At 39.2% G+C, this 114,552-nt stretch overlaps 2 protein-coding genes across 2 annotated transcripts; both read left to right on the forward strand.

Moving 5' to 3' along the window:
* Positions 1 to 20,078: 20,078 nt before the first annotated feature.
* On the forward strand, positions 20,079 to 75,811 carry PLEKHM3 (pleckstrin homology domain containing M3). The gene is made up of 7 exons (XM_015814462.1): positions 20,079 to 20,728; positions 25,049 to 25,972; positions 40,321 to 40,466; positions 43,942 to 44,135; positions 55,778 to 55,841; positions 66,153 to 66,310; positions 73,566 to 75,811. Exons 1-7 carry the CDS (start codon positions 20,128 to 20,130, stop codon positions 73,741 to 73,743), a joined length of 2,265 nt encoding a protein of 754 aa, XP_015669948.1. The 5' UTR covers positions 20,079 to 20,127; the 3' UTR covers positions 73,744 to 75,811.
* A 25,632-nt stretch (positions 75,812 to 101,443) lies between these two features.
* On the forward strand, positions 101,444 to 103,165 carry FZD5 (frizzled class receptor 5). Its single transcript, XM_015814465.1, has one exon. It carries the CDS (start codon positions 101,444 to 101,446, stop codon positions 103,163 to 103,165), a length of 1,722 nt encoding a protein of 573 aa, XP_015669951.1.
* Positions 103,166 to 114,552: the final 11,387 nt, after the last annotated feature.

Consider the following 114,552-nt stretch of genomic DNA (forward strand, 5'->3'; position numbering starts at 1 on the left):
TTCTAGCAGCAGTTGATGCAATATAGAACGTCCCAGCAGCTCCGGCAGGAGTTGAAATGGAGTTTAAATGCAAAATAAATACACTATAAATGAAATGGGGATCCAATCAGGGCCTAGCTACTTTCCTGGTGGATCCTCCCAAAACTTACAGTTCTAGCAGCAGTTGATGCAATATAGAACGTCCCAGCAGCTCCGGCAGCTCGGGGATGCTCATGGGGCTGCTGCCTCGCTTGCCGTGCTGCAGCTGGGCTGGACTGGTCGCAGAGGCTCTGAGCCGCTTCTTCCCCCGCAGACATTGGTAGCGCCCACCCCACCTACCACTCGTCCTGCGGCAGCTGCCGCTGTCCGGCACTCTCCAGCCTGTTGCTGGTCAGCTGGGCGCAGCGAGCTCAGGCCTCGGGCAGGTGGATGCCTAAGGGGACTGAGAGGCGGAGGAGCTGGCCAGCCGTGGCTGTCACTTCCCTCCCGCCTCCATCTGCCTGATGCCCGAACTCAGCGTGCCCGGATGGCCAGCAATATGCTGGAGAGTGCAGGACGGCAGCAGCTGTGCAGGACGAGGGGCGGGAGAAGGGCGCTCTGTGAGGGTTGGGTCGGGGCAGCGTGAGAACAGCGTTCTGTGAGGGTTGGGTCAGACGCACGTTGGGCTGCTGCTTCACTTTCCATGTCGTGCCGGGAGTGGGTTGGGTGCGGAGCCTCCATGCTGCTTCTTCCCGAGGACATCGGGAGCGCCCACCCCTCCTACCCTTCGTCCCGCGGCAACTGCCACCGTCCTGCGCTCTCCAGCCTGTCGCCAGCTAGCTGGGCGCGCCGAGGTTGGGCCTCGGGCAGATGGAGGCCGGAGGGGAGCGAGAGCCACAGCTGCCCAGCTTCTCTGTCTCTCGGTCCCCTCTGGCCTCCATTTGCCCAAGGCCCGAGCTCAGCGCACCTGGCGACAGGTGGGAGAGGGCCAGACAGCGGCAGTTGCCGTAGGACAAGTGGTAGGTGGGGTGGGCACTCCTGATGTCCACAGAGGAAGAAGCGTCGAGGAGGCTCTGCGCCCAATCCAGCACAGCCGCAGCACAGCAAGCAAGGCAGCAGCCCCATGTGCGTCCCCGAGCACGAGTGCACCCCTGCCCTACCAGGTAAGCGGATCTGCGGAATCTGCAGCAGAAGAGCACAGGCGAGCAGCAGAAGGCATGAGGAGCCCCAATCGCAGCACAGCCCCTCCCCACTCTCCTCCTCCCCCCCTCAGAAGAGCTGCGGGGCTCAGGAGCCTCTCCCCATGCCCCCCACACCCCCAGGGAAGAAAACCATCACGAGACACTCTTCTGTTTTAACTTTTTTTCCTTGTCGCTTTTTGGAGTTTTCATGCTGCTTTCGTGAGACGGCAGCATTTGGGAGGGGGTGTAGCTGCCCCCTTCCTCCCCAAGCCATCAGCTGAGCAAGATGCCCTCCTACCCACTCAGCCACCCACCAGAGACCCCCTGGATCTCCCCCAACCCTGCCTGCCCCTCACAGGCATCCCTCCCCAGGAGCAACATCGAGCTGGCCACACCCACCCTGGCTGCCATGACAATAGCCACGCCTACCCAGCGGGCCACGCCCACCCGGCACCTGGCGATACATAAGTGAGTTTTGGGTTGCACTTTGCGCACTCGGTCTCTAAAAGGTTTGTCACCACTGGTATAGGTAGTCATCAATTTACAGCCACAATTGAGCCCAACATTTCATTGCTAAGCAAGACAGTTGTTAAGTGAGTTTTGCCCCATTTTATGACATTACCACAGTTGTTAAGTGAATCACTGCAGTTGTTAGGTTAATAACACGGTTGTTAAGTGAATCTGCCTTCCTCATTAACTTTGCTTGTCAGAAGGCTGCAAAAGACAATTACATGACCCTGGGACACTGTCATAAATACATTCCAGTTGTCAAGTGATCCAATTTTGATCACGTGACTGTGGGGGTGCTGCAAGGGTTGTAAGTGTGAAAAACAATCATTAAGTCACTTTTTTCAGTGTCATTGTAACTTCAAATGGTCACTAAACAAATGGTTGTAAGTCAAGGATTATGTGTAGTAAAGTCTAAAATACAAGAGAAAAAACTCATCAAACGTATTTTTGCTTTGTAACACCTTCCCTCTTTTCCATAGTTATGACACTCTACTATATGTTCTGTTTACATCTAAATAAGACACAGACTGTTTGTAAATTTCTTGCTGAGTTTCATAGGCCTTGTCTAATGAATTTGCTTACTTAAAATATTTTTAAAACTGAATTTGGACACTAGAGCGCTTGTCATCTGGAAAAACCAAAACTTAAATTTTAATCATAACACCATTCTTCCTCCTTCACTTCAAAAATGGTTCTTGAGCCAACAATAATTAAAGCTGGATGCTGGGACATACAGCGTTAAAGGAGAAATGTGAATAACCAAACAATGCCAAACAATGTAACTGAAATAAAGAACATCAATAATTTGTCAACACTACCACATGTTGTGCAGTTAAACAAAAGTTGAGAAAGTACAGAGACAAAGCTGGTAAGTCCAAATAACTCTTTCAAAGCTTTATATCCTTTTCCTATTCAATATTTAATTCATTCATCAATTCATAATAGCTTGCAAACAAATACACTGCTGATTAACTATGGCATTCTTTGGCTCTGTTACCTTTTGCTGGGTTTCAAGGAATAAAAGCAGCAGGATGAAAACTTAACACTTTGAATAAAATTTAATGAGCATTTGGCACAATTCTTTTGGATTGTATTATAGAACTCCATGGTGGGTAGGAAGGTATTCATTGGTTTATTTTTTTTAATATTACTTTTTTCCTGGCTGTTCTATAATCCACTAATGAAAGCGTAGCAAAGTACACAAACACAGAAATATTTAGGAAACCAATTGTCCTTAAACAGCCAAAATCTTCAACCAAGTCAAACAGCCACTCCTAATACTTTGTGCTCTTTTAAACCATAGGAATTTGGTATGGTCTTCCACAGCTTCAGTGCCCTTGTAAGGGGTAAACTATTTGGTATTAATGTATGGTGTATAGCTCTGATAATAGTTTACAAATGTACACAACACGAGGAATAGGCAGACATTCAGTTAAATTGTGCCATATACTAAAATCAAGATCTGTATCTAAACAGTGAAAGTTTTGATTCCACATTGGCCTGCTCCATTTAAAAAAAAAAGAAATGAAAACTGCTGTTGTGTATTTTAATCTATCGGCAATCACTAGGTGCATAGGAAACTATTTTGCTCTGTTAAAAAAAGCTTAGCAACAAGCATGGAATGATTTGATTACTGAAAACAAGATGGGCTTTATGAAGAGATTGCCCCATTACTGGGACAGGACTCTTTGACAAACAACTAAAGAACTTGGTTGTTTGCTTGCAGATGTTTCATTTTATTACTAGATTAGGAAACATCTTCAGTGGTAGAAGGCAGTGAGTTTGCTTTCCATTTATATACAACAGCTTGTCTTGCCAGTGTTGGTGGTGGTGTGGTTTTCACCTTGATATCTCCTTGATTAGGGTATTGTTATCTGCTGGATTGTTTACCTCATGTTAATCCCTGCTTATTTGTCTGCCTCTTGGCTCCTGGAGAGAATGTGTACTGTTTTGTTTTTTTTGTTTCCTTAACTTTTTTATTTTTGATTGGTGTGTAAATGTGGTTTATATCTATGTCTACAGATGGTTGATTTGTCCAAATACCAAGTTTCTAGGAATTTCCTAGCATTTTTGGATTTAGTTTGGTCTAAGATGCCCAGTTTCCAAGTTGGGTTTGGATGTCTGTTCATGTGTTGTCAGCAGTCTACTGACTGCTCATTGGTGTTCATGAATGTGCTCTGCTAGTCTTCTGCCTTTGTTACAATCCTTACACTGTATGTTGGAGATGACTCCTGTGTTTTGCTTCTTAGACTACTGGGTCTTTTGGTTTACTTAAGATGTTTTGGAAAGCTTTAGTTGGTTTGTGTTCTAGGGTGATGCCATCTGCTTGTAATAGTCTGTTGTTTTCTGTTTTTGTGGTATGGCAGTGTTACATTTTTCATAGATTGTGTTGGCTTTGCTATAGCAGGTTGAGTTTTCGGATAATTTCGATAAAGTTATTGGAGGATGCATAGGCAGTCTTGTTTCCTTTTTCTGGTGTTCTGGGTTGCTTTACTGTATTTGTGCTCTTCTGAATAATGTTATTACAAACCTCCTCTTATGGGAGGCAGTGTTGTTATTTGGTAATGGAGTACTTGGTTAGTATGGGTGGCTTTTCACTAGATTTGTACCATTTCCTCTGCTGATGAGGATATCCAAGAAAGATAGCATGTTATTTTCTTCTTTCCTTTTGAATTTTATTCCCTTGAAGGCATTTTGAGAACAGAAACAGACAATGTGAACCTTTACTCACTTCCCTCCCGCAGCAAATCGGATCTCCCTGTGCATTTTTCTGCTGCATGTTGAAAGTACTTTTTTTCTGAATCATAGAAACATAGGGCTAGAATGGACCTTGAATGTCTTCTAGTCCAACCTGCCCAATGCAGGAATCCTCATACCATTTTGGACAAATAGCTTTTCTTAGAAACTTCCAATGATGGAGTATTCATAACTTCAGGAGGCAGTCTATTCCGTTTCTTAATAGCTCTCTGTCAGGAAATTCCTCCTTATTTCAATGTCTCACCGTAAAGCTTCCACACACTGATTCTTGTCTTACCCTCAGGTGCTAGGGAGAATGAATCCACACAGTCTTCCCTTTGACATTCCTGCATATATTGGAAGACTGCTATCATGTCTTCCCTAAGCCTTGTTTTCTTTAAGCAAACATACCAAGTTCCTTTAACAGCTCTTTGTAGGATTTAGCCTCTTTGTTGCTCTTCTCTTGCACTTGCACTCTTTCCAGTTCCTCAGCATCCTTTTTGCACTGTAGTGACAAAACAGGACAGAGAATTCCATTTCCATGTCTGTTTGTGTTGAAGTGCATTATTTCCTTACAAGTGAGTTCCAGAAGTTCATTGTCTTCTTTCAGAGAAGAATGTCACTTCAACTGATTCAGTACATAGCATTTACTTCTAATGCCATTTAAACCTCCCTTCTATACTGATTGTTGTAACAGCATGATCAGTGTAACTTCTGCCTTTATATGTCAAAGGTTGTTGGTTTGAAGCCTGGCAAGAAGATTTTGTTTCTGGAGCTTCTTAATTTTGCTTATGCTTGTTTTCAGTGCTTTTTTTTTTTTCTAAAGGTGCCGGAACTCACACATGACATACAACCTGCCTTGCCTACCCTACAAGGTTCCATCCAAAAAAGGTGCCGGAACTCCGTTCTGGGCGTTCTATGAGAAAAAAAGCCCTGCTTGTTCTTAAGAAAAATAAAATAAAAAATTTCACCCTACCAATCATTTTAACTCAAGTGACTGAAAGAATAGTAAAATGAGGCAATTCCATTATGAAAAATTATGAAAAAATAATTCACAAGGAGATGTAAGAAGCTAGGAAACAATAGCAGCACTAATGATATAGTTTTGTTTGGGTGTCAACCTTTGGCTTACAAGGCAAGTTTAATGATTACTATGTTATTAGTTCAGGTTACATGATTAAAGGTGAGTCAAAAAGCCCTTAGAAATAAGGATTTCTTTCTTTTCTTTAAAAAGGTTTTGGTGTACCTGCACAGACATGCATTTTGATAGTTTAACTTTATGTATACAATAATTCAAGCGTGTACACACACCTCTCTCTCTGTCTCTCTCTCTCTAGAGAGAGAGGGGGGGAGAAGAATGTATGTCCAGGAAGATACAATCATGAGAAGGAAAACAATTTCTGAAAGAGAAAGGTAGAAAAATTGGGAATTGTCCAGTGAGTGAGCACAATAGATTCTAGTCCAAATTGAATACCTTGAAACAGCTAGCAAAATATCTTGTTCTGGACAGGGGTTTTTTTTAAAGTCAGTTTAGAGTCAAGTCAAAAAGAGCACAGAACAGGAGCAATTTAAGTGATATGTGCAAATACGAACTCTAAAATAGATAACAAAGGATAGAATCAGAGGGTTTCTCTTTTGTGGACAAAATTACAACAAATCAGGCTTCTTATGTCATGTACAAGATATGACAGAATTACAATTACTCAAGTTTTCTCTTCTATACAACAGTTAAAGATCACAGTCCTATGGCTGTGTTTGCATACTACACTGAAATGCTAACCCTGTTTTAGGCTGACATGTTAAGTGAAGTATAGGTAACTATTAGAAATCTATTTGAAATTAGCAGAACAGACCAATTCAAACAAATTTTGGAAGAATTGCAACTTGAATTAATGCAGTTTTCAACTGTCAACTCTCCTCTAAACAGCATTCAGTGCCTATAGTATCTGTTTCTCAGGCTGACGCCCCATATCTCCCTGCATTTGTAGACAGAGTATAGCTTTTCAAAGCATCTACTAGGGAAAAATAGGAAAGGCAAAGTGACAATACTTTCCTGTTGATCGTATCAGTTGTGCAGCTTTATATTTGTTCAAAGTGCTACCCATTTTCAGCAAGAAGCTACCCTCACTGATAATACTTGAGTGAACAGTCACTTAACTATAATGTTTATGTGACCAACAATTGTTCAGTCCATAACCTTTAAATGTACACAAAAAGAGCAGTGCCATAACACAGAGCTGATCTGAGAAAACTAGCATTGTCTATTTTTCTTATCTTGGTTTGACCCAAGAAAGTTTTCTTTTGAGGTACCATTACAATATATTTTGGGATTAGGCAAATCAAATGAGAATTGCTGGGACTTCTCCCCTCCTGCCCACACACGCACCTTTAGGAAAGATCTTTCACTGAAAACATTTAGACTTGCACAGTTTTCCCAAAGGTCATTATGCAGTATGGTAACTCATGGCTTTGCTGTCAGATTTCATAAAGCCATTTCTTCAGACAAGAGGAAAGAGTGGGGGAGTGAGGAAAGGGGGAAAAATGGGAGCCATTAGTGGACCCCCTCCTCCCCAACTCTGTTAGTGAGCTTTATTAAACCACACAGACAAAGAACAGAGATGCCCTCATTAATGGAGAGCCTTCGATAATTACTCAGCTCTGTCGTTTCTTTGGAGGGCTTGAATGGCCTTTGAATAATGTTTCTCTTGCTGTGGTCACAAACAATGTCGTAGCAGACTGCTCTAAGCAGTGCCAATCCCATTAGCAGAAGAACAGCAGTCCTCTTTCTGTAGAGGTAGATCTTTGTGGTAGCTGTGCAGTGGGAATGAACTATGCCCACTGCCTGAGCGCTTCTCTGAAGCAAAGAAGCTATGCCAGGAAAGCCTTGTTGAAAAAAAACCCAAACATTCTTCGTTTTGAAAAGGACCTGAGCTAAGTGGCTTGGGAAAGATGTAGCCTGCTGGCATAAGGGCCCACAGATGGGAACAACTCATCCAAAAGAGAAATAAAACATAGTTTATATTGAGTGTCAAAGAAAAGCTAAGGGGTTGAGGGCTGAATTCCAGAGGATGGTTTTCTTCTACTTTGAAGGGTTAGTTCTATATTGCTTGTTTCCCCAACTCCATGGAAGTAATTCAGAACAATTTCTAGGGAGACTAGAAGCAAAAGGTAAAACTAATGTCCAAAGAAATTTGATGTACAGAAAAAATAAGCAAATATTCCAGGCTATTTATCTATCTTTCCTTCAAAAACCTATGTGCATTTTATCATCTGCATACTTTCTGCAGAATAAAATCATTCCATTGAAATCAGTCTCTAATAAAGCAGAAATCTGTCCTAAATTATATAATCAGTGCGTTTTCCCCCCATGACCACAATGTCTAGCTGCAAAGGACCACAATGTCTAGCTGCAAAGGAGAAGAGAGGAAAAGGAGCGGTCATAAAAGTCTTTAGTTCTGCTTATTTAAAGTGCTTCTAGCAAGCTTATGTAGTTCTCCAATGAACTGGATTTCCTTCTCTAAGAGAAAAGGCTGTTAAATGGAGCTGTTAGGAGCTTTTTTTTTTTTTTGGTTCTTTGAGGTGACAACTACTAATAGAGCTAGAATTTGGAGGGCTGAATCTGGTTCATATAGTTATAGAGCTACCATCCCAATTGTAAACCAGTAAGATTGGACTTATATTGTTTACTTATTAAAAAACATAACATTGTCTTGGGTGCTCCAGTGTATTCTAAATTTGATTGCAAATGTTGGTTGACCGCAGAGTGAAAAGTGCTGAATTCCAGATTGAACATTCCAAACATTATGTTTGTAAAAAAAAAAAACCCAGCAAGGAGGCGAGGGCAATATTTCTGCATTTTTTGTTGGGAGAAAAAAAGTCCTCCATTGGACTGTCTGTAAACCACTGAGAATATGTGGATGGGGTTGCATACCACAGACAAACTAGGATATCTCTCCTGTTGAAAGAGCAGGTGGCAGCCATGGCTAGGAGGGCCTTTGCTCAACTTTGTGTTGTGCACAGTTACACACTTTCTTATATAGGGAGTTCTCTCCACTCGGTCACTTGTGCCCCGGTCATCTCCCATTTGGACTATTGCAATGCACTCTACATTAGGCTATTCTTGAAAAGGATCCAGAATTTCAGCTGGTGCAGAGTGCAGCTATGTGAACTAGGCGGAGTGCCCAAAGAAGGGCACATGTAACACTTTGGCTCCGCAAACTGCACTAAGTGCCAGTTTGCTTTCAGGTCTAATTGAAAGTGTTGATTATGACCTATAAAGCCCTACAGGGCATGGGGCCAGGCTACCCACAGAATTGGCTTTGTCCACACATCAGCTTGTGTCACCCAAACAGGATGTTGCAGGGAAGGTATGTTGTAGATCCCATCAGTCAAATAATTCTGACTTGTAGAGTCTAGGAAGAGAGCCTTCTCTGCCATTGTTCCTGCCCTATGGAATATCTTTCCCTTGGAGGTGAGGCAGGCCCCAACTCTCCTGGCCTTCCAAGAAGGGGTTAAAAAAAAGGGCTCTGCGGCCTTGCATGGAAGCCCAAAGGAGCATGCAATCATGGGATTGCCTGGTGCCATGAGAACCTTCCCTATGTCTTTGACAACTAATTTTAACAGAGTTAAAATTACCTCCTTGAATATTTTCTTACCTCCTTGAAAATTGTTATAATTTTTAAAATTTTAATTCTAACATTTTAACTTTACATTTTAATTTTTATATAGTTTCATTATTGATGCTATATTGTACACTGCCCAAAGGCTCTCTTTGAAGTTGGGCAATTTAGAATTATAATATATATATATTATTAAGCTTTATTATATTATTAAGCTTTTATTATTAAGCTCTAATAATCTATTATATATTATAGTAGATTATGGCTTTGTATATTGTGTGAATCCAGCAACTATGGTTTATAAAATTGTAGTTAGACAAAATATGGGTTCATGCAAAATGTGAATCCAGTTTTAGACAATCTAGTTCAAATATTTTTGCATCTGAGATAGCGGAAGATATAGCCTATGTTTTATATCTTCCAGACATCAGAACTTCTGACAGAGAAAAATCAGCTTCAGCTTTGGAATCTGGTAACACAGATGAAGAAAACTAAGGAAACTAAAGCTCCCCTGACATGGTCCCAAGGGTAGAAGACTGTGGCTTAATTGGCCAGAGACAGAGAAATCATTAACATTTTAAAACTGTTTCATATAAGTATTTATAAAAACTGCAGTTGGCAATCAGCATCTGAAGAGGACAACCCTTTCCCTCACTCACCCCTCTGTACTGCAATTAACATAACAGCTGCATGAAAGGCACAAAATCATCAGTTGAACCCTATTATGGAAGAAAGTGATGAAAGCTTTATTTGTTGAAGTTATTCTTATATGTGTTTTGAACTGTCAAAGTGTGGGACTGTGGTACTAGGGAAGGAAAACAGAAAGAAAAAGAACCAGAACTCCCACCTTAGGGTATGCAGGTGTAAGTCTTACATAAGCATCCGTGCTTTGAATGAAAATGGCACTTCTGATATTAGGATTTCTTCTCTCCCAACTGCAAGGGAAATTTCCTCTTACTGGCATGGCTCCAAAACAACTCTCTTGTCAAGAAAGCATGCACCTGTATAGAACTTCAAATTCTATGTTTTTTCCGAGGATTGTATGGCATTTATTACACCTGGACAATAATTGTGCCCTTTAGCTTAGGCCACGCCTTTCGGTCAGGCAGAGGAGAATTACCATTCGCTATCAACATCCCTGGCTCTGCTCTCCCTAATGTTCAGAGATATTAGCGCTACCCTGTATTTCTCCTCTTCTATTACACTAGTGCAGGGGTAGGCAACCTTGGCTCTTTTATGACTCGTGGACTTCAACTCCCAGAATTCCTGAGCCAGCATGGCTCAGCTTGGAAACCTCTCCCTTTCCTCTCAGCATGGCTGGCTCAGGAATTCTGGGAGTTGAAGTCCACGAGTCATAAAAGAGCCAAGGTTGACTACCCCTGCGCTAGTGGTTATATCTACATGTTACTGTCGCTATAGGATCTCCATTGCCGCACAACTCCGGACCCTACCGTCAAACAGCGGGGACCAGTTTTCGCTCTCTTTGCTCTCCCTTCAGGGTCCTGCAGATTTTTGCAACCCTCCTTTTGATTGCAGGAGGAGTCAACATACAGGGTATACCATTCTCACAGGTCTGAAAATACGAGGGATATACGCGGCGTTCGCGGTGAAAACTTCGTCAAGCTGATACCCATCAATCACAGGGTGCTGCGTGATAGGTTGTTCCCCCCGCGCTGCTTCCGCAGGGAAAGTGGGCGGGCGCCTCCGGAACCTTCTTTCCTGGCTTCCGTTTCCCTCGCTACCGCGGGGAGCCCTTTAAGGGGAGCACAGGGAGCGTGCGTAAACAAGCAAGCGAAAGAACGCTGAATAATGCGCCGGCGCCTCTTCCCTGTCATTGAGCCAAGGCGAGAAATAAGACCTGGGGAGGAAATACGCCAGATTTTGCAGCGCGGACCTTTTAGGAGTCAGGTAAAGGTTCCTCTGTTCATAAGTTCCTGCCTTGCGCCTAAGTGTATATGCTCTGGAAATAGATGTATGTCTGAGAATGTGAGCATAAAAACCTTTGGGGTGTCCGAAGGATCCAAAGTTGTGTCTCATTATTGGTATTATATGGGTGTAATTTTTCCCAGTAAATGTCCTTGTTCTGGATTTCATTTAAAAAAAAAAACTCTAGACATGGCCGAATATGTCCTCTTTGTTTTTGAATCACATAGGGCTCTATAATAGCAAGCAGGTTCTTCGCATTTCGTAGACTTCTGTATGTGTGTATGTTTTCCTGCTACTATAAATAGGACAAAAATTGTAGTTTCACTTAGGACAGTTTAACAAAAGAATCAGGGCAATAACGTGAGAAGCACAAAGCTAATATTTGCTTTAATGTTGAAATACATGCAGTGAATAATTTGCATAAACTCCATGTTAAGTTCCTCATACTAGCTGGTTTTGTTGCTTTTATGTTTTCTTTCACAATTTGCAGCCAATACTTCCTCCAAATACCCAAGGTATGGACAAGGTTTTAATACTTGTCCCCATCCCTTGTAAAGTAGTCTAACCTTGGAAGTATTGATTATGTCAGAAGCATCCAATAGGGTCTTGGTTAGAATGCCAAAATTTGAACCCAGATCTTTATAGTTTACAGACCAGTTCCATATTTAGCAATACTGTTTAAAATAATCATGGGTATTAAACTCTTTCTTTGGGTTGGGGCAAAGAAATTTAAATGATGAATCAGATAGCAGACTTGTACAATATTTTATAGACTTGTAACTATTACAATATTTTCTTGTAAATATATATTTATGTAAGACCTGGTCTCAAACTTCTTGTCCTGTTCAATAGGAGGAAGTGAAGGGAGGGCAATTTTCCAGGTAAATAAAAGTGAAAACACCAATATCCTGTGTTTCCTGGTCTGCATGTAGCCCACTCTGTCAAAAAAGAATTATTACAGTTTTGCCTGTCTAGCTTTAAAGTTGATTTGAAAATTATCTTTCTATATGACTGTGTGCATGATTGTAAAATCTGAAATAATTATTAGTTGAATCTATATTACTTTGAATTATCTGGAGATAGGATTATACAGCATGAAACACAATGGCAGAATTCACACATGATGTTCAGCCATTTCTTAAGTTTGGGATAGTAAGTTGTATGAACTCCAACATTGTACTTTGTGTGGCTTGTAACTTGGTATGATTTGTAAACAGTTACTGTAATTTATTCAATAAAACTAGATTAAATAATCTCTAATTTTACATGTGAAATCAGCTAGTGAGAATTAATTCCGTTTAAAATATACAGAGGCATGTCTTCATCCGCCCAAAGGACGTATTTCAACAACTTCTGTAATTACTTGTTCCGTTAGTTCTGTATCTTTCACTTTACAGCTATTGTCCTTTCTTCATGTTTCAGCTACTGGAATCAACTGAGACATAGCTCACAGCTGTCTCATCCTTCCTCTGGCTTAATGACTTCATCTCTGGGAGCATCTGTTACCATTATTATATGACTTGCTTTTATTTCTGCTGAGTGGAAGCAATACTTCAGATTTTCTTCCATGAAAGAAAAACACGTGCACAGATACAAGAGTATTTTACTGTTTTTTAGATTGGTGTTGATATATTTCTAGTTTTTAACTCTATTTCTGCAAGCTACCCTGAACATTTAGGAAAGTGGGCAGAGTACTGTACACATATTCAATATATTAAATAATGTTTTATTTGTGTATGTACTCTTAGTTTATGATATGAACACTGTAGAAACCATGAGCTGTTTGGAAATGTGGGCAATAACAGGGCTAAGCCTGTACAGTGAATGTTTGGTGATCTCAAATCTTTTCTACCAGAAGCCCTTTGCATCTATAAAGCTTAATTCCATCTTCTGCGTGGTTCCCACTGCACTCTGTCTTCTAAGGAATGCCTTGCCTGCTCCTAACCTGTTTTACTTTCTGGCATTCTAAAAAAAAAGAGAATAATTGAATACTACATCATTTGCCATGCCTGTAGCACTGAAGGGCAGCCCTTCTTCCCACCCACTTTTATCTACTTCATTTTGGAACATAGACAATCTCACAAAAAATAGATAATTATTTTTTTAAAAGGAACAAAGAATATGAAATATATATTTGAGTTTAATCACAAGCAAACATTGAGTGAGCAAAGGAAGTAAAAAGATGGAATTGTTCAGATTGAAGGGTGCATAAAGCTTTGGGTAAACCACCAGATAATGCTGATCTACTCTTAGAGGCAACTCTGCTCTTAAGTTCAGAGTTCCATAAAATACGGCTTTATTGAACTTATATGGGGGAATATGAATGCTACAGATAAACGATTAGATTTTAAACACAGAATTAAAAAAAAAGTTGTACAAATGTCTAGTTAATTTTTTTAAATCATTTCAGATCTAAATAAATGTCTCTCTGTCTCAATTCTTCCTGGACCCCTTCTTATAGATCCCTGAAGATTGCAATTAGTTATTTCTAAAGCTGTTGGAGAGAGAACAAAAATCCTATGTCTTTTTTCAAAGTATAAAAAGATAAAAAAAAATTCCCCTGTAACAGAAAGGGGGCAGTTCAAAGGAGGTTATCTCCCTATGTGTGTGATCACAAGCCGTGCCTCAATCATCTTGATGACATATTAAAACTAAAATGCATTTGCCTGACAATGAATCCAGGGTGGCCTTGCCTGTCCTTTTATAATAGTGCAGACTCCTGTTTAGAGTATGTGTCAAAATCCTCTTCATGCTCTGTGGAATTGTTTATTAAATTCCTCTTCAAAGGCCAAATTATTTCCTTCTAACTTAATCACAATATGAGTGATTCATACAGACTTTTTGGCAAAATAATTTTAGTTCTTCAGAGGAGCAATAGTGCAGATCCATAGAGAAGCTTCTTGACTGGGCTGCTGCCATGAAGCTCTTTGTTTTAAGACTACTTGTGCTTCTTATTGGCCTCCTGATGCCAACATTGAGTTCAGCTTTTTTCCTTTGGGATTGCCTCTTTCTGTTTCTATGCTTTTTCGTGGTATCTGAAGCAGAACATCCAGATTCAGCCATAGTTTCTTTCCATATAGCATTAAACTTGTGAACTCTCAGGCTTTCTCCTTCTGTTATATATTCAAGATGGACAGTGTTTAATATTTATTTGTTATGTATATGTAGGGGTATGGGTCTATACCAGTGGTTCTCAACCTTTTTAATGCCGCGACCCCAACCGGTCGTAAGTCGAGGACTAAATCGGTCGTAAGTCGAGGACTACCCAACTGGTCGTAAGTCGAGGACTTTCCCTGCCCAGGAGCACCGCGCATGCGTGGTTCCGCCCCCTGCGCCGGCCGAGGCGTAGCTGGCAAGCGGCAGAGACGGAGCAGGCCGACCACCAGCTGGCCCAGCCCAAGGGAGGTAAGGCACCTGCCGGAAAAGGGGAAAAAAATGGCAGACAAAAAAAATGGCGGACAGCCTTGCTTGGCGACCCCCGTAAAATGGTCGATCGACCCCAAATGGGGTCCCGACCCACAGGTTGAGAACCATTGGTCTATACATATGTTGCATATAGTATGTTTAGGTGTGTGTTGCATATAGTATGTTTAGGTGTGTGTCATGTATATGTTCACTTCGAGAGCGGGCAACTAAATTTCATTTTTGATGTGTGGCGTTGTGCCCACAGTAAAAAAAATGACAATAAAGGTTATCTTATCTTATCCATATTTCCTGTAGCAGCAGATAAATGCTTAGCTCCATTTAGTCACCCCAACTCTACCCCAAATTAAGGCATTACAGGGTCGTAAAAGAGGGCTTTTTGTAGATCTGCCCCTAATAACTCACTTGAGCTGTTGACCCTTTTTATTTAAATCGACCATCAAACCAGCTCTCACCCAATTAATGGCCAAACTTCCATAAATTAACTGGTTCTTAGCATAGATGTTTCATTGGTCGCTTAGTAGGCTTGTTTTCTGGGACATCTTCCCATGGATTAGAAATATATTTTTAATGTCATGAATTTCCTTACAAGAGGAGTGCAGGTTCCCACATTTAATAAATTTTGCCTTCACCATAATTTTTATTTGTTTAATTTTGTTTCTATTACAGTACTTTTTTCAAATTATATTAAATATAATCCCTAATGATGCACTAAACATCTAAGATTGTCAAAGGGCAACATTGCTCTTACGCATGCAGATTCCTAAGAATCTATTCATACAAACTAACACTCTGTTGAATGCAGCAGGTACGGAGTCCATAATGGACATTGAAATGGAAGCAAATGGACATCGTGGGGCCCTTAATGGTGCAGCCCCAGAAATTCAGCATGAAAAACAACGAACATCAAATTCCAAATGGAGGAACCCCCAAGAAAGATAATAGCAATTGCTCAGCCTCAAATCATAAAAATTGCATGGGGCATTTCAGAAGTTGAGCATAGTGGATTGGTACTTTGCATACTAGCATTGCAGCAGATTGAAAACATTGTGCAACATCAATAGCAATGTGATTGCCTAGCCTTGATCCTGATCAGTTTCTTTTGTTTAGCCAAAAAATTAGATATTGGAGGAATACACAAATCGTGGCTTGCTGTTTTTCGTGTTTTAGTCAGTTCCCTTGCTTTTAATAGGCTGTCTGAATCAATCTATTTGATAAACTAAATTGTTCTAAAAAAAATCACTACAGCACAAAATTTCCGTAGTGAGTTGATATCTTGCCTGGCATACCCACCTGTATGTTAAATTGCTACTTCTTTATATAATTCTATGTCATTGGATTAGTTGCATACTGGAAATTAGTGGGAAACAAGCAGGAAGTTGTGAAGGCTGTTAATCACATGGAGTTCCTGCCAACAAGAGAGGTAGATTTGTTGCTTTGCTAAATGAGGATACAGTTGATCATGGGAAGATGTGGTATGTGGATACATTGATATTGAGAACAGTTTGCCAAGAACTTCTGTAAGAAATGCTTAAATGCTGCTACATTATTATTTCTTTGTAAGAGAAATTCACTGTGAAAAATGATGAAAGACATATAGCACATCAATTCTTTTTGCTTGAATCGTTCTTCATTAGTTTAAATAAGATCAGGTTTGTTTGCAAGATTAATGTCTGGCCTGCCATGTTTATTGGTTGGATCTATTTTAGATAAATGCCAGAACTCTAGCTTTGGTTGCTGGGATTGGAGTTTGGAAAGATGTGTCTTACCAGTTTCATCTGTGAGCCAGTAGTGATTGACAAAAATAGTAAGTCATAAGAAATTGAAAATTGGGCGGGGGGACTGGACAGTTAACTGAGCAGAAACTGGAACCTGTGATGAATAAAAATAAATAGTTGGATTGGAGGTTTCTTTTTAAGCACTGGAAGTCTTGATTCTCAGTTTTCTCTCCTAAGAAAGTGGAATAAAGTAAGTAAGTTATATTCAACTTTTCAGTTCAGAGAAATGTAAACCTATCCTTGCCAGATACATAGAAAATGAATTTCTTTTCGTGTTATAAGAGAGCAGGTATTATTATTATTTTTACAGGGAAATAAAACCAGTAGCATTTCATTTGGAACACCAGGATATAGAATAAATAATCTGTTGTCCTGCAGAGAAAATGGCTAGTCTTCCATTAACCAAGACTGCACAAAAGGATGAAATACAGATTTGTATCAAGGAAACAAAAGAGTCCCTCTCATTTCCACTGTTGTGATGAAAAACATTTTGTTAGCAGATCATAAGTAAGCATTTATGTATTTTAATTTATCCTTTTCTGTGGAGAAAACACAAAGGGAAAATTACCCTTTACTGCTTGATAGTTGGTTAGTGGAAATAATTTTGCTAGTGTGTAATGATTATGAATCATATCTTCTCATCTCAGCCTTACAGATGGCAACTGAACTGTGTGTTTTAACTGGTAGTTTTCGATCAGTGTTAATGGTTTAACATAAAAGTAACAGAATTTTGTAATGAGATAATATCAGCCCAATATAAATGACACCACTAAGTCTGAAATTCTACAAATTATCCTTGGAATAAGTTATTATAAATTCAGTGGATCTAATTCTGTGATATGTATGAGAAACTATTATAAGGATACTAGCCAGTTGATCATTTAAATACATTTTTGGAATATATTAAAATATGCAGTATTTAACTTGATAAATTGCTTGTTTAAATTATAGAGGTAATGAAGAAGACATGCATCCAACCAAGATGATGAAAAAGAAATATGGTACACTTATACTTTATTTCAAAATCTCACTCGTTTCCTAAGAAGACATTGAACAGCAGAAATGACAAGTGCACATTGTGCACACATTAGATAACGCTACTATACAAATAAAACACATAGAAATCAGTATGGGGAAATGTAAAATGTTAATAAATAAGTAACTAGTAAAGGACTAGAAAAGGAGTATACAGTGTGGTAATTGTTTTGGAAATAATAAGAAACGTAAGGGGGGAAAATCTAAAAATTAAAACAAATATGGGGAAAATATTTTCCTGTTTTCATATAGGAGAGGCCTAGGCATTCTTTAAGATCCTTGAAGTATTATTTTAGGCACCAAAAAGCGTAGTGGTGGAAACATTGTCTTACCAGTTCTTCTTTATATAGAATGTTTAACTTAATATTTCCCCATCGTGATAACTTAATAATATATAATAACTTAGTTATAAATTATTATATTATATTATGCATAAGTGACTAAATGTGCTCTACCATTCCTCCAACTGCTGTGCTAACAGGATGTTGTGTTTTACAATCTGGTACATTCCTGCATAATTTATCTTCTAGTAACTACACAAATAATTCTAACATGTTCAGGCAGATATAGGTAGTCCCCGAGTTATGTCAGTTCACTTAGCGGCCATTTGAAGTTATGCAATAAATGCTCCCTAGTGTTTACAAACAAGTCCCAAAATTAACTAATGTTGCAGCACCATGGCAATTGTTCCCCTTACAAACGACCGCAGTGGCTCTCCAACATTCACACTGTTCCTCCCCAGCTCACCACAACTGCTTCCCCCTCCCATCCTGCCGTGCCAGACTCACTTACCTTGCAAAGATCTGTCACCTCTCTGCCGTGGTTTCTTTGCCTTTGAGGGAAAGGAGAGTCAGCTTGTAAATGCTTTTCGCGCCCGAGAGTGAAAGGTTCTGAGGGCTGCAATCTCACGTGACTTCAGGCACCCATTCTGATGTGTGCTTGAAGTCACGTGAGATCATGGCCCTCAGAACATTTAACTCCTGGCACGAAAAGCATTTGCAAGCCGATTGTGTTGCTCCCAATGTCCGGCCAGCTTGCAAATGCTTTTCACACTGTGAGTGAAAGGTTCTGGGTGCTGTGATCTCACGGGACCTCAGGCCGCAAGATCACGTGCCGAGAAGCTTCCAGTCTCCAGGCAAAATGTTTGCAAGCTGACAGGAGGTGTTGGGTCAGCAAAATCACTGCCTCAAAGCGTCCGGCCAGTTTGCAAACACTTTGGGCGCCAAGACTGGAAGCTTCTGGGTGTCATGATCTTGCGGCCTGAAGTCCCGTGAGATCACAGCACCCAGAACCTTTCACTCGCAGCGCGAAAAGCATTTGCAAGCTGGCAAGATGCTTTGAGGCAGTGATTTTGCTGACCCAAATCCTCCTGTCAGGTTGCAAACAGTTTGGGTAGAGACTGGAAGCTTCTGGGCACCATGATCTTGTGCGGCAGAGAGGCTGGGGAGGAGACACCTGGAGAGGAGACAGCTCGCTAGGTCTTTGCAAGGTAAGTGACCCAGCACGGCAGGATGGGGGTGGGAAGCAATTGTGGGGAGCATGAGGTATCTCAGTGGGTCAGGGGAGGCCTTGGGTGGTCTTAAGCAGGTGGTCTATTCCATCACTAGGCCCCCCATGGCCTTCCCCACGCTGAGATACCTCATGTTCACTTAACGACCCGTGCATTTGATTAGAGAATGCATGGGCGAAAGCAGGGAGTGATGGCGTTCAAGGTATGCAACTCACTCCTACGAATCCTTGAGTTATAAATGGAATTCATAACTCGAGGACTACCTGTATAAGGAAGATGCAAATTTGCTGGCCTTTGAACTCTGTCTATGAACTCTTCCTAGCTATACCCCAGCCTTCCAAAGCTGAAACCCTTGATTAGCCTGGCCCCAGGATACTTGCATTATTTAGTCAAGCCTGCTTAATGTCCTAGGTGACAAAGGTGAGAGTGGGAAACTGTTCAACTTGAATAAATTGAACACTGTATGCACCTGTCTCTATGTCTGACAGTGAACAAAATCGAGGGTCGTGTGTCACCCCTCCCGACTTCCCAGATGCACTTTTGAAATAAGGGACTAGACAGTTACTCTTCCATATTTTAAATATAAACTTACAATGTACAATATAAGATAGCATGCAATAAACACAATTAGCATTAAATTAATATTTAAATTGTATCGATATAATTAAACTCAACAAACAGTAATTATCTTATGTAGGTATGGATGTAGAAGAACTCTGCTCAGAAAGCCAATCATCAGGAATAACATTTATTTAAAAATTTCTGTGTAGTGCCTAAAAAGGGTTGAAAACACCAGAGAGGTGTTGTCTATATATTGCATTTTTGTAATTGCCTTGAGTCACATGAAGGCAATTTACAAATTTTTGTGTGTATAAATACATGGAAGTGTCAACATAGTCATCACCCTCTATCCAGTTGCTAGCCAAGTAATTCCCAAAGATGCAATTCTCTGAGGGCCTCAGGTAAAGATTTTAGTGTGCTAAACCTATGGGAGAAGAATCTTCTAGGGTTGTTCAAGATGGCTGAGTAGAGCCTGAGATAAGTGGACCAAAAGGAGATTTCAGCAATTACACTTAAGTTATGCTCTTATCTTTCTACTGTTTATAGGTGCTTTCTGGTAGGACATGAGAATCTATTGTAGCTAATGTTACTTCAGAGTATTTTATCATGTTTTACAGGAAAATCCAGTTTCTGTAAAGAATTCTTGCTGAACCACCAATACTTCTTCATTCAGGAAGAAAAAGCTGACGGCAACTATTACACATGACAACATTTACAAATGAAAGCTGTTTCAAGCTCCTGAAGTGAAATGCCCATGGCAATGAAAACTATATTGATTCTGTCTCCAGCAGGATAGAGAAATACCTGCAAGAATCTTTCCAGAGATACGTCTTTGTCTTTTGTTTTATTAAAATACTCCCAAAGATATAGGTCTCTTGACTACAAATAAAATGGAGGCCTTAGAAGTCGATGACATCAGTCCAGCCTTGGAAGTGACGGAAGACTTCTTCAGTACCTTTGATGCTAAGCTGGAAAATGTGCAGCCCCTGGAAGTTTATGGCATTCAGGAGATTCCTGAACTGGTTGGATGTGACGCATTTAATAAAATCACAGCCTGTGGAGATTTAAGGAACATTACTTCTTTAGGGAAGAATAACCTTGTTTGGGCACACTGCAAAAATGGAGTTTCAGAAACCAAAGTAGAGGCTGCATTTCCTACCAAAGAACAGTTTAGAGTGCAAAGGGGAATGGTGCCAGACAATCTCTCCTGGGCTGAACAGGGAGACACTTCAGCTCTTAATATCTTTAACATCTGCCAGAAGAGGAAGAATCGGCCCCGTTCTGTGAATGATGTTATAGTCCAAAATGAAGAAACTTCCTCTTTCAAGCCAGGCCATAACCGGTCACATTCTGATATTAGTCACATAAATTGGGGCCTCATCTTTAATAATGCCTCTCCACAACAGCTGTCTAATCAGGCGAGCCAGTGCTCTAAACATTCATTTACACCAACTGGATTCAAAAAGGGAAAAGATGTTCCAGGGAATACTGGTAAGTATTAATATTTGGCTCCAACTCTCCAGCTCCCAGAATTCTCCAGCCAGCATGGGGAATTCCACAAGCATGGCTGGTTGGGGAAATCAGGAAGTTGAAGTCCACAGGTCCCAATTCTGGGAGTTAAAGTCCACAAGTCTTAAAAGTTGCCACGGTTGGACACTCCTTGTTGAGGAGTTTACAGCACCGATTTCTGGATTCAGTTTCCAATTCCACTCTACTTCACTGTGTATTCTTTAAATGAAAGAAGCAAGGGATATGAATAGATGTTGAAGAATACGCTGAGAAAGGAGTCATTGTCAGAATCTTACATTATAAATGATAGTAGATGAGGATATTTGTGCAAAGCTTCCATACTCAATCCAATAAAACTGCAGACACCACCTCTGTAGAGTATTTTAGTTCGTGTATATATTTTGTGACATATGAAAATTATTTTTATTGATTGATTTTATTTATTAAATTTATATGCTGCCCATCTCACTCTGCAAACCGTCTAAAGGCAAAAAGAAAATACCTGGATTGTTTTTGTTTGTTGTTATTTTCATTCTCAATTTCTTCCAAGTGGCCAAATAGTTAACATTCTGGGAAGATCAGTTTGCTTTATGCTTCCTTCCAAACTTTCTGGATTGTTGTTGTTTGGAAATTCTTGCTATTATAGCAAATTCCTGGTAGTAAAAACTCAGCAGTATTAAACCGAGGGAGTAATGAGTCAAGAAACCTCTCAGATGGTTCACTAATGCATTAAGAAAAAAAATGCTGTCAATGCATGCTCATTCTAGATGTGATATTTGATGTCTTAGTCCTAATTTCTTTTATATGACAGAAAATTTCCTTTAAAATTATAGGCGGGAGGGTTCCTTTATTTAAAGGTCTTCTCAATTGTTTATTTGCCTAACACCCAAGTTAGCCAATATCTTTGACTACTTATGGACATGTTTAAGGATTCTGGAGAAATCAATGCCTTTTATTTATTTAATTAAATGCCAATTGGTCCTAATACCTAAGTAAAACCTCCATGTTTAGGGACATTGTACCTCTAAATATGTGGTGCTCAGGTGGGTAAAGAATGAGGAAGTATTATTGCTTTCTTGCTTCTTCATTTTGGAAACAACTAACTGGTAACAGCTGTAAATGGTTTGCTAAATTAGATGGACCTTTGGAGTGATTTAATAAAGTAATTTCACTATCATATGCAGACAATAACACTACCAAAAGATTGTGGACCATGAGAAATGGAACCCAAGTTTTGCTTGCAGTATGATCTTTGCTTCTATTACCTGGAGAGGTTGTTAGAATACAAAGAAAGAGAGATCTTAACTACTCTCAGCGAGCATTTCTGATATATAACATACATTACAAAAATTGTAATGAGACATAATAAAGAAAAGGGATATAATCTGTAGAGAGAAAATTCTTACCCTGCTCTTTTCTCTGATGTTTCCTCCTTTGGGACTTGTTTGTAGAAATTACATTAAAAAAAAAAAAAGCTACCCCAGATGTGGGCAATTTAATGTGATTATGTCCTATTTACTTTCATGGGCTTTGATTTGCTCTGCCTCAATTGAATTTCCTTGTTCGGTGAAAGTAAAGAGAAATTTTGTTTCCCTTTTAGAAGCTGGGGAGAAAGCACTCTGTGAAAAGGTATTATGTAGCTTTGGTGCATAAGGCAGGTGAGGTGGAACAGGGGATGTCTGAGGGAAGGCAATGGTCAGGGAGCTGTGATCTGGCCAGCTTGTGCCAGCAACTGCTGCTCCAAAGAGTGTGCTGGATATGCATGTTAATCAAGTCATTCCTCACTATTGTTCCTGTTGAAGTGGGAAGCCAGTTCACAGTAGCTTGAGAGACAGTTAGTAGAAAGAATGACTGGCTGTAGAAGATTGGGCGGGAGGGGGGTGTGTGGATGGGAGGAGAGGGAGCTTTTGTCTTGCTTAACAAAAGACAAGCAAATCTCTGAGACAGTTTAAGGCAAGCAAGGAGGAGAAAACAAGGATGGATGTGGCATGAAAACTAGCAGAACCTGAAGTGTCTTTTGTGCTTGATAGAAATTAGAACAACTGATGGAGTTGTAGTTGGATCTGCAGTAGCCATGCGGTTTCTCTTATTGGGTTAACAGAAAAGGAAGATGACAGTAGAATGTGTGCCCATTATCTACACTACAAAGGGGTGAGGGAGGGGGAGGCTCAAAGAATTAATGAGTTCTGAGTTAACACAGAAATTCTAATAAATCCTAGAACCAGAGATGGAAGGCAAATAAAATTGGTTTCTACTTATACTGTATCCTTTTGTCTCATCGACACCTCTTTCCTTCAAATTTAAATTGAATTTAGTTTCTTTGTTGTCTGCAAATGAAATAAAACCTCTCTTTTTAGGTTTTTTTCAGGGAGGATAAAATACATGTTGGCAGAGCAGTCTTTTATTACTTGCTTTAGTTCAGTGTGATAGGAGAAACATATGGTGCCGTGTATTGGAATAGTTATCAGATTCAGTGGCCGAGGTTGGGGTAAAATGCACAAATTGAAAATGCAGACACATCATTAAAAATATTTCTGAAAACTATAGAGGAGGTTCATTAAATTCTACAGCTGGATGGTACCCATTACGCCAGTGTTTCTCAACCTCAGCAACATAATAGTAATAGTAGTAATAGTAGTAGTAGTAGTAGTAGTAGTAATAATAATAATAATAATAATAATAATAATAATAATAATAATAATAATAATAATAATAATAATAATAATAATAATAAAAATTGGAAGGGACCTTGGAGGTCATCGAGTCCAACCCCCTGCTCAGGCAGGAAACCCTACACCATTTCGGACAAATGGCTGTCCAGTCTCTTCTTAAAAGCTTCCAGTGTTGGAGCATTCACCGCTTCTGGAGGCAGGTTGTTCCATTTGTTAATTGTTAATTCCATTGGTTAATTAACTTTACGTTGTGTGAACCTCAGCTCCCAGAATTCCCCAGCTTGCACCCATTCTGTTCAAAAATCTAAATGAAAGCTTCCAGGCAGATGGCTTTTAGTCTTTTTTAGGCACATAGCACAGTAAAGGGGAGCTCAACATCTTTTTGCTGTTTGGTTCCACCATCAAACTGCTGCTGTTACAGTTAGGATTTTTTTTTCTATTGGTCAGAATCTGCCTTCCTATGACTTAAATACCTTATTGCCTAAGAGGTGTTGGCTTTCGTCTATGTGACATTTCAGTTAAAGAATGCCATTATATTCCCCCCCCCTATACCCATGCTTCTCTTCTCAAGGCTAAAATTACAAACTCCTTCCAACTCTCTTCATAGGACTAGTTTCTAGTCCCCTGATCATCCTTGCCACCAGCCCAGGACCACCTGTACTCTTCTCTCACATAGTACCAATTAAGACATTTCTCAGCATATTTTGCATCACCACTGCCAGACATTTGCCATTTTTAAAAACAATTTCCAGAAAGTGCTCTTCCAGAAAGAATATCAAGCAGTCCTGTACATGTTTACTAAATCCCATGGTGATCAGTGGTTTAGCAAATGCCGCTTAGTGGTTTAGCAAATGCCGCTTAGGATTATGGAGTTTACAGTAGTAAGAAATGATCACAGCTTAAATGTAAATAATTTTAATTTACATGGCATGAGGTGTAATTCACAGTGACAAAGAGGTTCATCTTCCTATTGAACTTTTACAAATTCTGTGAGAATATATGAAAATATTAGAATAATAAAAAATATCCTTTTGCCCAATGATTGTAGAAACAAGTTGCTTGGACAATTTAAGAGTATTTTTTTAATTTTGTGTGTTTATATCTGTGTATATATACACACAGTAACAATACTCTTATAGATATGGAAGAACGAGTGAGAGAGGTAGTTTGGGAAGTGGCTCTGAAGATGATCTTAAAAGTACTTATGGGAGAAGGAAGTCATGCACATCATGTTCCGAGCCATTTAGGGATGTCCAGTTTAATAGCATTTTGAATTGGGTCTAGTAGTAGTCTGGAAGCTAGAGCAGATGGCAAAGAATAGGCATAATATGATAATTTCTGCCAGCTCCCATTAAGATACCTTGCTGCCTATTTTGGATCAGTTGTTTCAAGATCCTTTGTAAGAGCAGCTACCTTTAATTCAAGTAAAAGGTTATCAAGGTGTAAGTTTGTAGCTCTAAATTATCTTTGTGAAGAGGAGTGTTGTAAACCTAACCAACCTCAGTTAATAAAAGATGCCCAGCCACTATGATTTCCTAAGCCAGTAATGAACAACTTTTACTGGTCAACTTAAGCATTATAGAGATGTTTTAAAACATTTATAATTACCTTTGTTCAAACTCTTTTCTAGAACACAAGCCTACATATTCAAATATCTTGAAGAAAGGGTATGTAGAAATTAAGAACAACCATGGCAGTTACTGGCAGGCTTTTTATGCAGAACTCTCTCCATATGAACTTTATCTGTATCAGCTTGACAAAAGCGGCAACCGGAACCTTCCAACAGTTTATCTGCTTTTGCACTTCCAAAGCATCAATGTGGAAACCAGTGTAGTTGATGCAGTCTTGTTCAATAATTTGCACCTGCAACTCAAAGCAGAATCACCTTGGGAAGCTTTGGACTGGGGGCAAAAACTTCGGCAAGCTGTTCACTCTTCCGTTCCATCGTTTCTGAGGCCAAAAGGAGACTTGGTGAACTCACGGAAGTTAGATAATGCTGAGAGCAGCCTCATTCAAAACCATGGTTTACAGAAGGAACCTGCTGAATTGTTCCAGTTGACATCTTTGACCCCAAACATCAAGGATTACCAAAGCATTGTCAAATCAGGGATTCTTTACAGATTGACTCTCCAGAATAACTGGAAAGCGTTCCATTTTGTACTCAGTGGGTCTCTTCTCATGGCATTTCAGATTGGTGGGCTTGATGAGGACCCTCTGTGGAGCTACAATATTGAGGCATGCATCTCTGTTCAAACTGATATTCTGGATGATTGTGACTCTTGCTTTCAAGTGATCTTTCCTCAAGATGTGCTTCGTCTCCGTGCAGAAACCCTTCAAAGAGCTCAGGAATGGATGGAGGCTTTGAAGGCTGCAACCAGAGCAGCGAGTTTAGGGCAAAACCTGCAGGTTACACTTAGAAACAAAGTTCAAGGCTTATCTTGTGGAAAAGAACATAGGAAGACCAAGCGCCAGTCTGTCACCACCAGTTTTCTGAGCATTTTAACTACCTTGTCCTTGGAAAGAGGCCTGACTGCTCAGAGTTTCAAGTGTGCAGGTAAGTAATATAAAAGAAGATGTTTTGTTGTTCCCAAACCTCTTCACTAATATATCTTTAGACTGCATAAGAGTGTCTCAATTTGGTATTTTTGGTGTAGCACATAACTTGGTTGTTGGTTCTGTTTGCAAATCGAGAGTTGGGATAATTTGAAACTCCACAGGCACTTTTTCCAAGGGTTCCCTGATAAATATTAATTGTGGTAAATTGCCACCAGTCAGTCTGAATTTGCTGATACACCCTGGCCAATGCATCTGGGAATTCTTAAAATTTTCTCTTTAGCTATTATAAAGAAAATGCTTTGTTTTATCTGGTCAAAATCAAGAATTGTGCTTGTTATGAAATACAAAGGGCAGCAACTCAGATTTCTAAATATAAAAAAACTAAAGACAAAAAAAAATAAAGCAATAATCACAGAATTTCAATGAAAAATTATTTATCTTTCACATTTCTGAACATCCCATCTTCCTCCAAAAGTGAGCAGTGTACTATGAAACATCAAAATATAAAAACAGTATATAAATTAAAATATTACAACTAAAATTTCAAAAAGAGGCAAGAATAATAAAACCCTGTTAAAATTAATTTTAAAAGTTGAAGGGAGAGCTCTCGTGGCACCAACCAGCCCCCCACGATCGCTTGCTCTTTTGGGCTTCACAGAGCTGTGTTTTAACTCCTTTTCTGAAGGCCAGGAGAGCCGGGGCCCACCCCTCCCTCCTGGGGGAGAATATTCCACAGGGCAGGAGCAACGGAGAGAAGGCTCTTTTCCTAGGCCTCGCCAGTCAGGGTTCTTTAACTGATAGGGTCTGCAGCATACCTTCATCCCCTTACAAGAATCTGGATGACCACAAGATGGTAGCAAAAGTAAGTAGTCTTTGTATTTCATGTAGTAGTCAACCAGATTTTCCCAGCCCAGGTATGATATAACTCTATTGTGCCCATCTGGTTTATGAATAGCTTTTTATAGAAGAAAAGGTAGATTTCTTTGCTCTTATATATAACATTTTGCCAACTTTGTTGTCTTTTGATTTTACAAATATTTCAATGTATTTAGTACACACAGAGTCATCCAACATCCAGTTACAATGAATTATTTGAATAAAACTTTTCTTTGGCCTTGCAACTTTTTATGAATCAATCTGTTGAAAGTAAAATACCGTATTTTTCCATCTATAAGACGCACCCTTGTATAAGATGCTCTGGCATGCAAGTGTTTCCATGCCGATCAGCTGTTCGGCACGGTGCCGAACAGCTGAGCCGGCAAATCCGGAGGTTCGGCTGGCCGACGATCTTACCCCCTTTCCCCTCCCGTTAGTGGCAAGCCCACAGGGGCTTGACACCTGCACTAGGCGGCATGTAAAGAACCCACACAAGCATGCCCTGGGCTGCAGAGGTTACCATTATTTTTTCGTGTATAAGACGCTGCACTTGTATAAGACGCACCTGATTTTTGAACAGGGTGTTTGCAGGAACAAATAGCGTCTTATACATGGAAAAATACGGTAATAGATTACCGCTAATACTAATAGAAAATTTCTTCAAATTAGAGAAAAACAGTCTGTGAGCTAGACACGTAAATGAGTGGAAGTTCTGTTATCCTCTTTCTGTTAGTTTTTTTTACATAGTTTGACTAGAGCAACAGTCCCCAACTTTTCCAGCTTTTCAGACCGGGGGGGGGGGAGGATGGAGAGGAAATGGTTCCACATGAGCTGCAGGCAAGCGCACACAGCTCCATTTGTGCTCACCACTCACACAAATGGAACCTCATGCATGCATGCCAGTACCCACTACTCGTACAAATGGAGCTGTGCGTGCTCGCCCGCTGCTCACGCGGCCCAGTCCCCTGCGGCTGGGGATCCCTGGACTGGAACACAAGAGCAGAGATTCTCACCTTTCCCATTAACATTTTTTGGGGAAGATTGCAAATGGCAATCATGTTAATAGACGATGCTGCAATTGTTATAAATGTGTGACAATTGCCTAGCATAGAATCGCAATCTTCCCCCTGGTTGGGCCAGTCTCTCTCTTGACTACATTACACCTCTTTCTACAATCAATTTACTTCCAGGTGCAATTCAAGGTCCTGATTTTGATGTTTAAAGCCCTACATAGTGTGGGAACAGGTTTTTTGAGGGATGGCCTCTTCCCAGATACATCTACCCATCCCATCACGTCAGGCAGGAAGAGTATTCTACAGGTTCCATTCCCAAAAGAGCTCCATTTGGCAGGACGCAGGCAGCCTTCTTTTTCTGCTATGGCCTCTGTGCTCTGGAACATCATTCCCCTGAGGTGAGGTTAGCCCCATCTCTTATTAGCGTTGTGGTTTGAAAGAGGGCTAAAAGAGGCCATCTATGTTAAAATTAAACAGTCCTCTCTCAACAGAGTGGGAGGGATAGACACCACCTATCTCCTGTTTACAACATAGTCCTTTCTAGCACTTCCAAGAACATTTCACATTCATTTGCACTGTGATTCAGGTGACCCAGAGGGCACAAATAAACCCCCAATTGGCCTCAACTACTCTCAGAGAGCTAATGACTGACCTTCAGAGTGCTAAAGACCAAATGACTGCAAGGAATACCATGTTTCCCTGAAAATAAGACCCAACCAGAAAATAAGGCGTAGCATGATTTTCAGGATTGCTCCTAATAAAAGCCCCACTCCAAAAATAAGCCCCAGTTAAGATGGTCAGCCAGACGGATGCATTTAGTACCGTATTTCCCCGAAAATAAGACTAACCGGAAAATAAGCCCTAATGCGTCATTTGGAGCAAAAAATAATATAAGACCTGGTCTTATTTTCAGGGAAACACAGTATGAATCCTTCCATTCCCACCATTCAGTCAAGAAGCTTCTTGGATGAGAAACAAAATGTCTTCAAGGAAAAATAAAGTCCATTTCCCTTTTGTAAAAGCACGTTTGGGATTTCCAGAAGACCTTAAAACATTGTTTTTTCGCCAGTTTTTGAAATCCAGAGCTTTCAAGATGACTATGAGATTAAATGATTTTGTTCTCTCACTTTCTGGAGTTTTATTTGTTTATTTTATAACAAAATATTTTGTTATAAAATAAAATATTTGTTATAAAATAATTGTATTTGTTTACATGTGTTTTTTTTATAATTTTAGACTTTTGTAGAGTTTTTAACTGTTGTATATATCATGCAGGGTCACCAGTTTGTGAGATGGGCAGCTGTATAAATATGCTAAATAACTACATAATAGAGCCCCGAATGTCATTTTGATCCTCCTGATATAATCCTGGATAAGTAGACAAATTACATTAGTATTTTGAGGTTTGATTTAAAGAAATCTGAACCTTTGAATAGGAAGTTAAGATAGATATTGAGTAGAAATTTGAGGATGAAGTACTAATGCTGCACTTTATGTCTAGAAATGTAAGGAATTGCTATTTCCAGCAGGGGGCTATATCAGGAGATTGTCTTGCTTGTAAGAGCGACCAAAGTTTGATACATGCATATAACACATACATATGCGCATCTACACACATGCACACACACACATAAGTTAAGAAAGCCAATGTACTTATTAGTGGAGCCTGAAAGATAAATTAGGCATTTATATTAATTGAAAAACAATACTTAGCTACTAAATAACTTTTGTGTGGAGAAATGAAGAATGCTATTTTTTCATATGCTAGATTTTATTTAAGGATACACATAAATTAATTCCTATAGAAATATAAAATGTGCTTATTTTAATAAAGTGGGATAAAGATTATAATGTTAGGCTGCAACTAAGCATTCCTAGGAGCCTTTAGTCCCCTTATTTAAAAGGGGGGATTTCCTTCTGCATCTTTTTCAGAGGGAAAATGTATTGCACGGAATTCAAGGGTGAGAGGCTGACTTGTCAGTGGTTGGTGGGACTGTTCTGCTTCTTTAAGAAAGCCCTCTTAAAGGGCTTCCAGTTTCTTGTTTTCTTTGTTAGGAAACTATAACCTGACCATGCCAGGTGGTTTGATCAATTAATAAGTTTGAAGCGAGGAAAGGGGAGGAAGAAAGTCTCATTCCATTGCAAGAATGTAGTTGTAATGGCTATTACAACAACAATAGACAAACTAGCCTCCAAAGTTAAGTTGTTCTTTTCCTCTCAATCCATAGCACTAGACTAGAGTAATTATTTTTTAGAAGGTGGGGATGTTGGAAAAAGGCAGTGGCAAAAAAACCATTTCTATATCATGCCTAGAAAATGGCACAGATGTTCCAGAGAAGTCACCTCAGATCAAGTTTTGACTTGAAAGTGATTTTTATTTTTTAAAAATCGGATTCTTCAATAAAATGCTGGAAATAACGTGATGAAAATTAGCCTAGCCAAGCAAAACATATTCAAGTATTCTTTGGATCCTTTGACAAAGATAGCTTTAGACTGGGTATGTACTACCATTTCTTGGCTAAGGGCTGCATTAAGTCTTTATGTAACATGGGCAGGACAAGAAAAATAATAAATTTGATTTACTTTTAGTTAGATTATATTTCTTTACTTGAAAACAATGGCCACATTTCTTGTCTGCAAATTTATTCTTAGAGAATTTATCCTTCTGACACATCTGAACTTAAAATTTGTCAGTGTTGTTCACAGAGGCTATATGAACCGCTTTGCAGGTGTGAAAAATTGTACGCAGTACTATAGTGCAACCTTCTAAAATTATGAATGTGTGCAACCTCCATGAGAAAAATGTAAATAATAGAGAAGTTGCCTGTGATTGGTTTTGACAAATAGCTAAAAAAGTCTTAGCTGTGACATACACCCCTTTTGGAAAACCCCTGGGCAATGATGTTGACAAGTGTGTACTAAGAAATAGATTACACTGTTAATGTCAGATGAGGATTCTGTTTTGTTTTGAAACCATTCTCATCTGTAGCAAATATAAATTCTACAACACCAGCTAATAATTAGTACAGTGTTTGTAAAGATAAGGTCTAAGATACAGCGTGTAGCCTAGGATAGCGGTCCCCAACCTTTGTGGCTGGGGGGGAGAGGGGAACTGGGCTGCACAAGGGGCAGGCTGGCGCACATGCATGCTCACACAGCTCAATTTGTGCAAGTTGAGCTGCTTGCGCCAGCCTGCCACTCACATGGCTGGTTCATAATAGGCCACAGCTCAGTAGTGGGTTGTGGACCCCTGGCCTAGGACAAATAAGTAAACCTTTTCGATGAGCAAGTATTTTACAGTAGTTCCTTAGACTCCGTTTTTTGTTCAGAACACCATGCTGCCATTATGTGCTTATAATTCCCAGAGGTAATTTAGCTGAAAGATAATTCTGTAAATGCAAATAATTCCTTTAACAAATGCATGGACCTGCTCCATAATACTATTTTTGTTGATGAGGATGCACCAAATATAGGTTAATCGGATTTTTAAAAAATCTACACTGGGAGGTACCTGCATATATGAGTGACTGCAGACACTATTCTTAACAACTACTGCCTTGCCTATTTTCTGCATTTTTTAAAAAAAAAACCTCTTTAAATAATAACAGGAGCTAATATGCTGCAAAGCAAGTGCAAACTCCAGCATCATATTTGTTTTCAAGAGTATCTCTGAACCTCAAATGAATTCCATACATTTCCTTTTAAATAATGATGGATGGTTGCAGCCTATTATTTTAATTGGGATTTTATTCCTTTGTTTTGATGAATAGGAAGAGTAAGCCAAGGATATAGGTAGTGTTATTCAGTGGGAAAGCCAGAGGGGTTGACAATGACAATCCAGTAAATTAATGTCTTATAACTGGTTGTATCCTTGTAGCACATAAACACGCATACACGTACTTTAACAGGCATAACTGACTAACTAAAATTCCATATGTATCCAGGAGCTTAAGGTGGGATTCTAACATTATTTTGGCCCCATATAAAGAGCTGTATAATCCCCAAAATAATTTAATATAATTAATACAATGTAGTTATTATTAAGCATTACATTAAATTATTTTCAGTGTAAAAGTAACAAGCCAAGGGAGAGGAGACTGTAAACAGTGATTGCAAAATGTCTTCATTGGCCTTTTCCCATTTAGAAAGATTTTGTCTGTCTTGTCCTCATAGGGTGACTGTTTAACCTACCAGGGTTGCTACTGGTAATTGCATTTTGTAGGCATTAGGCACACCAATTCCTCCTCCACCCACCCCCCATACCCTTACCCATCCCACCCCACCCCCACAGCTGCAAAAGTGGAGTAAGCTTTGTGTAGATAAAAAGTTTTGCTGCAAATTCTTCAGCCATTTAGTGCAAATTCCTGTAATTACCATCATTGTGTCCTGTCTGAATGGTACATAATACAGCAGAAGCCTTTCCTAATTGAGACTTTACAGGAGGTACAAATCCCTTCTTTGTTCAGCCTGACAAATTAGCGCCAGAAAGTGGCAGGGTCCAGTAGGAATCAAAGACTTAGCTGCACAAAGATGAGACTTAAGGCTACAGTAATAACCCTCTCTTGTTCTTCATGGGAGGAGAAAAGTAATGGTGAATAGAAAAATCAAGGTGTTTTTTTTTCTTTTGGGGTTTTTGTTTTGTTGTGAATTCCCTTGACATGACAGCACCTTAGGGCTGCTTTATTTATTTAGTACAAGTGATTAAATAGCAATGCAACAAGAGTGGCCCACTGTCCTTCCAGTTCCCCCCAAGCTGTAGATCCCCACAGCCTTGTCTAATTGATTGACAATGACCCACTGATAGAGAAGTTTGTTGGACGGATTTGATGGAGACAAGGTTTTTCCTTTTCCCATTTTTTGTTTGTTTGTTTTTCCTTGAATCCAAATTTGGAGGTGGTAATAGGGATTTGTTCTGTTTAAATTGCTTTCTGTGTTTTTTTGTCTTGCTATACTTTGCTTTAAAAGCATTTTCAGCAAAAGCTTCCAGACAAACAGCTGACTTTCAAGAGTGAATGAAAAAGAATATTGCTTAAGACAAGCTTATCTTGGCTACTAGCTAGCATTTTCTAACCAAGTGTATAGTAAGGTCAGAAGAACATTTTACAACAGTGGTTCTCAACCTGTGGGTCGGGACCCCATTTGGGGTCGATCGACCATTTCACGGGGGTTGCCAAGCAAGGCTGTCTGCCATTTTTTTGTCCGCCATTTTTTTTGTCTGCCATTTTTTCCCCCTTTTCCGGCGGGTGCCTTACCTCCCTTGGGCTGGGCCAGCTGGTGGTCAGCCTGCTCCATCTCTGCAGCTTGCCAGCTATGCCTCGGCCGGCGCAGGGGGTGGAACCACGCATGCGCGGCGCTTCTGGGCAGGGAAAGTCCTCGACTTATGACCAGTTGGGTAGTCCTCGACTTACGACCTGTTTAGTTCTCGACTTACGACCGGTTTAGTCCTCGACTTACGACTGGTTGGGGTCGTGGCATTAAAAAGATTGAGAACCACTGTTTTACAAAATGGAGTGGCACATACCTGCCCCCAAATTGTTTTGCTTCCCTAGCCCTAAGAATAAAGAAGCTTTATTAAGGTTATAATTCTGAATACATCTCTATAAAACTAAGTCAGCAAGGCTTATTTCTTCGTGAATATAGGAGTTCACCAGAGTTTGCAACTAATTATTACCCAAAGAATAATATCTTCCACTGCTGTGCTAGTTTTCAGTCTGCAAGAAAGTGAATCAGATTCAGATGACTTAAAACGTTAAAGTCATGTCCCATGTGGTTATTACTGTCAGGGTTATATATATATAATGGACTATCCTTCCTGGTTAGGCAAGTTCGGTGACACTTCAGTTTCAAATTTTTATGCCAGTTAAATAACATAGGTGCTGTTTTGCTTTCCTGCAATCCTGTAACTAGTTTTCAGTTTTCAAAATATTTCCTTCCAATTAGGGAATGTAGGCAACCAATTCTGGAAGACCTGAAGCTACTCTGAATGATATAACAAACCTAGAATCATTGTGATAATCATGATGCTTCAAGGATTTGTGGTCTATGGCAGGGGTCACCAACTCCCGGTCCATGGACCGGCACCAGTTCGCGGCATGCCAGAAACCAGTCCATGCAAACAAGTGAAGTCCCATCCACAGGATGCAGGGCAGCACGCAAAACCACTCTCCCTCCCGGCCACGAAGAAAACCTCTCTCCACAGAACCGGTCCCTGGTGCCCAAAAGGTTGGGGACCTTTGGTTTATGGGATTTATTCTTTGGTCTGCCTGCATAAGAGTGCATCTTGAGAGTATTGTCTGTGTTTGCTCTCTCAGAAGTAAAATCTGATAACTTCTGGGAACTTATATTTACATCAATGTGTATTGGATTGCATTGGAAAAGGAATTTCCTTAGCATAGGCTCCATTATACTTTGTGCTTGTTTAACAAATAAAGGAAGCCTGATTTCCATCCTGCTTATTAGTTTTGCTTGTTGCAGCTTCATGCTATGAAAATATAGTTAGGTAATTTGTGTACAGTATGTATAAGTGTATGCTTATTAGTTAAAAGTTTGGATGCTAAATGATACCCTTAGTATCTTGTAAACTTCCTGTTTCCCTGCATATATGGCAGTTGGAATGCCTTAACAAAAAAAATGAATGGCTCTAATGAAGCAGTAAAAAGGGGATTGGTAGGGACAATCTAGTATTTAATGCATGTTACAGGGACCTAGCACATGCAAACTGCATTCTGTGAGTAATCAAAAAGACTCCATTGGAGTATTTTCTATCTCTGTATGTGCATCTGTGAGAGAAATAAACTTAAAACAATTTTGTGTAGGGTCAAAAACATGACCCAAGGGGCCACATATGGCATATCTGAATTACTATGTGGCCCTTGGAGTCCTATCTAGAATGGGTGAACCCAAAGGTTTTGAGGTGCCACCTCTCTCTCTCCCTGTCCCTCTCCCTCTCCCCCCTCTCTCTCCCTGTCCCTCTCTCTCTCCCTCCTCTCTCCCCCTCTCCCTCTTCCTCTCCCTCTCCTCCCCCTCTCTCTCATATTTCGTTTTTTTCCAATTTTTCCAGTATTTGGGCATAATGAGTGAAACCTTTTAGATATTTATGGAGCCATTTCATCTATTGAAACTCATGAAATCTCTCCCAGAATAGGTTCTTCCGATACTCGAAATATGGACTTGAGATACCTCTGGAAGTTGCAAATCTTTGATTTGGGGACAGAGTTATCCAGCTCACAATGAATGGAGATCAGTGCTCAGCTCTCACCCTTAGCCACATCTTGCATCAGCTCTTATAGTAACATGAAAGACCATGCATATTAACTTCATATGCTTAATTTGTTTTGACTGGTACTGTTTGAGTTTTTATCGCCTATTTGTGCTATTCATTGAAACATCTTGATGGAAATCTTTTTCACATCTCATATTCTAATGTCATGAGTAAATGGTTTATTATTATTTCTATGTCTCTGGAAATGTATAAAATATCAGAATTTAATAGGCATATCAATTTTGCCTTCAGGGCCAATGGAACAGGGTAACTTGTTTATCACTGTAGGCATGACTGCATGACAAAAGAAAAGAAAGATGAACTGGAATTTTCTTTTCATGGCTTGCTAAGTCAGATGAAGAGTCTTGTTTAGCCCCCACCTCCAGCCAGCCAGCCAGCCAGAAGCAGTGGCTTACTAGGGACTTTCAAAGTTTCCCAGCCAAACTTGAAGGCACTTTGCTGCTTTGAGTGCTAGGTTCCATTTAGCAGGGAAAGGTTTTAGGGATGAAGAGTTCCTTCTTTATGAATTTGACATTTCCCTTTTCAAAGACACTGCATCTGGTATGAATCAGCAGATAAAGCAAGTGAACTGGGATTGTGTGTGAAACCATTTCTTTTGGCTGTACAGTACTGATTCTATCACTTGGACATTTCTTGTGCAACCCCTATGAATTCAATGCTACAAAAAGGAAAATACAGTATCTCCCTGGGTTGATCAGAAGCTACTTTAAAAAAAAAAAAAAAGCAGCCACATTCCCTACCATTTGAGCAGCTGATTCCGTCCCCCTCACTTTAGCTATCTGAGAGTTTTCCTCCACTTCAAGCACATCTTCTGGGGTGGGACCCATTTGCTTATTTCCTCTCTCCTATCAGAATAGTACTATGAGTTGTAAAAGATGCCCTTCTTCACCTTATATTACCTTTAGCGCCACTAGCCTGCAGGATAAGCTGTACATGTGTGTGCTTTTGTGAATAGAGTTGTTGCTTCATGGTTTTCTAATACCCTTTGAAATCAAAGCAATAAAAAAAAACAGTTTCAAAGGTGAAGGCTCCTCCTGCCACAAATTGATCTTTGTGAGATAGCTGGTGTAATGGTTTGCTCAGGTTGTGTTGACTTGGAGTTTAAGGTTAATAAACATACAAAGAACAGATTTTGGTTTGTTTACCTTGCTAAATGCAAAGTGCAGTTTTGTCAGCAATAACCATACTGTCTCTTTGGTGTGGTAAGGAAGAGGTTTGTCAACAATTGTTGCAGATTATGGTGTGAAAGCAATGCAACAGACTTCCTAATATAACATTTATTTCAGTCAGTGACCAGATAAAATAGAACATATATCAGGTACAAGGATGCCAGTCATGTGCTGTAATCAGTTGTTGGGCATATATTCACAGCAGCTATACATAACTTTGCAACAGATATTTAGTTTTTCCTCTCCTTGGAGTTTAGTTAGGCAGCATGCCTACTTTCTATCCAATTTTTTTTGGGGGGGGGGAACTTTCTAGTCCTACTTTTAGATAAGGAGAATCACCCTAATATGATGGTCCCATTCATCAGTGCTAGAAAATAAAATTATCTGACCTTCCTTATCCTTTCCACTTTTTTCACTTACAAAGCAGAGGCAACATCATTCACTGCCTGGCACTAGCTGGCCTCCCCTGTGCTGCCCTCTTCTTAATGTAGTGTTTTGGGTGGTATTCGCTGACCTCCACAAGGCTGCAAAAACAGATGGCTCTGAGCCATCCAAACTGCTGTCCTTGAGCAGCCAGAAGGCAGCACTATCAGAACTACTCACTAAACTCCCTCATGATTGCCACAGGAGAACCTTCAGTCTGCCAGTAATTCATACTCATGAATTCATGGCCTAGAAAGGTGACACGTGGATCATGGACACACATACTTCTAAAAGAGAAGGCCTGCTTGCAGACATGCCTTATCTGTGTAGCATATTATATTTACTTTGCATTTGTTGGAACTGCTGCCTAATTAAAGAAACCTGACATGACAAATTGTATGGATTTTTGTGAAATCCACTTCATTTGGAAAGAAATGCCAATGAGTTCAGTGCAGACTTCTGAATAAATGCAAATGAGTGCACATTTAATCAAAACATTATAAAAACTGCACATATTGCAAACTATAAAAAAATTTGAAAATAGTTTTTCTGTTTTTGATGGTGAAGCTTTGGATTATCCTATCTCCCAGAAATAAGATGCTCCCTCAAAAACAGTACTGCTTTCTTTGGATTTTATAAGATTGGGAAGCATTGCAAGTCGTCTTCTGACTTCCTCTCGCCCCACAATCAGAGATGGGTCTTGACTAGAAAGTTGGACTTTTAAAACCTTGGTACCCTACTCATCATCGCCCCAGCAAAGTCTGTATTTTGGTGTCTGCAATGCCTATTTTTATTTTCCATGATTTTATTTCTGCCGATTTAACCCCATGTGAATTTTTTTAGAAAAATATTTTTATTGTAACACTTAATCTTTCTTTTCTTTTTAATGATTTTTTTTATTCTTATCCCTCCTACCGAAAGGATTTATAGAAGTAGGCTAAATACATTCAGCATTTTTAAAAATGAGAAAAAATGCTGCCTAATTAATGAGAGAACTTTCAAAATGAAATGTAACTTTAGGCAATGATATATTTATACATTTTAAAATTTTAAAATACAATTTTTTTGGTGGGATGACAGTAAATGTGACAGTAATTTTCTCAAAAATGAATGCTTTTTGTCTTTATTATCAAGGGTATCAGTTAATGAGAGTCAGAACCATAATTGAAACTAAATATGATTATGACTTGATAGCATCGATTTCTGAATCTTTTGAGAAAACCCGCAGATAGTTCCAACATATGTTCTTAAAATTCAGCGCTTTCAGGGGGGGAGGTAAGGAATCCATTTTTCAAATCTACATAAATCTAGTTGCACCCCATTCCATTAACATTTTTTCTTCTAATTAGACAGTGCTATCCCTGTGTAGGGTATATTTTAAAGCTTTTTGAATCCCTTTAATAAACATTGAAAATAAGAATAATTATATTTCCAAACACAAAAAATACCTCTCTGTGTTTCAAGAATGATCCAAATGTTAGGATTCCATTGATGGTTTAATACTGATAGAACATCAATAATTGTTTTGATAAAGTACCGATGCAACAAAAATCCCTTTGGATTTTTCAAACGGGCAATTCACCATTCTAGAAATCTGTAATATAGAATTTAACAAGAGGAAGATGTAATATAGAATTATTTCTTTAAATATAATGAAATGTTTTGTTTGAAAAAAACTTAACAATTGGACTCCATTTATAAGTCCTGAAGCCCAGACATTCTGTCTAACAAAATGCAGTGTTATATTATATCATTGCTTCCATGTTTCTTTCCTTATTTGAAGAAAATAACTTAATTGCTGTCTGTCACTGACATGCATTTTGTCACCATGCATTAGGCTGAGCTTCACAACATCAAAGGAATCAACTGTATTCATAACTAGAAGTAAAAGGATTGTAGAAATAGCAGGCCTTGTTAAAAAACAACAGCCACACAACTGAAGGAAAGTACAAAGGGCGTTGCACAAGAAAACATAAACACTACAATGGCCTTATAACATGAACTTTTTATATACATTTCCTTTTATTAAATTGACATTTTGAGTGCTCTAAGCAACACAGACTTTTGTGCATGATATGATATATGACCCAGGTAAAATGTGTTGTCAAGGAAATGGAGTAGAAGTAGAAATCAAGTGAAAAACATAGAGAAGTATTGTATGAAAACAGATTGAGCAAAAATTGCTCCCTTGGGAGAGGTTGGAAAATAAGAATATAAACTTCTTGAGGAAGGGAAATCTGATCAATGTGCATTGTTCGTGATTATGTTCACTACTTCAAAAGTACATTTAAGATAATATAAGATGCTTTAAATCTCTATTTACTTAGAATATTAATTAGCTATAAAGACTTTGTTTTGTTGTGATAGTTTTATATCAAGATTCGTGCACCTACACTTTGTCTTAGTACTTCAGACCACCCTTGGGCTGGTCAGGTATATATCCTAATAAATATTTAACTTTGCTGGTTGCTTGATGGAGAAGTCCTTGATGAATTTATACCTGGTACATTTCTGCTAGGGAGAGTTCTTTCCAACATGCCTTCCACCGTATAAATGGTGAAGCAAAAATTCAACAGATCTATAATTCTCCCTAAACCCTTCCTACATCTTCTCTCAGCAGCTTTAACCAGCATAGCCAGTAGCGAGAAATCTGAGAAAGGCAGCTTAACAACTTCCGAAAGGCCACAAGTTACATATCCATGCTCTGAAAGAAAGAGATACAAAATCATTTCTTCCTTGGAAACTGTTTATTATAGAAGAGTAATATAGAAGAACTGTTTACTCTCTTATCTGTTGGGAGGAAGGACTTAATTGCATAAAAGTAAAATACCACATAAAGACACTGTGATTCTACTGGTAAAAGGGATAGATGCACTGTTTTCCGAAAACAGTTAGAAATTCTAAATCTATAGATAGCTTAAAAATCATTTTGTGGGTTACAACTGAAAAACACCTATATTTAAAGTTTGTTGTACTAAATAAAATTTAAAGAAGAGAAAAATGTTAAAAACATGAAACTAAAATAAATAGTATTAATTTCAGGGCAATATAATTGTTTTTAAAAATGAATAATAAAATGCTAAAAACCTGATCCATTTGACAGTACAGATACAGGGGCCTGGAAAATATTCAGTCCAGTTTATAATATTGCTGGACCTGGTAAAGAACTTGGATTTTTGTGATTGCTTTGATTCTTAAGAGTCAGTTCAGTTATCAGAATTTCTAGTTTTCACATGTTGTGAAAACAGTTTCTGAGATAAATGCTCCCTGCTCTTCCTTTTGGAATCTCTTGAGTCATCTGTCTCTCATGAAGTCTTCTGCAAAACTAAAGAGGAAAGTATTAAGATATATCAGGTGGATGGGTCCTAGGGATGCCAATCAAAACACACAATTATTCTCACCATGCATGTGTGTGTAAAGGCAAAAAGATGGGAAAAGCACTTGGAAAAACTCAAGAAGGTTATAAGTGAAAGCCAATCTGAAGCTCCATACCGTAATTACATGGTAAAGCAATGGAAACTTTCTTTCAGTGTAACTAAGAATCTGCTTTTTACACCAATCTTTCCCCCCCCCCTATTTGAAGGTTGTCAGCGTTGCATTGGCTTAAGCAATGGGAAAGCAAAAGTATGTAACTACAGTGGATGGTATTACTGCAACCTCTGTCACGTTGATGATACCTTTCTAATTCCTGCACGGCTAGTTCATAACTGGGACACTTCAAAATACAAGGTAAAGTAAATACATGCTAACAGTAGCACAAGTCCTTGTTCCCTGATTATAGTGTGGAATATGCACACATAGAATTGCCCAATAGGAAAACATTATGTCTGTCAATCAATCAGTATTTTGTGACCACATGTTGTTATGTTATATAAAACTATGGGGAAAAAAGGAAATTAATAATTTAAGAGGGAGGAGAAAAATATCAACAAATAAAAAGGCATGCAGGGAGTCAGGTTAAAATGGAACCAATATTAAAATTGAGAGCTTAACCATTTCTTTGAGTTTAATATTGCAAAGGTAGCATCCTGACTACTAATAGTTGTAATCACATCTGCAAGGAGGTAGAATAGTTGTTGAGCTATTGATGCTCACATTGCAAGGTCCAAGAGGGAGGAAATATAACTGCATGATAGAAACAGGAGTTTGTCTCATTCATTTCCCCTCATGTAAAGCAAATAAAACAGTTTTACTAAGTGGGAATCTTGGAGGCTTTCTAATTTCCAATACCTTACCAGTGCCAGGTGAATTCTAATGAAGATTGAAGGTAACTCCATTTCTATCCTAATGATGATCTGGCCAAGTTGAAAGTGGAAGCAAAATGCAAAGGCTAAAACAATTCTGCATAGGTGAACGCCCCGAAGCACACAAGGCTCATAGCCTCCAGTAGAAAGCTTCAGTTGCCCACATCAACGAATGTTAGAATCCCAATCAGCATGCATCCCATGCAACTACTGTAGTATCCATGCAGCTGGGCTATAGTTTTGGTTGTTATGGTTGTTAACCTGAGAAGATCCAAAGGTGGCAGCAAAAACTTTGTTTATGTTGTGGTCAGCCAAACTATGGTCCTCAAAAGGGCTCTAAAAAGTTGTGCAAAGGACAGCTGGCAGGAAACTGGACACCTCTTGCCAATCTGGGCACTGAGTTTGAGGGCGAAGTAGAAGAACCGAAACCATTCATTAGCTTATCCACCTGTAGAGAATAAGGCAAGAGTGACAGAGATACAGAGGAACCATGACCTGGACAAAAGGGGCTGAAACAATTTTTAAGTCCAGGCCAACAACATAGATTTCAGAAATACTGTAGTTCGGGCAGAACGCTCACTAATCCACTAAAGCAGGGCTTTTCAACCAGTGGTACGGGTACCACCTGTGGTACATTGGCACCTGGCAGGTGGTACGCGACCATCAAAGAAAAGTAGTGGTGGAGGGGAATGAGCTGAACCAGTGGCAGCACTGGACAAGCCTGAGCGAGAGATGGCTGGAGCTACAGGGCTGTCAGGGCTCAGCGGAAGTGCCAGGATCAGCGCTTCTTCGGGACTGTCAAGGCTCAGTGGAAGCATCAGGATCAGTGCCAGGCTCCAGCTGGAGCTCGGCACAGATCCTGGCACTTCTGCTGAGCCCTGAAGAAGCGCCGATCAGCTGGAATGTTGCAGCATCTCCAGGGTATTGTGATTTACATTCAGATGCTTCGCAACTGATTCATATTTATGACGGTCACAGTGTCCCAGGGTCATGTGAAGTGACCAAAACCTGCTGCAACCACCCAGCAGACGGGGGGAATAAAAACCAAACACCCCCCACCCCACCCCCGCTGCCAATCCTCAACAGAAATGCTCACAACAATGAAAACCTTGGACAGGAGGAAGAGCGCCGCCAGGCGCTGTCTTTCTCGGCTGTGGCTTGGGGGGCACTTTTTTCAGTGCCATTGTAACTTCGAACAGTCACTAAGCGAACTGTTGTAAGTCAAGGACTACCTGTACTTCATCACTTTTTCCCTTTTTTTTGTCATCAAGTTTTTGACACCTTGCTAGGCGACTGGTGGTACTTGGTTATTGCCATATCCTAAAAGTGGTACAATGGGTGAAAAGGTTGAAAAGCCCTGCACTAAAGTATAAGAAAAAAGTTTTCTGTTAACAATTGTGTAAGAGAGCCAATGTGTTGGATTAGGAGCCAGGAGATCCTGGTTCTGGTTGATAGAACTGTAGTTACTCTTTAAGCCAAACAGGCACTCTAAGCCCAACCTACTTTCACAGATTGTTCTTATGGGAAAAAATAGAAAAGAGAACTATGTGTCTGTTGCCTTGAGCTCCTGAATGAAAGGCAAAATATAAATCTAACAAATACAGAATTTGCCTCCGATTCGGAATTTGGCTTCAAGCCATAATTCTGGCATCTAACTTTCAAGCATTTATCCTAATATAGCTTAGTATGATTATTCCTATATTATAGTTTTAGCTTTTTGAATTAGATATGGTGATATAAAAGTGTAGTAATAAAAGAATAAATACATTATTTAAATATTTAAAGCATTTTAATATTAAGTGCTACTTAAAATTATAAACAAAGGGGAACAGAAGATATTAAGCAAACCGAGATATTTGTGTTCTTGAATATCTTACAGGTTTTGGCAAGATCTTAGATATATGCATCCAAAAAGCAAACCAAAAATATCAAAAGTAACATATTTCACTAAATTCTCATTGCTATTGCAAATACTAACAATTTTTGTAATGGTGTATTTCACTAAACTATTGTTTGAATGGTCAGTTTCACCATCCTCTCTAGTTGTGAAAAATATTGTAGACTTCAGTTCTGGATTACAGGAGTAAAGAATCATGAAAATGTAGGAAGTGGGTTAAAATATAAAACAAAACAGTAGTGCTTTTGGTTTAAAAGAGGAAAAAAATCTGTCCTATTGTATCAGACTATGCCCCCATGTTATTGAAATGCAAGCCTAAGAATAACACTGAAAATCCCTAGCTCGTTTTTTAAAAGTAAGGAAATGCAGGGAGACATTCCTTATTCTTCATTTTTGCATATTATCTTTTGTGGGCAGGTGAAGCTATGTTTACAAGATAGTAGGCATTCATCTTAATACTAAAATAATAATGGCCTTCATCAGAGTTGAAGTTGTTTAAAATATATGTTTATGGCTGAAGAATTCTCTGTTTTATGGCTGAAGAATTCTCTGTTTTATGGCTGAAGAATTCTCTGTTCTCCCACTATCACCTCCCTCCTCACAATTTGTTTCTGAAAATGAATGGGAATTCAGAGAGGAGAGTATTATTCTTCAACTTTTCTTAATTAAGTAAAAACAAGATGTAACCTAGCAAGAGAAAATACTGTATATGGCAGCAGCTTTTTGTTACTTACATGCTATACCTAATCTTTGCCAGTGAGTTTACATTAAGTTCCACAGACCCTGATAGGTGTAGATTAATTTAATACCTATGTAGTTAGTATAACTTCTGGAACATTCCACTAACTGAATTTTGCTTCTTTGAAATGTTTAACACCAGAATTTAGTTTATATCTACATTATAGCAGCTTCTGGGTGCTTTTTTTAATAAATAAGGTTACATCATGTCTTATCATAACACAAATAACGCTAGCATAATGTCACTAAAAGAGAGGTGTACTGATTGCCTGTGAGCAGTTAAAGATTTATTAGAAGCCGAGCTTCATGGATTTCCCCTTTTTAGGTATCAAAGCAAGCCAAAGAGTTCCTGGAATATGTTTATGAAGAGCCCCTGATTGACATTCAGCGAGAAAATCCCATATTGTACAGACACGTTGAGCCATTGGCAAGTGTGGCCCGTCTGAGACAGCAACTGAAATCCCTCCGAGCCTATTTATTCAGCTGCAGAGCAGCAGTGGCCGAAGACCTGCGAAGGAGGTAAGACAGAAGAACTGGCTTCCTTGGGGCCATCTTCCTTTCCTTGGCCATCTTCCACTTCCTTTCTTTAGTTCCCATGACCCAGCAATTAAAGTGTAGCCCATTGTGTCTGCCTCCGAAGGGTAACTGGATACTTTCAGTGCAACTGGATGGTTCAATGCCCAAAGGGGATCTCTGATTCATCAGTCCTTCTCACTCAGGGATATTAGGAACAGAATGCCTAAGCAAACAATGTCATGGAATAAATTTATTTAAAGATTTATATATATAGCAAAGTACAGTTGCATATCATCACATTCCAACTATATAGATTATACAACTGCAGCACTTGAAAAACTGATCTATTCACTGTTAGAGTAATATACTAACTAATTCAGTACTGGTATCACGATCCTGCTGCTTAAGAATTTTCTACACTGAAAATGAAATGCCAGAGTAGATAGAGGTCCCTGAATAAAAGCAAATTAAAGTTACATACGGAGTCCAGGATTCCTATGATTGTGATTAAAGCTGGAAGAGCAGCAGTAAATTTAATCATCATTGAAACAAAACAAAACAAAAAAATCAGCTGTGTTTGGCATCCTAAACAAATATGATGAAAGTTCTGGGCTTGGAAACACTTTTCTCCATTTCTTCTGTCACCCTCTCATCTGTCACTTTAACTTTAACAACAGCTCCAGCTAAAGGAAGGAGTGAAGCTGGATCTGCTTTTCAAATGATGAGGTGCCTTCCTTCTAGGCAGAACATGGTTTCCAATCCCTGAAAATACAAGAGAGTGAGAATGGGATTTCCTCTGCCCCGAGGGGTCTACAGAAACTACTGAGCCCCAAATGCTCCCCATTTTCTGGCCTGGGATCTGTTGGAGGAATGAGAGCAGGATAAAATAGGGAGAGTCTGGTCTTTCACCACCATCATCATTGTGGTGGGTGATAGGAGCCGTGGTGGCACAGTGGTTAGAATGCAGTATTGCAGGCTGACTCTGCCGACTGCCAGCAGTTCGATCCTGACCAGCTCAAGGTCAACTCAGCTTTCCATCCTTCCGAGGTCGGTAAAATGAGGGCCCAGATTGTTGGGGGGCAATATGTTGACATTGTAAACTGCTTAGAGAGGGCTGTAAAGCACTATGGAGCGGTATATAAGTCTAAGTGCTCTTGTTGTTGCTATCATCCATGTCCCCATTATTCTGAGCTTTGGTGGAAAAGGTCTGTGTGCGTGCGCACAAGCATTTTTGCTTTGGTATCTTCATATAATCAAAAGGAGATTATCTTGGCTGTTTAGAAGATAACCTCGGTTGATGTCATGATTAATAATGTCAAATACCAGTAAAAACATTAATGTTACTGAAGTGCCTAAACTTAGTAGCCACATTCCTATTATAGGCATTTGCATTGTCTCTGTTTGGGACTGTGAAACAAAGAAAGTTGAAAATCTCTGCAGTTGAAGAAGGCACATGAGATATTTTCTTAATATCATGTAAGAATTACCTTCCTTTTTCCTATCTTCCTTTTTAAAGACTTCCTTCATTTGTAATACTGACTATAATATCTCCTTCAATTAGTATGAGATCGAAGGCTGGATGCTTTATGGGAGATTCAGTTCAGAAAAAGCATCAGAGAAAGAGATTACAAGCTTTTGATTAACAGCAAAGCAAAAAAAGAGTGTTTGATTAAAATAAAGAGGCAGGGAGGGCCAAGGCAAGTCAGTGAAGAGAACAGAAAAAAAGAGATCAAAGGAAGCAGAGAGTGAAAAGCAACTGGGCTGGAGGACATGGGGCAAAGGAGGAGGGGGGAATGAGGAGACTAGCAGAGGCACGAAGAGCCAGTGTTGATGGAAAAAGGTGAGGGAAAAGGGTACAGAGGAAGCTGTGAAGAGGCATTCAGGGTAGCACAGGAATAAAAGCAAACCTGAGAAAATAGGAACCCTTGCAAGTGACCAAGACAGAGACAAAGGGGGATTAGAGACTAAAGCAGTTGAGTGGGCATGGTGTAGAAAATGGAGAGGATAAAGTTAGGACATAGGTTGGAAATAATGCCGAAAGCTAACATGTTGAATTATTATCAAACTTGGTAAAAAGTTACATTAAGCTTATCATTTGGGGGAAAGGTGTTAACATGGGTGTGTACATCTGCAGAAGGTAATTGAAGAGGTAACAATGAAGATGAAAAAAAAATCTTATTGTAGACTAAATAATGTCTATAAAAGACTTATGTTTGAGCAACAGTACAAAGTTTAATTTTCTCTCTTAATAAACTGTAGCTAACCTTGGACTTAAAAAGCCATCTGGGTTGGTATACGGTACTACCTGATTTGAACCTTATAACTTATCAGCATGAGTGCCACCTGAACTCCTGCTCTTTCTTTCACACTGTAGTCTCCAGACAAATGATAATCAGTTTCCTTTCTCCCTCCTTCCTGATGGCATGTGTCTGCTTGTCTTTCTGTTTGTCCATCCTAGGGTTTTTTGCACCACTCTAGTTTTTGTTTTGCAAAAAAAAAGAACAGCTAGCAATTATTGATTATATTTCATAGTTTTCAAATTGAAACATATTTACTATTTATTGAAAAATTAAGCTAAATTTCCTTAAAATTCTTTACTTTTTGCTGCTTGTTCTTAATTAGATATGTGAATTTCCAGCTATTCTGAAAACGTTGTCATTATGTTAGACTTTCATAAAGCAAAATGTAGTAAACTATGAACAATGCACTGCAAGGAGGACTGAACATAGGGTGATTAATGTAAAGAATTAGCTGTTGCTTTTCATCCGTGCTTCTGTTTTAAAACATACAAGATATTTCCAAAAGCATGGCAAAATGGGTTCCCTGCTGTATACTAAAATTCCTGGTTCTTGGAATTTTATTTGTACGTGCATATGTATGTATGAGGGGTCCTTGGTGGTCTCTCTGCTTGGTTGTTGATGATATAACCCAGTTTGGTTAAAGAAACATCTGCAAGAAAACAACCACGTTCATTTCAACCCTGAGCTACAAATATTCTCCTTTATTGATAATATGTATATAAAAAATAATTCCATCAGCTAATATATAGCTGACACAGATCTATGGACAGAATATTAATTGATACAAAATTGATTTTAAGCTTCAAAGACTATCAAGAGAAACTCTCATGGAAGTTGTTCGTTTGAGGAAAAGTAGAATATCATAAATTACACATTCATGTGCCAAGACATATTTCTGTCACCTAACATATAGACTGAAGGTGTAAACATATCTGAGGGTATATCTCTTAGAACAAAAATGCACCTTTGACAAAAAGATTTTTCTTGAACTCCAGATGCTCATTTGTTACCTTCTTTTGTACCAGATTCCTGGTGATTGCCTGGACAAGTCGATGCAATATTCTTGCAGCATTTTTCAGAAGTGACTTTTCATTGACTTCTTATTACTAAAAAAGAGTAACTTCAGCCTCTCCCAGTTTTTTACCTACTGCCTTTAACTACTATACCAAAATGGTTATTTAACTTATCATAGTGGATGTTTAATTAAATAACTAAATAATTAGAATGTAGATGGCATATTGAGAATCAAAAGTAAAGGTAAAGGTTTAGATAGTTTTGGCCTGACCCAGAACCTGAAGTCTAAAGGAATCGATTTCTATCACTGAAAGTCTAAATTCAGCTTAACAGTCCTGATATAACTCCCATTAGCACCATTAGTCAATAGTTATTTTGTACCCTGTAGAAGCCAATCTGTAGATCCTGATGTATACACCTTTCTCTTCGTCAGAGCCATTTTACTGGGATGCCTAGAGTCATATGACCAATAGTGGTACAAATGGACATACAGTAAGTTTGGTCTGTCACTATTTCCTCAAGAAAAATAGGTTCAACATAGAAATAATTTTAATCAAACAAAGTTATATTATTCAGGGCTAAGGGCAGATTTGTGCTCCAGGGCTTAGAAATGTTATTTACGTTCATGCTATTAAATCCTTCAAGTCATCCTGATAGTTGCTAAAGCATCCTGTAGATGACTTTTTAATAAAAAAAAACTTTTCCCAGTAATTTAAATGCTAGAAGGATTAGCTGAAGATAATCCTCAACTTACGAATGGTTACGATCAATCTAAAAAAGGGGACCTATGACCTGGATGGGGCGTTGTCTTACCTGAACGCCTTTTCTCAGCATGATGATGTAGAATCCACCGGTGGGTAATCTCAGCCTTCCTGCTCAGTTGAGACTAAGTCAGAAATCTGCCACGCCTCCTTCTGGGCTGTACCTTCCCAGTTTTTGACCAAGGCGAAGCAAAACATGACGAAGTCCGATGCATTGGCTCCTCCTACTCTGACACAGGCTCAGACGGCCTCTAAGGGTGGGTGTGGATTCTACATCATCATGCTGAGAAAAGGCGTTCAGGTAAGACAAATGATTTGAGGAAATTCAAAATGGCGGCCGCCCAACGCTCTTGTGCATTCACGAACGAGGGACAAGGTAGTAGTCCCTGGGTGGGGAGAGCGCGTGGAATATATCCCCCCGATCCGTGCCTGCTACGCAGGACAAGGTAGAAGGCCTGGGCTGGACACAGCAAGTCTATGATGTCAATGGGGCTTTGAAAATGGCGGCCGCACCTTGCGAGGCTCCCAAAATGGCGGCCACGCCAAAATTAACGGCCGACTGTGAATCGTCCGGGCCTTCCCAGGCCTGGGGAAGCCCTGAGGGAGCTCAGCCTGTGCCCTAGTTGCCTGCCCTTCGTTCCGATGCCGTAAAACGGCAAAAACTTGCTGTTTAGTCGTCGCGCAGCCTCCGCTGCGATCCGGATCGTTGGATGTTCGTCAAGGGCCTCGCGGCACCGGCGCGCTCCGCTGAGGCTGTCCGGCGTCACAGGGCTCCACGGGGGATCGCCAGCCAAGGCAAGCCCCGTCCGGCTTCACAATGCTCCATGGGATGTCACCAGCCAAGGCAAGCCTCGTATCGAGTAAATCAGCTCGATCCGAGCAGGGGTAGCTCGGGTGGAGCCGAAAATGCGAAAATTGGCTCGAGTGGAGCCTGCAGGCTCGCTGGAGTCTAAGCTGCAGCCAGTTGCAACCCTGTCAATTTGGAGCCCGATTTTCAAACCAATTTGGGAAATTTGGAATTTGGATGGTAAATTGTAGTCAAACTCACTAACTAATTCACTTTAACTTAATCTAATCAGAGGAGCCAAACTAGTTGCGTCCTGCTGAGCTAAGACTAAGTCAAAAACTGGGAAGGTACAGCCCAGAAGGAAGTGTGGCAGATTTCTGACTTAGTCTCAACTGAGCAGGAAGGCTGAGATTACCCACCGGTGGATTCTACACTCGTCATGCTGGAGAATTGAAATTTCAACTGTTGGGCCCCTTCATGGTCCTGTGGTCAAACTTTGAGGACTCAGCAACATGGCTGTATTTACAGCTATTTGCAGTATCCCAGTCACATCATCATGTTTTACTACAGTTTTGGGAAAAACTGGCACTTTTGGTTTTCAGCAAAACTGTGCCCATAGCAAACCATTGGTTTGCTTAACAAACACGGTGTTAGTGATTGCTGCAAAAAAAGGTCATAAAGTCGTTTTGTGACCGTTATGACAAACTTGTTTGCAGTTGTATCTCAGGGAATATTTGTAATGTATGAGAGTACAAACAGTGGGGTAACTGGATAGATTGCTCCTATCACTTTTTACTTGCACAAAAGAGTATTGAACATTGGAAGTAGAGCTGGAAGTCTGCTTCTTTGGCCTTGTTACCTAGCAGTGTTGAAATTCTGGGACATGGATGGCATAGAAACCCACAGGAACAAATCTTGTGTAGGTTTCATCAGTCCTGCAGCTCTGGCTGCCGTGTTCAGAGCTGTAGATGTTTCCCATCTCACTATGTGGGTAACTTTTTATATGACAATGGAGTTCATTCATAGGATAATTGTTGCAATCTCAATATATTAAAGGATATTTAATCAAACAGCATTTTTATAGACTATTTTTCAGGGGAGGAGGAGTAATTTATAAGCTTGGAATGTCTGAGTTCACTGGATCTCAGTAGAATGCAGAAAGTTCCTTTTGCTTTATCAAAGGTTATTGAGAAATAATACAGTATTTCATACAAAATGAGATGGTAGTTATTTTTATCATAAACCAAAATAAATTACCTTCTTCAAACCTGAGGTTTGTAGTTATAATAGAAGGTCACAATTGCAGCAGTGTCTAGCAATTCATTTAACAACTGAACTGAAAACCTTCTGTTTGAAAAGGTTTTCTCTGGCTATCGTAACAGGAAGGAAGAAAAGCTTGAAACAGTTAAATGCTTTTAAAGCACTTAAAAAGTGTTTTTGAAAAGCACCTCAGCTTTACTGATCATTTTTATTACAGCCTAAAACTTTTGCTTTTAAATAGTTGCAACTTTATTTCCAGTCACTAGTGGAAAGAAAAGAAGAGTCAGCTAAAAAATAATGTCTCAAAGGTACTTTTTCAAAAGGCAACTGGACTGGTGTTTTTTGTTGTTTGTTTGTTTGCTTTTTAGGAAGAAGAAGATGTTTCGCTTCTTCTTCCTCAAAAGAAAAAAAACTACAGTCCAGTTGCCTTTTGAAAAAGTATCTTTGAGACAACTATGACCTGGATGACTGAGAATCTCCATAGATACTAATAAATAATGGTAGCAAATAGTTGTCAGTTAATGACGATAATTGAGACCAGAAACTCTGTTGCAAAATAGAAAATCATGCAACTGTGATGACTTATGATGGCAGTTCTGATAGTTCCAATTACGGTCATTATACAAATCTCACATGGTTCTTAAGGTACCACATGACCATGATTTGCAACTGACTGCCAGCGTTCCCATTGATTTTGTTTTGTGGGAAGACAACAGAGAAAGTCACAAATGTAGAAATGCTTCAAAACATTACAACCATTCTAATTGCAACTTAGTTGACAAGTGCCCAGATCGCGATCACATGTCCACCAGGATATTGCAATGGCTGCAACTACAAGGATTAATCCCAAGTCCCGCTTTTCCAATGCCATCATAACTTCAAAGAGTCACTGAATAAGTAGTCATTAAGCAGGGACTATTTAAAATGTTCTTAAGAAACCTCCTTAAACTGCTGTTTAACTTTCTAGTAGCAAATTTGGAAAAAGCTATTTAAATATATGAGACATGAAAACTATTGTTATTAAAATAAATAAAACATTTCATTTTTTCTATTTATTGCCTTTAAAGTTGTACTGAATTTCAAATTTGTTTTCATGTTTAGAAAACATTGCTTGAAAAATTGCCTCTGTTCATAGTCAACATATATTTAATCACTTTAATCTATTCTAATTATAAAACTGCCACCTGCAAAAAACAGTAACCAGCTTCCTATAAAGCTTAGCAATTTTTTACATTTTCTGTAAAATATCATTTTCAAGTATAAACAAAGCAAGATTATTAATAAATGTTTCTAATTAAGTATATTCTGATTTAAAGTATTAAAGAATGTGGAATATTCAGATAATTTAAAAACCCTTGTTAGAAATTTTTTTTGCAGGAATACTTCTATAACAAATGAAAATCAAACCAAGCTCACCATCACCGAAAACATGTTTTATTTTAATCATAGCTTATAGAATAACCCTCACTGGTGAGCTGACAGAAATATTAAGCTATAATTCCCATCATATAAACTGAAAGAGTGGAATTTACAAATTGTCCAAACCAACAAGCCACTTGATGGTTTTGTACAGTGTTGCTATATTGATACAGCCATCTTAATTTTTAACACAATCTATCCCAAACTGGCAATCTCCTGGTGTGTGAAATACAACCCTCCTCAGCATGATAGGATTTGTAGCTAAATTAGTTTATTGGGTAGCTGACGGGGCAAAGTATTTTACTAGAAGAAATCAGAGAATTAAAATAATTTTTAATTAAATCAGGACAGGAAAAAATTATTTCAACTTCTATGAAATACCGTAATTAGAAAATTAAAATGAATATAACAAATTGAAAAACAAAACACAAGCACCGTGTCTTCCTGAGCCTGTGTCCAGAGATTTCTATTATTTATCAGTATAGCATCAGTAAAATTCTTGAGACTATCTGGGTGTTTTCCGTTTATAAGTAGTAAGTAAGTTGCATCAAGATATTTGGATGGCTTTGTCTCAGTTGTCAAGTAAGATGCCACAATTTAATTTATTTTACTACATGTATGTCATTTTTTTAAAGTTCTAGACTTACATTTATCTTTTGACTTATAATTCAATTGCTTCCTCCTCTAATAAAGATTATCTTGTATAAGTACATTGCTAAAAGTTATTACATGTTTGTCATTTGTAACTTTATGAAAATAATGTTTTGTCAAATTGTTCTGAATAAATTTTTATAATATATATTTTTCATTTATAGAAAAATATTTGAGTTATATATTTTTCCATTGATTTAAATGAAATCCAGTGTATGATTTTAGTATGGTGTATAGGCCAGTCCATTTGTATTTTGGAGTAGCTATCAAATTATTTAATTCAAAGAAAAAATTCCAATGATCTAATGACAAACTAGCTGTTAATGACCTGCTGATAATAAATATAGCTACAACCTTTATAATTGTAGACACACACCCTTTATAGTTTTGTTTGTAGAGGAACAGTGGTGATTACTTATTGTTTATGCAGATTCATACCTGATAAGGTAAAAGATGAGGATGGATGAAATGAATTGGAGGTTATGTCTCAAACTAATTCTATTAGCAAAGAAATGAAAAGACATGAGAAGCGGCTTGTAGCCCAAATCCCCCCAGACCCTCTCAGATGGAAAGTTTCCAAGCGAGAAACAGATGGCTTATCGGTGATTCTTGGATAGATAGATGGATAGATGGATGGATGGATGGATGGATGGATGGATGGATGGACGGACAGATGGACGGACAGACGGTGGATGGAGAGGTAGATATATAGATACATAAAAGCTACTCAATTATTTACAACTAATTAATCTTAGGAAGCTAATATGTGCATGATATTTCTACATCCCTGGTTTATTCCTTGTATTTTATTATTTTTTCAAATCTCTTTGTAAACATATTACAAACTTATTTAAACTGTCTAATAAAAATAAATGAATTTGAAATGGAACACTGCTTTGTAGAAGTTTTCACATGTTAATTCTTTATGGAATCCTTCTTATGTGAATTGCTTTTTTAAAAAAATGCTGTAAATGGAAAACTTTAAATGCTTCTGTTGGTGACATTTTAGAAATCTTATGAATTACAGAGAAGGCTATTTGGAAAGAATTGCCATCAACTAGGCAGCATCTAACATGCTCTATTTGGTTTTGTCCATAAAGGCTAGGTGAAAATTGTTACTGACTGAAAATTTGGATCCTCTATGTTTTCTGTGAGCAACAATGGATGTTAATCTGGTTCAGGTTAAATTTTAAGGCATGGGTATTTTTGTTTAAAGTCCTTTATGGCCTCAATTTAAGATTTTCAGTCAGCTCCATTTATCTGTACCTATACTGTAACTCCCTACTTTTTAAAACCTGGGAGAAGGGAATCTTTAAATAATGCCAGTATCTGTTAAATGAGTGAATCCTAAATTTGGAATTAATTTCCTTGGGTAATGCCACAGATTTTGGAGCTCATTCCTTTTCATAACTATTTTATTGGTGCTCTTTTGATACGGGATTGGTTTATGATTAATTTTTAATTTTCAGGAATCTATTAAATTTTATTAACTTGACTAAATGATTATATTTTATGGTGCTTTTTTATGCCCAATAAAATTTAGCTAAATGTGTCCTGTCTAAACTGTCCTTGGTCCAGCCTTGGGATTTGTTCATAATATTACTTTTGAAGCACTCAGCCCCAGGATGCAACTCAGCTGGTTCCATCCATTAAGCACATGATCTTCATGGCCCTGAGGGTCCTTTGCTCTCTCTGAGTGGGATGAGGGAAACTTCTTAATGCACTTGGAGTGCCATCATCAGCTTCATTCTGCTGTTTGCTTCCATCAAAATGAACAAAACACATTTCCACAATAAAGAGAGGTTCCATAAAACCACCCAACAAAATTGAGTAGCTTTAGTTTTTTAAAAAAGCTTTCCCCATAATCTAGTTTCCATGGTAATAAGAATAAGTATATTTTTCCTACTCTAATTCTTTTGCTGATAATGTGCTTAAATGTGTTTATCACCATGCAATCCTTAAGAGTGCTTTCCTTTAGAATTAAATTGAGGAAATGTTGGAATATCAATACATTCCAATTCTCACAAGACGCAAATCACTTTTTTGCCCACTACATTTTCTGTGTGTTTTCATGCATTTTTGTTAATTCTTCATTTAAATAACATTTAAACTGTATTACATTAGCAAAACTAAGGGACATAACTTCAGATTATGGTCATAATACTTACATTTAAAGAAAATGATTTGATTGGTTTTGAATTCATCATGCTTAAATAAAAATAAATAATATAACTATTGTACAGCTCAACTGTATTTATATATTTGAAGCACATTTCTTCCAGCAAATAGTGGCAGACCCTAAAATAATAACCTACTATTTAGGAGTGTCTTTAAAAGTACAAGTTGCTGGCTCAACTCAGAAGTGAACTTAGAGCCAATGATTCCCACTTTCCACAAGTGGGATGACCAAGTTAATGACCTTCTTTACAGGCTGAAGGTGACAAAGTGAGAATCATTGGTTCTCATATTAGACAAAATATCATATTTTGATATGACCGGCTCAGGGCTGACTCAGCTTCCATCCTTCCAAGGTCTATAAAATGAGGGCCCAGATTGTTGGGGGCAATATGCTGATGTTATAAACCACTCAGTGCTGTAAAGCACTATGGAGAGGTATATAAGTCTATGTGCTATTGCTATTATTATTGCTATATTGTTGTGGATAAGGTATGTTAAGGCCAGAAAAAGAGAGTTTACATTTCCATTGACTTGAAAAAATGGGATGTAAACACTTAGCAGACAGATCTATATGACCTTATTTCTGTGGTATAAGGTGTCTATGGCTGACTCTGCATACAGCTCCTGTCTTGTCTGAGGTAAAACAACTTATCTAGCCATGTTGTGTTTGTGAGCTTCTACAAGTTCCTAAATATGAAGTTATATGATCAGAAAGTCAAGATTTATTACTATGTTTGATGTGCTTGATGTGAAGTCTGACACTTTTTGAAAGCTAACATCCTTATTTGTTACCCCACCTTTGTAAGAAAAGGCTAATGTTTTCCATTTTAAGTGTTCTAGGAATAGGATGAATATATGTGAGCTATATATTCCATCTACAGGGGAGGTTTCATGCACTCTTGGCTTCTGTACAGAATCCTACAGAGATTTGATAATTAATCAAAATAGATTACCCCTAGGCAGATTTAGAATGGCCAAGCTATTTCTGGAGTTTTGAATGCAACCCTTGAATTGAGTGGTGATCTACTAGAAAAGGTTACCTGATTTTTGAATATCTAATATCTCAGTTTAAATATAGATTTTTTCCCCTTTTGGCAAATATACATGGGACAGGCTTTTGTACTCTCTTGCATAATGTGTACATATCTACAGTATTTTATACATATATATATACTAGAATCTATTAAGTAGGACAGTGCTCTTTTCATCTTAGGAAATTTCTAAAGAATATTTTGCTGCTTGCATTTATTTTTTCTTTCTTTCTTTTTTTCTCAGAATTTTCCCCAGAGAGTATCTTCTTCAGCAGATCCATCTATATTCTCTGGCAGATCTACAGCAGGTAAGTGGTTTTGGATGCCAGACACCGTGTGTGTGTGTGTGTGTGTGTGTGTGTGTGTGTGTGTGTGTGAGAGAGAGAGAGAGAGAGAGAGACCGTTCAGTTTTTTAAACTTGTATATTAATGATTCTCACTCAGTAATGATTCTCAGTCAGTTTTTAACTGAGTTATAAATATTTATTTACTGATGTTCTTGAAAAAACAGACTAAAGTATAAGATGAGTTGGCTTCTTTTTGCCTTTAAAAAAGCTCTGTGTTAAAATAAAGTGTTTATGGGATAAATATTTGTAAGCATCTCACAAATTAAAGTGGTAAGTACAGTAATCTATGGACAAGAATGATACTGATTTTTCTCTCTTTAAAAGTAGATTGTCATAATAGAAGTCTTTCTTACAATTATGGTTACCAAAATACAATAATGATGTTTGTGAACTGATTTGAATATGTATAGTGCATTACAGAAAATGCTTGAAGTAATGGGTAAATACGGCACTATTTTATGTGGAAATGACTTCAGGCTTCTTAGACCCACCTAATTTTTTTGTAGAACTCCAAAATCCACCTCCTGTACAAAAGACACATACCTATAACAGAATGCTCAAAGTGTATTTGAATATAAGATTTTTTTTCAGTGCCACAAGTGAATTGAGTACAGACAACTTTCATACAAAATGCCACTTTCTGATTATTCAAAGCTTACATTATTGCAAAAACCTGAAATAAATGTTGTTTGAAAAATCTTGTTGCTGTTACAACTTAACCATGTAGAGCAGAGGTCCCCAACCTTTTGGGCATCAGGAACCGATGCCATGGAGAAAGATTTTTCCGCGAACCAGAGGGGGTGTGGTTTTGAATATTGCCTGCATCCCAAGGATGGACTTTGCTTGTTTGTGCGGCCCGCTTGTTGGTATGCTGAAGACCAGTGCCGGTCCACAGACCCCTGATGTAGAATCACAAATCCTTTACCTATCTACTGTAGTTCACCTCAAAATCTACCAATAGATGCTACCTTTTGCTCAGCCTTCATTTAAATAATCTAAATGCAGAATAGAAAGTAACTTAAAAGAAGACAGTTTGTAAATGTCTAATGCTTTTTGATCTACCTCATTTAAAAAATGGACTTGGAAATGCTATCCACGAATTCTCAAATTGTCTGGAGGAGAGGGGAAAGAGTAAAAGAAGCAGGGTTTCAGAGTCATATTTCATCCATTTATTTAGCCACTCTGATAGATAATTTTGTGTGTTGATATACATTTAGATTTTTTTCCCCCTCCTCTGCACTTCAAACCTTTCATCATGTAATTCAATTACTGTTGCTCCTGCTCTGGTGAGTAATTTTTGCTTTTAATCTAGCTCAGTACTTATTACTAGCCTAGAAAGTTTTCTGCTACTCTTTTGTCCTTGTCATCTTGTTTCATTACTTCTTATGTTTAAAATAAAATTGTCTGCTTCATTTCTGTCAAAAAGATGTATTAGGAAGGGTTGAAAAAAACAAGATTAGGACTCTTACTGATACTTATGATGATAATGACGATGATTATATGCCATCAAGTTGGTGGACTCTTAACAAACACATAAATAGATTTTCTGCAGAATAATCTGTTCCCAACCTGGTCCTTCAGATCTTCCAGTGATATACCCATTGCTTTGGTAATTGAGTCCATTTGTCTTTTTGCCAGTCATCTTTTTCTGTTTCTTCCAGCTTTCTCCACATTAAAGAGCACTAGGTCTTTGCACAATGTGTCCAAAAGATAATAATTCAGCTTGACCATGTCTGTATTCACTGAAAACTGTGATCTATTTTTTGTGTGTATTTTTGGCTACAGTATATGTGGTATTCTCAAAGGTTCTCTCCAACACCAAAGTTCAAAAAGATTAATACTCTTTATCCTGTGTCTTCAAAGCCCAATTCTCACTTTAATAGGGTGTCACAGGGAATTATTTCTTGCATGATTCTGATCTATTTTTGTGGCATATTTCTTGACTGCTAGTTCCTTTACTTGGATAGTTGATACTAAAAGACACATCATCAATATCTTTATTATCAATTCTAAGACTGGTTGCTGTATCTCTTCTCATTAATTTGGTCTTTAATTTAATTTAAGATCATTAGTTTGGTCTTCTTAGTCCCATTTTCACTATGCTCCTTGATATTCATTATTAGAGCTTCCAGATCCTTTGTATTTTCAACTATCAGAATACTGTAATCTGCATAGTTCAGGTTATTGATGATTCTTCCACCATTTTTAGAACTACACTCAGCTTCCAATCCAATTTCCCTCAATATATTTTCAGCATAAAGGTTGAGTATATAAGGGGACAGTTTAGAGCAGGGGTCTTCAAATTTGGCCCTTTTATGACTTGTGGACTTCAACTCCCAGAATTCCTCAGCCAGTGTGCCTGGCTGAGAAATTTTGGGAGTTGAAGTCCACAAGTTTGAAGACCCCTGGTTTAGAGCCTTGCCTCAGTTCTTTGCTAACCTGAAAACAATCTGTTTCTTCATGTCCCATCTGGATTGTGGCTTCTTGACCTGTGTATGGGTCTTTCATGAAGACAATGAGATGTTCTGGAATTCCCATTTCCTAAGCACATTCCATACCTTGATGTGGTTGACGTGATCAAAGGCCTTTCTGTAGTCAGTAAAGCACACGTTTCCTTTTTTTTTTTTTTTGGTATTCCTTGGCTTTCTTAATTTTCCAGCATGTCTCCTCAATTCTATTTCTTATTACTCAGCCTTTTCAAAATTCAGCTTGAACCATTTCCATGTAGAATTCTAAACTGTGTTGGATGATCTTAAACATTATTTTGATGGCAAGTGAAATTAAAGATATTATATAATAGTTTACATATTCTTTTAAATTTCCTTTTTATATATTGATATGTGGATTGAGCTCTGCCGATCTGTTAGCTGTTTTCCAGATTTGTTTACATTATTTGGTTAGAACCTTTACTGGTTCTTCAGTTCCTTGCCATTTTTCTGTAGATATCTCATCAACTCTTGTACTTTCCAACTTGGTAATGACCAGGGTGCTGATCTAACATTACCTTCTAGTACTAGAGTTTCTTGTGTATACAGAATGTCTTCCAAGATATCTTGGATGTTGACATCTCTACTGTACAGAATGTCAGTATACTTCCCTATTTTGTTTAAACATCTGGGAATCAGTTACTGCCTGGCCATTGGTGTCCTTTAGGACAGTATGCCAGCTTAAAGCTGGATCCACTTTCTGAGTTTGGAGATTTTTTTTTAATAATTCTTTTCACTCTGGGTTTTTGTTTGTTTGTTTGTTTGTTTTGGGTGCTTTCAAGTCAATATTATTCTTGGTGACTACCTAGTCAGGTTGTTGCAGTTTTGTTGGCAAGTTTTCAAAAGTGGTTTACCATTGTCTCCTTCCTAGGGCTGAGAGAGAACTACTGACCCAAAGTCACCCAGCTGGCGTTGTGCCTAAGGCAGAACTAGAAATCACAGTCTCTCAATTTAGCCTAGTCCCTTAACCACTACACCAAACTAGCTCTCCATTCTACTAGAGACTTATTTATCACTTTTCATATACCTGCAGAATTTTTTCGAATAAAATTGTTCTTTATTCATCTTTATTCTTTGCAGCATTCTCTTACATATGTTTTTCTCTCATTCACAGCCTCTTTGATTTCATCATTCATACTCTAATGTGTTTTTTTTTTTTTACATAGTTAGTTACCTGGCATTTTAGTAGAGCATTATTATTGGAAAATATTCAATCTTAGATGATCTTGAGAAAAGAAATACTGATACATGTTTCTTACTACATTATGAATAAACATGGGGGGGATTCTGCTAATATATGATTTTTTTTTTCTAAAGTCAAGTACTGAAACAAAGGTAAAACATTTAAATCTCTGTAACCTATTAAAATACTTGATTAAATGATGAAATAATATATTTTTTACAAATGCTAAGAAATTACTAATATTTTAGGAACTATTTTATATTTTATTGGTTTCCTATCACTTATGGAAGGCACTGTGTAGTTTTCAATGCAGACTTCTATTAGGAGATATCCTTCACATTCCTTATGTTATTTGCCATGCTATTCAGAAGTGTCGCCCAACTCTCTGGAACAGTTTTAAACAGTTTAGGGAAGAGGAGAGGATATCCCCAATTGCCTTGCTCTACATCATTTCTCAAACAGCCTGAACACAGTTGGATTAAACTTTTTGATATCTGTTATTCAGGAATTTAATTTTGGCAACACATCAGGAGTGACCCAAGGTAGTTAAAGTCTTGAGTCAAAAACACATAGATTGGGCTTTTTGTTTAATTACAGAATGGAATGGAGAAATAGCTTGCATGAGTTATCCAGGTAATATAGGAAAATAAAGGAAAGTAAATTTAATTGTTCCTTATAGGATCCATGTACTGTTGCTGCTTTTGTTGTAGGATCAGATCAAGCCCAAGATTTTAAATCATTTTAATGGATTTTTCTATGGCATTGCAATATCAAAAATAAAATTGGACAAATATAAGCCTTGAACTTATCCTACTTGATTTTCTATGTAAAATACATTTGCAATATAGGGCAATTTGTACACTATAGCTTAAGAATTATATTCCATGGTAAATTGGCAGCTTTTTCCAGCTAATGAAGATGAGAAAAAGTATATTTATCAAATCTTCTTATTTGGAGAATATTCTTCTCTTGGAAAATATTGAAGCCAGTGGGTTTCAACGTTACTTCATTTTGCACTTATGGATGCAATGAAGCCCCCTGGTTTAAGAAATATGCCTGATCAGTGCTGTAACTTACAGATCTGGGTTGCTAATTTTATCTACTCTTCTGGGAATATGTCCTATGAAATTGATGGGATATTTCCAAGTATTTGAGTGTTGAAAATATTCTAGATACCATTTCTTAGAAGCTTGAACAAACAATTGGGTGAGCCTGTTAGAATTAGTTATATACCACATTGAAACATCCCAACATTTAAAAAATTAGGTTAATATATATTAGTAAGTGTATGTGAATGAACAGGTGTTTGGCCATAAGTAGCAGTCTTTGCAGCGTACTTAAAATAAAATCTAGGAGCAATCCACTGAATAATAATTATTTGATATTCAACATACACCATGAAAATAATAGTTAATACAAAAGAGAAAAATGTGAAGCAAGAGGTTCTTAATTTTATAAATTTATGCAAGTAGTAATTAATCTATCGTAATTTAGAAAGCTTCATGGGTGCAAATAAGAGTGACTTGGGCAGACTATGTCTTCCATATACAGAAAATTATTTAAGATTTTCTCTACCTGCTTGCACTATGTGTATGGGAAGCAGAAAAATCCTGAGTAACAAAAGATCTTTCAGATCTTACTTCTAAATGTGCAAAAGTCTTTAGAAAAGCCTGTGTGGGACTGGAATTTATATGCATGCCAGTTTATATACAAACAGATTATGCTCGTAAAGCATTTAACCATCTCAGTTAAAGACCAAGCAGCTGCATTTATGAAATCTGCTGAGCAGTTCGATTTGGTTCTGTATTTAATGGCTTAGCGTGTAGTTCAATCCCAGCTTGTTTGATTAGTTTATTGAATGAATGCAGAAAATCACTCATTTCAGCAATCAGGTTAAGCATGTTATATGAACACAACCATAATTGTAGTCTTGTATCTATTCCCTAAATACTCACATATGTATTGCCATATTTGTTTCCAAATCTGACCCTCTCATGATGTAAATCAGGCTTAACAGGTAAACTGGTATTTTTAAAAGTCCTTGTTTTTAATAAATGTTATCTTCATGGAAATAATTCAGATCATGAACAGACCATTTAAATTACACCCTTTTTGTTGACTTACAAGGAGCCTTATGTCTACATAATGATAATGATTAACACACTGACTTACAATGATAGGGTCATAAGATAATGTAGCTCTAACACTGGCTTCCCAGTGACAATTGAACTTGGCATGGAGGTTTTGTCACCTCTGTAACTTCAATTATTAACTCTGCCTTCAGGGCCACACAATACAGTGCAATCTCGTTAAATTTAAAGAGAGTAACTATAACTTCTTTCCATTGAACTACATTTGCCTTGTCTTTGAGATATCTACTATATGTATATTATCTTGGAAGTCAGTGTTGATATGTTGAACCAAAGATTTATGGAACCTTACATTTTATCAACTAAGGATATCTTACTCGTTTCTGTTTACATGTTGAACTTTACATAGCTGGCCTTGATTTGACTACATTTTTAAGGTTTATGTAATGTATCTATTCAGCATACAAGGTAATTTAGGTTAAATTCCTGTGGGGAAAATACAGTGTGACATAGTACATCTTAGTTACATCTTAGCTTTATGTTTCTGTACTTTAGAGCAGTGTTTCTCAGCCTTGACAATTTAAAGAAGTGTGGACTTCTTCAACTCCCAGAATTGCCAAGCTAGCATGGGAATTCTGGGAATTGGAAATCCACAATTCTTAATGTCACCAAAGTTGAGAAACAATGCTTTATTTAGGGAGTTGCCAAACATGTTTATATCCATGCAAAGACAATAGAAGTGCTTCTATATGGTGGTGAGACCATATGATGGGCTAAGTTTGAAAATTAATTGCTGTAGAAGTTTGTCAGTGGCACAAAGAGGCACTCAACTTCTCTAAACATGACTCTTTGCATGAACATCTATCTGTGATGCCTTGTAGGAAACCTTTCTATATCACTAGATGATTAATGTGTTCCAGAATAGCTTCCAAACAATATAGTGCCTCTATCAAACGCCATGGAGATGTTCTTGTATAGGAATGTCATATAAATTCAGGCTCCCTGTATTATTCTTAAAATAATGAGCCTGGCTCTGCAGGGTATTACATATCTATGCCTTTTTATGAATTGCTAATTTGTAGTAGTGAAAGGGTTTGTACACCCCAGTGAGGTTATGAACTTTACTTATGGAGCATACACTCCATGGATGGCCCCGGAAGACAGATTGGCAATTAATAACAGAATTCTGTCAAGAAAACCAAACAGATGTTTAAATCAGGACAGCATGGATATTGGGAGATGAGTCTTCCAGGCTAGAATATATCCAAAGAGCAAAAAGAGAACATGAGTTATATCTGAATAAGTAAGCCAAAGAAATTAAAGATAACAAGAACGTAAAGTATTTATTTAAGAAAATTATGGAAACCAACAGAATTAAAGATAAAGAAGGCAAGGATCTATTGTAGAAAAAAGATAAAACAAATGATGTGAATATACTAAGAAATTGGACAAAAATATCTCTACATTGGTGATATGGATTAAGATTGGACCACTGAACTAGAACATTCTGGAAAGTGAAGATAAATGGGTCCTAGAAAATATTCCTAAGAAAAGCTGTAAGTTTTGAAAAATGCAGCAGTAACCAAACAACTGTAAAAGATGTATTTACATTCGAATACCTGTACTAAAAAGGGCATTGCTATAAATGCTCAGACTGTGGAAAAACTAGGGTTATCTCACATGCTAATAAAATAGTGCTCAAGATTTTACAATCTTCAACAGTTCATGGAATGAGAACTACCAGATATACTGTATATGCTGGATTCTGAAGAGCCAAGGACACCCGAGAGCCCATTGCTAAGATCCATGGATAATGAGAAACACAAGGCAGATCCAAGAAGATGTCACTTTTTGCTTTGTTGATTATACTAAGGCTTTTGACTATGTAAAGCAGAACAAATTGTGAATAGTTCTTTAAAAAAATGGGTGAGCCACCTCATCTGCCTTTTGAAGAAATTGTACAATGACCAGAAAGCAACAGTTAGAAGTGAACGTGGAGAAACTAAATTGTTCAGAATTGAGCAAGGGTATATAATAACATTTATTATATACAGAATATGCAGAATATATCATAAATACAAGCATGAGGTCCCTGGTTATTACAGCCTCTAGAACCTAGAATTTATTTGAAACTCTAATATTGCAAGAATTTAGGAAATTAAAGGAAAAGAAAGAGGAAAGAATAGTAACACCTTGAGTTACATATATACATATATACATGTATGTTTTTGTTCCATATAGTTCCATTTTCCTTCCTATGTAAAATATATTCAGGAAGTAATTTACTGCCTTATAACCTCATAAAAATAAAATTACTAATGTAAATCTCTTGTCTGCAGTAGTATTTTCCATGTTCCAGACTCAAAACATCTTTTCTGATTGTTAACCTGTGTTAAATTTAATTTGTGTAACCTCATTACTTCAGGGTTTTTTTTTGTTTGTTTACACCTTCCAGCTATTTTTTAGACTTGGAAGGTAATATCCATTGTATAACTTTATAAAAAAAGATGGAGTCAGTGATATGGTTTGTGCTCTGTGGTTACGTTGTAGTTATAGGGCCAAGAGGCATGTTCTCCATTTATCTTTGATTCACCATAAGCAGCCCTTACTAGTGGCAACAGTCTTTTTGCAATCTGTAATACATTCACTGTCTCCATTGGTCAGACTTTTCCTAAGCTACTTGACAATCTAGCCTCTTATAGAGGCACTCTTTACTGCTGTTTGAGTTTCCTCTTGCTACTAATTTTCCTCATCAAACTAACATAGACCTTGCAAAGCTTTTCATATTTCATTCATGCAGAAAGGAATGTTTATAATAGGTTTATTTAAATAATGTACATTATTAATATGATTACCTACAGACTGCCTAATTAATATATGGCCATCATGGAGTCTCTTTACCACTTCTTTCAGATTCTCCGTATTTTGCTGTTGAAATACAGTGATGTGTGTATGTTTATTGTCCTTTTAACCCAGTTAAAAGCAAGTGGATACATTATGCATAGGACACCTATTGTATTTAATTCCCATCTACATCCCAACAGGATTACCAAGCTATACATTTTGTCAATATCTTCTCCAGTGATATTATGGTACAGGGCTGCCTCATATTTTTTTCATAAAATTACAGTTCTAACCATTAAAAATTACCTCACATTGTAATATAGTAAAATAGAGCCTGAATGCTTGGTGCTAGACATACAGTATCTATTCTTGGTTTATAGTTCAGGTTCCCTCATTTCAGTCATGTTTGTTTATGTCGATCAACACATGTATGCCTATTCATTAATAATAGCCCACTGTTTGTTCTGTTTCCTATTTTTGTTAAATATCACTTCCCTAGAACTTATTTAGACTTTTGAACCTCATGAGTAAAATTAAATAAGGAAGAGCATTTTTTTTCTCAAGAAAAGTTGCTTATGTTACTGACTGAGACATTCTGTTATAACAGTAGCAAAGTGCTGGCCTTGAATCTTAATTTTAGATGGTGACCTTTATGCATTGTTTAATGTGCAGCATGAGGGGATCTTCCTATAACATTACCATTTTCCTATATCCCAAACAGATGTCAAACTGTACAACTAGCAATAATTTTTCTACTTCCTGTGGCTGTAAGAAAGCATATATTTTAGCATTCCCATTTGGGGACATTAATCCAAACAGTTCCCAGACTTCCTGTGGTGCCTACATTTTTCCATTCCACATCTGTGCAGTGGCTTCGACTATCGCTTACAGAAGTATATGGAGTATAAGTGAGATAACCATTCCAGTGGAATGCACATTTCCCAAATACATTCGAAATTATCTCTGGATGCCGGACACTTGAAATATCAGTCACGAAAGTGTACTGCTTGTAATGAAAATTGTGCTATTCCAAATATTTGGTAGGTGTATAAATCGGTTATGCTTAACTGTCCATTAAATATAGCTTTACACATGCTGAGTGCATTTCATGGATTTTTTTAAATGAAGCATCTTAATAAAATTCTGTCTGAAATCTGAAATCTTTCAGAAAGGGAAAGATATCAATTATTTTGAATTATGCTTTATGGGAAGATGGTATGTATTTTTATGTATTAATACAAAACTACTGTATATATTACAGCAAAGTAATACTAAAAATCTTGGTACAGACTCTGAGACTTAGAATGCTGTCCAGTTCACAGCACACTGGGAAAAATGCTATGTATCCTCCAGCTTTAGTAGAATAGTATGTAATGTATCAACTGAAAGGCAAGGCTTTTCAGTTCTTTGCTAGGAACCCACAGTGCTTCTCAAATCTTGAAAATGTGAGTCTTAAAATGATCCACCTTTACTGGATCTTGTTTTCAGTACTGCTCATTTACTTTTGCAGTCTCTGTCTTAAGTATTCTAATCCATTGTATCATCTGCAACAGTAGAAAAACATGGAAATGGACTTCAGTGAGAATGACTCAGTGTAAACAAAATTGATATCTTGTCATTCCTTTCTGTAGTTTACCAAAATTTTATTATTTTTTCTTGTTATCTTCCAGGTTATTGAAGGGAAGCTGGCCCCTTTCCTTGGGAAAGTAATAAAATTTGCTACCTCCCATGTTTACAGCTGCAGCCTTTGTAGTCAAAAGGGATTCATCTGTGAGATCTGTAATAATGGTGAAATTCTGTACCCCTTTGAGGACAGTTCTACAAGCAGGTTAGAAATTACAATTTTTGAGTTATATGACATATTACTACTAGAGTTCCATAGAAAAATGCAACAGAATAACTGAACTATGGAAGAACCCAGCTCATGCTATTTGCTACCTAAACATTTGGTAATGGTGTAAATAACCTACTACAGCGGAAAATGATGATTCGGGCACTGAATTTAACATATGTATAAGTGCTATCAGGGCAAGAGTTTGATTAATTGGAAAAGTGATTCCTTGTAAAAACTGTAAAAAGCATGTTCTAAGGTTTCAAATTCATCAGAACCACAGGAGCATTGTCTCTGTGAAAGTGTAGTCTGGTTATATCTATGGTTCATGTTTCCAGAGGGAAGGAGATTGAAGCATGCTCTGGAGAAGTCCCATTCTCTTTGAAGGGGATAGGATAGCTTGTACAGGTATTGTGAAGGTTGCAGTTCCCTGGATTTGTTATAAAGTTGGTACAGCTTTAGGGCAGCTGCTAGGTCAGGGGTAGGCAACCTTGGGTCTTTTATGACTCATGGACTTCAACTCCCAGAATTCCTGAGCCAGCGCTTGGCTCTTTTATGACTCATGGACGTCAACTCCCAGAATTCCTGAGCTATGCTGGCTCAGGAATTCTGGGAGTTGAAGTCCATGAGTCATAAAAGAGCCAAGGTTGCCTACCCCTGTGCTAGGTTATACTGGAAGTGTTCTTTGTCTGATGGCATTAAGCAATAGGCCAGTGGTGGCGAACCTATGGCACGGGTGCCAGAGGCGGCACTCAGAGCCCTCTCTGTGGGCACCCGCATGCCGTCGCCCCAGTCCTAGGCCTTCAGCTGGGTTTTATAAAACCTTTTCGCTTTAGGCCTCCGCCGCCATGTGCAAAAAAAAAAAAAAGGTTCAATCAATCAATAAATTTCAACTTCTCACGAGTAAAAACAAGATCTTGCAAATTTGGAATTGATTGATTGAACTTTTTAGTCCCACCCAGTCTGCCGTTACCACCGCAGCCACGCCCACCCAATGGGTCACGCCCACCCAGCACCCGACGATGCATAAGTGGGTTTTGGGTTGCAGTTTGGGCACTCGGTCTCTAAAAGGTTCGCCATCACTGCAATAGGCACTTCATATGCCCACATGTTATCACTATGACATGAGCTGTATTGGTTACCAGTCAGTTTCCAGCTGAAATCCAGGTGCTGCTTATTACCTATTGTGGCATAGCGTCTAGTTATCTGAGTTTTCTGAGGGCTACCTCTCATCAAATGTTTCTGCCCACCTGGCAAGTTCCAGCAGAATGGTCCCTGCAATTAAATATTGTCATCTTACGGGGCCAAAGAAACTCCTGCAGGCCCTGCTGTCTGGAAGGAGTTTCCCCAACCCCTCTCCCAGGTAATCTTGGACTTATGACCATAATTGAGCCCAAAATTTCCATTGTTAAGCAACACATTTAAGTGGATTTTGCCCATTTTACGACCTTTCTTGCCACACTTGTTAAGTGAATCATTGTAACTTTGCTTGTCAGAAGGTTGCAAAAGGTGGTCACATGACCCAGGACACCGCAACCGTCTTAAATGTGAGTCAGTTGTCAAGCATCCAGATTTTGATCATGTGACCATGGGGATGCTGCAATAGTCGTAAATGTGGAAAAATGATCATAAGTCATAAGTCATTTTTTTCAGTGCTATTGTAACTTCAAACAGTCACTAAACAAACGGTTGTAAATTGAGGAATACCTGTATGGTGCCCTCTTTCCTAAGTTAAAGAAGCCGTTAAAGCCTGGCTGTTAAGGTGTTTGTGGAGCCCCTGTCATATTTTCTGATTGTTCTGATTGCTTTTTAGTCTGCTGTATTTTGTAATTATGTTCTTAATTGTTTTAATTCTATAGCCCAGTGTTGTAAGCTGCCCAGAGTATTACAGAGTAGGTGACCATAATAATTTTAAATCATCATCATCTTCACATTTTCAGTGGCATGTTTAAGTGCAAAATTAGTTCAATTATTCATCTCTAAACCATGAAACTCCCATAAAATTATTTTTAAAATGCTTCCCTCTTATATGCCCTATACCAGTGATGGCGAACCTTTTAGACACCGAGTGCCCAAAAACCACCCTGCCTCCTCCCCACCTGCCTGCAGGGCCACCTATCGCCTCCACGGCCCGCCGCAGCAAATCGCCCAGATGGCCCTGCATCACCATGGTGGCCACACCCTCTGCCCGCATCCCGCAGCATCAACTGTGTGCGACAGGGCACAAGGACAGATTCTTGTCTCCACTGCCCAGCTGCTAAGTCCTTGGCTGCACTGATCCATGTGGGCGCGCCCAGGGGCAACTCTCCTCAGGGGGACTGCTAGTGAGGAGGGGGCCGTAGCGGGAGGTAGGGCTGGGGCAACCACGCATGCCCAAAAAGAAGGCTCTGCGTGCCATAGGTTCGCCACCACTGCCCTATACCCTGAAGCCCTTTGTTTTTTAATTCAGTGTGTGGCCTGACCAGAGAAAAGTTGTCTGCGTAACTGGAATACGGGTAGCCAAGGCGCAAGATATAGTGAAATTAATGACTACAAATCTTTTAGTTCTGTTGTTAGTTTTTTCCTTGTTTTTTTCTGGTTTTTTTCAAGTGTCAAAATCTAGAAGTAAGTTAAATGAGGTATATAGCCACCCCTATATGAATACTCCATCAAAAACAAGAGCAGGTGCCAAACAGTTTCTCTCATTCTTTGGCTGTGAATGAGAAGGCCTCAGAACTAAGCCTGCATAAAACAAGGCATCTACAGGATGTAGATAAAACAGATAAAACAGACACAGATAAAACGGTTTACCCTCAGTTAGTACCATTATTTATTTTAATTAGTTTAAAGTTTTTAAGCGTATCATTGGTTTCTAATGATGTACAATTAATCTTGCACAAAATATTCAAATAATTTAAATGCTTATTGTGTATTGAAATTCCTGGTGAAACATTTCAGAGTGCTGACATCTTGAAAGTCTTCAAAAAACCCATAATTTTATCAGATCAATAATTATTTAGTCTAATAACATTTAGTCTAATAGCATTTTCATTATATGCACACATACATTTATCTGTATGCTTCAGTTTTCTCGCATTTAAAATTTTGTACCATTTGGAGGTCAGTGGGTATACTAGGATCTGAGACTATGCCTTTGAACAAAGGTAAAAATAAGACACAATTGATGCTGTATTAGCTTTGTACAAGCTCATCCACCTGATTGTAGTCGTAAATGAAAATAAGTGGTGTTCCAAAACTAAACCTTGTTTAAACCAGTAAAAAGACTGATGAAATAACAACAGCATCTCTTGTAATCAAATGCCCTTGTGAATGATCCTATAAGAGACCCTTCTTCTGTTCTTGAAAGACAAGCAATTTAAATGCATTTCTACCTTTGTTTCTGTATCTTGCTGCTTATGGCGCTGCCTTGAACTTTTTGTTTGCCAAGGCAGAGCTCCTTTTGTGGATGGAAACTGCTGCCATAGGAAAATGCAGAGCAATGATTCCCAGCCGGTTAGATATTTCGAAGTGAATCTGCATAGGTTCTCCCCACAGTGTAGCATCTTGTAGCCCTTAGACGGGCTAGCAAAGAGAATACTTTCAGTTAAAAAATACTGTCTTCTGTGGATGCATTTTCTGATGCAATTTTTAAAGGCTTATCTCTTCCCTGAAACAGATAAATCTTAGAACAGGATAACCCTCCTCAAAGCTGGAGTTTTCATTTGCACCAGCTTATTTGCTCAGCATTCTTCTTCTTCTTTTTTTTTTGTCAGTCCTTGAGCAAACAGCTAAATACCTGGATAATGCATTCATCTGGCTTTGAATACACATATATTACATACCCCTTTCTTGCTAATCAGTGTGACACATTCTTTTGTTGGCCAAATGGTTCCAAAACAAACACAATCATTTCACTTAATTAGCAGGGGTTGGTGGGCTGTGCCTTGCAGGCTTCTTACATTCTGCCCAAGGAGAGACAAATCCAAGTTTTCTCTCGTTAGACAATGTTCACAAATTCTTTTCTTTTTTTTTCTTATTTGAATTTTATAGTGCCAGGTCTTTCAATCATTAGTCTAAAAATAGAAGTAGTAGTAAATACAACAAGTTATAATGAATGAGTTACATTATGGCCATATAATATATAGTTTGTTTCAAGCAAACAAAAAAGAGACTTAAAGAGGGACTCAAAGTCTACAGTATTTTAGTTCATTTCTTAATCATAGGGATAGAATATTATGGGGTAATAGACTATCATGTTTATGCTTAAAGTGTTAAAATTCTGCAGAATGGCCAGGTTATGTTCTCTCATTGAGATCAGCTTCACATGCTTATTTCATATAAAATTTATAGCAGGGACTCTTTAAAAAGGGAGATGTTCTTCCTTGGAAATACCCCTGAAATAACCATTTAGAAATGGCAAACTTCCTATTAGCTTGCCTGACAGTCTTGGCAGACTTTTTGTTGCTAGAGTCAAATGGGTTACTTTTTTCTATCAGCTACTGGGACCCATGAGATACCCAGTGGAATCCTGAAACGGACTTCTTGTTCAAATTGCAGCGATTTTCCTCCTGTGTTGCACGCGGTGAATGAATTGGGCAACGTGCTGTGTCACCTCTGGTTAACCATGATAGCTGATATGACAGAAGGGGTCTCCATGCTGACTCATGTGATTAAAGAAAACAATCTTTAATCAGTGAAAAGGTGAAATCTTTTAAGATGGACCTATTAGCGAATGAAAGGAGCTTTAAGGAAATCTCTGGCAATTTGGCTGAATTAAAATGCCTAAAATGAGCATTACAAAACCATACCTCTGAATGACAGATAGATAAGTAAGAGAACAAACAGAATCGTGAAAGGTGTGGGTCCTCATTTCCTACTCCAGAGTCAAGCAAAAATGCTTCCTGGTTAGACACTTCTTTGTGAGGAGTTACTTATTTATTGTGTTTTTGAGTCCATTTTTCACTCCTGACCTGGACTAGTCCCTGGAGTTTTTGGCACTTTCGGAAGTGGTTTTCCCTGCCCAGGTCTGACAGAAGAGTGACTAGCCCAAGGTCACCCAGCTGGCTTCAGGTCTAAGGTGGAACTAGAACTCCTGATCTCTGATTTCTAGCTTGATGCCTTCACTGCCATGCTCTGTGAGAATCTCAAAGGTGCTTTTTCTTGAGGAAGATGTTTCCTCACTGAAGCTCCTTAAGCAAAATATAAATGCAACCACTTATTTTTCCTCCAGTGCATAAGTTCTCTCACTAATAGTCACAGACTTACAACTACCGTGTTTCCCTGAAAATAAGACCCGCCCCCAAAATAAGCCCTAGCCTGATTTTTTTGGGTGGGCCTAATATAAACCCTACCCAAAAATAAGCCTAGGGGGATGGGCGTGGCCAGCACAAGAGGCAGCAAGTGCGCAGAGGCCAAACTGAAACTGATTAGCTCAGTTTCAAAGTACCCCATTTGCAAGTAGACGAAGCTTCCAGTCTCTGTTTTTCCATTTATTTAAATTTCTTTTAATACCCATTTTAATCCCATTCCTCCAGATTAGAGCATAAAGAGGAAAAGGAAGCTTCAGTTTGCAATTAATTAATTAGATCTTAACTGGTAAAGAGAGTGATAATCTACTGCATACTGGATCAAGTATCTGAAAGAGTTATTTCTAAGTAGATGTGCAATAAGGTGGTTTATAAAATATTTTGGGAATTTAGAAAATGGAAGCTAATGGGATCTTAAGAATTCCAGCCTGTTCTTCCAGTAGTGTTTTTGATCATCCCATTCTTGCTTTTACTAAGAAATTAGCTGATTATGGATGTTACAGAAAATATGGGTTGTTTGCTCCCCCACAAATTGTTTTACCAAAGTAGTAGTTCTTAAATTATTATCTAAAAATTCTCTTCTCCTTCCCTTATCCCTACATTTAATGCATCTGGATAGGAGTGGCTGATGTGTTTCACTCTTTCATAATCCTCTGGGCATTCATTTCAACAGAAATTCCTGATAAGCTTTTACATTTTCCAGTTGAATGAGAAAAGAAGGAAAGGGAGAGGCCATGAATGAATACAAAATGACATTCTCATCAATCATTAGTCTCCAGCCATTGCAAGGAACTGCAAGTCACTAATGAAAGGGGAATTAACTTTATAGTCAGCATTAGTGTCAGAGGAGATGATTTAAAATTTTACAGTCATAAGTGTTTTCTTTGGCTATTGTTTAAACTCACACTTAGGTGGACAATATGTTTCTTGAATCCAGTAAAGAATGAGTAGCATGCTTTAATTAATATTGTAAGGTCAACAAGAGATTTCAAGCAAATGTTGAGCATTTTTATTTATTTTATTTATTTTATTAAATATATATGCCACCCATCTCGCTGTCATGCAACTCTGGGCAACTCACAATCTGATAAAATAATGTTATAAAAGATCAAATCAGTAAGACAATAAGACAGTGATGGCGAGACCGAGTGCCCAAAAACTGGCCCCGCCCCTGCTCCACCTCCTGCCCCACCCCCTGCCTGCCTGCAGGGCCACTCACTGCCTCCAGGGCCTGCTGCAGATCGGCCAGCAGCGCCATGGCAGCCACACCCTCTGCCCACACCCCACAGCATCAACTGTGCGCGATGGGCCGTGAGGGCAGAGTCTTGTCTACGCTGCCTGGCTGCCGTGTCCTTGACTGCGCTGCTCCACATGGACCACGCTCAGGGGCAACCCTTCTCCAGGAGGGCTGCTGGTGAGGAGGGTGTCATGGGGGGAGGCAAGGTTGGGGCAACAGCACGTGTGCCCACAGAGAGGACTTCGAGTGCCGCCTCTGGCACCCGTGCCATAGGTTCACCACCACTGCAATAAGACAATCCTGCATGTTGTTAAACTGCACATAAACCACTGATTTCAGTAATGACATGCAGAGTCGCAGACCAATTGTCTTACTGAATTATGTGTACACTAAATAAGCACAATGTAGAAAAAGAGTGGAGTATGGAGTTGTCTCAATCTCAGCTAACTTCAACCCAGAATTCCCAGCAATGGGCATGCTGGTTGGGAAAATCTAGAAGTTGAAATCCCTGTATCTGCAAATTACCACAATTAGAAAAAAATGGCTATAGGAATCTGAGCATCCTTTGTACCCAACATTCTCTATGACTGGCTGTCAGAAGTAATGTACCTGATCCCAGGAAACTAGGAGTTAGGGATTCTGCTAATGTTAGAGAGATGATCTTTTGGATAGCAGAGAAAAGGTAGAAACCTGAGTATAAATGTATAAATATCTCATTTTGTGCCTACAGGTGTGAAAGCTGCAGTGCTGTCTTCCATTCAGAATGCAAAGAGAAGGCCGTTCCATGCCCCAGGTGTGTGAGGAGAGAGCTACAGATGAAGCAGAAATCTTTTTGGAGAAGACTGAATATGGATGAGAGCCTGGAAGAGGCCTGCAACATGTTTGAATTGTCCTGTCAGAATACATGATCTGAAGGGGAAATGTGACAACCTACACTCTTTCCCAGAATGGAATGAATGCTTCTAAGGCACTGATTCATTGCCAGGGAGACTACTTTAGTACAAAAAAAGTGTATATGTATCTTTTGTTCCTGAGTAGCTGGAGTTCAGAATGCTAAGAAAATCAAAGGCTAAACTCTAATTATGAACTGGTTAGGGAACCAACTGGTCTTATACCAAAAGTAGTTTACTTGAAATATTTATTATTGACTGCATTGATTGCATTCTCTTTGCATTGAAAGATCTCATTAGCTTGTATCTATTACTGGACTTCCAGTGATTTTTCTTTCTGGTAGAAATAGATGGCATTGCTATTTAAAGTTCACAAACTACTTAGGACAATGTGCCTGTGGACAGGTATTTGTAGAGCTTTTTGCAGCTTAGAAAGATAATTTAATAAACCGCTTGTATGAATATTTTCCCTGCTCAGAATCAAGCCAGTTCCACTTTAGAAGCACGGCATGGTAATTGTCCTTACAACCTCTGTAAGCCCAGTGCTAAAACCTGCTTAGGTCTTATGTTAATATGCACAAATACTAGAGAAATTGCTTTCAGTGGTGAAATATTCACAGTTGAATACTTGTTCACAACACACTTATTCACAAATCATTAATTCAGATTCTGATTTTCCCACATGTAACACCATAAAGCTTAAATATTTAATCACCTTTAATGTTAAATAATGTACGTTGCTTTGCTCATACCTTGTAGAAGACATTTCCTGCATTTGGATGATGGAACTGGAATCTGACTCTTTGCTGCATTTAACATTCATATTCTAATAGTATATATACCAAGGCTCTGAGTACTGTAGCAGAATCAGTAAGAACTTGAATACTTCATCCTGAAAGTGAGATTACTTGCATACTTTTAAATTCTGCACTAAAAAGCGCCAGGACATATGCTTTAACCACTTAACATGCAACATTTGGAAGTAATGAAAATATTACAAAAATAGTTCTAAATCAATCTTTGGACTTTCAGTATTCCTTTTTTTTGATACAGCAAAGGGAATATTGGAAGTTTTTACTTCTGCTTTCAATTAACCATAGTTTAATATTATATTCCAGTCCAGAGAGCAACAGGGATAAGTGTTTACTATGATTAATTGAAACAAGCCATCTTTAAACCTTGTTTTTAATATTTTCTTTGCTATAGTGAAAGGATAGTATAAGCTTTATCTGTAATTATAAATCTGGCTTGTACTGGTATATATTAAATCAAGAGTAGCCACTTAATTTGTGCAGGCAGCGGAACACATATTTCTTTCTCTACTTCCCCTCAAACTGCCAAGTTACTATCTCTAGAAATGGGCATGTGTTATGTTGATTTGTTATAGGCTGGCTGTGGCAATTGTACATTCGGAAGACAATCAGCAGAGAGCTGGCAGTGACTAGGAGAACCACAGTGCATGTTATTTAAATTTATTTATTTTATTTAATTGATAAAGTCACCCATCTCACACTTGTTGATGTGCTGCTTGGTTCTTCTGGACCACTTGGCACCCAGTTTTTATGTGCAAATAGGCTAACTGCAAATGATGCTCCTAAGGAATGGTCATCTGCTTTATTTTTTAAATTACTTTCATATCTGCGCAGAGCCATGCATTTGTCAGTAAGCTGACGCCCATATATTACATTGTGATTTGTTTTCATTGCTTCTTTTATTTAAACATAAGTGATAGAAGAGAGAGAGAAAGAAAGAATGAGTGATTGTGTATTTGACTTTTCCATAATTTCCAGAATCCAGAGCGAAGAAGAAGCTGGTATAAATAACCTGCTTTGTTTTGATGTTTGCTTTTGGGAAAAGGATATCTTGGAACTTCCTAATTATTTTAATTTTTAAGGTTTCCTAATTATTTTATTTTTTAAATTATTTTAATTTTTAAGGATTCACTGGGCAAGTGAATCAAGCATGTGGAATGTGTGTTTATACCAGCTTTTTTCAATGTATTGTAATGTTTTATTATTTTTGTACATCTCCTTAAGTTTCCCCATCAATTTCTTCATTTTATCCAATGAGTCATTAAAAGTGAAGTTAAAGGATGGCTTTAGTGTGTCACTGCGTACAGCTCACATCCACCCTCTCAGTTCTTTGTTTTGGGTTCACTATGCTCTTACTGTTGGTTCTCAGTTTGCTTTCTTTGGAACAATTGGTTGCTACCACAATAGATGAACATTGTCTCAAATCTATATTTCTGTATTATACTAATCAGAGACCTCCTCAGTTTCCTGCTTTGAAATTGCCTTAATTTACTCTTCCTCTGCAATGGGCTGCTGTGATAATATAAAATGTTTTTCAGCCTGTGGAGTTCTCATGGTGATGCTAAGAGTCGTTACGATATTTTTGAGGCCAAAGGTGGTCAACAAGTCCTGTTAATACGCTGCATGTATTTTGACCTCCAGGTCAACCTATAGTTAGCTCCCAGAAGCCTGAATAAGGCAGCGACAACAGCAACTACAACTGCCCCTCAGTGCAAAATATATCTGTGTTAAAGAGAATGTAGGGTTGTTGTTCACAATATATTTCTGTTAACTGCATCTGCATGGAATCTGATAAGCATGTTCCCCCAAATCCTTCAAACTGCAGAGTCCTGCCACAATTCTGCAAGAGTTCAGTGGCACATTTTTAATTCCAGTGGGACTTGTGCTAAGTATAATGCAGCCTATCCTTTTGCCTTTGTAACTAGGGGTATTTCCCAGCAAGGACATTTGGTACCGTTTGTTAATTTCCACAGAAGGCCCGGCCAGTGCTGCTTCTCTGTGTCACCCACTGCCACTTCTGCCTCTCTTCCTACTATAGAAAATCCATTAAGGAGAGAAAGATTGAATGACTGCAAAGATAACAAGCTGCATGTGAAGCAATATTTTGGATATCCAGAATGGAGGTATTTTTTTATTTGATTAGTGGTAGGTATAATTTGCTCACTCTTTGATTAGAACAAAATTTTGGCAGACTATGACAAGAAACTTTTGCCACTGCTGGAAAAGGTTGAAATGGCTTTTGTTAGTTAATAAGTGAGGAAGAGCTGAGGAAAACTACTCCATCCCTCTTTTACCAGTAACCAGTTTCTATTGCACAGCCAGCCCTGTGCAGATTTCTTCCTTTGGGCTCTTCCTTTGCAGATATTTACACTTTATAATAATAATAATAATGATAATAATAATGAAGTTGGAAGGGACTTTGGAGGTCATCTAGTCCAACCCCCTGCTCAGGCAGGAAACCCTATACCATTTCAAACAAATGACTGTCCAGTCTCTTCTTAAAAACTTCCAGTGTTGGAGCATTCACCACTTCTGGAGGCAGGTAGTTTAAATTTAATTTAATTTAAAAATTACAAATGGTAGAAAAATAAAACAAGGAACTAAATAAGCACATCATTATCTCATGGTTAAATAGGGAACTTCCCATTTGGGAAAATTTTTCTCTTATTTAATCAATACATTACAATACAATATTATACTTCCTGCCATAAATAGTTTAACTAAGGTTACTGCTGTTTGACTATATAGACTGAAGTAAACAGTTTTTTCTTTGGCTAGAAATGAATAATAATTTATATACAAAATTAAAATTGCACATTGGTAAATATAATTTTTCACAGGATCTGGCAATATCAGTTTAGAACAATTGTGTGTTTAAAACTGGAAGCATGCTGCTCTAATAGGAAGCTGCTTTCTACATGGGAAAAAGAACTGTCAACAAGTATGAGAAATAAGGACATCCTAGTGAGTGCATTTTGACAGTATGACTTGGCCTCAAAGCTGCCTGCCTTTTGATTGCTGATTTTTTTTGGATGCAATGCTATGTTCTTCCTGACACCAAGTCACATAGAGGGGGCTCTAGAATTACTGGGAAGGCTGCATTTCTAAGGAAATATTTTAGAGGATTAGAATAATGGTAAGAGGTGGTTTCATTCTATTTAGTTGCTTATGCTGTTAAATTCCTACCTCTTCTGGGGTCTGGAAAGGCGAGGTACTTTATATAAAACCTGTAAATTCAGGTTTTGTGTAACTTCACAGGAAAAAAAATACTATTTTTTTAGTTGTTATTAACATCTGAATTTATTTGCTAAAGTTTTGTCTTCTTTTTATGTTGCCACATTGATGTGGTTGTTATTTGCGGCATTATTCATGTAATAACAAGAGATCTTCTACTGCTTTTTGAATTCTTTCCTGCATAGACATGCCTGTGGAATTCTAAATATCCAGAGGAGGTTTCCAAAACAGGATGTCTAAAGTATGGATCTAATGTAACAGATCCCAGAACATGGATTTATGGCAAGTTGAAAACATTTTTGGTGCTAGTACATGGAAAGTACGTATAGCTTTATTAGAACTGGGATGCAACAGTAGTCTATGCCATTCACTGGATGATTTCAGCATATGGAATATATGAAGGACTTTATCTTGCATGTAAGCATCACTTACTGTCTTAATATTTATTTATTAATTTTAGCTCAGACATAAATAATTATCATTTGGGAATCCATATGTAAAAGGACTGATTGTTTTTCTTTTGACACTTTATTAAGAATTAAGCAAGGAGGTCTTAGCTCTTCATATCTAGAAATCATTAACTAAAATTCAGTAATTGTGTTTGGAAATTAAGAGTTGCAATCTCATACACACTTAGAGAGATTTGCTTGTGATTAAACCTGGATAGTAGCATAGAGTTGCTCTTACATCTTGTTAAATTGAAGCTTGCAAAAATTACTGTGTTGTGCATATATGGATAATAATATTTATTATTATACCAGGCTTCCAGTATTATTTGTGTTTACATCAGCCTCATTTATACAGAAATTAAAATAGACAAAATTCCTTGAGGTCAATATATTCTCAGACTAGAATGTTTTTGGAAAGGTTTGCAGGACCACTGCACAAAGAAGTTATGATCAGATTCTTAAGATGCAAAGGGAACAAAAGATCCTGTCTTGTGGCAATTCAAACCTTGCAGCTCTGAAATGCCTCCCTAACTACCAAGGATTTCAAGTGGAACATATTTTTTCAGAGCTCCTTGGCAAGACTGGAAATGTTTCCCTCACAAAGTCTGTTCTTTGGTATCTGTTGTGGCCTTTTCATGCATGATAGGTCAACATGAGAAGAGGCTGATATTTTAAATGTACAACTTCCTTTGTACAAGATCCAGTTCTCAGTTACTAAGCCTCTGGTGTGGCCCCCAACCTTTTGGGCACCAGGGACCAGTTCCATGGAAAGAGGTTTTTCCACAGACCGGAGAGGACGTGGTTTTGTGTACTGCTTGAATCCCGTGGATGGGGCTTGGCTTGTTTGCATGGCCCAATTTCTGGCATGCCACGGCCTGGTGCCGGTCCACAGAGTGGGGGTTGGGGACTCTTGGCTTAAAGGATCTTGGATAGGAAGACTAGAGTAGATGCAGAATGGTGCACATAGTGGCAAGCCAGATGGACCAATCTAATATTGGCAGCTTTCCCTAGCAAAATATGCTGTGTGCTTCCATTTTCATGACAGAAATATAAACTATTTAATAACCATGTAGTATAGCAGTGGTGGCGAACCTATGGCACGCGTGCCAGAGGTGGCACTCGGAGCCCTCTCTGTGGGCACACGTGCCATTGCCCCAGCCCCACCTCCCCCCACGGCCCCCTCACCAGCAGCCCCCCTGGAGGAGAGTCGCCCCCAGGCGTGGCCCGCACGGAGCAGCGCAGCCAAGGACATAGCCAGGCAGCAGGGACAAGACTCCACCCTTGCGTCCCATAGCATGCAGATGATGCTGCGGGGTGTGGGCGGAGGGCGTGGCTGCCATGGTGCTGCAGGCCTGCCAGGGCGATCTGCTGCGGTGAGCCATGGAGGCGGTGCGTGGCCCTGCAGGTGGGCGGGGCAGGGGGTGGGCGGGGTTACAGCAGGCAGGGCGGAAGGTGGAGGGGGGGTGGGGAACGCTTTTTGGGCACTTGGTCTCTAAAAGATTTGCCATCACTGTAGTATAGCAATAGAAGCATCATGCTGAGTCATGTGGTGATTGGGGTGGGGGCGGGGGACATATAGTATTCCATTGGTAGCCTGAAGAGAAGTTTGCCAGTTACAAATACAGCGCAAATGTACTTTGGATGAATAAATAATGAAAAATGCTTGGATAAATTTAAGGGACCTGTAAGCATTGGGTTGTCATAGCAGGTTCCATTTTTGTTTATGTCTTTTGAAACAAATGGGAGAACTTTAATTTAAAAATGGCCATTGTATTTTACCTTATAAATTCACTGTTGTGGAAATTCTATACACTTGTGTAATGGGACACATCGCTGTTAGCTGTAGAGTGCTTTGGTATAAATTGGTACATAGGATCAACAGATTCTTGTGATCTGAATTTTTTCCCCAAGACAATAAATTTGTGGGTTAAGAATATGTGATTGTATGAAAGAATACATGTGTAGAATTGTTATGATGCTAAATTCATAGGCTAATTTTTAAAGATGTGGGTTTTTTCAAATATATTTCACTTATGAAAGAATAAGTCCATATTTTTAGTGGAATTTTAACTTTGTGTATTATTTCTGGAACCTGTTGCGCAATATTGAAGATGGTTATTATTTTATACAATTATTGGGTAAAGATGTGCCCTAAATGATTCATTAGCTAAACACTGGTAAATGGTATTCATGTTGTGTCGCAATTAACAGTAAATGGTCTTTTTTTAAAAAAAGGTTTTATTTTAATGAAGAATATTCCTTCATAGTTGGTATATGTAGAGATAACTATAAGATAGTTATAATATAAATACAAGATTAGTAGTGTATTTCATAATTTACTCTAATGTTCCCACATGCCAGTATAAGCTTACTTATAACCAGAGAAGCTTTGATTGTATAGGAATCTTTGAAGTATAGGAAATTGCTTGAGGTACATAGCCAAAATAGCTAGTTTGATGTAATACAGGTAATCCTTGATTTATGACCACAATTGACCCCAGAATTTATGTTGTTAAGTGTGTTTTGCCTCATTTTAAGATTTTTGTTGCCACAGATGTTAAGTGAATCACTGCAGTTGTTAAGTAAGTAACACGGTTGTTAAGTGAATCTGGCTTCTGCACTGACTTTGCTTGTCAGAAGTCACAAAAGGATCACATGATGCCGGGACACTGCAACTGTCGTAAATATGAACCAGTTGTCAAGCATCCGAATGTAAATCACGTGACCCTGGGGATGTTGCAATGGTCATAAAACACTTTTTTTTTCAAAGCTGTTGTCACTAAATGAACTGTTGTAGGTGGAGGACTACCTATAGTGAAGGCATCAGGTGAGAAACTGGGAGCTACGAGCTCTGGTTCCATCTTAGCCATGAAGCCAGCTGGTCACCTTGGGACAGTCACAAGCTCTTAGCCCTTGGAAGGAGGTAAAAGCAAATCATTTCTGAAAAACCTTGCCAAGTAAACCAGTGTTGCCAGAAGTCAACACTGACTCAAAGGAAGAAAAAGAAACCTACAGCAGGGGTCCTCAACCTTGGCAACTTTAATACTTGTGGACTTCAATTCCCAGAATTCCTCAGCTAGCAAAGCTGGCTGAGGAATTCTGGGAGTTGAAGTCCACAAGTCTTAAAGTTGCCAAGGTTGGAGATCCCTCACCCACAGCATATTCAAAGGTTCTCACTCTTGAAAAGTATACCATGCTGATCAGATTTGGAAACCTACATCCAAAGTATTTATAATATCATTCCACACAGTCAGAAGCTTTCTCTAGGTCTTAGACTATAGGATAATAATTTAGTCCCCTTTTCAAAAAGGATGTTATCACTATCATAAAAGGAATTTTATATTCTACTAGACTCGAGAAAACAGAGTTCAGTCATTCTGATATCTGCTTCATAATTGTTCTTCATGCTTAAGCAGTCCTGTTCCAAAATCTTGGTGCAAAATGAATCCATACTGGAACTTAAATTTTTCGTGTTTTAAAAATTCAGGGATATGTTAAGAGTACAAGAAAAAGAACTGAGCATCTGTAAATTGTTCTGATCATAGGGGAATTATATTGTCATATTCATTTTATTCTTTAAGTCCATCTTCCTGTCTAGATCTTCATAAACCCTTAGTGATTTTTACCTGTATATTTTAAATTTTTTGACTTTGAGTCCCAATTAGGAGAAACCTGGCTCCAAAACAGTAACTGTGAGAGGGACCTTGGAGTCCTAGTGGACGATCACTTGACTATGAGCCAGCAATGTGCAGCAGCAGCCAAAAAAGCTAATACAATTCTTGGTTGTATAACAGAGGCATAGAATCAAGATCACACAAAGTATTAATACCACTTTATAAATCCTTAATAAGACCGCAGCTGAAATACTGCATCCAGTTTTGGTCACATTATAAAAAAAGATGTTGAGACTTTGGAAAAAGTGCAAAGAAGAGCAACCAAGATGACTAAAGGCCTGGAGACAAAAACATATGAAGAATGTTGCAGGTTATGGCTAGTCTAGAGAAAAGAAGGACTAGGGGGGACATGATAGCAGTATTCCAGTATTTGGGCTGCCACGAAAAAGAGGGAGTGAACTTATTTTCCAAAGCACCAGAAGGCAAGACAAGAAACAATGGATGGAAACAAGGAGAGGAGCAACCTGGAATTAAGGAGAAACTTCCTAACAGTGAGAAGAACAATAAATTAGTGCAACAGTTTGCCTTCAGAAGTTGTGGGTGCTTCATCACTGGAGGTTTTTAAGTAAATACTGGACAGTCACCTGTCTGAAATGGTATAGGGTCTCCTGCTTGAGCAGGGGGTTGGACTAGAAAACCTTCAAGGTCCCTTCCAGCTCTATACTGATTATTTATATGAGAGAATTATAAATAATCAGGTCTTATTTTCTAGCTATCAACCCTTTGAGATAAGTCAGATTAGGAAACCAAAGTTATGAATGCTAATACTACTTTTGTTATAGGGTTACAGTATCAGAAACCTGCACATCTGAATGTGTCTCCCTCCTCCCTCCCTTTTATTTTTAAGAAAAAAATAGGCAGGGTCAAGTCTGAGTATTTTATTTCAAATTACAAATTGGAAGTCAATCGATGGATCCATGTTTCTTTTTGGTGGAATGTCTAGAGATGTGCTTTTTTGAAAACCCAGAAATTCTAGCTTTAGTGATGGAAATCAATTGCCTGATTGAGTAAATGGAAATCAATTCCCCACATTGAGTAGGGATGTGCCAGTTATTGGGAGTTAATATAAGGATTATCTTTGAGGGTTACCATCAAAGGGGCTGGTGAAGGGGGAGGGATGTTTATGCAACTTGCTCATATGTTGTCCTCCCTGGTAATTGGTACAATCCAAAATTCCTACCATCTGATGAGCGCTGATTGACCTGAAAGGAAATCCTGGTTTTGTCTTTTTTCTAGTAAAAATCCTATTACAACTGGCATTACAGTAATGGAATCAATTCTGTAGAGATTATTGCAAAGGCTGAAGTTTTTCAAAAACCTAAAGGTCTTTCCAAGTGCCCTGTTTCTAACTGATTACAGTTAGAAACAAGTTATAACTAAATGCTAACATGGGTTTGTTAAAAAAAGATCATGCCAAACCAATCTTATTTCATTCTTTGACAAAGTGATTAAATTAGTAGACCAGCGAAATGCTGTGGACATATTTAGACTTCAGCAAGGCATTGGATAAAGTAGACCACATACTACTTCTTGGTAAACTAGAAAATTGTGGATTAGACAACATTACCATCAGATGGATTTGTAACTGGCTGATAAACTGTACTCAACGAGTCATCCTTAATGGTTCTACATCTACATGGAAAGAAGTAAGCACTAGGATACCACAAGGTTCCGTCTTAGGCCCAATACTCTTCAATATCTTCATTAATGATTTAGATGAGGGAATAGAAGGGGAACTCATCAAATTTGCAGATGACACTAAGCTGGCAGGAATAGTCAACACCCCAGAAGACAAGCTCAGGATGCAAAAAGATCTTGACAGACTTGAACAATGGGCCCTATCCAACAACATGAAATTTAATGTGGAGAAAAGCGAGGTTTTACACTTAGGCAGGAAAGAAATAAAGGTACAAGTACAGATAACGTGAAACCTGGCTCAAAAACAGTAACTGTGAGAGGGACCTTGGAGTCCTAGTGGCCGATCACTTAAATATGAGCCAGCAGTGTGTGGCGGCAGCCAAAAAAGCTAATACAATCCTTGGTTATATCATTGGAGGCATAGAATCAAAATCATGTGAAGTATTAGTATTGCTTTATAAAACCTTAATAAGGCCACACCTGGAATACTGCATCCAGTTTTGGTCATCACATTACAAAAAAGATATAGAGACTGAAAAAAAAAGTGCAAAAAAGAGCAACTAAGACTAAAACATATGAAGAACAGTTACAGGATTTGGGTTTGGTTAGTCTATAGAAAAGAAGGAGTAAGGGGGACATGATAGCAGTATTCCAGTATTTGAGAGGTTGCCACAAAGAGGAGGGGTCAACTTATCTTCCAAAGTATCAGAAGGCAAGACAAGAAACAATGGATGGAAATTGAGGAGAGTGGAACAGCTTGCTGTCAGAAGTTTAGGTGCTTCCTCACTGGAGAGTTTTAAGTAAAGACTGGACAGTCACCTGTCTGAAATGTTATAGGGTCTCCTGATTGAGCAGAGGGTTGAACTAGAAGACCTCCAAGGTCCCTTTCAGCTCTGATTGATTGATTGATTGGTTTAAAAAAATGCAACTCTCCCCACATTGCCATTGTCTACTGCCTTTTTTCCAAATGTATAATTCTGTAATTGTGTACCATACTCTGACCTTCCCAATGTTGTTGGACTGCAACTCCCACCATTCCTTACTGGTGACTACTGTATACTGGTTCTCATTGCTGGGAGCTGTAACACAGCAACACGTGAGGCATCCATATATTCTCCACCCCACATCTTATCAGTCTCTGGCCAAAGGGTGGTGGGTTTTTGTTTTGGTAAAATGAGGTTTTGAATGCTCCGCAAAACTAGAGAAATTCCATGATTTTAACTAAGCAACTGAAGAGGATGCATGAGACTGTAACAATTAATATTAAAAAAAACCTATGTAACTTTTAACTGAAATATTCTGCAGGACTCCATTTAGTTCTACCCATTACCTTTCCCAGCAATGCTTCAATAGGTAATTTTCGTTATAAATTATCTTGCTGAAAAGTCCACCTGCAAACTTACTTCATCTGTGACTGCCTGATAACCATCCGAAAGATATTAAAAGCAGGATCTTCCCCACCTAAAGACCATGGCAAGGCTGAGCTGTGTGAAACGCAAGGTAACATGGTATGAATTAGATTCAGCTTAAGCTTAGATTCTGAGGTAGAGCAAGGTACCGTAATTCTGAATCAATTTCCATGCCCCAGGCTGGAACAGACTGGTTTGAACCTGCTTCTTCAGAGCTAGCCTGATATACCAAGTTGTAGTGAACAGCAATGCAAGGGCTACTACATAACAAGAAGAAAAAGGTTTTCATTCCTTCCTGTATGTAAACCACAGTGGAGGAAAGGGGAAAGTATCCTAGCAATCAGGCCATCTCCTTTGTCCACAAAGGTGGGGTGTCCTTATCTGGAAACTAGTGGAGAAAGCAGGTCCCTCACTCCTCTTGGATCCAAAGCGGTCTCTGTTGTTGCTTTTTGCCTCTTAGTCAGACTTTCTAGTTTAGAGGGGGATGGAAGTGGCGGGGTAGAACTGAAGCAAATTAGTGTTAACTTTCTGTGTGCAAGCTCACACAAACCATGCAAGACTGTTTTTACCATGAGTGGATTAACTGTTACATCCGGAGAAGATATATTTATCCAGGGCTTGGGGGAAAAAAACTTTGTGGGTCCTTTCCTTATTTTCCTTATTGAAAGGAAAATGAAGTCTTGAAAGTTAAAATGAAGTCTCGTTTTAACAAACTGCCTAGCTGGATCAGGCTTTTCTTTGGGGAGGACTGCTATTCTTGCTCCCAAACAGGATGAGGTAGTAAATAATGCACAATATTAAAAGCTTTAGCCCAAGATGTCTCATAAAGTAGTGAGCCATTGAGGAAAAGTTGATTTTATCCTGAAGAAATGCAGTGATTTTCACTTTTTGTGTTTGGGAATATTTACTAGCTAGCTTGAAAAATGGAAAGACCCGCAACAAACACTCAAAATCAAATTTTGGACAAATTTTGGTCAAAACCAAGATTAAATTGTGCAAATTTTAGAAAGCAGATAAACTACTTTAGCATTAGTGCTGAAGAAGGCAAGACAATGTTTGCTTATTTTTTTGTAAAGCTAAATGTTAGTTATTGAATATTTCTATTCTAAAACACTTTGATTCTTTTTTTGAAAGAGTAAGAGGATAGTAAAGTCACTACTGTCTTTTACTTTCCATACTTCAAAACCACATGAGGAAATGAGGCTTGATCATAGGAAGCATGTTAATGTTTGACTGAAACATAATGAGCCATGCATGATAGCCATGTGCTTAGCTGTTTTATCCAGACACACCTTTTCTGTTGCAACCTTTTGCATACTCTCTCCTTCTATTATTGAATAATAGGGATTATGCTTGCAGCAAGTATTATTGGCTGCAGTTAGTGCTACTTTATATAATATGTAATGGAATTCAGGGGATTACTGCAAACTATGCTGATAGTCAATAGAGATGGCTTTTAACAAGACTAGCATATCGGAGACCATGAATTATGGCAGCTAAATATCTGGGAAACTACATTGCCTTGGCTTCCCCAGTACTACAAAGAGACAACAAAAGAAAATCCTTGCATTCATGCTTTGCAAGGGTTGGAACAAGATTGGTGGCCCCTATTTCAAGCCAGCAAAGCAACTTGTTCTGTTTGAGGCTGGGGGTTGAGGGGAGGGAGGGAGGAAAAGAGAGAGGCCAACTTGACTCCTGGCTGCACCAATGCAGTTTTCTTGGCAATGTCAGAGGAATGATTTGTCGTTGCCTTTTTCAGATGTTGTTTTGACCTCTCAATCTAGCTCTGGAATTTTATGGATGGCTCTCTGTGCAAATACCAATCAGGGCTGACCCACTTAGCTTCCTAGGAAAACTGAGCTCTTTTTAAAACAGGTAGTGAACTTATCCTAGTATCTGTGTTATGTTGTAGGAATACCATAATTCTCAGAAGTCATATTCTGGCGCATCTGTAATTAAAAAGCAATTTACAGACATTATTCCTAAGGCTGCCTCTCAAATACTTCCTTTAATTGCTGAGTCTTGCTGCATTGATTGTTTGACTTGCACACCGAAAATGTGATTCTTAAAAAAAAATCTTCAGTGTGCTTTAATTAACAGAATGCAGAAACATTTGCATAAACCTAACTATTAAAAATGTGTAGCAGAGATTATCAGGACTCTTCAAGATCTTTTGTACAGGTACATGTAATATTTCTCTAGCAGGCTCTATCTAACTCACTTGGTAATCAGCAGCTTGTCTCCATCATTTATTACAGGAAAGATTACTGGGGGTGGGGTGGGTTCTGGTTTGATGCTATCTCCTTTCAATACATCACCAGCCAGCAAGGAGAACATGCACTAATTCAGGAACTGCAGCAGAATTTATTTATTTATTTATTTATTTATGGAATTGATATACAGCCCAACTCCAAATGGTTCTGGGCAGTTTATAAAATGTTTAAAACAAACAATGAAAGGATGGTAGACATAACAAATCCAGATGGGACAAATAAAAAGAATAAAAGGTGATTTCAATCATCTTGCTGAAGATCTGGATGAAGAGTTAGGCCCTTCAAGACACCTGTAGGGTGAAGCTGTTTGAACCTTGGGGGGACCTCATTCCTTCTACAGAGAAGGCATATTTCTGTGGTCCCAATAGAATAGATGATATTGTTTGAAGGAACCTGGATGGTTCCAACCATGCCAGATCAGATTGGCTGGGCAGATACTATGGGACACTGATGGTCCCTCAGATAACCAGGCCATATGCCATATAGGGTTTTATAGGTAGTGACCAGAACCTTGAATTGCACTGGAAGAGAACTATCAACTAGTGCAGCTTGTGAAGCAGAAGTGTTATATGGGCAAACTGAGGCATCCCCATCACTGTCTGCACTGTCTGAGGCATCCCCATCACTGTCTGCACCACTGTCTGAACCAGTTGAGCTTCCAAGGTGGCCTTCAAGGGCAGCCTCATGTAGACCACATTACAATAGTCAAGCCATGAGGTGATTAGGTCATGAGTGATGGTCTAAACCAAAGGGCCCCCTGATCTAGGAAAGGGCACAACTAGTGCACCAGATGAAATTGGGCAAAAGACTTCCTGGCCACAGCTGTTAGCTGATCATCAAGCAGGAGTTGTGAGTTCAGAATGACCCCAAAATTATGCACCACCCTTGAATAGGAAAGCGCTACCCCATCTGGAATATCTCCAGATCTAGGCAGTTCAAACACTCACAGCCAATTGGTCTCGGTAGGATTGAGTTGGAGGTGGTTGTCCCCATCCAAATACGCATAAAGTCCAGAGACTATGGGGCAGAACCTCAGCAGCCTCATTTGTGGTGCAATCTCAGTTCTGGTCTCTGCCTGAATTTCATTGGATTGTTTTGACTGCCCCTCTTCACACACTCATTGGGACATCCTCCATGTTAAAGTAAACATGAAATAAAAGAATAAATGGGAGGAACACCGGAGCAGAAGTTGCCCAAGAGGAAAGGGGTTTCCCAAAGGAAAGGAAAGACAGACCATGCCACCATGGCGTACCTAGGGTGGAGCTGGAGGGAGTGAGCGAAAGTGATAAGAGAATTGGAAAATAAACCACAAAAGTCCAATCTAGGACATATACACACACCATTATTCTCTGGATATTGTACCATAGAAAAGCAGGGCTGCCTGCTGCATCCAAAGATAAGATACCCCAATTCCATTTCAGAGTACTGTCAAAGAAGAACAGTGCTAATGTTTCCTCTCTTCTTTCTTGCTAGAACCCTGGGGAGGGATGACATCAAAATCAGAGGACAGTGAGGAAAACTATGTAGGGAACTTAAGAAACAAAGGGCTAATAAGGGAGAAGTTAGGCAACGGGTGAGAACTAGGAGCAGTGGAGATGGTTAGAGACCAGAGGGAAGGGAGGGCCTCTGTTTCTCAATATTCATCAAACACCCCTCAAATCGCAATGGTTCACCTGACCTCACCTCACCTCCAAGGTCTTGGTGATAAAGTGCTGCATATTTGGCATACCTTGAAGCTGTGGTGTGATGGTAGTAGCTTGGAAACTGCTTCTTTAAAATCATTACACCCCACAACAACTTAAGCTTGTCTTTCTCAAAAGGTTGTGAGGCAAACTGATTTTGTGCAACCATGGGGAAAGGCTGGGATTCTCAGGGCATGACTGTGCTACAGCAGACTAAATGGCTGTGAGGCCTAGAATACATATATATTGTGAGACAGGTAGTCCTCGATTTACAACCATTTGTTTAGAAGCATTAGGTTACAACTGTAAAAAGTGATTCACAACCAGTCTTCGCACTTACAACCATTGCAGCATCCCCACGGTCACATAGTCAATACTCAGGGGCTTGGCACATTTACAACAGTTGCATTAAGGTCATGTGATCACCATTTGCTTGCTTCCAACAAGCAAAGTCAATGAGGGAAGCCAGTTTTGCTTAATGACCATGTGATTCACTTAACAACTGTAATAAAAAAGGTTGTAAAATTGTGCATGACTCACTTAACAACAGCCTTGCTTAGCAACAAAAATTCTGGTCCCAATTGTGATTGTAAGTTGAGGACTACCCGTATCTATCCTCAGTATGGTAATGGGCTTGCTGCTCTTCTGTTACTACATCTTTTGCTTAAGATGTAAATAGATAGATATGGATCTCAGAAGATTTTGACTATGATTTTTGGGGGGAGGGATCAGTATTTTACTACAAGCAATCTTGTCTTCATTCTTTCCTAGTTTTGCAATGTTAGTTTTGCTGTCCCTACGGTCATTTATCTGGGATTAAGCCCGAAAGAAGATAGCCGGATTTCCTTTTTTATAAATATATACAGGGTGGTAGTGTTAAAAGCCACATTGGCTTGTTAAAGCGTTCGTAACCAGAACCTCTGAAGCTTGTGATGGACAGGATTGAAAGGGGGTTGTTGAATTCTATTTGCTATTCTATCTTCTGTTCCATTTTGGCTTTTAAAAAAGCAAGGCAGAAATGCAATTAAATCTCATCGCTTTAATTCCCTTTTGGGAAAGTGCATTTTAGCTCATCCAGTAGCTTAATGTGGCTGGATCAGAACTGACACCCAGCACAGAGACTTTCTTTACAGCAGTTAAAATGTATCATATCAATACCCATATATTCTACAAACAGCTTTTCCCAGCTTGGTGCCTTCCAGATCTATTGAGTTACAACTTCCATCACCCGCAAACACCATGTTATTTTGCTGGCTGCAGAGGATCTGAGCTGTAATCCAACAGTAGAAGGGGCCCAACTGGGAAAAACTGCCCTAGAATATGATTACATGCCATGCTTAGTGCTTGAAAAATTAGAAGATAGCAGATCAAACACCACCATGTGCAAACAAGTTTTAACTATGTAAAATGTCAGGCATATTTACACTACAAACTGAAACTGGTTCAAATCTTATTCTCTCTTTCCAGAAAGTCCTTAGACTTGCTGGGGGAGTTGAGAGCAGATGAGGCAGAGGAATTAGCCAACAAATAGTTCTTAGGATCTTAGTGTTTAGAATTTAGCTGGAAGAAACTTGAATGTACTTTTAATGCAGCCCTATACACCCTTAAAACATTCAGACTCATAATTACAAATTGAACATCCACCATGAAGATTGTATTATTGCATGTTTTAACTATGATTAGTGAAATAACTGGAAGAATTTCACATACAATGTGCAGGAGATAGCAGGGTTAAGATCTGCCAGGGCAGTATCATGGTGAGATTTCAAAATCATCATCATATTTGTCCAAAGCAGAAAGTCAATATTGACACCCTCTCATTTGTTTTCTTTGTTCCTTTTTTTTCAAAACGCCAGAGGCAGGAAAATGACAATTATCCAGAATACGCTTCCCGAATAACATGCTCTTGACATTAATTGTGAGTAAATAGTACTCACAATTAATGTATGATCTATTTTTTTCACATTATGAATTTATTTAGGCATGCCCTTGAACATTTTAAAGCAATTATCAAATATTGGGCCGTGATTCAGGCCAAGGTCCTCCCGTCTACACCCCATTCATTTTAATGTCAAATTAAGCGCACGCCTAAATACCCTTTCCTGTAACTGGCAAGAGTTGCTTCGACTCGCGCCTTTTGGGGAACTGGGTTTGGACAAGTTGGGGGTCCGCTGCTTCAGGTGACTACAGCTATTCAGGGACCGAATGAAAACGCTCCTTCTCAGGTATGAACTGCAAACCTTGAAATAGCGTAGAGCTTCGTCCCCAGGCTCCCGCGGGCGATCAAATGCACCGCGTGGCAAAGGATCACGTGAGAAGCAGCCCAAACGGTCACCCTGCACACCTACACAGCGTTTTCCTCCCCTTTTGAGTCACAAAACAGTGATCCGCTCCTGGTACTAAGGGCGGGATTCTGCCGGCGGCTCCAGCGCGCGCCGCGGTGATGGCTTTGTCTGGCCTTGTGTCGCCTTCTCTTGCTCGGGAGGGTTGAAAGCCTGCTTTTCTCACCGACGGAGGTCTCCGAGGGAAGCCCGGGGAGTTTCCTCAGTCCCACATTGCCGCCCCTCTATACTCACTTTAGGACTTGGGAGTGCATTTTCTGGAAATCACCTGACCCAAACAAAATGACTTCGGGGCTTGCAAACTGCCACTTCCTTTCTTGCTCTCCAACCCGCCCCTCCAAACCCCAAGCCTTTCTCTCCTTTTTAAAAAATTTAATTTCGCTGATTAGAAAGGAACAAAGGCCCCCACCCCACCCTTTCCTCCCCAGCAGCACGATTGTCACCGCCAATTAGTGCATTGTTAGGGCGCACAATGGAGCAGGAGCTGGGGAGCAGAGCGCTATTGTGCTTCTCCAGTCGGCCGTGGGGGCAGTCAAGATTCATTTAGGGCTTTACACAACACGGACAAAACAAAAATGCTACCAGAAAAGTAAAGAAAGCGGGGAGGGGGGGGGAAGCATCTGAAGAAATCGGGAGCCAAGCTCGGGGGTGGGGAATGGGGGGCAGCTAAGAAGGGGAAAGAAGGGCGGGGGAGCGTCTGCTATTCAAGGGTTTAGGCCAACCTCATGAAAGACCCGAGAGGCAGCGTCTCATTGAAGGCTCCCCATTGGAATACAAAGGGGAACTAGAGCTTAATAGTAATTAGTGGGCTAACTGTGCAAAGGATATTGTGCCCCTTTAGCAGCTTGTTCCAACTTTTCCTCCCCTCCCTTCGCGGATAGAAAAGGCGGGGGGGAGGGAGACGGGTGGGCAGACGCTCCCTGTTCTCCGTCCCGCGGCGCGCCTGGCTACTCTCTTTTAAACACGGGCAGGCATACAGGTAAAGGGGAATGCATTTTCTCGAAATGTGTGGTCAGTTGCACAAGAAGAATTTTCAAACAGATTGCGATCTGAGCCCCCGGTTGGTTGGTTGGTTTGTTTTGCAAATCGAAGCTTTCCTTGTTCCAGGAATCTTGAGGCAATGCCGCCGTTTTCGGTTTTCGGTGTATAGAGAAATGGCTACTTTGATTAATAAATTGTATCTGCTCTACAGATAAGGCTACCAAAGGCCATTAAAGCCCACTGATTTCAGAGTGGGCATTCTCTCTCCACTAAATTCATTGGACTTTTGTAAACCAGATGGGGGTACAGTAATTGGGGGGGGGGAAGCCTCCCTGAGGAAAGCAATGATCAATCACTTTTATCCTGTAATTCAGAAAACTGTATGACTGTTTCCACAGTCACCAGTTCCGTTCCATGGCGTAAGGCAAATTTTCTATGGTGTAAGGCAAATTTTAAAAACTACATTTAATACCTCATAAGTATGCAAAAGACAAGCCTGAAACAAATAATAATGTAAAGAAAGCACCAAATGTAATGAATATATATACAACTACAGAAATCCTAAATCAGCAGCCATGAGGTACATGTTTTGGAGACATGTACACTTCAAGAGTTTTGTAATATTAGCTTTATATATGATTATGTAGCAAAGTATCACTTAGTAATAGGCACTTATATACCTTATATACCTCTTCACAGTGCTTTACAGCCCTCTCTAAGCAGTTTACAGAGACAACATATTGCCCCCAACAATTTGGGTCCTCATTTTACCAACCTTGGTATGATGGAAGGCTGAGTCAACCTTGAGCCAGTCAGGATCAAACTGCTGGCAGTGGCCAGAGTTATCCTGAAATACTGCATTCTAACCACTGCACCACCACAGATCTTAGAGATGAGTATTCCCATGGCTTTTTAAAGCCACATCTATTCCTGCCCAACAGTAAACATTATTTGTGTGTCCGCGAAGGGGGGGGGTGTACCATGCATCTGCTGTAAGAGTTGCATTATTTTTAAAGAATTGACTCCTTAAAGCAGTCGCATCTCATTTTTGTTTCTTGGCTTCTGCCAAAATCGGGGGGGGGGGGGGGGGGGGAAACCAGGCTGCTTTAATGAATTGTAAAGAGGCTATGCTTGTGTGAAGCCCAAAGCACTTTTTCTGAAGCATTTTCAAAGTCTGCCCAACCCTACTATAGAGAACCTCTTGAATGAATATCAACTTGTTTTAAGCAAATAATGCTTGTTGCATTAAAAATGTTCTAAAATACACAACAGCTTCCAGCTCAATGAGCTCTAATTGGTTTGAAGGACCTATTTAAGTTCTGTTGAATAAATGTGGTGAGGAATGGGAGAAGTTATTCATGTGTCCTTATGTAGTTCACAAATTCAGAGTCTATAACTGAGATATTTCCTCAACAATACTGGGTGGCTTCCCTTGACCCAGCATAATTTATCATTGCTGTTTTTCAAATGAGATGTCAGTTTACATTGTTAGAGAAACTGTGCTTAATCAAACATACATGCATGTACACATACTGTCAACATTTTAAAGTAATTGAAATCTGATAATCCAAAAGTGCAGGAGAAAAGTTCAAGACTGTGATAGTGGGTGGGATCACAATACCACCTTGATACACAGGTTTGCCAAAAAGCATAAAGAATACTTTCTATTTTCCATAATGCATCATTTTAATCTGATGATGACTAAAATTCAGTAATTAAAAAATCTGAATAACCAGTGATTCTTTTATTACACATTTCACTGAATGTGTAGTGTCTAATTCCTAATTCAAGAAGAGTCTAATTCCTAATTGGAAAAAAAAAGATTTCCTGGAATCAAATCAGATTAATGTAGCTTTCTGAAAAATGGTATGGATATAGTTTCGTACTTTCATATTGTTTTTCTTTCAAACCTTAAACCTATAATTTTCAGATAAAAAAGCCTGCACCAATGATGTATCTAGTAAATTATGAAGTTGCTAAAATTGTGACATGCATGCAAGGTCATCATCAGTTTTGTTTAGGAGGGGCTGCTTGTCCCTTAGTGCAGAAAGGTCAAGCTCCAAACATTTCTGATACTTTGAACTCCATGGCCTGAAGTGGTCAGCAAACTCATTCTCTCTGCTGTATATAGAAGTGCCTTGTAAAGAAAGAGACATTTTGTTTAGACAAATATAGCAGATGGTAGCAACTGGCCAACCTTGGCTTATCCTGAAAGCTAAATTGGGACAGACATGGTTAATGCTGGGCTGGGAGGCCACCAGGAAAACATAGGTCTGTGGGTTAGCCTGAGAAATAAAAATAAAAAATTGGGAGAAAGCAATGGCTTACCACTTTCAGATTGCAGCCAGAAGTTGAGTTCGACTGGAGGGGATTACTTAATTTTTTTTTATAATTAATGAATTAAAAATAGGAGATGTTGGGAAACAAAGGTGTCCACTAAATAAAATGCAATCAATAAAATGCCTACTGCAGTCTTGATATTTTCATTAGACTTCTGGAAAAATCATATCCCAAAGGCACTCAAGTTGGGGTATATAAATCAACCTGTGTTGCACCCCTGTTGTGCAATATGATGTACAGTATTATGTGTAGCATTGAGTGCAGACCACAAGAGGTTTTTGAATATTAATTCCCTATTGCTCAATTTAAGTACAATAAAATAAACTTGATGATAACATCAAGACCAGCATTTTGCTACCATTTTCTCCACTCAAGGAACTATAAATATTTACAGTAGTTAGTTCAGAAACAGCATAGCATGTGGCAGCTTTATTGTCCAAGAATCTCTTGGTTGTAAGCCACACGTTTCTAGCCCATATGGGAGAGTATTTGAAAGCCTGTTGAGTCCATAAGATTTCAAGAAATGAAGGGCTTAAACTCCCTACCTAGTCTCTAGAGAACCTCAACATTTGCCATATAGGTTTTTACCTTGTCTTAAATCTTATCATTTCCTGGCTGTTCCTCTCTGAACTTTCCCCTTTTCTTTCATGTCACATTTACTTGTCTTATGTTGTGTAAATACATGTTTCTCAAATAGGCTTATTATTTCTGAATAGATATAGGATTGCAGTGTGAGTAAATTATTTCCAATTACACATCAGTGCTTTCTGAAAATCATTACTTGGACTCTCAAACCTGATACCCAGGAAGACTACACTGGATATATTTATTTATATCGGTGCTTGCTGTATTAGTGTATTGTGAAAAGTAGAGAATGCTTTGTGTGTGTGTGTGGGGGGGGGTTGTACAGTGTTCATTCTTATATTCTCCCTCACCCAAAGGTAGCATTTTGTAGTTGATGGTTTATGTATCACAGTCTCCCAAGATAATGTGCAAAGTGTTGAGTTTTTAAGGCATATCCACAGACAAAACAAGATGGCTAAGGAGGAAACAAGTGAGGTTCAAACCATAACTGCATGAAGTGAGAGTTCTTGTTCCCATCTCCCTTTGTTATCTTGCTTAAAGAAACACAGCAGCCTGAACACTGCTGTTTATAAACAAACAAGTAAATGGTCAAATGCCCTCTATCCTGACATATGGGCTTAATAAAAATACTCCTTTGATATGGGTTTTCCCCCTTTTTTTTCTTATGGCCAAGGGAGCTTTTAAGGTATCTGAAACTTCAAAAATCCTGAACTTAAGACTGGAAGAACATAGTTTCTTGTCACCTGAGATCAAGTGTTCATCCCCTCACACTGCTATTTAAAACAACTTTTAAAATGCAGACTTCTATAAACCTTCTCCACCAACATAAAAAAGTTTATTTTAACAGTCTGCCTGATGAAGAGATTTTGAGTACCCAGAAGCTTGCACATTATTTTGTGACTTTAAATTCACCTAATAAAGATGTTGCCTTAATATGAGCATAGGAACAAATCTTATTCAATAGCTTAGGAATGGTAAAGGCACTTGCCAGGATGGGGCCCTTCCCCCGCTGGGCACTAGTTTTTTCACAGGTTCAGTGTTTGAGGCAACACATGTAGCAAAAGTAGGCAATCCTTGCTTTGACTTTTCAGAAGAATGTGGACACTTAAAAAATAAGTCCTTTGTCTTTAAGAACAAAAGAGCTTGCAGGATATACCAAAATATCTGACCTTCCCTCTTCTGTCTCTGGCCACTTTATCTTAGGTCGGAGGAACGAACAACCTACAATTCCTTGACAATATTGGGTGCAACCCCTCCAGACTTTGCCATCAACCTTTTTATTGCAGTAAAAAGGAAAAAGATTAAGTACCTGGAGCCTATTTACATTAACCATCAGTCATAGGAATCATTTAACTTTAAACCTCATGAACCTGCTTGCTTGCTTTTGACAATCATATGGTTTACAAATACCATATTGAGCTGGGTTTTTCAGTGTAATACTATTTTTTTCTAAATGCCTGAGTCCTTGAACCTGGAGAGTTTCAGGTCAGGGTAGCTGTGGGCTTTTCCTAACTTCTTCCATCTGTAAAACTGGAATCCCTGCATCCATCTTTCCCCAGGTCTCTGGGCTGCCAAGTGGGAGGCAGAAAACAAGGCCCAGAGCAGAGAAGCCTTGCTTGAGCCGGTGGATGGGGAGGCAGTCAAGGAAAGGAAAGTAGCCCATTTTATGAACTGATTTTTGTACAATGAGCCAAAATATCTTGAGCTAATTAAACATAACCCAGATTAGTGTCCTTACTAAAAACAGGCTCAAAAGGGCTACATTCGCTAAAGCAAGCCACTAGGCTAGGGGATCTCTTTATAGTAAAGAGATCTACAGCAATGCTACCGTATCTCAGATTTTGGGAGAGGGCTTCCATTGGCACAGACCATGAAGGACTAAGATCCACGCTGAAAGGTTATAGCCTCTTTGCCTTTCTGTTCCATTGACTTGATGTGTCCCTCATGGCTTTTAGACCAACTTCCAAAGATGGTTATGAAAAGCAAACTACAGTAAACTTAAGTTTCTTACTTACCAACCAGGGACAAATTAGGATGGGCATTTCCTCCTCTTTTAGAGTCATAGTGTTTGGTACAGAAGCCAGAAATCTGCCCAGCCTTTGTCATGTTCTTTTTTATCTGGGCGTGTTGTGTGGTAGAGTTTTCTTTAGGGTGGGAAAATGAGATGATTCCATTATTATCAGTAAAGGTACTTTGCAAAATTTAGCCATTTGTAATTCAGAAATACCATGGATGAGAGGAGTAGACTTGAAAAAGGTCATCATCAGGGTTTGTTTTTTTTATACCATCAAGTCATTGGCTAAATGGAGAGGAGAATCTTCTCAGAAAATGTTGAACTGGCCTCTATGCTCATACTCTCCAGATATATTGGTCTGTAATTCCCATCATCCCCAGCTAGCATGCATGGTGACCATTGTAGCACAACATACTTGGAAGGTATCAGCTTGAAGTCTGCGTTAACAATCAACACATTTTGTGGAATTAATCTAACAGATGAATTGCTTAAATTAAAATTTCAATATTGCTAAGGAAGGAAGGAAGGTAGTCTGGACTAAGTATTGTCATAATAGCATAGAGGTTACATTCGAGCCCAGTTAATTTTTTTACAATGAGTAAAATTTTAAACAATCCCTTAAGCAAAGAAATATAATCACCATGACCCTCTCCCATATTTGGTCCCCCTGACTATGAATTTGAGTAATAGAAGGTATCAGGTAAGGAAAGGGTGCTTTGCTACTTAACAGGCCATTTTTAGAACTGGAAAATTGGTTACACATAATTTCACAAATGTTGTAATTACACGAGATGTGTATTACGCTGTTTAAAAAAGCAAAGTCCTAGCCATGTCATACAGGTTGCATCTTGGTTGCCTCAGGGTGAATGACCTGTTTCAGGAGAGGTTTGGGGTTTGCATTTCCACCCCAAAGGTTCTGTGGTAGCTAAGCCACATCCCTGTCACTTTTTACTGAAGTTACTGGATGCTTCAGTGCCAGTAGTGCTGCAGACTGTTTACTCTTTTCTACCATCCCACAACTAACCTTCATTGCTGCAGGGCAAAGGACTTTTAAGCCCGAGTCAATAAATAACTTTATATGGAGAGTGAGAAGAATTAGAAACTCAGTAAGTCATCCACAATGTGTGTACAATTCAAGATTGAGCAATCTATACTAGAGCTCTGAATTCTGTTAATTATATGCCTTAAGGAAAGATAGTACAAGGCTGTTAGAATATTCTGTCTGTAACCACCCCTCTCTCTCTGAGTGACTCTCGTCTACCATCTTGCCTCAAGAGCTTGCATGCTTTTAATTCACTAATAAAGGAGAAATCCTACTATGGTTTGTGCTCTTTCCCCCCTCCAGTGCACCTGTGCCTATTTCCTTTACCTTTATGAATCTTTGGTTGCTCAAGGAAAGTGCTAGAGTTCCGCTAGCAAGCTGCAGAAAGTTCAATAAAAAAAAAACTGACAATGAAAAAACCCCACACATAATGGCAAACTAGATTTGCATAGATCATGGGTGTGAAACTTGTCATGTGACATGTCGTGACATATCGCGACTTTTTTTGCATTGCCAGCCTCTGTATGATGCAACCAGCCCATGGGCCGGCAGTTTCGACACCCCTGGCATAGATGGTTTCAGGAAACCAAAAGAATGAGTCGAGATTCACAAAGGGTGTAAAGAACAGAATGAGCTTCAGGTGCATGCAAAATAAAATCTGAGAGTTGGTGCAACAGCAGCTCAATGAAGTTGACAAAAGGGTAACATAACAAAGAGGAGGCAGACCTCCGTTCCTATTTTGGGTCAGTTGTCTTTGAGAACTAGGTATGGGTTCCACGGAGCATTTGGGAAACTTGAACTGAAGGAGCAGCATTCCAGCTCAGCCATGATCATGAACCCAGATTTTTTGCACAGGTATACACACTCCTGATTTTCTTAAACTCAGCACCCTAATCAGGAGTGAGCAGGATGACCATTTTATCAGTGCTATTTTTAAACAACTTGTAGGGAAAAGTTGGCAGCGTGATCCCAACTGTCCATGGCCTACTTTTATTGCATTTATAACAAGAAATAGAGAAAAGTAGTGAAATGATAAGACAGCCAGTTTGGTGTGGTGGTTAAGACATCAGGCTAGAAACCAAGAACCCAGGTTCTATTCTCACCTTAGACACAAAATCAAGCAGTTTTGTTGAGTCAACAAAGGTATTAAAAACACAAAGAAACCCCTAAAATTTGCATGTGGGTGTATACACATATATACACATAACAGGTACATGCATGCACACCTGTTCCCATGGCAGCCTCCCAACTTGGTGTGCAGCGCACCAGATATGATGATCTACAATTCTCACTGGATATCAACTCATTTAGAAGACACTGGATGGAAATGTGGAAGTGAGGAAATAATCCCTACAACAGCACTATTACCAACTGGTCTGGTTTGCTGTCTGGATGTTCACATTTTGAATGTTTCAATTAATATATCAGATTTATTCCACTGTTTCCAGTGTATGGACAAAGCTAATTGTACACTGGAAATGAAATGTATAAACATATTTTTTTAATTCAACCAGAGCCTATAAAAGATGCACATACTTAGCAGATCATCTGAAATTATAGGCAAACTTTAAAAAAAGGGAAGAGATAAAAAGTACGGCTGCTTTTTCAGTACCTTTTAATTCAATGGGACAGATGACCAGTAGGTTCAGGGCAACCTAAAAAGGACTTGTTCCTAATTCACATCATTAATTGGGATCATCTGAGACTGTAGTGTGGGGTTTAAGGGACCCTATGAGGGGGATGAGGTAAAGCCACACAGGACAGGACAGGCCCCTGAATGGATGGAGGGGAAGGTGCATGCCACTTTCGGGAAGGAAGCAGGACAACAGCCTGCATGAACTGCCTTGTGGACTTATTGGGAACATCGGGCTGGCCATTCGGAGGAACGGTGCTGTGCTAGCAGGTCCCATGATATGGTTTAATCGAGTTTTTATGTCCCCTAGAATTCACACACGACTCTTGAAAGATAAAAATAAGCTACAGTATCGCAATCACAGTTTTGTTTAATTAGCCTAACTGGCCGACCGGCATTCGGAGAACGTAGTAGAACAAGGCAGGATCCGGCCCCCAGCCGTGGGAGGAAAGCTCAGCCCAACTCTCCCGCAGCTGAGAGAACGTCTCTGCACGTGGAGGCTTCATTATGGCGATCAGGAGCCGGAGCGGACTTGCTTACCATAGAACGTGTTTAAAGTTCATTCCACCCAGCCGGCCTAGGAAGCCTCTGGCGCACCGTCTTCCCCCGGGGCTCCCTAGGCTGCGACTTCCTCCCTCGGGAAAGGCGAAGGGGCGGCCCCGGGCTGATCTCCAGCCCGGGTGGGCGGATCCGGGAGGCGGTCTCGCAGGCCAGGCATTAGAGCGCAGGTGGCTCCGGCTGGGAGCTGCAGTCGCCTGCGGTGGCGCTTGGCGGGCTCCGGGCGTTGAGGAGAACGGGAGGCGCTGATCGCGGCTTGGGGGCCCCCTTCTCCGCCAGTGAGACCCCCCCCGGAGAATCTCAGAGTCTCGCGCCTTCACGGAACACATCCCGACCCGGGAGGCGGCAGGAGCCGGTCGGGTGTTCAACTCAGGGTGCGACTGAAGCATGGGGGATCCGCTCCGTCTCCGCGCCGCCGCTTGTGCGGCGTGGCCGGCCGCCCGGCTCCATGGCGCGCCGTCCGGCGCAGGGCCCCGCTGACCACTTTTCCTCTCGGGAGCGCGAAAGGAGCTGGAGCAGGAGGACGCGCGCCGGCTGCCCTTCTTGCCGTCGGCCGGGCCAGATCCAAGCCTGGTCTCCTCCTCCGCGCGGGATCTTTCAGGAAGGACTTTTGAATTCTGCCGAGGGCGAAGTTAAGCCGAAACTTTTCCCGCTGCGGTGGCGGATCCAGCCTTGCTCTCTGCGCTGAACTTCCAAGCGGAGAGCGAAGGATCGAGGGCCCTCCAGGCTGGCTTGTTATGGAGTTCGCCTTTTTTTTGTTTTATCGGGTTTTATCCCCCGCACGCACCTGTCTGGCTGGAGCAGCGAATCCTCCGCGGAATTGGCAGCAACCGCTCTTGCCATGGGAAGACTTGGGGTCCTTGGGAGGGAAAAGAAGGCCGGTTGGGGGGGCCGCGGACGTTCTCCGGGACCGCGCCACCTGTGAGCCCAGCGCCTCCAGCCTTGGAATCAGCCGGAGGGGTTAAAGCGAAGGCAGGAGCCGCCCGGGAGGAGGCGAGCAGGAGGGTGGCCTGATCCGCGCTCTCTGCTTGGCGCGGTCCCTGCGCCTTGCCATGGCCGGGTTTCGCCCCGGCCCGAGAGACACCTTGCTGAGCCTTCTGCTGTTCTTACTGAAGGCTCCCGTTCCTGCTCCGGCTGCATCCAAGGCCATCGTCTGCCAGGAGATCACCGTGCCCATGTGCAAGGGCATCGGCTACAACCTGACCTACATGCCGAACCAGTTCAACCACGATACCCAAGATGAAGCTGGCCTAGAAGTACACCAGTTCTGGCCCCTGGTGGAGATTCAGTGCTCTCTGGACCTGAAATTTTTCCTGTGCAGCATGTACACTCCCATCTGCCTGCTGGACTACGCCAAGCCTCTGCCCCCCTGCCGGTCAGTCTGTGAGAGGGCCAAAGCTGGGTGCTCTCCTTTGATGAGGCAGTACGGCTTTGCCTGGCCAGAAAGGATGAACTGTGATAAGCTGCCTGTTCCAGGAGACACAGAGATGCTGTGCATGGATCACAACCAGACGGAGGCCACAACCTTGCCCCCATTGTTTACCAAACCCACCCGCTCTTCCAAAGGAATCCACAAAAACCTCACCCCCCTAGCCAGTGGTGACTGCAAGAGAGTGTGCGCCTGCAAAGAGCCGCTAGTCTTCATCTCCCAAGAAACTCACCCGCTCTACAACAAGATCGAGACTGGCCATGTGCGCAATTGTGCCATTCCTTGCTTCCAGCCCTATTTTACCCAAGATGAAAAAACTTTTGCCACCTTCTGGATTGGCTTGTGGTCCGTCCTTTGTTTCATTTCCACTTTTACCACCGTGGCCACCTTTCTGATCGACATGGAAAGGTTCAGGTATCCTGAGCGCCCCATCATCTTTTTATCAGCCTGCTATCTCTTTGTATCCATTGGCTACATCATCCGGCTGATTGTGGGCCATGCTAATGTGGCCTGCAACAAAGATTACAACCACATACACTATGAAACCACAGGGCCTGCCCTCTGCACTGTGGTCTTCCTCCTGATCTATTTCTTTGGCATGGCAAGCTCCATCTGGTGGGTCATCTTGTCCCTGACCTGGTTTCTGGCAGCTGGGATGAAGTGGGGGAATGAAGCCATTGCTAGCTACTCCCAGTATTTTCACATGGCAGCCTGGCTTCTTCCAAGCGTAAAGTCCATTACTGTTTTGGCCCTGAGCTCAGTCGATGGGGACCCAGTAGCTGGGATCTGCTATGTGGGCAATCAGAATGTGGACAAGCTGCGGGGTTTTGTCCTCGCTCCGCTGGTGGTATACCTTTTCACCGGGACCATGTTTCTGCTGGCTGGTTTTGTATCCCTCTTCCGAATTCGGAATGTGATTAAACAAGGGGGCACAAAGACGGACAAGCTGGAGAAGCTGATGATTCGTATCGGGATCTTCACCGTTCTTTACACTGTCCCAGCTACCATTGTGGTGGCTTGCTACATCTACGAGCAGCACTACAGGGAGAAATGGGAGATGGCTCAGAATTGCTCCTGCCCTGGGGACAAGTCCAGACTGAAGCCTGACTATGCTGTTTTTATGCTCAAGTACTTCATGTGCCTGGTGGTGGGCATCACCTCTGGGGTCTGGATTTGGTCCGGCAAGACGCTGGAGTCTTGGAAGCAGTTCACAGGTCGATGCTGCAGGGGAGGGAAGCCCGTGAGCGCCACCATGTACAGTGAAGCCAACATAGCGCTGACAGGCCGGACTGGGCTTCCCACTTCTGCTTCCTACCACAAACAGGTTCCCCTGTCCCATGTGTGAAAAAGCATCTTGATTTGTCATTAGGGGGGCAGGTAAGCACCATTCATCCTAGGGCCCATCTGGAGCCTTTCTGGAGTTTTGCTCATTGTGGGCCTCCCAGGTTTGCATCTGGTCTAAGAAAAGGAGGATTATGCACGGGTGGGGGAGGGAGAAGATCTTGCATCTAGCCAAAGGCTGAGATCTCAGAGTTGGTAGAAGTCCACTGTGCCCTTGTGCAAGGCATGTTTAGAGTCAAACTATATATGAAGGGAATTGGGCAAATCCATCTCTGGACAAGTTTTTGCTTTTTGATAATGAAAAAAAAAATCCATGGAGGCTGCAAGAGAAAGTGAAATATAGCAACAGGGAAGATGATATACATAATCTTTTCTGTTCAAACTGCTTAATTCAAAATTAAACCAGCTCTTTTCACTCTCTCCTTGTCTATTCTTAGAAAGCTCAGAATGTATAAGTTGAGCAGATTACAAATCACAAATCTAAAGATTAGACAATTCCTAAATTTCTGTTTGGCAACTGTCCTTTTCAGCAAGTAAACAGTGCAGGCATCTACATGTTTACTCAGAAGTAAATCTTGTAGCTTTCATGGAATTTAACCACAAGAGGGAGAAGGTAGGATTACACATTTGACTCTTAGTAGGCACCTGCCAGTTTGAGAAATGTTCCTGCAATCGGTCATTGCTCATCCACTACATTCCAGTAATGTAGTTATATCTCTATTGAAACTACAGATTCAGATTAAAAACACAGAATCAGTTTGAAGGGGAAGGTTTACTTAAAAGTGATCAGTTGTGACTGTAAGACTTGGCAGAATCCCGTTTCATGTTTTAGTTTGGGCTGGTGTTAAATCTACCCTCATCCTTTTTTACACAGATCTTTGCCAGACAGCCACCCAAGACAGGGAAGGGTCTCTCCTGTGCTGCTGATTTCCAAATGATAATAGCGAAGGCAACCTGTTTTCTTTGGAGTTGGTACAGAGCAATATATGCAGTGTAAAATCTTATGAATGAAAGCTTATTCACACTTGACAGAAGCAACATCTTGCTGGAGATATATGCAGCTTGCTTGATGTTTTGTTGAGTGCCCTGGGAATTAGTTGCATGCAAATTGGCAGCAGGGCAGCCTTAAGATGGGGCAGACATTTCCACTTGCTGTCTGTCACAGATTGAATTGGTGCAAAGTTCTTGGCTGTTCAAGTTAAGGTCGGGCAGGGACAGAGGGCAGTTTCCATCACTTCCCTACTCCACTCTTAGAAAGCAAGAGCACCTGTTCACCTGTGAAGACTGATCACTTGGATCTCACCTTCCAGAGAGTGGTCATCATATCTTTAAGCGGTTTGTAACCCTTCTGAAATTGCCATCTCTTAACTAATGTGAAACAGTGTTAGTAATAGCCATAATCAGTGGGGAGGAAAGTCCCTCTCTCATTTCCAAATGTTAGCAATTTAAATATACAGGGAGTATATTGCATAGCCCTGGAAAGTAGATTGCAAGCTTTTACTTTCTTTTCAAAGGCCGTTATTTCAAAAGATAGTTTATACCTACATGTCTGTGATTTGACTTAACCCTTCACAAATTTCATTCTTTCCTTGCTCCTTGACGCTATGGTTTTATGTAAGTTGACCACAGAGATAAATCTAATTGAATTCAACGAGACTTACATATGTTGCTAGAAATGCTTGACATGGGCTAATATTCCCAGTTCTTGAGAAAAAGATTAAAAACACCCCCTGAGAAATTCTTACATTTCTACGAATCTTAGAAAGATTCTCTTTCTAAACATTTCTAAATGTTTCTTTGGCGAAGTAGCCTTGTTTTTTTCTACTACTTTATTGAATATAATAATCACCCTGCACTTTAAAGCTTTCACCTGAACCTTCCAAGAATCTGTTGTTTTCCCAGGAGTTTTTGTCCCAGTAAGTTAACATGGCTCATGGCCTTCCCTCTGTGTGCAGAGGAAAGGTAAGATATCTATGGGCCTTGCCAGGACTTCTCCTAAGGTCTAGGGGCAGTGATGGCGAACCTTTTAGAGACCGAGTGCCCAAACTGCAACCCAAAATTCACTTATGCATTGTCGGGTGCCGGGTGGGCGTGGCCCATTGGCTGGGCGTGACTGTGGTGGTAACGGCAGACTGGGTGGGACTAAAAAGTTCAATCAATCAATTCCAACTTTGCAAGATCTTTTTTTTCCGTGAGAAGTTGAAATTGACTGATTGAACCTTTTTTTTTTTGTACACAGCGGCGGAGGCCTAAAGCAAAAAGGTTTTATAAAAACCAGCTGAAGGCCTAGGACTGGGGCTACGGCACGCGTGCCCACAGAGAGGGCTCTGAGTGCCGCCTCTGGCATCCGTGCCATAGGTTCGCCACCACTGATCTAGGGAATGGCAGCAGAATGTCTCTTTGCTGTGGGGATTGTGTAGGCTGGAAGCTGCCAGAAATAAGAATCTGGCTTTTGTTTTCTAGAAAGACCTCACGTGCATTCTGGCCATAGTTAACTGAAAGCAAGTATGCCACTTGAAAGGGTCACATCTATAGTTCCTGGAGCAGATGGTTATGGTACTGAGGGTCAGATGTTCAACACATACCTAAAGTAGAAAGAGACTGAATGTAGGTTTGACCAGGAGGTTGCAGAAACCTGGCCACAGAAATTGGATTGGAGTTTTATTCCTCCTGTTCTATGGAAGGTAGCAGCAGGAGCTGTTGGGGCAGAATATTGATTGTCTTTGATCACGGTTCTACAGTTGATCAGTAATGGACATACTATATAAACTAGTCCAGCTGGCTTCTCCAACTGCAAGCAGTAACTCTTCCCTTGAAGCAACTGCCCAGGAGAGGAGACCTGCATTTTCTCAATTGTGTGACACTATAAAGACCACGGAGCTTATTTGTGAACTTGAGTCCATCTCAGCTGATGCTCTCCCACAGATGCAGTTTAAGCTTGGCGGACTATGTACTTACAACCAAGTATCCCTCTTCATTTACATGATGAACTCTAAACCACAGAAGCTTATGCAATCTTTTTGGTTTGTTTCTTTCTTTTTCCTTTAAGACTACCTAAGACTCTTTATAGCTCTTATTTCATTAAATAATTTAAAAGGTCTTTAATACAACCCAAATAATTACTGATAAAATAATTACAAGGTTTTTGAGAATTACTTGAATTAAAGAACTGAAATCCTAAAAACTAATCTAATTAGGGCTCAGGTGCTGATTTCTGAGCTAGAAACGTCCCCAAATCTCTCGGGCTCGGAAGGAGCTTTTCCATAGACAAGTTAGGGACTTCTAAGTGCTTGTGGAATTTATATATGTTCTTTTGTTCCTGAGACGATCCCGACCTGGATTACACTGCAGCAACCCTGTTAGCCACATTGAACTTGCCTTCAGTCATCTTCTGAAGAAGGAAATATTTAATCTAGTGCTACTTTTCAGTGATCCCATAGCACGTATAATTCCTTCCTTCCTTTATGCAGTGCTGCTTTACTTCTCTGATTAACAAATTAAGCCTGGGTGATGAGGGTTAAGTAGAATAGAAGATCCTGCCTTGAAGGCAGAGAAAGAATTTTTTTTTCTGGCTCCTTCCAGTGCATAGTTCTGACTTTGTGGTGCCTACTCACCGGGGCACAGCAGAAAAAGATGTGTTAGGCACAGACACCTGGATGTTTGGTATCGAGTAGAAGACCAACTCTATTCCATTATTCAGGTTTATTTCTTACAAGTGGGAATGCATAGTGGAGAAGATGCTTTCTTAAAACATGTACTTCAGATTCACTGCCCTTTCTTAAGAGGTGGGAAGAGTTCCAGCTTAACAACTCTTGAATAGTATAAACTCATACTTAAAGAAAATCAGAATTTACTCTCAAAGTTATGACTTGAATAATATTTACTTGATTTAAAATGACAAAATTCAGACATTTGAGAAATCTGGAATTTCAACTGAAATGACTTACCTAGAATCGTTGTTCCATGTCCTGTGTGGGCATGCAGGACACTCAGCCTAGAACAGTTGACTTCACTCCCAACTGTCTGCAAAGATTTGCATCAAAACTACCCAAGGTCCACTTTTGTTCCTCAAGAACGTCATGGCACTGCCCAACCATGTGGACAAAGAATACTGATTTGAGGGTTGCAAGCAAGTTAAATCTGGCTGTATAATAAACAGGGGTTGGAGAACATTCTTAGCATCCACTTACCACAACTTTTTTTCCTCAGTCCACTCTATGATATAAAAGGAGGTGGGGAAATTGCCATCCATTCAAGTATAAAATTAACCATCTTGCTGCACTTACTTGAATTAGATCAAAGGTATCCGAAATAGTCCTCTTAGCTTGTCATGTGAATAGCCAAAACATTTTTTCCCACAGGGCCCTGCTAAGCTGCTCTGTATTTAGGGTCCCTCACTATCCAACTGCACCAGTTTATTTACAGATACCCCATCCACTGCTTGTCAGTATCCCCGCCCCAGCTGATTTTAAGTACATAGTTTTAATGGAAGGAAATGGTTGCCTGCTGATGTATTAACATCTACCATCTATTCTGAAGAAAAGCTAGGAGGCTGGAGCAGCCTCGCAAATGTGCTTTCTGTCTGTTGGGTGCTTGGTGATGCCCCCCTAAAAGCATCGCAATAAGATTGTGACTGCATGAGCCTCCTTCTGTGGCAGGCCTTTTCGGAAAACATTTTCCCAGTATTCAGATAGGCTTTTTGGGCCCCAAAGCTAAGGTACTGGAAAACAGAGTGAGTTCTAATTCCAGATGGAAATGTTTGCCTGACAATAACCAATCATAGATGTTTAATAATAGAACCATATATGTACCGTTAGAGCAGTCTTGAGCTTTCTTCCAGTGATAAAATAAGGCCACTCATGAAGATGATACGATCCATGGTGGTATCCTGGATAACCTCAGACTGACAGGGAAAGGCTACAACAAAACTGTAACAGCATTTCAAGTCAACCTAAAGTTTTATTGCACTCTTTCCCATCAGGGCAGTGAACTTGGGAACCGAGCACACATCCATCTATAGAATTTCATGGCTTGGGGCGGGGGGGGGGCTTTGATGAATCAAAGTTACATGCTTGGTGTTTTAGGAACATTACTGCTTCCTGTAAGCAAGCTGAAAAGGCATGGCTTAAAAAAAAAAATAGAAAATTAACAAACAGTATGGAAAGCTTTAATTCAGTGTAGAAAACTGTCAAGTACATTATTAGCTTTGAAAATAAGGGTTTTTCTAAGCAAGGTAATACAGGGTTTCTTTAAGCTATTGTGTACTCTAATATAAGATCGAATTACATGTAGTATAATATGTAAATAGCTGTATAATTGTCTTCAAAGAAATACATTTATATATACTGAATCTCTAATGTGAATATCAGATATGGGTTGGGAGAAGATTGTACATTTTTGTCAAAAGAATTTGAAAGCTGTAGATAACAGGATGAACGTTTAGGGCATTAAATCATTGTATTTAAAGTTGGATTCATGCTTAGGTCATACTGTCAATTGTGCCTTGTGGAAATGAAATTTTTACATACTACTTGCAATATGATTATGAACATGGCAAAAGTGACATAAATATGTAAAAAGCTTTTTTTAAAAAAGAAATGGGACTTCAGTCTATCACCTTAATAAACATTTAAAGATTATGGTATACGTATTTAAGAGATGATTGTTTAATATGGGACCACAAACTGACTTAAACTTTTAAAATATGGCTTAGGTTACTTACTGCTTGTTATGATAAAAAATGGATCAAAGCTTAAAACTAGTGGCAAAGGAGAAGCACAAGGTATACAAGACAAATTGTTGACCCAACACAATGTCCATTGGGCTCAGTTGTTTGAATACTGTATCTTAAGTATAGGTGCATATGGTGTAACTTGAAAATATAAAAAAAGGCAAAATGTTTAGAATCTTTACTAAATAGGACACTTCTCCTTCAAAGTAAAGCATAATTGTGTTTTATGGTTTCTGATTATGATGAATAAAATAGAAAGTCGCATCTCTACATAACTTTCCAGGTTCCAGCCTAGAAAAAACATGTCACCTTCTTTGTCCTCAAAATACTATCCTAAAGACATCTTTCTACCATAACAAGACAATGACAGGAGATGAATGTTTCCTCTTGGTGGTTGGGAAGACTTCATAGAGACAAGGGGCCGATGCCAAAGAGAATATCCAATGACTTACAGAAAGGCACAACAATTTTCTGGGCTGTAGGCTGTACTTGTGCTAAGGCAGACTTCAGAAAGTTTTCAGAATATTAGCTTTAACTAATAGTCAAATAGTATTTGAATTTGAGACAAGTAATGATTGTTCTCAGTTTTGCGTGCAGTCGTGGTCTTTATATGCAAAAATTGCTGTTTGATGGCAACCGAGGGAAGGGCTCTTAGGACTGCAGAGAGGTCCAGGACACCAAGTTGTGTCCCCTGGTTTCCAGCAGAAGTTCAAATGAAAACAACTAGGTAAGTCTATAAATGTCCATTCATAATTTTGGTGCATATTTTTGAAACAGAGCCAAGGATTCGGTATGGTTTAGTCTAGACATGGAAAGCTATCTTCAAACTTGGGCTTTCACTATTAATCATAATGAGAAACTAAGATAAAGTAATATATCTACAAACCCAATTATCTCCCAACCTTACTAAAAGATACAATTGCTTTTTTCTGTCGCTGCTAGAAGATTGTGGTTAAAACAAAATGGAAATGCTCTTCCATGGAAGGAAATTCTTCGTTGGGTCAGACAGGTTTTGAAACAGCTCAGGAAGAACTCTCAAATATAAGGAAGGAAGAAAAGAGTGTGTTCACTTTTGATAATGCTCAGATTAAGGAATACAATGGAGCTGTGTGAGAGGCACAGCTTAATTTATAGATGTTGACGGCTTGCCACTAAGTAGCAAGCTAGTCTTGCCCTTACGTCAGTGGCAGTGGTGAGAAAAACAGAACTGCAAATGGAAAACATCTGGATTTCTTGTAAAAACTTCATGAGTGAAGTAGGCCAAGTTAACAGTAACAGTTCTCCAAGAAACATCTAGCACAGCATCTGCCCTCTGGAATAATATTCCCCAGAGAGCCATATGGGTCCCACCCTGGTGATGTTCAGAAATCATTGAAAAATTGACTACTGTATTCTCCCAGGCCCTGTGGTTTTTGTCTTGTTATGTGTGGTCACCTTCTGGATGCTTCTTGTGTTACTTTATTCTTCTTGCTTTTAAAAGTGAAAGCATGTGAAGTCATATAGTCTCTCTAAATTGTTTGTATCTATGTTTTTATTTTAGCTAGGTAAGCATGGAAAGGAGAGCCATCTAAATCAAGCTTTACCTTTCTTCCTAGAAAAAAAATGGGGATAGATGTGTTCTGATAAAGGAGAAAGAGCAGAGAAAGAATTAAACTCGCCATTAGTAACCAAACCCATAGCTTGAAATATTTTAATCTCTTGCTATGTTAAGGTGCCCTGAAGTTGAGCTTGCATATGGCGATTGCATGTAGGCAGCTCTCTTGGCACCACTACAGAAGCAATTTGCCATTGCTGTTTTTTACTGTTTTTTGGGCAATGCTTTGCCAGATACACCAAGAGCCTTAGAATTTGCAGCTCATCCCTCATCCAAGTGCTAACCAGAGCTGATGTCACATAACTTCTTAGGTCAATCAAGGGTAGCTAAAGGCCCTGCCACCTGCTAAGTCCCCCTTACTGTGAGGAACACATGATTTAGGTGGTGGCAAGTCTGAAAGAAAGCTCATGCCTAGTCTTTGTTCCTGATCATGGATGTGTTCTTATTTTAGTATGCTGTTTTCTCCTTCCCAAAGATGGGTTAACAGAACTATTGTATCTACGTTCATTTTGTTTTGTGTTTTAAACATGCTGTCCTAAATTTTAAACTGGAATCAATTTTTAATGAAGTCTCAAATTCTACTGAATAATATAGGTTTTTTTGTAATATATTTTATTGATTTTTTAAAAAACATAAATCACAATAATTGGTGAACAGTGTGTTGTCTGGGTTACATTTGTAAAACAATCATTAACAATTGATTTCTATAATCCATAATCCACATAATGGTTTTAGTTGATTTCCTCTTTTCCCCAACTATCCTCTTTTGCTAACATTGAGTTAATACAATTCTTAATTTTCCCCCAATATTCCTAAAAATAATAATCACATCAATATAATATTTCTTTTCTATCCAATTATTCTGGTTGCCCTATCATAGATCCTGTTACAGTCCTTATTTTAATTTGTTTCTCCCACCAGATTCTAAATATTCTCACTGGTTAAGATTTCTCAAAAATTAATTACATTTAAAAAAATAACTCTATTTTTCCATATGAACCATCTCACACTTTTACATTTCTTAAGAAATAGATAGAACAATGAAAAAAAAAGAAAGGAGAGCAAGAGTAAAAAAACATTAAAAATAACATACTACTTAAATATATATCCCTCATAAGCTAATATATATTTATTTCCTAATTTTTTTATTTGTTTTAACCATAATTAAAAACATTCAATTTAATACATCTAGTCATCTAGTCCTTTAATTCTTATTCAAAACATTTTTATCCATTATAATTTTCTTAAATTCAATCACATTTAAGTATTTAAAACATTTCCTTTATCTAAGTCATTTCAACTTTTTTACATTACTCATATCAAGAAAGAGAACAAAAAGGGGGAAAACATACTATATTATTTAGGGAATTCATCCCTCTTAGAATGACATATATACGGTATTCCAAAACTTCTCTATTTCTTTAACCATATTCAAATAAATGTTTCTTTTTTAAGTATTCTCTCTGATAAGTCCCATCATCTATTTTCTTGGTTTCCACTTTAGTATTTTTCCTTTGCCCAGTATCTTTCCTAATTAATGTATTTTGCTGAATCAAAAAGTTTTTCCGTATGTTCGTAAATGTTGCTGTAGATATAAAAAGTATATCAGATGAAATGTCTGTGTACGGGACTTCTGCCTTTCCATGTTTGTTGAAAATCTTTTTCTTTTTCTTTCTCTCTGCTTCTCTTATCATTTCCTTTCTCTCCGATGTTCCTGACATCTCTACAGTCCATTTTATCCAATCTGTTTTCTTGTCCTCAGATTTATTTTGTAGTCTTAAGGGATAAGTTGTTTTTTCCAATTCTTGTGAATTTTTTCCCCACTAGGATTAAATCATGTTTCCTTGTTTTGTTAAGTTCCATCTTTAAGCCTCTATTCTCAATTCTATATCCATTTATCTGTTTTATCTGCTCCTTCTCTGTTGTTGTTTTCTGGGAATTTTTTTGTTGTAGAGTTAACTTAGAAATAGATTGATTTATATTTTCGAAGTTATTTTGGATTTCTTTGTGGTTTAAAGTCATTGTTGTTTGAATTAGTTGCCGTATACTATATATCTTCTCCTGTGAAGTATTTATGTTTTCTTGATATGTTCTTTCTACATGTCTCTGATCTATGATGGCCACGAATTTGAGTTTTTCTCTTCCTTTCTTTTCTCTGCAAATAGCTTTAGAGTCCCAATTAAATAGATATTTATAATCCAAATAGTTCAAAAAAGTTTTTTCTGAAATTTGTAATTCTCTTTGTTTACAGCCCAGATTATTGTCTTTTTTTGTCACAGCTGTTCTTTGTTGTTAAAACTCTGAAGGTCACAAACACAGATTAGCTTTTCTCAGGTTTTGCCAAGTCTTATATTAAAGTCATAGCTGTCATAGTCTTCATCCATCACTAGGTGTCAGCAACTATTTGTTTTTCACTTCCATATATTTTGATCTTCCATAAAAAAATTAATTCGCCGCTTCTGTTAGCATAAGGGTGGAGTGGAAATCCCCCTCCTTCCCTTTCGGAGGTATTTTGCTTCTTGGGGATCTTTTCCAGGAAATTAAATGTAGAATAGAAATGAGAAGATCGAATTCCTCACCCAGTTTCAAACACACTGTTCACAGTTGTGCTGGTTAGTGCTTTTGGACTTCGGTTGCTAGTAGCTTGGGCTGGTCGATGCAATATGGCCAGCCTTTCTCCTGTTGGGTTAGAAGGCTTTCCCCAAGTCGAACGGAACGGCCACCAACGTTCCAGAGTTGCTGGAGCACCCTTTCTTCGTCGCCTCTCCGGGGCAACTTAGACCCATTTAGGGTCCCCAAGCAGGGCAAAATTAGCCGCAGGAGTGCAGAGAATCCACAAGCCTGTGACCGGTCACTACCGCACAAAACCGGAAGTCCAGTTTCTTTGATTTGCTACCATTCTGGTCACTTGCTGGTTTCTTTAGTAGTAGAATCTTTAGAAACAGGGCCATTGGGAGGGGTTGACTTGAAGAACTCAGGATGAAATCCAAAAGGCAAGACATTTTGTTTCAGTCTTGGAACAAAACTTCAGTATATGGAGTATTTTGTTCTGCACGGTCTCAATGGATATATAAGGGGACTACAGAAGTCAATGACCTTGTTGGTGGTACTACTACTACTACTACTACTACTACTACTACTACTACTACTACTAATAATAATAATAATAATAATAATAATAATAATAATAATAAAGTTGGAAGGGACCTTGGAGGTCAACTCGTCCAACTCCCTGCTCAGGCAGCAAACCCTATACCATTTCAGACAAATGGCTGTCCAGTCTCTTATAATCGTAAGAGATTTTAATTTTTTGAATCACATTCCTTCACTTTCTTGATAACGATTTGCTTATTCTGGAACAGGCTTAATTGTCAATTGATCAATTTTTATTAGGTCATAGACCAGCAACAGGCTTAAACATATATTCTATTACACAAGCCTATATTTACTTATCTAATTCATTTTAAGAGGTTTCAGCACAGAATTGCCTTGGTGATAAAATAAACTCACTCTCATATAAAGGTAATTTAGCAACTCTCAAGTGAGTTGGAATCCTACTGAATCTTGACTTATTATTGAACTCCAACTGAGTACATATGAACGGCTGCTTGAGGTTGCACTCCTTTTAAATATTATCTTCATGCAGAAAAATGGGCATATTTGAATGAGCTTGTTTTGAAATTTGTGAGTGCATGATGGGTTCATTGCTGTAAAGAATATTACGCATCAGAAGATCCTCATCATGTAATTGTAGAGATACCAACCACACTGGAATCCACGGTGAAAGTCTAACTGAAGTTATATACAATACAGGTAATCCTCAATTTATCTATTGCTAAGCAACGTTGTTGTGAATTTACAATCTTGTTTTGCCATTGTTGTTACATGAGTCACTGGAACTGGTAAGTGAATCACAAGTCATTAAGTGAATCCAGCTTCCTCCATTGACTTTGCTTGTCAGACGCCAGCTAGGAAGATCACAAATGGTGAGCACATGACCTTGAGATACCTCAACCATCATAAATACATGTGGGTTGCCAAGTGCCCGAACTCTGATCACATAAGG

Source organism: Protobothrops mucrosquamatus, unplaced genomic scaffold, assembly GCF_001527695.2.
Source record: "Protobothrops mucrosquamatus isolate PMUCROS unplaced genomic scaffold, P.Mucros_1.0 scaffold253, whole genome shotgun sequence".
In the NCBI taxonomy this organism is placed as follows: Eukaryota; Metazoa; Chordata; class Lepidosauria; order Squamata; family Viperidae; genus Protobothrops; species Protobothrops mucrosquamatus.

Coding starts and splice junctions, on each gene's coding strand:
- PLEKHM3 (XM_015814462.1), top strand. CDS start 20,128: ATGGAGGCCTTAGAAGTCGATGACATCAGTCCAGCCTTGGAAGTGACG. Junction 44,136..55,777: donor GCCGAAGACCTGCGAAGGAG/GTAAGACAGAAG, acceptor TTTTTTTCTCAG/AATTTTCCCCAGAGAGTATC. Junction 55,842..66,152: donor CTCTGGCAGATCTACAGCAG/GTAAGTGGTTTT, acceptor GTTATCTTCCAG/GTTATTGAAGGGAAGCTGGC.
- FZD5 (XM_015814465.1), top strand. CDS start 101,444: ATGGCCGGGTTTCGCCCCGGCCCGAGAGACACCTTGCTGAGCCTTCTG.